The 125,953-nt window shown below is 39.4% G+C and overlaps 3 protein-coding genes and 1 long non-coding RNA gene across 4 annotated transcripts; 1 reads left to right on the forward strand and 3 right to left on the reverse strand.

Annotated features, from left to right (window-relative positions):
- Positions 1–13,935: 13,935 nt before the first annotated feature.
- si:ch211-153b23.5 (uncharacterized protein LOC321177 homolog) lies at positions 13,936–20,568 on the reverse strand. Its single transcript, XM_052022172.1, is given in 5 exon segments — positions 13,936–14,614; positions 16,131–16,332; positions 19,921–19,975; positions 19,978–20,094; positions 20,384–20,568. Coding segments are annotated over 5 exon segments (678 nt in total). The 5' UTR covers positions 20,495–20,568; the 3' UTR covers positions 13,936–14,421.
- A 689-nt stretch (positions 20,569–21,257) lies between these two features.
- si:ch211-153b23.4 (uncharacterized protein LOC335392 homolog) lies at positions 21,258–37,629 on the forward strand. Its single transcript, XM_052022174.1, has 10 exons — positions 21,258–21,378; positions 26,471–26,588; positions 26,689–26,793; positions 28,739–30,421; positions 31,879–31,978; positions 32,773–32,921; positions 33,294–33,406; positions 34,168–34,257; positions 34,355–34,476; positions 36,299–37,629. Exons 1-9 carry the CDS (start codon positions 21,313–21,315, stop codon positions 34,442–34,444), a joined length of 2,514 nt encoding a protein of 837 aa, XP_051878134.1. The 5' UTR covers positions 21,258–21,312; the 3' UTR covers positions 34,445–34,476; positions 36,299–37,629.
- LOC127573720 (uncharacterized) lies at positions 23,705–26,263 on the reverse strand. The gene is made up of 3 exons (XR_007956805.1): positions 26,115–26,263; positions 24,838–24,890; positions 23,705–23,828 (listed from the first exon to the last, which is right to left on the reverse strand). It is a non-coding gene; the product is annotated as an uncharacterized LOC127573720 (long non-coding RNA).
- Positions 37,630–41,673: 4,044 nt separating the features above from the next.
- srpx2 (sushi-repeat containing protein X-linked 2) lies at positions 41,674–95,293 on the reverse strand. The gene is made up of 11 exons (XM_052021417.1): positions 95,192–95,293; positions 94,777–94,918; positions 73,525–73,608; positions 65,504–65,695; positions 58,103–58,279; positions 56,927–57,053; positions 53,290–53,411; positions 51,750–51,929; positions 49,990–50,123; positions 44,394–44,515; positions 41,674–43,204 (listed from the first exon to the last, which is right to left on the reverse strand). Exons 2-11 carry the CDS (start codon positions 94,844–94,846, stop codon positions 43,024–43,026), a joined length of 1,389 nt encoding a protein of 462 aa, XP_051877377.1. The 5' UTR covers positions 94,847–94,918; positions 95,192–95,293; the 3' UTR covers positions 41,674–43,023.
- Between the last annotated feature and the right edge of the window lie 30,660 nt (positions 95,294–125,953).

Raw genomic sequence — 125,953 nt, forward strand, 5'->3', positions numbered from 1 at the left:
CCAAGAGAAATGTTTGACTCAGATGATTCAAAATGGATGGTGTTTCACTAGGTCCGGACTCAGAACACATTTCTCTCTGGAACACCTCACCCTGGTTAACTGCTATAACGAGCTTGATGCTCTGCTTTGCTGTTGTGTTTTCCAACACTGTGATGGCTTCAGTAATTGATACTTCTGCCCCAGTAGTTTGCTGCCATCACAATGCAATATCATGCAACTCCTGCTTCTCTTGATGAGCCACAGCAAAACACATATCTTCCCAATCCTTACCAGGAGACACTCAAACAGGAAGCCAAATCCAATACCGTCGGAGAATGTCCTCTCTCTTCTCCTTATGTCTCTTCCAATATTATCCATTGGAAACCCATATCGCGAGAGTTCACATTCTCATTTATTATCATGCAGCTTCAGCACAGCCTGTGATTCTGCATCACATGACCTTCTCTCAATTTCCATAGTACAACACCTGAATGCTTTGGAGAAAAATTGTCTCATCTCCTCTGGGGAAGGGTCTCACACTTGGCTGCCCAGATCTCCTTTCAACTCAATCTACAATTTCCACATTAGGAAATCCTTCAGTAAATTCCATCTGCACTAGTGCAGGTGCATTATTCTCCTTTCTTTGACCACTACATCTGCCATTGAGGGGAGAACTGCCTCTATTCACAGTACTGTAACCCTGACACACATTCTTTCACCCTCCCAGGTGGTTAAAAAGTAGCCATCAAACCACTCTTTTCCGCAGCTTATTTGTAAACCTGTACACCTGACCTGCCAAAGCCTGTGAGATGGAAACCCCTTGTCTCCTCTCAAGTCCACCTGACATATGGGTGTTCTGTTTGGATGAGTTGTCTGTGCGTGTGTGCATGTATCTACATCAGGGTGTGTGCCTGGGTGTGGTACCAGGATAAGTTAACAATAGGACCTTTCATCATCAACTAAGCTGTTTACCTTGTTTAACCCATTGGAAACAATCACTTGGCTTTGCTGTGAAAATTCAAATACACATCTGACAGGATTCCATTACTGTGAGTTGGCAAATTGGTAAATTGGTTTATTATTGTCACATGTAAACTTTGTTTTGCATGTCATCCATACGAGTCATTTTATCACATCAGTAGATCGAGGCAGAACAAGGGAAAAGCAAAAACAGAATGCAAAATAATGTGCAGTGCAGGCAGACAATAAAGTGTACAGCCATGACGAGGTAGATTGTGAGGTCAAGAGTCCGTCTTATACAAGTACTCTGTTCAATAGTCTTATAACAACAGGTCTCCTTGAGCCTGGTGGTATGTGATTTCAGGCTTTTGTATCTTCTGCCTGATGGGAGGGTGGAGAAGATAGAATGTCCGGGGTGGGTGCAGTCTTTGATTATGTTGGCTGCATTACTGAGACAACGAGAAGTGTAGACGGAGTCTCTGGAGGGGGGGGCTGGTTTTTGTGATGTGCTGAGCTGTGTCCACAACTCTCTGCAGTCTTGCAGTCTTGGGTAGAGCAGTTGCCATACCAAGCCTTGATGCATCCGGATAGGATGTTTTCTATGGTGCATCTATAGAAGTTGGTGAGGGTCAATGGGGACGTGCCAAGTTTCTTTAGCTTCCTGAGGAAGTAAAGGTGCTGGTGCACTTTTTAGCCATGACGCCTATGTGGTTGGACCAGGACAGGCTATTGGTGATGTTCACTCCTAGGAACTTGAAGCTCTCAACCCTCTTGACCTCAGCACTGTTGATGTAAACAGGAATGTGTGCACCGCCCCCCTTCCTGAAGTCAATGACCAGCTCTTTTGTTTTGTTTACATTGAGGGTAAGGTTGTTGTCATGACACCATGTCACCAAGCTCGCTATTTCCTTCCTGTACTCTGACTCATCATTACTTGAGATTTGACCCACTACGGTGGTGTCATCTGCAAACTTGAAGATGGAGTTAGAGCAGGATATGGCCACGCAGTCGTGTGTGTATAGGGAGTAATGTATGGGAAAGAGAACACAGCCTTATGGGACACCACAATTCTGGCAAAGGTGTTGTGACTATCTTTACTGATTGCAGATGAAACATGATGATGCTGGAGGAATTCAGCAGGCCAGGCAGCATCCGTAGAGAAAAGCAAACCATCAACATTTCGGGTCAGGACTCTTCTTCAGGACTGACGATAGGAAAAGGGGAAGCCCAATATATTGGAGGGAAAAGCAGAGCAGTGATAGGTGGACAAAAGAGGGGAGGTGGGGTGGGCACAGGGTGGTGATAGGTTGATGCAGGTAAGAGATAGTGATAGGCAGGTGAGGGGGAGGAGGGGAGAGCAGATCCACCGGGGGATGGGTAAAGGGTAAGAAGAGAGAGGAAAAAGGCGAGGAAAGGGAAGAAGAGAAGAAGCTTGATGGGGGTGGGGGAAGTGTTTGTGGGGAAGGGGGGTAGGGATTACCTAAAGTGGGAGAATTCAATATTCATGCCGTTAGGCTGCAAGGTTTTGCCAGTTCCTGCCATTTCAAATGGCATATCTCTGCCATTTCCCACACCTCTGCTCTCACCTCCACTCCTCCCAGACCCAACAGGGATAGGGTCCCCCCTTATCCTCACATTTCATCCCACCAGCCTACGTATCGAACACATCATTCTCCGCCACCTCTGCCATCTCCAACGGGATCCCACCACCAGACATACCTTCCCCTCCCCACCCCTTTCTGCCTTTCGCAGCGACTCCCTCGTTCAATCCTCCCCTCCCCCACCCACTCATCCCGTTCCCATCCCGGGAACTTTCCACTGCCCCCGCCATAGGTGCAGCACCTGCCCCTACAACACCTCCATCACCTCCATCCAGAGACCCAAACAGTCCTTTCAGATGAGACAGAGATTCACTTGCACCTCCCTTAATATCATTGACTGCATTCAGTCTCCTCAGTCTTCAGGCATTCAGTGTGGCCTCCTCTACATTGGTGAGACCAAACGCAGACTAGGTGATCACTTCACAGAACACCTGCACTCTGTCCGTAACCACGACCTGCATCCTCCCGTTGCCAGTCACTTCAACTCCCCCTCCCATACTATCACTGATATGACAGTCCTCCACTGTCAGGAGAATTCCAAGCACAAACTGGAGGAACAGCACCTAATGGCTAACATGAGGAGGCATAATTTTAAGGTGGTTGAAGGAAGGTATTGATAGGATGTTAGAGGTAAGTTTTTTACACAGAGAGTGGTGGGTGTGTGGAACGAACTGCCAGCAGAGGTTGTGGAGGCAGATACATTTGGAACATTTAAGAGACTCTTAGATAGGCACATGAATGATAGAAAAATGGAGGGCTATGTGGGAGGGAAAGGTTAAATAGATCTTAGAGCAAGATAAAGTGTGGGCACAATATCGTGGGCTGAAGGGCCTGTACTGTACTATAATGTTCTATGTTCTAAATAACTTAAGAGCGACTTTTCAGCTCTCGTGTTCTCTTTCAGTCCAAACCCATGCAATAAATCTTTTTCTGCTTACTAGAATTGATTACCATTTTCTTTGGCATTTCCCTGAAAATAAGATGTGTTTACTGGAATAAGATATCTTTATTAGTCACATGTACATCGAAACACACAGTGAAATGCATCTTTTGTGTAGAGTGTTCTGGGAGCAGCCTGCAAGTGTTGCCATACCTCTGGCGCCAATTTAACACGCCCACAACTTGCTAACCTGTACGTCTTTGGACTGTGGGAGGAAACCGGAGCACCCGGAGGAAACCCACACAGACACGGGGAGAACGTACAAACTCCTCACAGACAGTGGGCAGAATTGAACCTGGGTCACTGGCGCCGTAAGTAACTACTTTCTGCTTTCCTGCCCATCTCCAGAGCTCTGTGAAAAGTTCTTTCTGACAATGGAATAATGTGACTCATTGAGCCATAGATTTATATGATTAAGGAGTAGTAAACAATAAAAATAAAATCTACCCGCAGAACAGCTTAATAGTTCAAGAATTTGTCATTTTAATTAAGGTATGCATTTAATTGGGCATATAAATCTTTGAACTAACCACCAATCCATTACTATGACTAATCCCAATCCTCAGGAAATGGTACACCTAACAACTAAATGCCAAAATTTACAGCCATATTTAGCATTGTTCCATCTTTTCCTACCTTGAAAATTCCCAGTGTTATCAAGTTTAGAATTTCCTAACAATCACCTGGTTACTGATGCCGAAGATGAGGGGAGTCATTGTCCTTGATATCAAGGCAAATTTAGCTAAATTTAGCCAAATGTGGCACCCAGATAAGATTGAAGTTGATTAGAATCAAATGGAAAACTCTCCACTGATTGGAATTGCACTCAGCACAATGAAAAATAGTTTTGGTTATTAGTCTGTCCCCTAGAGCATCGCTGGAGAGTTTCTGAAGGCTATATCTTAAACCCAGTTACCTTTAGCTGCTTTATCAATGACCTTCCTTTGATCATAACATCAGAAGCTGGATGTCTTCTGATAATTCCATGATGTTCAAACCATCCATAATTCTCAGATAATGTTGTCTTCCCACCTGCACACAGCAGAGTTTAAACATTCAGACATAGGCTGATAAGGGGCGAGCAACATTCACATTAGATAAGTACTAGGTAATGATCATCTTCAACAAGAGAGAGTCTAACTACCTCCTGCTCGCCTTCACCGTCATTACCACAGCCTATCTGCCCAACAACCTGGGGCTCACCATTGACGAGAAGCTGAAATAACCCACCAATGAACCCACCAATGAGGCTACATGAGCAAATCAGAGACTGACTTTCCTGCGGCAGGTGACTTAAGTTTGACACCCCAAAACCTTTTCATCACCCACAAGCGACAAATTAAGCGTGTAAAATATTTGTCTCCACTTGTCTGGATTACTTTAGCTCTGACAATAATAAGAAGCTTTCACCATCCAGGGCAGAAATGCCTGATTCATTGGTACCTCCATTCACCAGACTTAACATTCATCCCCTCCAGCACTGGGATATTGTGGCTGCCATCATCAAAATGTACCTGAGATATTCACCAACAGCACCTTCCAAACCCAAGCCACTTTGGTCTGGAAGGGTAAGTACAGCAAATGGATGACATCACACCAGCTGCAAGTTCCCCTGGTCACATAGCACCTTGATTTGGAAATAGATTAGCATTCCTCCATCATTGCTAGGATTAAATCCTGGAATTCCCAGCCATGAGATGAACTGTAGTAGTTCAAGAAGATGGCTCACCACCAACCTCTCCATGGCAATTAGAAACAGGAAATAAATGCAATGAAGTCTATATGACATGAATGCATAAAAATATACCAACATGAGTGCAAAGTGTTTTTTCTGTTAGGCATGGGGATTTGAAGTGAATAGTGTAAACTGATTCAAAACACTTTGGTGTGAGTAGATTGTGATGAAGTAAGATGAACGTAAAAGGGATAAGAAAAGTCAGAGAAAGAAAATCTGAAATTCAGCAATGAATGGCACGGACACATAATGTATAAAATATTTCAGTTTTGTTTCTGGTGGAACAGTGTCCTTCCATTGGAGCTTCACCACATTTATCTCACATTTCAATAGTCTACAGAGAGTAGTCCAGCAGGCACTAAATTCTGCTGATTTAATAATTGGTTCTGAGAACAGCTGCCTGCAGGCATCAGAGGGCTGAGATGGTTCATTTTTTCAAGGTCTCCAGAGGTTTTGAAGGTTCTTAACTAGGTCTCCCAATGTATCTGGAAATGTATCCAGCAGGTGCCATGTATGTACTGTCCACTTATCTTTGCAAGTCCCAAATGAGGATCCTACAATTAGCATCCGACATCCTCTACGTATCTAAATGGCTTCTTTTGATATGCTACATATTCATTTAAAGCTGCGTCTAAATGTTAAATCCATTGGGGAATTGGGTGCATAAGGTCACCAACATTTAAACGTATAGTCATACAATTCATAATCTGGTTTGGAAATTTCAATGTGCATTGTGGAGTTCACTTTGAATGTGTAGCAACCGATACGTGTACAAAGAAATACAAGGGAAGGGCACCAAACACCACCTTGAAAAAGTCATTGGCTTGCACACTCCTAAAGATCACCTGCATCTTACAGAGCAGGTAGAGGATGGCGTAAATCAATGAATAATGCTGATTTGATGTAAACTTTGTCACTTTCAATAAAAAGCTGATTTAACGTAAACTGCCATTTTGAGCACAATGTTGATTTACTCTAAACTTTGCCATTTTGAAAGTAATGCTATGCCTAAAGGCCTGACTTAATCTCTCACAATGGTTAACAACATGATAAGCCTACTTCCATTCGTACTAGCTAATGGGATCATGAACTACTGACAGGTTAGATGTTGGGTTATTTCTTAGATGTGTCATGAACCAGCAACAAAAGAAACACACTGAGCATGATTCAGTGTTAAAAACTATTTTATTTATTACTACTTATGATAATATGTAAAATAAAAGTAAAAATGTTAGTATGTTAGAATTCAAACAAAATGTTAAACCTTGAACGTTAACCCCTAAAACTAAACTCTTCGTGTGTGTGTGTGGCAAAGTCCAAAACTCCCAGTTCAGGAATGGTTCTTAAAGTTCAGTTCCGCAAGCCATAAGGTGAAACATGAGCAAGGGCTTCTTCAACAACCACCGTTGTCTGAAGATAAGACGTAGACGTAGAGAAACAGAGAGAGAGTAAATACGAAATCCAAATGTTCCACGATGGAACCCAAACGACACTCCAGTGTTTACTCGGTAGTGACTTCCTCACCCCGAAAAGCATCCGAATCGTGGTTGTCCACACAAAAATACCTGTTTCCTTCTACAGGTCAGCAACAAAGTGAACTCCACCGGATTACTTCCAACTTCCATACATGGATTTCAGTGGCAGACACAGTTATTGTTTCTCATCCATTGATAGAGAAAACTACCACCCGATTAAGCAATAATTAAAGGGATCATTAACAATTTACAGGTTAGTTGCTGGATTGTTCCAACTGGCTGCATTTCTGGAGTCTCCCACATAGATTTAAAGTTTTGGTAATCTACAATGAGCGCTCTGGTTGGTCCTGAAGTACTTCATTGTTTGAATCTTGTGCTGAATGAAGCTGATTCCACATGGTTGGTTTGGCAGACTTTCCTCCTGGTAACGAGGAGAAGGCATATTGCTAGACAATGGAACAGGAAAGGATCTTTCTGGGGTAATTCTTACTTCAACTTCAGCAAGGACCAATGCTCGAGTCCTCTGCATCAGTAAAGAGAGCATAACTGAAATCCACTCACTGCTGCAGTTTCATATAAAAAACTGGGCACGGAGAGCATTATCTAAAGTTGTAAAGGTAGCTTTTCAACCTTTATACATCTGACTCCTTTCAGTCTGCTAATGGAGATACATACAACATCTCGGTCACATTGATCACATCTCCTCCTTGCAAATCTACACATTGCTTCAGAGTACATTCTAACAATAGATTTCTATAATTATTGCATGAGTCAATATAACTTTAATAGACTCTTTACATGCATTGTCTTAACCATTCAGGAATTTTCCACAGCTCTGCATTTCCCATCTTCCATAACATATTATGCTGAGGGAATCCTGATGCTGGGTAGAAACCTTTATATTATGATTCATAGGCAGCCAAGCAACCACGATCATAACCTCATCCTGACGATATTCTGTTGTCACATAGGACAAAACAATAAGGAAAACTTCATTGCCAATGTCAACAACAGCTTGAACAGCTGAAATTTACTGTAGATATAATAAACAATAGTATGGAATCCCAATGGTTTCCGTAAACTAGGATGGAGAAAAGAAAACAGAAAAATATTAAGATGTTATTAGAATTAGGCTGTGTGGTGCTATTTTTTCAATTGAATTGGTGGTGATTTGCTTGGAATTCCATTCATGAACTTGAGTGGAAGTGTCTGGCACATTCAACACTACTTGGTAAACTGAATTGTGTGATATAAATGCAAGCAACATTCCCACGTCATGTATACAGAATTGGCAGTTGGTTATGGAATTCCTTATACACCACTGACTTTTCTTCACCTCTGTCTAATTTAGTCCTGTCAATATGGCTACCGACTGCATGAACCACATAGAGGAAACCTAGTCTTATCAGCAGAAAGAAGACCCACCTGCAATATTTAGAGAGATATAGATACTTTGATCCTAATTATTTTTCGGGCTTGTTTGAGATTGAGCCAAAACTTGGTTATGAATAAATGGTGCTAATATAAGTTACAACTTAGATACAGATCATACAACTATACAAATTAGGAGCAAGAGTAGGCTATTTCATAAGATCATGGCAAGATTGTCACCTTAACTTCACGTTCCCATCTAATCACATTAAACTCTCATTCCCTTGCTTATCAAGTATCTATCTATCTCTGTCTTAAATATATGTAAAGACTTTGCTTCCACTGCCTATGGAGGAAGGATTTCAAAGATCCATAAACCTCTAGGAAAAGTAGTTTCACCTCATCTGTGCCCTAAATAGGTGACCTCTTATTTTTAAACAGTGACTCCTAGTTCTACACTCACCCAAATGACGAAACATCCTTTCCATATCCACCCTGGCAGGACCCTCAGGATCTTATCTGCTTCAATCAAGTTCCCTTTCGTTCTTCTAAACTCCAGTGGATATAAGCCTAGCTTGTCCAAACCTTCCTCAATAGACAACCCAGTCATTCCTGATATTAGTTCTGTTCTGATGCATTAACATCCTTCCCTACGTAAGGAGACCAAAACTGTACTCAAAAATGTTCTACATAACTGAAGCATAACACCCCTACTTTTCCACTCCATTCCATTCTATTAGATTTGCTAATTCTTTGCAGTTCCTGCAAATTCACCTTTTGCAAATTATGCACTAGGACACTCTGATCACTCTGTATCTCAGAGTTCTGCAAGCTCTCACCTTTTAGATAATATTCTTTTTTTATTTTCAAAAGGGTCAATTTCACCTTTTCCTACATGATACTCAATTTCTCTGCTCTTTGCCCATTCACTTAACCTATCTATATCCCTTTGTAATATCCTATGTCCTCTTCACAACTTATTTGCCTCTCCATCTTTGTGTAATCAACAGATTTAGCACTATCCCTTCAGTAACTTCACCCAAATCATTTATATACATTGTAAAAGGTTGAAGCACCAGCATGGATCCCTGTGGCACCCCATTTGATACATCTTGCCAAGCAGTAAAAGACCCAATTATACCCTCCCTCTGTTTCCTGCTCACCAGCCAATCTTCTATCTATAACCATATGTTGCCTCCTACACCATAACCTTTTATTTTCTGTAATAACCTTTGATGCGGTACCTTATCAAATACTTTCTATAAATTTATGTCTTAACGGCAGTGGCACAGCAGCATGGCATGGTGGCACAGCAGTCAGTGCTGAGGCCTTGCAGCTCAAAAGAGTTTGATCCTGACTTTGAGGACTGTCATGTGGAGTCTGCACATCCTCCCTGTGAATATGTCAGCTTATGCTGGGTGCTCTGGTTTCCTCCTGCATCTCACTGATGTGCTGGTAGGTAAGTTGACTGTGTGTTATCCTATTGTGTAAGTCAGTAGGGCACGAATAAAAGGGAAGGTGGTGGGCATGTGAGATAACATCTCGAAGGGAAATGGGACTGATGCTACTTTTCTGATGCATCTTATGGGATGAAGAGCTTCCTGTGCTATAATGTGTATATACTAACTTATTACACCCATTCCCTTTGACCTTCAACAAATGCTGCTTCTTCAAAGAAATCTAAAGAAATCAGATATGATTTCCCAATCACATTGACTTTGCCTGGTTACCTTGAATGTATCTGGAGTCTTTAATGATACCTTCCATCATTTTCTTTATGACAGATGTTCAGCTAAGTGGGCTGTAGTTTCCGGTTTTATGCCTCCCTCTCTTTTTGAACAAAGGACTTACATTTGCTACTTTACATGATAATAGAACCTTCTCCGAACCTAGGAGATTTTTTGGAAAATTTAGAACAACCCATCAACTATGTTATCAGCTGTATCTTATAAGACCAAAGGTTGAGGTTCATCAGGACCCGAAGATGTGCCAGCCTGCAGCCCAACATTTGGCTCAGGAGGCCTTGCTCACCATCACACTTCCACAGTCTGAACTTCATGGCTCAGTATATTCCTCAGTCAACCATTTCTATCAAGCCAGGGCATTAACCCTGGTTCATTGAGCCATGCAGAAGAGCCAGACAAAACATACCTAAAAATGACAAAGTGTCAGCCTAGAGAAGCTGCATTATAGGACTATTTGTGTGTCGAACAACAGGAACAGCGTAAAATAGACAGAGATAATGGTGGAACCTGAAGATCATCCCCATCCTCATCGATGATGGGACCTGAAGATCATCCTCATCTTCATCGGTGATGAGACCCGAAGATCATCCCCATCCTCATCGATGGTGGGACCTGAAGAACATCCCCATCCTCATTGATGGTGGGACCTGAAGGACATCCCCATCCTCATCAATGGTGAGGCCTGGAGGACATCCTCATCCTAAGCGATGGTGGGGCTGAAAACTAAGTGCTAAAGAAAAGGCTGAAACATTAGTAATCATGTTCAGCCAGAAGTGCTAAATGGTTGATTCTGGGATCTCAATCATCACAAAAAGCAGTCTCCAGCCAGTTTAATGCACTCCATAAAATATCAAAAGATGGCTGAAAACACTGGACACAGAAAAGGCTATGGTACCAGACAACTTACCAACAGTAAAACTGAAGAGTGGCACTTCAGAACTAGCTACACCTCTAGCTGTTCCAGTACAGTTACAACACTGGCATCTATCTGACAATATGAAAAATTTCCCAAGTATATCCTGGGACATATCAAATTGGGCCAATTGCCATTTAATCAGTCTGTTCTCAATCATCAGCAAAGTGATGAAGCAACTGTCGACAGTGCTATCAAGTGGCACTTTCTCACCAATAACATACTCACCAATGCCCAGTTTGACCCAGGTTCAATTCTGGCTGCTGTCTGTAAGGAGTTTGTACATTCTCCCCCATGTCTGTGTAGGTTTCCTCCGGGTGCTCCAGTTTCCTCCCACATTCCAAAAACGTACAGGTTAGGAAGTTGTGGGCATGCTAGGTTGGCACCGGAAGAGTGGCAATACTTGCGGGCTGCCCCCAGAACATTCTACGCAAAAGATGCATTTCTCTGTGTGTTTTGATGTACATGTGACTGATAAAGATATCTTGGGTTTTGCCAGGATCACACATCGTAGTCCTAACTTGGACCTAAGAACTGAATTCTAGAGATGAGGTGCGAGTGACTTCCCTTGACATCAAGACAACATTTCATTGAACGTGGCATCAAGGTGCTCTGTAAAACTGAAGTCAATGGGCATCCAAGGAAAAAATTTCCAGGGATAGAGTCATACCTTACACAAGAGAAAGTGACACAAGTCAGGAGAATCACGGAATACTCTCCACTTTTCTGGATGAGTGTGGTGGCAACAAACCTTAAGAAGCTTTATACCATCCAGGACAAAGCAGTCTGTTCAATTGGTATCCCAACCATTACCCTAAACATTCATTCTCTTCATGATTAGTACACAGTGGTTGACAGCACCTCTAGAATTATCCATGACCACCCTTACCTAGAAACCACTGTAGGTGTTGATTATTCTATTCTCAGATGAATACTTTCTTAAGTGCCCTTTTTATTCTCTATTGATTTGAATCTATGGTCCCTATTCTAACACTCTAATCTGAATATGGATTTAGCTAATATATCTTGACAGAGTTGTTGAAACTCAGACTGAATAATTGATGACTAATTCATGATTGTTGAAGATATAAAAGAGAAAAGGGATCATCTTTGTGAAATTTAAGTATTGCAGAGTGCTGCAAGAAGTCCAATGAACTAATGCAGGCAGAAAAGGTAAAATGACTGCAACCTTTTTCTTTTCATGTTGACACTATTGTGCTTATTTCCACTGATTACCTCACTTCTAATGTGGAAAAAAACATGTGCATTAAGCACAGTTCAATAGACAGTTTGGCACCTGTGTTTGGAACTCACCTCAGCCAACTTCCTTTTTTGCAGCTCCTATTACACAAATATTATCCTTATGAAGCCGCTTAAACATTTACTCACGTTTTTAAGCCAGCTCTCCTCCTGCAGCTGGGCTATTTTTTACAGACACGTGCTCAGCTCAGAATTATAAGTACACTTCTTGTAAAGGCTCTGACTGAAATAGACCAGGATAGCCGAAACATTTATTTATTCAATTGCCCACGAGACAGATTGTTATAATAAGACATTTGTTATCACTGGCTCAGTGATTTTCAGTCAGAGGAAGAAAGAGGGAGTAAAAATTTAGCAAAGGGGTGTTTGGAATGCAAGGGAAGTTTAAGAAGCAGAAGAGGACTGATTTCTTCCATTTCTGACTGTTCACTGGTGCAGTCCAGAGACAACTGCCCACTGCTGTTGAACTGGTAGGTTCAGATCACATGTTTGTTACTCTGTCCAATGATGTAATGCTGCTGAATGGGGAAGGGGTCAGACGCTCTGCCTCCTTCCACTTCCTGTGAATGGTAAAAATATTTTATAAAGGGGGGACATTTACAGAGCTATTAATGTTTTTCACAGAACTTTGCTGGTCGTGGGCCCACGACTGGAGCTAGATGTCAAAACACAAGCAACCAATTTCAGAAACTAGAGAAACTGTCTAAAGAGTAATTCCAGAACTAAATCATCCCACACAAAATAAAACTTTTCACAGTTATTACAAGGACATTAGCAATAGAGATAATATGATTTGCTTCACCTATTACTCTGTAATTTAATTTGTGATGTAGATTACCATAAATTTAAATCAGGCCAAACTCATTCATAGCACAAAACAAACTGGTGGACGATATCAGTGGGTCAGGCAGCATCTGTGAGGCCAGAGGGATGGTCCACATTTCGGGTTGAGACCCTGCGTCAGGACTGAAAGTGTAAAAAGGAGATAGCTAGTATAAAGAGATAAGGGGAAATGGTAAGGCAGGAGCTAAGTGGAACCAGGTGAGGAGGGGGATGATGGGCAGATGAAGCCAGGTCAGGGAGTAATGGTGGAGATAAGAGTCAGAAGCTGGAAGATGATAAATGGAGACAAAAAAGATAGGGTACAAAGATAAATAGACAGCAGGAAACTTTTATCCATATCAAAAGGTACATAAAACCAGAAGACAGGTTTAGTTTAAGGGGAAGAGATTTAGAGGGGATAGAAGGGGGAACCTTCTTCACCCAGAGAATGGTAATTACCTGGAATATACTGTCTGAGAGTGGTTGAAGCTGGGTCGCTTCATCTCTTCTAAAGCTGAGCCGAAGCTCATCTCATTTGTGTTACTTAGACTGAAAGATTGGGTAATGTATGAGAAAGCACATGCAAGTAACCAATTCAGATTACATAGCATCTTTTTGTTACAATTCTGGGTTTACACCAACATGTAATGATTTATTTGCAGTGCATGAAACATACCTTAATGTAAGATACTTGGAATTATTGTGAAAATAATTAACACTGCTGACACAAATTAGAATAACAAAAATCAAATACTAATCTGGTAATCTTCATAGCAAGTAGAAAAGCAGGATGATCCAATCACCACAAAGATGTATTGTTACTTATAATTTTTTTATACTGTGGGATTGGGACAGGAAAAAATAAATGAATCAAGGGAAATCAGGCAAAACTTAAGAGATGTGGAAAATGTGACTAAACATGACTGAATTAAGTTGAATGTTTTATGAAAAGGAGTTGAGGAACACAGTATGCTTTTGTACCTACTGGGTTATTTCCATTCCTTGAAGTTTTTTAAGCACTTGGACAACTGCTCTGCAGCATATGGTAACCTCGTCTAGCCAGCCAGAGAGTCTCTCAACATTCATAGGTTGACCAAAAGATTTTTCTAGTGTAATAAATATTAGAATCAAAAGTTTTCACATATTGAATACTTTAATAATTTGTTTTGCAGACACATATTTTGTACTTTGTCTCCAGAAAATGAAATGCAAGTAATAATACAGGTCCTTCCCAGGTTACAAACGCTGGACATATGTACAGACTGTACATACAAACAAGCATTTGGGAGATTGGCAGGATGGATTTGCCGGTTGCTGCAGGGCTGCAGGCATCTTCCACCACCTGGGAATGGTTCACAGCCACATTTAATACTTGCGAACCGTTCGGTTTGCAGACAGTTCACATGAACGGAATCCTGCCATAACCCGAGGAGGAACTGTATTCCATTAATCTTTGAAATTATGGTTTCAGTTTTCTTTCACAACAGTGACATACATCTATAAGTATTTCCTCAAAACAAATCATTTTGATCAGTTGTACCAATAAATACACATTCTAACAAGTTTTGTAGTTTTATGCTCTTTGAAAATTCCATGAGAAACATTTATTTAATTCATGGTTTATACAAGTTTCAAGACTTCTTTCACCATTTCCCCAATTCCATCATAAATCTCATGGATGGGGGCATTGCACATGAAGGCACAAGTCGTCACCAATTTATTTTTCTTATCGACGTGTATTTCATTGACATGTTTGTTGATGTGTTGGCAGCCTAGATCTTTCAATGCCTGGGCTGTTTTGGCATAAGGCCACCTGGGAAAAAAGTGCAAAATAATAAGAGAAAGAGGAAGAAAGTGCATAATAATATCAAGAAAATCCGCTAAAAAGGTACCACAAGATAAATTTAGTGTGAAGTTACATAAAAAGGAAGCTTACATCAAAAATTAGGCTTAATATTATGGCACCAATTTTCTGAGTGACATTCCCTTTTACCTTCAACTCCATCTCAGAATGTACAATTAGTGTATTTACTTTCATGCTTTAGAGTAGTATTGTCCATTACAATTTTAATTCTTGGATAAATAGTTTACCACATTTTGCTTTTCCACTGCCAATAATAAAGTGTTTGCAAACTTGGAAAACTATTTAAAGTAACTTTATTCCTGGGGATGTTGAATACTGTTTTGTGGACCTCACTGAACTCTCCCATCATCAGCTTCCTGCCACACTTCTCCACAGCTTAATATCATAGTGAAGATAAAGCACAGAAAAATAGATGCAATATTCAGTACCTCAAATGCAACATATGAACAGTGCCACATTTGGGTTTCCTCAGATGGTATTGAAATTATGTGCTTTCCCCACCCACCACTGCTCAGCAGATGAACATATCAAATATAAATGGATAGGCCTTTGGGACAATAACTTAGGTTGTATTCTGTACTGATTATTGTAAATCAGTATGTGTGGAGATTAACTGAAATGAGGTCAGAAATTAACACGTTAATTCTCAGGTCCCAAATCTTGAGTTGCAGTTTCTCTACTTGGTTGTCAGGACCCGTAAAGCTCTACCTGAAAAAGGTAACAGAAGCCGATTCCATAAGTAATTTTAAAAGGGATGTGGACGTGGGATATGAAAGAGAACAAAAAGCAAGGAAACAGGACTAGCCACAAATATTTTTTCAGACTCACAGGCCTGAAGGACAAAATGATCTCTTCCTATGCACTGTGTTGGATTTCATGACTGATGATAAACCCTAAATTCATGAACAGTGTTAAACAAACAATAGGCAATTTGTTTAGCATGGGAGAAGGGACCAGAACTATTGGAATCGGCAGTTTAATTACAAGCCTGAAGGAATAACAATGGTCAACAATTATGAATTTGTTTGAGATAAAGAACTGTGTTCAGCCAAGTAAACTTTCAGCCTGAAGCATAGGAGCAAAACCACTAACGTTCATCAAGCCTCAGACATGAGTCACTTAGTGAACCATTTCTCAACAGGATAGATTTGTGTGTAGATTGGACTAAAGTGTAATAAGACCAGATTTTATCCTCAGTCATGAAAGGTCTGTTTCCAGAGCTGCTGTTTCCTTTAACTGGTACATATTTTGATGTTAATATCATTCAATATATCTCAAGTCATTTGTAAACTTATCTCCTAATGCTTATGTTGAATGACATTAATGATTTAACCATTTGTTATTGATCTAATATTCAAACTTTTTACTACAAATCTTGTTATTGACTCTTAGCACATTACATGTTTTGTAAAAAAAAATGTAGATATAGATTCGCAGCAAATTTAATTAAAGGTATTACACTTACTTCTCACATTCTGTGTCATAACCCACAGTTAGTTCACATCCAGGGATGAGCTTAGCTGCTAACACAGGAGAGATACAGCAGAGACCAATGGGTTTCTTTGTAGCATGGAATTTCTTTATTGCTGATTCCACTGATCCCTCCACACTGCAGTCCTTTCCTTTGACTGCCCAGCTGCTCAGATTCTTCGCAACACCAAACCCACCTGTAAAGAGAAAATTTAAGGAGATATGATTGAAGTGTTGTTGCTAATGCAACAATTGAGAAGGGCCATAGGGAAATAAACTTTTTATTCAATTGGTGTGGGTGTACTTATCTTATAATGTCATTATTTTATAAAATTGGGAAGCCTGCAAGAAAATCAAGTAGCCCGAGAAGCTCAGTCATCAAAAAAATATTTTAACATGACTTAAGGTTAAATTAGTGGAAGCAAATACCTATATTTTTTGTCATACTAGCTAAAATCCAACATTGAAGCATCTGGCCTGTGCTTGTTGGTTGAGTGACAAAATTGATTACTTTGTTCATTGGTGCTCATATCCTTTAAGAGGTATTGAGTTCTTTTCTGGCCATCAACTGACTTTCTGTCCCTCCCACCAGTCCTCCATCTCAATTGTCAGAATGTTGGTTAAGAGAAACTGTAAGACACCATGGAGAAAATTATTTTGCCAATTTTCCAAAATAGATACTGATGTCCTTGAGTTTTAATGGATAAGGTGAACACCTATGAAAATACATTACTTTTGTCATGGCAGCCAAGGAATGGGGCTCAAGCATACGACCTCCTTAATCAGTGGTCCCTCCTGATGAAACCCATCAGTTTGAAATATTAACTATGTTTCTCTCTCCACAGATGCTACCTAACCTGCTGAGCATTTCTAGCATCTTCCATTCTTAATTCCAAGATCCACAATACTTTGCTTTCGGATGAAAAGCATTATGTTGCAGGTTCCCTCAAATGAAGCCAAGCAATTCAAAGTAAAACAGAGATGCCCAGATTTAACCTACCTGCTTATAAGGGTGTAGTTTATGTACGCTAATACTCATATGTCCTTGGGCCATGGAAACTTAGTGATATATTGAAAATGAATTCTCCCAAGTGATATTTTATCTTGGGAATTGAGTTTCTCTCCAAAATGTCGCTATTAAGCAAATCTCAGCAATATGGGAAACACTGTGTTACAATTAACCCAGAGTGATTTGAACATTATTAGTTTATACTATTTAATCATTACAACCTTAAAATTTCTCACCAGTGATGAGCCATCTGCACTTGGTGATGACCTAAATAACCTTTCCATCTAGCTGGTCCTCAATGACAATGCCCTGCACAACTAAACCTCTTAGTTACATAGTCATTTTTTTGTTATTTTAAACGAGTTCAAAGGAGATGTGAGGGGCAAATTTTTTTTTGACAGAGTAGTGGGTGCCTGGAATGTGCTGTGAGGGGTGGTGGTGCAGGCAAATACAATAGAGGTGTTCAAGAGGCTCTTAGATAGGCACATGAATGTGCAGGAAATGGAGGGATATGGACATTGTGCAGGCAGAAGGGATTAGTTTAGTTAGTCTGGCACAACATTGGTGAAGGGCCTGTTCCTGTGCTGTACTACGTGGTATGTTTAATTTTTCTGCTTTATTTTTTAATGATTTTTCAATAATTCGTACCTTCAAATGCTATGAAGTCAAACAAGTAAAAAATTTAAAATATTGTAAAATAACCAAAATCTAAAACACAAGATTAGAACAATTAATAAAACTTAATTTTAAAATGTAAATTAACTAATAATCACATTCTACCTCACTGCAGTTCCTTTCCATTCAAATGGGTAGGTGCAGGTTTAATAAGCAGGTTTCCTAACATACATTGGGGAGGTTACCAAAATGTTGTGATTCACTGCTGGACTCTACAAAGTGTTCAACATCATAGCACAGTTGGGTGAAAACTGACAAAATACATTCAGCAAGTTCACAATTTCCAAGTTTGCACATGCATACACTGAAATCATATAATAGGTGGCAGCCATGAGGGTAATGTCAGCTCTTTCATACAAAAACATTGGGATCTCCCCCCCACAAAGTCCAAGCCATTGTAACCTTCAATACCTAAATTTATAGTGCATGAGTTATCATCAATGATGTTAAACAAAGAGATACCAGTTAGTACATTTCTGGGTCTGACTTCAACTTAGTGTCGTATACCTTTTGTCATTGATCTGCAAATTTATGGCTATTATTTGAAATCTGAGACAGTCCAAATGCAAGCTAATTTCAAAACTTACACACTGAAGTGAACTTGCAGATTTCAATCCAATTGTGTACATTTTAGGAAAGAAAAGATGTGCTGAACATTTTGATCAATATTATCTATTGGTAATTCAGATGAATATTTTTGTGTGTGTATATATATATATATATATATAATATATATATATATATATATATACACACACACACCTACACACACACACACACATATTGGATTATTATAGGTTATAGAACAAAGTGACATCATGCATCCTTTGCTGATTCTAGGAATGGCAGTCCTAGAATCATAATGAGGCTACAGGAGGACACTGATGGGAGTTAACTAAGTGGAAAAAGGTCTGGCAAATGGAATAGAATGTGGGAAAATTAGTAATTGCCCATTTTGGTGGGGCAATTAAAAAAGAGTGCATAGTCTAAATGTGAGAGATTGCAAAGCTAAAGGGATCTGTGCGTCTTAGTGCATGATGCACAACAAACTAATATGCAGGTACTGAAAATAATTATGAAAGCTAAAAGGATATTATTTATTGCTGGAAAATTGGATATAAAAGTTATGAAGATATGTTTCAGTTCGATAGAGCATTGGTGAGAGTATTGGATTCCTTTATTAATAACTGGAATGGATTGACTTATGAGGAAAGGTTGGACAAACTTTTTAGAACAATGAGAGGAATCTCAATTGAGACAAGTATGATCTCGAGGATCTTGACAAGATGGATGTGCAGAGGATGTTTCTTCTTGTGGGAGAATCTAGAACTAAGGGTTACTGTTTAAAAATAAGGCAAACATTTTTTCCTCTATCAGAGAATCATGAATCATTGAAATCCTCTTTCTCAAATCACAGTGGGGGGAAAATCTGAATATTTTTCAGGCAAAGGTAAATATATTCTTGATAAGCAGATGGATGAAAGGTTACCCTGGGTAGACTGGAATGTGCAGTTGAAATTACAGCCAAATCTCCCATGACCTTATTGAACGGCAGAGCAGGCCTAAGGGCCTGGTGCCCTCTCCTGCTTCCAATTCATTCATGTGTGCGTGTTCACATGATGACAATAAAATGAATGAGTTGGTGCTAGTGCCACCAAGAGGCTGCTCAGCCTCACAGCAGCAACTACCCGCTATCAATGGTGTATTTCAGCCACAACAGGCGAAAAGGCTACAATGATCAGGCTGCAGAGGCAGTAGCAGACCCCAGCAGCGTCACTATTTATGGCTTAAAGAGGTCTGCAGGTGCGATTAGCAAAGTGTAACTTTTGCCTCTGGAGATCGCCGCACCAAAATGAATGGCAGCACTCAAGGAGTTGCAGCTGGGTTGGCTGAGACACAAAGCCTCAGCACTTTGTGCAGACTTCCATAAATTTGTCGGGCACAGTTTACAAGCCCATATCTATGCGTCATTTATCTAATGTTACATCAACATGCTGGAGTAATTCCCTAAAAGTAGCTGGAACCTTTCGGGATTTTAATAAAGTCCAGATTGGTCTAAAAATGACGGATCGCGAGAAAAACTGGAGATCGGGTTCTTTACCTGGGATGATCAGTGCGTCCGTGTCGTTGATCCTGAGCTCGGCCAGGTCCTTTGATGTTGGCCCCTGGCAATCCGGCTGCTCTCTACCAGGACATTGCGCACCTCCTCGGTGGGCCTGGCGGTCAAATGGTTCACGACGTGCATCTGGTTCACATTAGGGGCGTAGAGCTGTACCTGAACAAATTGGAACGGGCATTTGGAAGCAACAAGTTAGGTACAACCAAGCACGGGGCGGTGAACATTAGAGGAAGTAATTGTCAGATGAAACCGAATACAAAGGAAAATGAAACAAGGAAAGTGAAATGTAGCGTCAGACAAATAAATGAAAGGATTAGATCTGAGCCGAATGTCAATGAGACTGAGTCCAAAGGATATCTGTTTCAATGCAAGTTTGGGTGGAAGGGTTATTTAAGGGAGAGGGAGGACACCAGTCTCCAGCGGGGAGCTGGAAAGGCGAGCGTACCTCGGCCCCAGCTCGGCTGAGTTGCACCATGACTGCCGAGGATTCGTGCAGCTCGGAGCCGTCATAAACCCCGCAGCCAGACAGGATGACAGCCACACGCTTCTTTGCCATGGTCGAGCCGAGCAGGTACAGTGCGAGATTTCAGCCGATCCCGACACAGCTCACGCTCGGCTCCTGTTTTATAGGCTGGAGGAGGGCGGTACCCGGCGAGCGAGGTGTTTGGCAATGTCAATTATTTATTTTGTTCTCAACTTCCTGGATAGTTCAAACCAAGAAACTATGGGAAAATACCCCAGACTTTTAGATAAACTTTTCCTGATTAATCTTATCATCCAATTCCTGTTACCTTTGCGTCACCTTTCTTTGGAAAAGAAAATCGCCTTGTCATGCTGCATTCAAAGACCATGCATTGTGTTGCTTAGCAACTGTTCTCTGATAGCAAACAAAAAGGCAGAACCGGGAGGCAACGATTTACCTCCTGAGAAATGAAGTTCGTTTCATGTAGCACGTTTGCTGGCACCTGTTCGGATAACAATCAATTCCACTTATCTTTGTTTTCCCCTGCTCCGCTTTCTTTTGCCTCTGAAGTTACTCACTTTAACATTGTTTATCTTACCCTCTGGCTCTCACCCAAATAGCCACATGTGAAACCGAGCAGAGACAGGCACCAACAAGCTGGCCACAACCAAGCCCAATCCAAATCCACGTGCACTCGTCCATTTGGGGGGCCAATGGAGATGAGCAGGGGGCTGGTCAATTGTATCTGTACAGTTTAGGAGAAACGTGAGCAAGTGTATCACCTACAGAGGCCATTTGCCAGCTGCAGGTGTTAAGGAAGAAGAGGAAATGTTTTTTTTGGACCTATATCATATTTCCCAGGATTCCTGCATTAGTTGGAAAGCTGTTTCTAAAGAAGAAACAGTATTCATATGGTATATTCCACAGGCTCCAAAATGATCCGAGATGTTTTACAACCAGTGAGTAAGTTTGAAAAGGTAATCTTTGGTACACTTTGTAGCTGCAATAATTTAGTTTATTATTGCTTTACATGATTATGAAATGAAACTTAAATCAGTTGGATCTGAATTAACAATGACTCTAAGATTTGCCAATTCATACTTAACATAACTCCGGAGACTTATTTGTAACTTGCAAGAAAATACATGTGGGTACAGCGACATGGGTTATGACCATGACAGATTTATTAAGTAAGCTGCATCCACTATAAAAAGTGCTGGAAAGGGTGCTGAAGAGATTCACAAGGATGTTACCAGGACTGGAGGGATTGAGTTATAAAGAGAGATTGGATAGGCTGGGTTTTTTTTTCTTGGAGCACAGGAAGCTGAGTTACTTTATACAGGTATACAAAATCATGAGGGGCATAAATAAGGTAGTCTTTTTCCTGGAGCAGGGGAGTCTAAAACTAAAGGGCATAGATTTAAGATGAGAGGAGAAAGATTTAAGGGGGCCCAAGGGGCAACTTTGTCATGCAGAGGGTGGTGGGTATATGGAATGAGCTGTCAGAGGAAGTGGTGGAGGCAGGTACAAATACAATGTTTAAAAGACATTTAAATAGGTAAATGGATAGGAAAGGTTTAGAGGGATATGAGCCAAATACAGGTAGATGGGACTAGCCCAGGTAGGCAACTTAGCCAGCATGAATGAGTTGGGTCTGTTTCTGTGCTGTGTGACTCTATTCCATGACTCTGAAGCATCCAGTACTTTAACAAAGACAGTGAAAGGGTGGTAATTCTGGGCAAAGTGCAACTAAAATATAATCACAATCTACCAGGCTGAGGTGACAAAATTCAAACGCCTGCAGGCCTTCTCCCAATTCTAAGAGGCATGTGTGTGGGGTTATTTGCCCTCTCTGTACTAACCCAAAGTAATATAAGGGCTGGGATTGGACATATGCACCTGCCCATTGACCTCCTAGGGGAACTACATTTGTGGCTGCATTTGCTGGGCATTCTGCCACTTCCTTGCCCATTCCCTCAATCAGTGCATGAAACACTTGAGTTCAAATCATTACACTAACTGGATTTTCAGTACTTGGGTGATTGATTGGGACTGTCTCATCTTATGAAGTTTCCTTCACATAGGATTTCTGTTTCATTGGTGCTAATATAAAGCAGGGAATTCATTCAAAGGGAGGCAGTAAGGGAGAATATAACCTTCATCAAGATTCATCAATTTCTTGGCTATTTTGGCATGAGGGTCCCCTTGGTCATTGCAACTATAACTGCATGTTGTTTTCTTAGTTGTCTTCCTAGCTTCTGAATATCACCTTGGTAGTAACTGTGAGCTGCCTCTCTTTGGGGGCACTGGAAGGTGTCTCTTAACACTTCCCATGCATCTTCTAACTCCCAGTGAAGTGGTTATTATCACTAATCAAGGTATTAACTCAGTACTTGGCTTCCTTGAGATTCTACATCACATAGTCAGCCAGAACTGTATTTGCATTCTGCTGCTGCATAACTACAGTGGCCTGGGCCATTTGGCATCGCAGTAGCTCATTTTTTACATGGTAAATGAGCATAGAGTGCCATAGAGTGGCAGGCATGCTAGCATAGTGGTTAGCATAATGCTTTACAGCGCCAGTGACCCGGGTTCAAATCTGGCCACTGTCTGTAAGGAGTTTGTACATTCTCCCCATGTCTGTGTGGGTTTCCTCTGGGTGCTCCGGTTTCCTCCCACATTCCAAAGACGTACAGGTTAGGAAGTTATGGGCATGCTATGTTGGCGCCGGAAGCGTGGCGATATTTGTGGGCTGCCCCCCAAAATCACTACGCAAAAGATGTATTTCATTGTGTGTTTCGATGTACATGTGACTAATAAAGATCTTATCTTATCTTAAGTTAAGTAGTATTGATGAGACTGAGAACAGAGAAGGACAAAGCAGGTTGGCTTCCTCATGGCTTCACCAGGCAAATGTATTGTACGTTATTAAATAATGCAAGCAAGCAGATTCCTAAGATTTCAGCCATTGACTGTACTGAATTAGTTGCTCTTAGACAAAGCTGATATGATGGAGTTGACTTCAGCCCTCTAACTTAGGAAAAGCAAATGTCAAACAAGGTGCCCAATATGAATTACAACCAATTCACCCCACAAGAGAATACATGTGTGTTGATGTTGAATGAACAGAGGATTTGGCCCATCAAATATGCCAACATTTGTGAGGCAACACTTGGATGAGGTGTTAGAGAGATGCCAACATTCACAGTAGCATTGAGCAGTGTTCTTGTTTTAAGAAAGCAGAGTCACATTAAAAATGAATATTGGCTTTTATTACTTGTTCAGGTAACTATGTAATTGCTACAAAGAATAAAAGCATGATTTTGATAGCAGGATTTTTCCTTCCATTTTGTTCTTTGCTCCTCTGTTGATTCTGTTGACTCATGCTGGGTAATGATAACATGCTGTAGTTTGGCAGTATTAGGTGCTAAGACAATAACAGCAACATTTTAAAAATATTTCTTTTTTGTTAATTTACTAACTAATATACCACAACTTAATTAAAAATGAAAATTTACTATAGAAGTATTTTCAGCTGTACTAAGCAAACATATTAAAGGATATTTAAAAGCCATTCCTTGTTATGCATCCATTTCAAAATGTCTGGTGCATGGAAGATCTTGCATTTTTTAACATGTAATTGTGTTTGAAGATAAACCCTTTGAAAATGGACCTTGGACATCAAGTGAAAATGTGCTTACCCCTTTGGGTCTAAGGGTATGCTTTCAATTCTTACTCCAGAGGCGTGAACACAAAGATCTAGCTGATCCTCCAGTGCTGCAGAAGTCAGAGCTGCCGTCTGTCACGTGTATTGCATATTGCACCATCTGCTCACTTGGATGATGGTAAAGGATTCTCTTTTTTTGGAAAAAGAGCAATGGAGTCATGTTCTGGCCTATATTTATCCTCCCGAAACATGTGTTGCGGGATGTTCTGTGTACAAGTTAGCTGCCATGTTTTCTATATTACAATGTCATGACTGCTCAAAGTGGAGAAGGAACATTCCGTGTGGTATTGAGAACCTCCATCCCGTGAACACAGAAGCATACACAAACAGTGGAAGAAGCAAACCACCTTGCAAACTCCCCACCCACCTGCCCCTTCCATGGATGAGTCTGTGGTTTCCACGGTGACCTTATCAGCCTCCCGAGAATCCACAAAGCCCTGGTGGATGTATTCTCCACTTCAGGGCTGCCCAAGAAGAAGACACTTCTAAAACGTTTAATTGATTCTCAAGTGGCGTGGAATGTTCTGAAAGGAAGTGACAGGTGTTACATAAATCCAAGCCGCCTTCTTTAACACAGAAGTTAGAGTTCCCCTCTTGGAGTGTTGAGTTTGCAGACCGAGATAACAATCGGCCCTTATATTTCATGTTGGGAGGCCTCAGAAAACCAAAGCATTTTCCCTTAAATACAGCGCCGTAGCCTAGGGCTTACCTGTCTATAAACAAAATGTCTCCAGCCGGGGGCAGTCTTCTGCAACTGCTAACCTACAAGAGAGGGAGCTATCAATAATTGAAGTAAGTCTTTGCCAGAAAAAAATAACAAAATAACTGCCAAGTTATAGGCCGAATGACCGAAAATAAACTGCAAAAAATTATTTCAGCTTGTGTTTCAACTGGGTCAAAAGGTTTAGGAATGGGTGGGCAGTGCGGCAGTCCGCCTTTATGTGCAGCTCTCCCCTCATGTAGCTGTACTGCCTCTTGCGTGGATATGAGAAGGTTCAGGGAATGGTGCTGTAAACTAGACACTGTTGTTCAGTGAATAGTCAACACCTCGCACACAGGGTATTGTAGTCTCAGTTGGTCTTAATAATTAATACATTATCAGAAGAAAATGGTGGGTGATGTTTTATGTATTTCCTAAACTCATCTAAATTTTACGTATTTTTGAACACAACATTTAGAATCGCATTATTTCAGTTTGGCTAGGTATTTGTGCAAGTGTTTTTTTTTCAAAAGTCGAGACTACATTTTAGTTATTCGTTAGTCATTGAGATTACACTTGGAGGAAATTAATTTGATCCGGCATTGTGTAAGGAAAAGGGTAAATTGCATTTCGGCTGTGGTTTGTTCCGCATTGTTGGCCATTGACATTTTCCAGACCTTGTCCCAGAGTTCTGTAACTATTTGATATCACCCTCTGGTTATTTATTGATAACTAAGACACTCGCATGGAGCGTGGAGGTGCGATCGATTTACCTTTGGAGAAGCTATCACTTTGTGTGAATCTCGTGTTTGAGCCAGTCTCTAAAAAGGACATTTTCACTGGTACAATGCCCATCCCAATATATAATGGGAATTCTGTAAAAGGTTGTTATGCCTCTAGAGAAGGTGTACTTTCTCGTCAGCCATAACCCTGATGGTATCCTCTCTGCTAGCCCAGGTTCGCTCATCTTAGTAAAGTTGCCGTTTGCATTTGATGCGATTCTTCTAGCCAAAGTGGGTTTAATGCGGAAACAGTGCATCTCCGCATACGCGTTACAGGTTATTTCAGATTTCCAATAACCGTAAATGCTGGAGAATACATTTTCAATGCATCAAACGCAACCTTTGGATCAGAATCGAAAGAAAGATGGGCTGGAGCTTTGCCCTGGTACCGGCACTGCACCCACATTCATTCCAATAGTTTCTATTGCAGTTTTTTGCATTAATGCCTGTCTTCCATACGGGAAAAGGTGGTGTTTCGGCGTCACCGAGGAATTTAATCCTTACCGCCCCGCCTTCTTGTTCACTTTTTAAATTCTTCCGGAAACAACAGGATCATTCAACCCATTCATTAGTAACATCATCCCTAGATGCCAGGCACCTCTCTTCGTCGCATTCCATTCTGGAACCATTGCCGAGCTGCGATGTAATCGTCCCACCGCAATCACAGGTAGAATGACAGTGCGCCTGAAACACCCTATCGGAAGTCTTCTGTCGGATTTGCATATCCAACGTGTCTGAAAGCAGGATGTGGGAAGTTGATATAAGAGAGCAGTAAACGAGCTACTAGTTAATCTGGGGATCAAGAAATTAGCGCACACAGACTAATTTACAAAATATTAAAGAAAATTTTCATTTCACAGAGTTCGGTTCAAGATTACCGAGTTTCCAATACATTCATCGCAGAGCTCGACATGGAACAGGAACACGACAGCGCCGAGACTCTGCACTATTCTGTGGGGATTCTTAGTATATGCGCAGGTAAGCGCCGAGCATTCCGTTTTAGTTAATAGATTCAAGGATTTTCTCCTAAATTTCTTGCATTCTTCATAAACAATGACCCCTGTTTATTGTGTGTTAGGTGCGTTGTTGCTGGTGGTGAACTACTACTCGACTGTATTGCCGATCCCCAGTACGGCTTTGGGCATATTACTGCTTATCGTGGCGGCTCTCCTATGCTATACTGGTAGGTCCCAGTGCGCTACCAATACTGAGAGGGGAATTAGAAATCATTGCAGCTAGCCGCCGTTCCAGTGTGTTAAAATGCAATGCAAACTCCTGTTGTTCTTTGTTTAGCTTCTCTGAACAAGCGCGATGTTCGCTCTTTCTCACTCACACACACACTCACACACACACACTCACACTCACACACTCACTCTCAATCACACTCACACTCACACATTCACTCTCACTCACACACACTCTCACTCTCACTCACACACTCACTCTCACTCACACACACTCTCACTCTCTCACACACACACACACACACACACACACACACACACACACACACACACACATCTTACACCTGAAATGCCACTTCATGTTGGGATGCAGTCGCATTGCCATCGGTCCACTTCAGTCAGCCAGTCAAGGGATATTTGACTAAGCGGCCAACTCGGGAAAGTAAAAGCAATTTCTCACTCCAAATTTACGCGGTACTCTTAAGCAAGGACCACTGATTATTTAAATGAGCCCATGTTGTTTTCGTCCGAATGAATTTCGGGGTTTAATTTAGCGTCCAGGCATGATCGCCTGATTTATTAAAGACCAGTGTTAGAACCTATCTTCCTCTTGGTCGCAGCGAGTGCATTTTCAATGTAGCCTTCGGGGATACCTAAACTCGATTGTATCGGAAGCTTCTAAACGAGTTTACAATTCTTGGGCATTTGTGTAAACTAGAAATTGAGTGAGGCTCCTGGAACAACTCGCCTTTTTCTAAAGTTAGCAGGAGATTGAGTAGATCGCTCATTAAGTCATCTAATTTACATATTAATATTTATCTAAAATGCCGACTGTAAAATGCATAAGATGAAAAATTTGTTTTTGTGTACGGTGAGGTCTCAAACCTATTGATCCAACACTCTCCAGAATTACCACGATAAATTTAAAAAAATACTACTTTTGGTGATTATGATTATGCTACGGAACTGCTTAAAGAAAACCTTTTGGAGGAAGACGTCTACAATCTTTGCCCAGTCTGACCTATAGGCGACTCCAACGAACAGCAGCACGATCTTAACTGTTACCCTGAAGTGGTCAATGAAGCCACGAAGTTGTACCAAAACCAACAATACCCTGTGAGGATACCTCTCTGCAGGGTTTCAAGGGGGCAGCTCACCACTTTCACAAGGACATTTTGTGATACAAGTGCTCACATTCCACGATGAATTTAAAACAAATGTATTTACATTGTTCTGACACAGAAGGTGTATTTAAGGAAGTTAACTGGTTTGCCATCTACGTTAATTTCTAATGTCAAGCATAGATTAAGAATATTATTTATTGTGGCAATTCTAAATGATAGAAGAAGTTTGCTTTGTCTGCAAGATATCCCCATGGCCTTTTCAGTGCTGATTTATCCATATAATCTTGAATAGGATATAATGTGAATCAATGGCTGGAGAAAAGACTCCAACAAGCCAAAAGAGGTCACAAGTATGGTATTCAGGAAATAATAGGAAATAATGTTTAATAGGCTATTCAGGAAAAACTTATTTTCCCGATGTTAAAAGTGTGAAACCCACTATCACAGGGAGTAGTAGAGGTAAATGGCACAAATGCGTTCAAGAGGAAGCCAGAATGCACATAAGGGTGAAAGGAAAAGATGGGGGTAGATGAAATAGGATGGGAGGAAAGCAAAATACTGTGAATGCTGGAAATCCAGAATTAAGTTTTATGTCTGTTGTATGATTAGCAACTTGAAATGTGAATTTCCTTTCCCTCACCGCCGATGCTGCCTGGAAGTTTTTAGGTGGGAGGATTCTCATTTGAAGCAGAAAAAAAATTATAGACTATCTGGAAAGAATGGCTTGTTTGTGTGGTTCACAGTCAGTGTAACACGGTGAACATGTGTAAAGCCTATGTGGTCTATTTTGTTATTTATCTTCTGCTTGTTTTTTCTGCAGGTATAAGGAAGTGTTCAAGTCAAGCTACGCTGTTTGTGAACCTGTGCCTGACGGTGTCTGCTCTGTGGTGTGGATCTGGCCTGATCCACATCTTAATTGGAGAGAAAGTTGTTCAGGATAGTGGAATCAGGAATGCTCTGGTCCCTGGCTACGCAGCTTTTGTCTTGGTGCTCTTCATCATTGGGGTGGTGGGGATAATCCAAAAGGAAGTGATCCCGGCTGTGATTGCTTTTGCTATTTCTCTTGCTAATGCCCATGAGATTGCTGCATTATATAATCAATCTTTTGGTCAGGCTTCAGTGGCTTCAAATTATTTGATAGTGTCCTTTATAGGAATTTACTTTGGATTGGGCCGTGCTTCTGTCTTCCTAAGTAAAGGAAAAATAACTCTCCCGGGGACTGGTCTGTCCAAAAATAATTCCCATCTGCAATCTACATCTCCGAGCCTCTTTAAAAATGACACAATAATTCTGGGGTACATTACTAATATGCTATCTGCCAGTGTGTTAGGATGCCACGTTTTGGGTGTAACCTCCATTCTGTTTGTTGGTCAGGTTCCCTGGCTGTGGACGGCAGGTGTCTACCAAATTATTGTTTGCATTTTGTCTTACAGGGCTCTTGACACCCTGAATGCTACGTTCTTTGGTTTTACCTCCATATTAAAATTTGCAGAGGGCTATGCTTTGCTTTATAGCCTCTGGCAAAATAGTCAACCCTTCTTTCCAGTTCCAGTCCCTATTGTTCTTGCTGTCCTATTTTTTATTCTGGCTCTATTTATGACTAGCAAAAGCCTTGTTGATGGAATGTATTTGTTGTTTTTTGTTGCATATTGTTTAGCAGTGGCAGCTCACCCCATTGGCTTTTTCAGTGGTGGAGCACAGGGGGTCAGTGTGGCTATATTTGTAGCATCTGCTTGCTTAACATTAATTTTCCTTTTCAATAGCATGGGGTACTTTACTATTCCCACTGGAAAAGGGGTTGTAAAGGCTTTATTCAGTAGGATGAATGCTTTATCTTTGAAGTCAGATAAAGACTCCCACAGCCCATACTTGGGATACTCCAGGTATTCAGATGCTGAGATTCTAGCCCTTGCCTGTAACGTTGTGGCTTCTTTTGCCATTTCTGTATCAGTTAATCCTTCTGCACCTTTAGCCACAGTAGTCCTGCCTTGGATAGTTATTCCTGGGGGTGTCCTACAGATTCTGTGTGGCTCAATCTCTTTTTCTTGGGGTAAAACCCTAGAAAGCTGTGCTTTCATCCTATATGGTTTAGTATGGATAATCTGGGGCTTGACTAGATATGGTGGTCTCTATGGTTCCACAAGAGGGTTTGGTATTTCAGTAGGAATTATTTGCTTCCTGCTCTTTAACAGCTTTGTGGTGATAGGGACTTGCTTTCTTAATGCAGCATGGTTTGCCTTCTCACTCAGCTTTCAATTGATCCTAATCAGCTTCCTTTTGGATGCTGTTAATTCAATTCCTTTTGGATACGATATTGGAGTCACCATCATTTTTGGTTTAGTTAGTTTTTACTGCTTTCTGGCCACCCTCTTTAACCAAAACTTTGAGAGCCCCCAGTTACCCTTGGGACAGGCTTGGGCAAGCCTGTGTGGATTTGGGCAGAGCAATTCCATATGCCCTCATTTGCCTTCAAGAAAAACCACCTCAGTCAGAAAAATTGCAGGTAAGGCTCAGCAAAAAATGCTGAATTCAACATGGTCATTTCATTGTTGTGTTCATATATTTAAACATGTTGTAAGATTAAGAGGTAATGCAGAGGTTACACTCAGATCAGCCAAGCTGAATGATCTACTCCTGCTTCTAATTTGTATTTTGGTATGTAGCCTCTAAGATAGGTTTATCATGCAAATAATAATTATATAAGTTTAATTACTAGGCTGTTAGTTTTAAAACTGCTTTACTATTTACTTATTTGTTAATCCATTTGTAATGACCATGAAATGATAAGACAGCATAAAAGTTATCAGGAAGACCAATGAGATCATCTATGTTTATTGTCAATTTGCGTAATGTTCTCTGGTAACTTTATTCCGCAGTTCTAAACAACATTTTTTAAACAACTTGCTGCAAGCTTAGAGCATGAAATTTATATTTGCCAATGATACAAAATTAGGACCTTGGTAAACTGTAAAAAAAAGATTAGAAAGAAACAGGGACAGGTGAGCAAGGTGAAAAGGTATGTGGTAGACATTTGTATGTGCAGTTGAAAGTGAAATGGTCCAAAGAATGAAGAAAAGAGATCTAATCGTGCTGGTGCATAGATTTGTAACAGTAGGAGTGAGGATAGAAAGGCTATACAATGGTGACTGAAAAGCTAGGTTTTTAAAACGTAGAATGTAATATCTAGGAGGTAATATTGCATTTAGAAGACAATGGGTAGACCATCACTGAAGTAATCCATCCTGTTCTATACAAACTATTACAGAAAGGATATTAAAAGCGATTGAAAACATACTGAGAAGTTTAACTAGAATTATATGATGTCACAGATACAAAGAAAAGCTTGAAACTCGAGGAATTTTTTGACTGGAAAAGAAATAGATTAGAAAGGATTTAGAAGGCAACAAGAGATTTTCAAAGTTTGTGAGAGGACAGTGTGAAAGATTGCAGACAAATTCATAACAAGGATGCATTAAACTTAAGATTGTCAAAACAAGCACAAAAAGAAAGTTGGAATTTACTTTTCCTCAAAGGTTCAAAATGAATTTTTCTTCCATGTGGCCATTGTATTTAAAAGGTAATTAAATGCTTATTTTAAAAGAAAGAATATGAAAAGCTGCAATGAAAGGATAATTAAGTGGAATTGGAGTAACTGACTTCAGTACGGTCATTCACAGTTCCTTCCATATTGCAATTCCTGATCTTTCCCATCATTATTTTGGCTGATGACCATTTTTCTCCTCGCTTGTTAATTTTGCATTTATGCCACATGGTAGATTCACCAGTGGAGGGTTTACTAGGCTTAATCTTGTCAGATCCCTTGTAGCCTTTTGTCAGAAGTCCTCATTGTCTTCTAATTCTATCACTTCCTACATCATAATAGTGAAAGTATTTGGGAAAAAAAACATATGTTGCTTGGTGTTTTCCTGTATTCTTTATTTTATAACTTCTTTTCTGCAGAAATTATGAAAAATGGAGGAATATGTGGTATTCCAACAGACACTGTGTATGTGCTGGTGGCAGCCTGCAATCGTCCTGATGCTGTTGAGAAAGCTTACAAGTAAGAACTGTTTTACATTGAGTGTTATTTACGTGGGGGAGTACCACAGATCTTCAGTGCTTTAGGGGAGGATAATCTCACTAATGCATCTGTCAAGACATTTTTATTTGCTCTGAGCACAGAAAATAACAGTTGCATATTGGGAATTATTTGCTGTTGTATTTGTTAAATCCTGAAATTTACAAACATGAAAGCTGAACTGCAACAAAAATGCATCTACTTCCAGAAAATACTGGAAACACTCAGCAGGTCAGACAGATTAAAGAGGGGTCTTCAACCTAAAATGTTTACTCTGTTTCTCTTTCCACAGATGCTGCCTGACCTGCTGAGTGTTTCCAGCATTCTCTATTTCTGTTTCACATTTCCAGCATCTGCATTAACATATCTACTTTTGTTGTCAACTTATTATGAAGCCACTGTGAAGCAGTGAATCTGATTTCTTTGCTTATTAGATCATTAGGTTACTTCAACGTATCTCAAAATTTAAATGTTAAATGCTCAAAAAATGAGTGGGTCATATTTAAAACCTCCAATACATTTGTCATGGAATATATGTGTAAAGTAACAACATTTGTTGTATGTAAAAATAATGGAAAAACACCTTTGAAAGCACTATATTCCATTTATTAGACTATTTCTATTGAAGAGCTAATATGATGAGCTAAAGATGACTAATTCATTTCCTTATGTCAAGTAATCTACACATACAAATAGCAGCAATATTTTGATGCTCTATAATTTATAGATGGAAATAATATAGATAAGACATTTTTTTCTTTTATTTGTTTGCACAGCACAAAGAAACAGGCCAAAGAGAGGCCCATGTCTCTGTGGATCTCCAGCTTAGCACAACTGGAACCAGTCAAACATCTGTTAAACCCTCTCTTGTGGGATTTCATGCAGACAGTTTGGCCATCGTCTATCAGTCTTGTCATCCCCAGGGGTAATATGCCTTTGATACTTTCCATATTCTTCCTCCCCCCGCCTCCACCCCTACCAACTGAATTTTTTTTTCTTCCTCAGTTGTATTGTTTCATTTTCCGGCTCAAATGACAGATTAGCAATCTGTTCTTGGACTTCTTTATTCTTGGCAATATAAAAATGCAGTTGGGGGATAAAAACACCTGAGTGCATTCTCTCTTGGTGGAGTATCATCTGTTTTCCAAAATAAGACCAGAGACATTCCATGCATGTATGACATACCAAGATCATTGAAAATGAATTGCCTGTTGCATTAGCACGTAATTCATCTGTCAAATCTAAGTTAAATAAATGTGGGAGGATAATTATTAACAAGAGCTGTTTTCATTGGAAGGTGAATGGCTGAAACCATTTGGATTGAAACATGCAGATAAATATATCGGGACTCCTCAGAGCATCGCTATTAGGATTCCAGACTGTGCTGTTACAACACATCTCATCGACCAGGTGAAATATTCCTATGGATCTTTGACATTATTGTATGTATTTTGCATGTACTAGTGAATTTCCTTGATATTTTTATTGCTTTTATTTACTTCCCAATTCAGTGGAAGCTTTCACAGAATATCCGAAATGAAAATTTTAAATTGTTTAGAAATACTCAGCACCTGTGAGGAGAGAAATAGAGTTAACATTTCAGATCAATAACCCCTCACAGAATGCTACCAAATCTACTGAGAATTTTCAGCATTATCTGTTTTTATTTCAGATTTCCAACATCTGCAGTTTTTAAAAAAATTTTCATTTACAAAATATCTACTTGTTTCAATGGGAAAGACTTGTATCTATGAAGCAATAGTTAGCTCCATTTGTATTATTGTTTAATTTGATGTGGCCAAATTATAAGTGTTTCACAATTACCAATAAAATGCTATTTAGCTATATGTTAAAGTGTTGGAATGTTAGATAAACCTCATCACATAAGGTCTTATTCTGAAGTTTGATTAAAGATAATTACTGTAGTGATTGGAAGAGCATGAATTTCATCTTGACCTGACACAGTCCTCCCTAACTTCAAGGCCTTCCAGCAGAAGTCACTGTATAATAATCACAAGCAAAAACCATTGCTAATTTTCTTTCAACAGCCAGATTGCTAAGGTTCATCATGGAGCTCTTACTTGCTCCGCAGCAGCAGTTTAACCAGAGAAGGGAATGACTGTGGACCCACTTCTGTCCATGTGGTAACTCCTTTTTCTCTGCATGTGCAGGTAGGTCCTATAGCAGTGACATCAGCAAATCCAACAGGAGAAGCAGACACCACACACCACAATCAGGTCTATGCCAAACTTGGCGAGAAGGTAATGTTTTGCTACAACTTATTCTTTGACTTTTAAATGTAATTTCTATATCTAATATCACAGATAATTATTCATAGAAAATTTGTTCCTGGTACAGGTTGATGGTGTATTGTGTGATGGGCCTTCACCTGAGAATATTGCCTCTACTGTTGTGGACTGTACCAAGATAGAGATGGGGTACACTTAGTTTCTTAGAGTTGCATTGTGCCCAAATCAGAGGTAAGAATAACTTGATATATTGCTCTGATGTAAACATATTTGTTCTGAAATCAAGTTCTAAAGTATTTGTTGTACAATTAAGAGTTGAATCTCAAAACAAAAACAAAGATGACAAAAGCCATTTGAACTCATGAATGCACTCAGAAAGATTTCAAAAGGCTCCAATCCCACTGCCATTTTATCAGCCAATTCATTCTTGAATGTTTCCAGGGTTTTCATTGTCACCAGTCTACTCCAGGCTGCCACAGCTCTTTGTGAAAAGCAAGCGAATTTGCATTTCTATTTCTTTTTTCACCTTTTGGGGGTCTCATAATTTGAAGTAATCTTTTAGATTTACTGGTTCCATTCTGGTTACTGCCCTGTGTTCCAAAAAGATCACTTCCCAGATGTCCTCTTTTTTTCAGTTGAAGGGTGCAGGTTTTTTTTACAGTGGCTCAAAATAGCTCACTTCATTGACATTAGGATCAGTTTTGTTCTTTTTTCTACTTTGAACTGCCTGTATTTGCTTTAGTATGCCAGATCTGGGCATAGTAGACAAAACATAGTCTTACTACAACATGTCTCAGTACAATCTCAACTTTCTCTGACTTTCATCCTGTTGATGTCTCAATATTATTCCTTATCCTAATACTTTTTTTGTTACTTGTTTTAGTTGACCATCATTTAACAATAGGTCTACTTAGAGTCTCCCTCATTTTCATCTTTATTCATTTCAAAACTATTTGAGTATTTGTGTTGCTCAGGATTTTTCCTTTATTCCTGTCTGTATAACCTCCTACACACCCTGTAACAATAGCCATGGAACAACTAGATTGTTACTTAAAAGAAAATCTAGTTCCTGAATGTCCTTCAAGAAGGGAAAGAGCTCATCCTGATAGGGTCTAGTCTAAATGTGACTCCAGACCCATCAATATGGTTGACTCCTAAGTTATAGGGTAGTTAGGGATGGACAATCAATGCAGATATTCTCAGTGGTATTCACGTCCTGTGAATGAATAAAGATATTAGAATAATTGCTCATTCTATTCACCTTGTTCAATTCACTATGCATTTTCATGGCCATGGTTATTTCTTTGATCTGAAAACAATTGTTTGTAGAAGATCTTTATCCAGATGAGGAGATACCTCCCATTAAAGAGTGACATAAGCTCAGCAAGGCCACTTATTCCCTCAACACAACTAAATATTAATGGTTGTAAGCATGTACAATACTGTACTTTCACAGTTTGTGTGTTCTTGAATGTAAAATTATTTTCATTGTTCAGCTGCTTCTTCCGAAGCTACTTTCTGTTGTTGGGGTGCAGTGCAATGGCTGCTGAAAGTCCAGCCAATTCTGGACTGGCAGCTGATGATTAAAGAGGACATCACAATCAAAGCCTATCCTACCCACATCCATACTGAATAGTAAAGGAAAATGAGAAACTTTGTTACATTATTTTTATTTTCTCACCAATGAATTAAGGATGGTTTGATCCTCAATTGCCTACAGATTCCCATTAAAGAGATTAGGTGAATGAGCAGTTTATCTTCAGTTGCTTACATTAAACACGTGTGTAGTACTCTGCTACTGAAATTTGCCTTCTTTGAAGTCAATTTTGGAAGTGGAGCACAATCATATATTCACATACAGTGCAAACACCTGAGGATGAATTTCTTGAATCAAACCCACAAGCACCTGGTGTGTATTGTATCATATTTACACACTAAATCATTTCAGGAATAATTTTTAAAGTATTTATTTTAAAGCTAAATATCATTACAGACCTAGAACTCTAAAACTGTTTATTTGCTTGCTAATGAACTATTTATATTTTGACTGAAGATCTTGCGGTTGTTTGAAGAAGTGCAGAAGAAATATCTAAAAGGCTATTCCAATGATGGATTCACTGAGGATCATTCAGAACTTAGAACAGCTCAACAGCCACAGGACCCAAATGCCTTTGCCAACATGGCCTTTACAAACGAGGTGGAAGAGGATAAGAAGTTGTAATGTATAAGTATTACTGAAAGAATTTGTAAACTATACTTTTGTAAACACAACTACGAGCACAAAAGATGATACCTCAAGTGATGCTGACAGAGCTGCTGATTGTTCCCAGTATCTTCCGAGTTGTGTCAAATTTCCATGATCTGCACAATTTTACAGTATTTTGCTAAAGTAATTCGGGGGTAGTGGTATGATAGCTGTGCAGCCAAATCTGTAGACAAGTCTCTAATTTTTACTACCAAATGGTTTTGGCATTTCTCTTGCATCTCCCTACATACATGCTCTAATGCATCATTCCCACTCGTTGGAGGAGGAATTATTCACATAGACACAAATGGGATGGAGTGTAATTGGACCACAGTGAGGCTTGTTGGAACTTAACTATCTGATTTCTTCTCTGAACCCCTGTGGTCTTGCTGTCCACAAGAATTATAAATCACAGAGAAGGAATAACAATGGTCCCACCAAATCTGGATTCATCCCCAAAAGCTTTAAGAAATGTTTACGTTCATATCATTGATGCAATGACAACTGCTCATCAAAATACTGATAAACCCAGAACCTTTCCCGTCAAAGCAGCTTAGTATAATAATCATTATAACCAAAAACAAGATAATATTCCCTTCAGAGACCAAAGATTAATACAGTGATTTGAAAGTGAAAAGGAACTGTTTCAAACAGAGAAGATTAAGGCAGTGATGGTACAAGCAAAAGTGTTTGTGGTGAGGGAGGGGTTTGGGAATGGGGTCTTGCATCATTGAAATTGTCATGAATGTGGTTTTCCAAATTATGAAAACGGTTTCAAGTTAAAATTTTGCAACTTGCAAGACAACTGTAAGCAGGATTGAACACCTGCACACTTGAGAACAGACACCTCCAATTGATCACCAGGTCTAAATCATAATGAATCATTTTATAAAATTAGATTTGATGTTCACTGTTCTTTTATTTGCAGAAGAGGTTCTCAAAGCATATGATTTGTCAATGGGAATCATGTATTTTCTAGTTCAGCTGGGGGCAGATAAGCTGAATGAAAAATCTATTGTTATTCTGAATTCATTGAAATGTGTATATATGAACAAGTTGAAATTTGAAAGAACAGAGAGATGTAGTTGCACTTCATATTGTATGAGCTTTTTGTAATAAAAAATTATCTAAGTTTCTAACTGTGAGTTATTATATATTTTCTGACCATAAACTAACTGAATTTTTGTATCACTGACTGAAGAACAGTTTTTGTTCCCCAGCTAAGATTTTGTTGTGATGCTGATGTATATCCAAGCCTTAGAGTAGCAATTTGGTAACTACTATCATTGAGGCCCTCAATTTTTCGTGAGACAGTTTCTTTGGGCTTCTTAAGTTGTTCTATCCTATCCACAGGGAAAGTACTGTGTTACATTGGATAAAGGGAGTTGCAGTAACCTGCATGATTTATCTGAAGAACTGCAAGATGATTTGAACATCCATCAACTAACATCCCCACTTTTGATCTTTTTACGGAGGGCAAATCTTTGACCAGACACCTGAAAATGGCTGAATCTAAGAAACTGGCCTGCAGAATTCTGCAGCAATGTTCCAGACTGTGACAGGTTTGACAAACAAATTCCTCGTACAGATGGGTTTGTCACGAGGAAAGATTTTTAAAAGAACTGGACCCATACCCTCCAGAGGTTAGAAAAATAGGAGATAATCTATGTGAAATTCCCAAAAAAGTGTAACCACTTTCTTTGTTAATATACTGGGAGGAATGCAGGTTAGGTGGTCATAGGAAGTATCAGCATTTTAAATAACTGGATTAGCTTCTTAAAATTAGAACATAGAACACTACAGCACAATACAGGCCCCTCGGCTCATATTGTTGTGCCGACATTTTATCCTGTTCTAAGGTCTATCTAACCCTTCCCTCCCACATAGCTCCCCATTTCTCTGTCATTCATGTGTCTAAGAGTTTCTTAAATGTCCCTAACGTATCTGCCACCACAACCTCTGCTGGCAGCGCGTTCCACGCAACCATCACTCTCTGTGTAAAAAAAAACTTACCCCTGACATCCCCCTATACCTTCCTCCAATCACCTTAAAATTATGCCCCCTTGTGTTAGCCATTTTTGCCCTGGGAAAAAGTCTCTGACTGTCCACTCGATCTATGCCTCTTATCATCTTGTACACCTCTATCAAGTCACCTCTCATCCTCCTTTGCTCCAAAGAGAAAAGCCCTAGCTCACTCAACCTATCCTCATAACCAAAAGTTGTGTTATTTCTACCAGTATTTGAGGAAATGATTTCACAACTTTGGTTCAACATCAAAGAGTGCCATAAAAACGGTATGCTCACAACTGTCACAACTATCACTTAGGAACCTGAGGTGGGATAAAGGAATTGAAGAGGCCTTGACAAAATGATTTGGCCTAGAGTATGGGTTTGCTAGGTCCTCTCTATATATTGAAAGTACTTTGTGGACAACTATCATGTTTCTTCATATGTGTGGTGGTGTGGCACGAAGCAGAGTAGCCAAGAGGGAAAACTACAGGGAATGCAGGTCCTGATCTTGTCGGTATTTTTATGCAGTGCATGATGACAGCATTTGTCCTGACAAGGTTAGTGGAAGGAAAAAAGGCCAGTGCAGGGAAGCAAAACCATAACAGTTGTGGCATTGGGTCAATAAGATCAGAGAGTTAAAAGTGGGGCTCAAATATTGGTGTAGGAGAAATGGCTTTCATCGGTATTGGGGAAAGAGGGAGCTATTCTGTTGGGATGGGCTTCACTTGAATAGAGCTGGGGCCATTGATCCAGCGACTTGAATAAATCAGGCTGTAGATAAGGCTTAAAACAAAATAATGGGGAGGAGTCGGGACGGTTCTGGTGGAGGGGAATTGAATTTGAAACATTACAGAGAATGGGCAAAACAATGGTGTAAAATAGCAAAATGGATCATGATAACTAAAGTCTCCCAGAAAATGCAAATATAAGAGTATTCCTCCAATTAAAAACAAAGCAGGAAAAATTGCACTGTGACAAAACCAAAGGCTTTCTATCTGATTACACATTCCAACTGCAACAAGGTATGAAAATAAATTACACCAGTAGAAATAAAAGGGTGAAATCCAACAGCCATTCCAGAAACATGGTTGCAAAGTGACCAGGGTTGGGAATAAAATATTCCAGGATAATTAGGCAAAAAGGAAAAAGAGGTGGGCCAACCCATAACTTAAGAGTAGGGTAAAGGCAGTAGAGAGGATGGATCTTAGCTCAAAAAGACAAGATGTAGAATGACTGGAGTTAACAAGTAGCAAGGGGTAGAAAATATTGGTGGGATTTCATATTGGCCCCTAAACGTAATATAATAGAGGACGTAGTTTAAATTAGAAAATTGAAGATGCGTGGAACAAGGATAATCATTGGGGGCTTTAAGCCAAATATAGACCGAGCAAATCAAATTGGCAATAATAGTGTGCAGGATGAATTTATGGGCAAAGAAATGCTAAATGGAATATAATTTGGAAAAATATGAGGTCATCTACTTTGACAGAAAAAATAGAAAGGCTTATATTTCTGTAAATGCTGAGATACTGTTATTGTTCAGAGAGACCTGGGTGTACTTGTATACAAATTACTGACAGCTAACATGCGGGTTCATCAAGCAATTAAAGCAGCAAATGGTATGTTGGCTCTTATTTTAAGAGTTGACAATAAAAGTAGTCTTCCTGCAATAATGATGAGTCTGTAACTGGGATATTGTGTGCAGGAAGGATATACTTGCTATAGAGGGAATACAGTGAAACGTTCACCCAGTTGACTCCTGGTATGATGGTGATGAAGGAAGTTCCAGGAAGATATGGTCAATTTAAGTGTCATACAAATTAGAAAGGGATGATGGGAAAATAGGCCAATAGTGGAGATGGCTTCAAAGTCACTTGGAAGAAACAGGCTACTATTAAGAGCAGGGAGGTTTTAAGTTACGAGGCATAGCTGGCGGGAGCAGAGATAAACAAATGGAGGTTGGAATATAGCTTAAGTGCAGGACTACTGATCATGAGATAAGCTGAGTCACAACAGAAGGACAGGACCATAGAGTACCCATTTGCAGGCAAAATGGGGGAAATAGTTGTCTGGCAAAGGAAGGAAAGTCCCATTTGTCAGGAAGTTAGAGGCAACCCTTGTTGAGATAAAGCAAAGATCAAATACAACAAAGAAAAGTGGGCTACTGATAAAATTGTGAAATTTGCATGTAACTATTGTAACGCAAATACTATAAATTGCTGGACCAATTTTAAATTGTAAAACAAAGCAGCATTTGGATGTAAATACCTTTAGGCTAAATTAATTAAATTGTAGTACTTAAATTGTTAATATTAAAACTTCACCCTAACTTTTTAACAAGTGCCAGAAGACTGGAGAATTACCAATGTGGTTACCATTCCTGAAAAGGAAGACTGAGTGAATCTGGACAAACATTTTCAGGAGTGAAATTTAAGACATTTTAAGTGAGGAAAATGGAACACACATGGGCTTTAATAAAGATTTGGACAAGTTGCTATATGGGAAGTTTCCATAGAAGGTTAAGTTGCACAGAATATAAAGGTGAAAAAGAGGAATTAAATTTTGATTTGAAACATTTGAGAGTAGCAGTCAATTATGGTTTTCAAAGATACTGGAAGTGGTATCCATCACGGTTCAATTGGGAGACACCTGATTGCTGTTCATGTCAATGATTTGAACAAGATAATAGAGATTTGGGTAATACCATAGAAGACTAAAGGAAACTGGAAGTTGATCTAAAGGAAATTGATAAGTTGAGTCAAGAAATAGAGGATGCAGTTTAAAGACAATAAGTATCATGAGGTGCATTTTGGTTAATTGGTGATATAAAAATCCATCCCAGTGTTGTGAGGCCCATTGTGGCTTTGACAGACAAGTCAGATTTCCCTCGGTCATCCTAGATGACAAGTTATCAAATGCCCTAAGGTTAACAAGTTGGACTTTGGTACAAAATCGAGGAAATGAGGCATAGAAATTAACTAGAAGCTCATTTCAGCTACATGGGGTTTCAGGGATGTTTCAGTTTCTGTTGCATTCCTCACATCTTTGTTAGGGCAGATTGCAGTGACACTCAATCAGACTGAGAGCTGGACTAAAAACTAGAAGGGCAATTTATTTAATATAGAACAGATAAATGAATAATATTCAGTACAAATAATGCCTATACAGTAATTTACAAACTTGCTACCTTTATCATAATATAAGAAAAATAAGGACCTCCTTTTCCTTGTAATTAAATTTCCTTGTAAATTAAAATTGAAAGCAGTTTTTCACTTATTGTGGAAAACAAAAATACTATCTTATATTGTGTTCTTTGCTGGCCTGACGCACTGAAAAGGTTAAATGCTGACAGGCTGAGATAAAGTCATACCAATACTCTTCCAGTTGAAGAGATGTCCATCAAAAACTTACAATGAACCATTGAGTCTTCCCCTTGTCATAGAACCTATACCTCCAGCCATGACAACTGTAAATAGAAAAATCACAATTCCCAGGATGTCAGTAATCTAGGATAACCTGATTTGAGATGATATATTAATGGGTCAGTTCATTGTGTAGTCAACATTCAAAAACAGTGTCCCACTGCTTAACGACATTACTCCATTCAATTGTATAAGTACTTCTTTTTGAACATAAAGAATCAAAGTAATGTGCACATTAATGCCTGTTCTTGCAGCCTGTAATATATATTCCTGTACTTAATAGAGTACAATTACATTTAAACGAGATCAACTTTAAATTGAACATACATAGTATAAATTTTAATTGAACATACATAGCATAAAGCTTCTTGTGGAATTGAAATCTATCAATGGAGATAAGCTGGTTAGGTTTAACAATCCTTTCTCATCCATAAAATGTATTTGTGTTGTACGAAACTCCAACAATTCCTGCACTGAAAGCTCAGAAATGAAGCATTACTGATCCCAAAATTACTGAGGAATCAGCAAGCTAATCTTTGAAAAGAACAGAATGTTATGAATCATGATTCGAGTTACAAAGATAAAGGTAAAGACCTCAAAAACTGTGAGAAACACTTTGGTCATACCTCTTGGGAGCTGGACAATATCACTTCTGGAATGCACTTGTATGATGAATAGCCTAAATTACAATATTAAATTGATATCCTGATCTTTGTCCTTGACAGCTGCTATAATGAAGCCATCTCACAGAAATGTTAGTGTTTTCTCTAAGATTTTCCTTACAATTATTCATAGATCTCAGGAAATTAAATTAGAAAGGATCTTGGGTAAATTATGCACAGTCCATCAGATAGAGCTAGTTTGATGAACTAACTTGTCTTCTCCACTTCCCACATTTAGGAAGCATCCTTGGACACATGTTCATGCAACTAGCTTCATACAGTTAACTGCTTTTACTCAATATCAGTTTTTCTGGTTTTATTGTTGTGGAAAAATGTGTAATTTCAAAAGATCATGACAAAAATGGATACATTGGAAGTTAAGGAAAGGATAAACCTCCAGTTTGAGGCAAATTGGAAGGTAAGCTGACAAGTCTGAGCTTTAGGTGCAGAAATCTTCCTTTTGCCGTTGAGCAGCCCTTTCCTCCGCCTGCAGTAGGTACTCGTCTATGAATGAAAACATCTCACTAGGTGTAACAGGTTGAATATAACGTTCCCTGTCTGTGCCATATTTGTCAACCAGGACAACATCAAAATGCCTATTGGATAAATAATAGACTTGTCTGCAAGTGGAACAGAAAAGAAGCACGGGTTATATAAACTGCAAAACATCTTTCATAATTTGTAAATGCAAAATTCACTTATAATTCTCATGCAAAAAGCTGGTGAATAATTTGAAAATTAACACATTTCTTAAAATGCAAACAGAGAGGGGTAGATTTTCCTTATTTGTATTATTTAACTTTCCAAAACTCCAGGAAAATTCCTACCTCTTGATGGGACCTTGCACTTAAAGAACAGTTGCTATGGCAAGGGCAAGTACACCTGCATATTAAGCCCCAAACATCCTGGTTTGCTTAGAAATGGTGGTTTAAATTTGGAGTATTTATCCTGCACACAAGAGCCGGGCTGGCTATCAGTCGGGAGGAAGCGAGCCTCAGCAACAGAATTCACTTGGTGCCTCTGCAGTGAGACACACAACAAGCAGGTTTCTAGAAACATGTGATCAGACCTAGGGATTCCTTGTGTGCCACACTGACATCTTTCAAATAGACCTGCTCTAGGATAGAGATTGATATTCACTATTACTTCCACTACCTGTCCTTATACCCCACCACCATTCCCTGCGCACCCACCCATAACCAGAAGCCCTGGGAATCCCTGAAGTTAAAGCCAGGGAAATCTGTGGATGAATGTATTTAACCAGGAAAGCAGCAGTGAGCTCATTGGCTGATGAAGCTTTAACTCTATTACTGTAGGGGTCCTCTCCAATAGCACAAGTTTCTGCCATATAAACGACTGACATTAGGTTGGATGAATCATCCTACAGGAGAGGTTTTGTTTCTTACTGCCCACTAACCATCAGCAGCTTCTGCCTACAGCATCTACATATTTTGATTCTGTTTCTAGGTGCCCATCTGTATGGGCCAGTTGTGTACTTCTTCGCCAAAATCTAATGTCTGGTAACAAATCGCTTCTGGTAGTTTATTATAAATCATGGAATACAGGATGAGGAGTGACCAGGAGACAAGAAGTATTCCTTTATATTAAGGATTATGTGAATATTCAGTAGTCATTCCATTTAGAATCTGATGAGTTCTCTGTTAACTTTCATTCTTCCTTATCAGTCAAGTTCAACACATTTTAAAAAGGTATTGATTTTAACTAAGTAGAGCTTTCTTTGTACCATTCAGCAAAGCATTTAAGTTATCAGAATTAAATGCAGTTTTCATTTGGCAGTATCCATCTTACCTAAGTTCATCAGCAATTTCTAAAGAAAGCGGCTGCTCCTTTATACGTCCTACTACTTTCGGAGAATTTCCAATCAATTCTATTACTGTCACTTGCCTCAGTTCAAGTCCACAGGAAGCTTCCTGATTGAGAACAGGGACAACATGCTCAGTTAGAGAGACTAATTAATAATATTATTTAGTATAAAGATCCTCACCTTTTGTTAATTCAACATTGAATCCCCATTCTCTATGTATGCAATATTCCCTTGGTAGTCACTATGCCTGGAAGATACTCAATGCAGCAATTATTATCTTATTATAATTGTATAAAATATAAGCATTAAAATGCTTAGAGATTGTGGCTGTATCTATAAATCCATAATATGACAGTTTCTAAAATTGTATGTTCTTCCCAAGCAGATGTTTGGGATTGAGGATGACTTACTTTCATTCCATTCCTATGGGTTCTGCGGTGATTGATGAGGGAAAACTGTAACTTATAGACGTTGCCACAAGTGGAGCAGGAGGTGCTTGAGAGGGCAGGTGGACAGCAACCCAAGGCCATCACCATCAGACACTCTTCAACCCTGTTGCTCAGTGATGGCGCATAAACATGGGAGATTGTTGGGGCTGGAGAGTGAGAGACGGTGTGAAGTGGATGTAGTTGGGGGAGAGGAGGTGCACAAGGGATAACACGGAGGGCCAGAGGAGAAAGAGGGGTAGGGGTGCCCAGCATAGGGAAGGAAGGAGGGGGAAGGGTGGTGCAAGGGTAGTGGAGGGAAGTGGGTCAGAGGGAGAGTGGGAGGAAATCAAGAGGCATGGGGTTCAATGAAAGAGAAGAAATTCATGGATGAGGAGGATCAAGGTGAGAAGGGTGGGTGGTGGGGGGAGTAAGGAAGAGGAGGTGGGCAAGGACATCTGTGCATGAGACCACCTTTGTCTGAATGTGAGTGCATATATACTGCCAGGCACTTATGTGTATGTCCACCAATACATGCATTAGAATCTAGTCTAAAGTCCTCTTGGATCCCCCTTTCTACTGGACCAAGACCTTGCTTTATCGTATCCATACCATAGCTTGCGTACAACTTTCCTACAATGAAACAAACCATACAAGGGCAAATTTCACTCCTCAATGTGGAGTTTGGGACCCAGAATATCAGAAGCTTCCTGGACAGTCTCAACAGAGACAGGCCTGGTCATCACTCTGTTATGATACCACAGGAAATCAGATGCTTTGACCGCGGCGTTGCTACCCTGAATGAGATGGGCAGGAGGTGGTCAGCTCAAGGAACAAGCTGGTGGCTACATCATCTTCTGGAATGGTAACCTAGAAGAGGAACATTGTCTTTATGGGTGAGCTTTGCCATCAGGAATGAGTCAGTCTGATGTTAACAAGTCCCTGTGTGGAATAAATGAACATTATGTATCGTTCTGACTCATCCAAGCATGAAACTATCACACCACAGTCATCAGAGCATGTACCTCAACACTGAAAGCTACAAGTATAGCCAAAAGGACTTTATTCCAACCTTGAAAAAAATCCTGATCTATATCCTCAAGGAAGTCAAAATGATCCTCCCATGTGACTTTAATGCTATAGTCAAGAAAGACACAATCCTCTGGGCAAAGCACGATTAGCAAGAAGGCAGTGAGGGATGGCCATCTCCAACAGAGTCATTCTCCTGATAAAATGCATGGAGCACAGTCTTAATAACCCAACACCCTGCTTCACTAGAAAGACAAGTAAAAATCCCTATGGAAATACACCCGATCCAGATATTGGCACCCATTAAGTTATACCATCAATCAAGCAAGAGACTGCCAGGATGGCCACATCATACAAATGCAACATGTTCTTGGATTGAAAATTCCATCACTGCATGTTAAGGAGAAAGAAACAGCATCACTAGTAGCTGAACGCTAAGGTGCAACAGATAACCCATGACCTAAAGAATAGACGGTAGGTAGAAAGAGGGCAGGAGGCTCAACAAATCCTTAATGACCATAACATATGTGAATTCTTCAGCACTATCAAGGCTACCTATGACTCAAATACGTAACTATCCACCCTGCTTAGAGCAAAGAAAATAGGTGAACATATCAAAGCAGTCAACACCCACTGAAAAGAGCACTTTGAAGAAGCATTCAAATGTGACTCTGTTCATGACATGAACACCTTTGACTCCACTCTATAGCAATCTATCCACTACAATCCTGGCCAATATGAAGTCGCTAAAGCCATTTGCCAAGTAAAATTATTTACAGCGACTAGAAATACTAGAAATGGAAACTTACCATGCTACAGTCCACTCAGTCACTTCAGTCCAGTATACCTCTGCCTCTCTCTGATTCTGAGCATCTTACAATCCATCAATCACAGCTTATCCTTCAGAAGGAAATTATGCTCAATAGCCTTGTGCCATAGCAGCCCTTACTTTATTAGCTAAAATCATCTACTTGCCACAGGTTTGGGAAGGTGCAACTTCTTGTCCTTGGAACTTTGTTCCTGAATACCCAGGCAGTAGAGAAATCCTCAGAACTCCAAGGAGACAGTGATAATCTGGTGCCTTCACTAGACTCTTACCATTTCTCCCATTTATAGTTTTCTTAACCAATGACTCTGTCTCCTGTTCACCCTCCCATTACATAACACTTTCTCATGCCAAAAATAAAAAAAAATCTGAAATATAAAACAAATTGCTGGAAACACTCAGCAGGTCAGGCAGTGTCTGTAGAAAGAAACAGAGTTAACGTTTCAGCTCTGGGACATGTTGTCAGAACTGGGTGAGTAATCATTAATTGTAGTTTACAGAGAGAGTAGGGAAGGATAGTAAGGCAAAAGGAATATCTCTGACATGGTGAGACCAGATTTGCTAAGGAGATCTTGTGGGTTATGAAGATAGATTACTTATAAATAGATTACTGAGGGTAGTTAGAGTGAGATAGCACAGATTAAAGGATATGTAAAATGTGAATATGTGAAGCGCAGGTCAGAGCTGTTGCTGAGACCTGAAGCCAAAAGGAGAATGCTAGAAATGCTCAGCAGATCAAGTAGTGTCTATGGAAAGGGAACAACTGAATGAATGATGATAGTTGTGTGCATGGCTTCTTGGTTCTTGATAGACATTGGTAGACATACATGACTGGGCATAGAATTCATCTGTGAGCAATTAGTCTGTCCATGGCAACATTTTCAGTGAACTCCCAGCTGTGATCTCTACCCACTGGTACCTGTGTCACCTACTATATCTGATGTTGCTCTTCCTTCCTTGAACGGCTTCAGGCATGGACTCAGCTTCTCTGTCACCTGGGTTGTAGGGAGTGCAGCATATAACAACAGACTACGAAACCTTGTCAGTTAAGTATTGGAGAGCAACCCCCAGAGTGGATCAGACAATGGGATCAGATTGAGGCAACTCCTGGAATTCTCCACTAGAACCCTCATGGGTTTCACTGTGGTGTCACTTAGCCGTTGTGGCTGGAGCATGAGCAGCAGTCAGGAACTGAGCCCTAAGTCCACAGGACAGTGCCAGCATGAAAATGACAGGGGATGTGGCCTTCCTACTTATGGCTAGATATCTACTTTGACCACCAGAAGATTCTTCTCATGGTCAATCATGCTGTTTGTGGATTGATTGTTCCTGGAATTTGTGAAGAGCTCTGTGTTTTGAATGGGAGCCTGCGGTGCTAATCAAGTACAGTCTCTCACCGCCAGAACTTTGGGGAAGCCAGCAATGGTTGGAAAATCCACACATCTGCTCAGTTTTACCTTCTGTGTTGACAGAAAAGTGGAAAAGTGCGGAAACCTCCTAATCTGTGAGAGACAGTAGGGATCAGCTAAATCTGTCTGTAATGTTTTGGTGGCTAGAAAGCTGAAGGTGTGCATAACTTTGACTTCAGCTAGACAAAGTAATCCAGGTAAGGGTGATGGATGAAGATCTGTATGCAGAAGGTTGCAGATCTCTAATCCCCTAAGGAAGTCATAAAAGGAATACAGGCTCTCGTGGAGATAGGGCCTGCTGATGTGATCCCTTCCAGCCTTTTCCCTTGGAGTCTCCAGTCATGTGTGAGCTGCTTCTGATCCTTGGCCTGGAGCTCCAGCTCATGCATCACACCCAATAGGTCCACTACATAAGAGCAAGGTAAGGAGGTTTGAGTGCAGAAGTGGCAATTGACTTTATCCAAAGTCTATGTGGTCAGTATAAGCTGGTTGTAGAACCATGGTAAGCCTCAGCATGATCAGCAGCAGATGGCAGACATTTGAGTAAAATCTGTGAGGGCATAGAAGGCAAAACAATGAAAATGTGGTTCCGTTGTGACTGATACTAGCAATTGATCTGAAGTGGATCAACAGACCTAATTTCTCCCAGTAAGACTCTATATGTACATTGCACAAGGATTTATATTATTACATGTGCATCCCTTGCAAGTTGTTAATGCAAGCATTAAACTTGACAGGAAGTACCCAGTCTAATATCTGGACTGGCTCAATTCAGTCAGAAAACCCTGTGGGAAACAAAACAGTGCAATGCTACAGAATTTCTAGTCAGTAATGTTTAACATTACAAATAATATCTTGCTATATGTTTATTTGAAAATCTCAACTTTTATACGTTTGATATTTTCTCTCCATTTTAACAAAATATGGAAAAAAGGGAAGCACAAGGAGAAGCCAGAGACACAAGAAATTCTGCAGATGCTGGAATCTGGAGCAATACACAAAAAGTGCTCGAGGAACTCAGCAGGTCAAGCAGCATCCATTGAGGGAAATAAACAGTCGACGTTTCAGGCCAAGACCCTTCATCAGGACTGGAAAGGAAGATGGCAAAAGCCAGAGTAAGAAGGTGGGGGGTAGGGGGGACATTTACACACAGGCAGGGGATAGGGGAGTTCAGGTGATAGGTGAGTCCAGGTGAGAGGGGGAAGGTAGGTGAGTGGGGGAGGGGGAGAAGATGTAATAAGCTGGGAGGTGATAGGTAGAAGAGGCCAAGGGCTGAAGAAGAAGGAATCTGGTAGGAGAGGGCAGTGGATCATGGAATAAAGGATGGGGGAGGGGAGGAGAGGAGATGGGCAGGTCATCAAGGTGGGGGAAGGGAGCCATAGGAATAAGGGAAGACAAAGGAGTTGGGGGGGGGGGGGGTAAGAAAAAGAAGGTGTGGAGATACCAGAAGTTAGAGAAATCAATGTCAAGGCCATCAGGTTGGAGACTCCCAAGGTGGAATATGTGTCGTTCCTCCAACCTGTGCCTGGCCTCAACGTGGCAGTAGAGGAGGCCATGGATAGACAAGTCAGTATGGGAATGGGATGTGGAATTGAATTCCACAGGGCCAGAGCAAATTTTGAGGCCAGAGCAAATCTTTGCTGGAACTATTGACTTCCTTCCTCCCACAAGTTTTTTTTTAAAAGGGATTTCTTAATCATGGAAAGTTATTTGGCAAATTGCTACTTTGAGAAGACACAAACGGCATTTCACTCTTGTCAAAGGACTTTGAATTCTAAAGAGACATAAATTTATGTGAATTCAACATAAAGTTATTATTAGGAGTTCCTTCCATAAAAAAAAGACAGAAATAGTAGTGGCAATATTGATTTTCAGACATTGATTTACTGACCTGCAGTAAGTTTATCTGCATTCTGTAGTGCATATCAGATGCACTCGGAGAAGAAATGATGAGAAGACGCTGCGTTTCATAAAACTGATCCAAGAGAGCAGCCACTGAATTCACATCAACATTAATCTTAATTCCTGAAATTACATTAAAGAAGCAAAATGTTACCATCAGATCTCATACCTTGTAGGTTTTATCAGTTTGCAGGAAGCTTATTTCCTAAACTGGATGGATCAAGAGTGGGTGGGTGTGCAAGTGACAAGGCCATGTCTTTCTAATGTGAGTTACACATTAGCCATATGCTGATAACATTTATGCTGAATATCATTGGTTTTTATGAAGTTTTAGCAAAAGTGAAACAATTGCACAGATATCTTCCTAAACTATTCCATAAAACTCAGAATGTTACCCATCCTTAATGACTACTAATCTGCTTTCACATTGTTGCTATTTCATCAAAATCTTCCCTGAGTCGATCAATGGCAAAAGAGAGCAAATCTTACACATGCTCAGAATCAAAATCTCAATTTAAGTGCTACTGGGGGATGCCATGTGAGATTAGAGACAGGAGGTGACTTTAAAATGACAACAAAAATACTGTCTAATAGAACTTGACCAAGATGAAGTGTACCTATAAAACATGAGTGGAGAACATACAATATAATGAAGATGGGTAGAACTCAGCTTAAGCATGGCAAGTGGGAGTCATCAGGAGTCCGAAGCCTACCCCAGAAGCAGAGAAAAAATGTAATTGGACAATTTATTGACGATAATTGCACCTGATGGAGATTTGCTCTGTCAGTATCTTGGATCTGATCACAGGCTACCTTCTCAACTGCAGCTCGCATGTGGAACATCAGAAATATGACTGCAGAGAAAAAAGTTTTGTTTGGGAAGGTGGGTTGTAATAAAGATGCTTCCCGGGAAATTTTCAGCTATCCATTGGAAAACTAGATGATCAACTGAGAAAAGTCTAGTAGTGACCTTGGGCACTCATTTACTTCACGTTTCAATATTTAGGCAGCTTTGAAGCAAGTTATCAGCACTTCTATCTAAGTTTAAATAAAGGCTCATTAATGCCGTTAGCCTCTGTCCCCAGCACTGCCATCTGCTGGATATTTTCAGAGAAGTTTAAATGCTTTTTTGCCCAAGGCCTCCACTCCTAAACCACCTCCTCTAAAATAACCATATCTTCATTTAGCTTCCTTCTGTGGCATGCAACATCCAGTACACTACAAATTTTGTGGAATATTATCCAAAGGATTTCAAAAGTATAAGTTTTGGTTGTTACCTGTGGTCAGTTTTGTCTGAGCTATTTGGGGCTACAGAGTCCCTCTATAAGACTCTTTCTTTGTTAAGCCAACAGAAAATCTTTCCTATCTGATGACTCTTGAGAATATCAATAAAAGTATTCTTTGTAGCTGAAATGGTGGGAAGTGCTCCAACAGCTTATGAAATTAGAACTGGTTGTTCAGAATTTGTGTACGTCTTACCTTATCATGTATCTGACTAATAACAACTATAATAAACAGCAAATTGAAATTTAGTGTAAGGAGTATAAATATATGTCTAACTCAACAAATGTTTTATATAGTGTAAATGGAATATAAATTACATGGACTAAATCTGTGAGAGATATAGTTACACAACTTTATTTCTATTTACAGTGCAGGAAGCTGCAGTTCTATTATAGAATTTAATGTTTATTTTCTGTGGGTGGATACAAAGTGGCATATTCCCAATATCTAATTAAATCCACTTACGTACACAAGATGGTGGCGTTCCTGACCAACTTCGATTAAAGAGACACACTCGTTTGAAGATACCCTGACGTTCGTAGCCTCCTTCACATGTGTAAGTGCAGGTTGCCCCATAATTATTGCCACCAGATGTACAAGTGATGTAACTATTGGCAGGGGGCCTCAGAGGAGGGCACCTTCTAACTGTCATAGAAATAGATAAATACTCAAACTATAGAGAGTAAAAAAAATCAACAGATGTATAACAGACAATTAATAGAACTAAACGGAGTTATACAGAAATATAGGATTAGAACAGTCTCCATGCTTAAACAATAGCATACCTGACTCTACATCATATATAATCAGAACTCTGTTCCTACGCAGATGTCCCAGATATTTACCATATTCTGATAGTCAAATCCAAAGTGTTTGTTTATATGAGTCTGAGTTAATGTCCCTTTGTTACAGACTTTGGTCTCACTCAGGTTGCTTGGACATCAGATGAGAATGGGACTAGGCTTAACTGTGACATCCTTATTAATAAAAAATCCTTTCTATGGCAAGCTCACTTAAAGAATAACCTTTTGGTGAAATACTGGTTGACTGTATAATCATCATTCAGCATGAGTCAGTCATCAGGTAAATAAGAGGACAAAAAGCAGAGAAAATTGGTGGGAAAAAGTCATGCTTTTACATTGTTTAACCTTCCTAATTGCTCTGAAATATCTCCAAACTTTTAGGCTTCTTTAATCCTTTGGAACCCAACTTGCATCAGAGTTCCATATCTCACCAAGGCTGAAATGCACCTGTCTATGGCCCTAAACTTGCCTACTTCTTGTCAGTGAAAAATGCTTGCTCTACCCCACGAATGTAAAATGCAGTAGAGGGGCCAGAAGGTGAATCTTGCACCCACTATCTTCCATATCTTCATCTACAGAAATTCTGGAGACACTCTTGGAATTCTGTCCATTATACCAACTAATAATGCCAGTGGAGCCCAAGCCTTAACTAGAGACTTACACTGGGTATTCCATATCCCCAATTAAAATCCAGATGAACACATGGGGGTAAATACTTCATGGTACAACCAAACCAAATATCTGCAGATTGTCTTCAGGTCCTTGGAGGTTCCAGCATCTGCAAGAGGACTGGCTATGTGACCCAGACATCGTTGACCCTCTACTCCTGCCAGCTCTAATCATATGCTTGACTCCATCCCCAGCATTTGGGATAGGAGGCAGTGGCCTTTGCTTTGAGCAGCCAGTGGACATGAACCAGTGAGATAGACCAGTCAGAATTTTGGTCCTGACAATCTCTTATCTGCCTTTCCCGTAATTAATTTTCTGTCATCATGTCACTTCTGTTCCACACCTATCTGCTTTTCACTGCCTACACAAGATCTCAGCTCATTGCTACTGGTTTATGAATTTCAAACTTTCTCTAATCCTTCTTTTCCTGAATACCTCTTAAAACTGTCACTTTTTATTGATAGTTCCATCATATAATAGAGTCAAGAAAGTCTTAAAATGAAGACAGCTTGTGCATTTGGGAAGTAACCTACCATAAACTGTCACAGTGAATTTACAAGTGGCTTTGTTTCTTTCTCTGTCATAGGCCACGTAACGAATAATGTGCTCACCCTTTCCAAACTCAGACCCTGAGGGTGGTCCTTTGAGAATTATTCTGCAAAAGGACGAAAGAGAAGTTTATTATCTGTCAGTTAGTTCTCAATAATTGACACATCCTTCCTGAAGCATTTTACGAACTGCTATGTTCCATGCTTCCATTTGTTAAAAGCAGCAAACCCGAAGTTGTGATTCAAAGCATTTTTTCTTGCAAAGTTGCAAGCTTACTCCCAGAAATCCATGTATAACAGCCTCTTCCAATGGAGCAAAAGAACTTAAATGCTATAATTGCTACCTATAAGGAAAATTACTTAATATTTATTATGTTCTTTCAAATATGATCTTTCAATGTTTAGTTTTGCCACCTGATTTGTGCTAATTGATACCAAGAGGTGAGTAGGGACGAAGAGTTGTGAGGGGGGGAGGGGCAGTGGAGAATACATGGTATGGGTCTACAATTGGCCTCAGTGATCCTGGTGAAGAGAGGTGTACACTGCCTAACCTCCCAAGTAGTCTCGCGTGAAATTAAACATGGGTGTAATATGATACAGACCAGTGTGGGACCAACAATAGCGATCCAATGGTCTGGTCACCTTCTGATAATTAATTCCGATTAATTATTGTAAGATGACAAGACCAGAGGATCATTATTGTTGATCCCATCCTGGTTTGTATCATTACCCACCCGTGCTTAATTTCTATCAAAATCACTTGAGACTTTAGGTGTATATGCATCTACACATTACCATTCTTTATTCAGAAGCACTAGAAATATCTGGACAAAATTGTATAAGGTTAACAAAAACTTATGTGCACAACAATTGGATAGGGTAGAGGGAAGCGCAAAATGGAGAATAATCAAAGGGTAGGAATGGATTGAGAATCAGGAAAGAATGAAGGGGAATAGAGATATTTATCATTTCTGTTAAATATTAAAACTGGTGAGTGGATCGCAATACTTGATCTTAAAATATATTGCAAATACAGGTTAATGGGGAAGTTAATTATCACCGTGTGAACATTTGAATGCAAAATTGATTGAGTAATTTGGTGGTGCTACAATGGTGCCTTTCAATGTTTGCATTTCAGGCAACATCAGCCATTAAAATAGCTGATAGCATACTGAGAGTTATAGGGCCAGACTGTGATGCCAGCAGAAAGCTGACCATGTTTACTCCATCATACTTACCTGCTAAGGATTTAGCTTTTCCAGATTCACCATTATAGACTTGGTACTCCAATCCAAGCTGAGTGAAAATGAAAGCCATGCTGTCATATATTGCCATCACTTAGTGCCCTGAATAAGCCTCACTCCTGAAAGGGCTGAAAAAATACTTTGAAAGCTAGTTAAGCCATGCCCCCAGGCTTAGCCAGCTGTCAGAGCTATCAAGGACAATACTTCTGAGTATCTTTTATACGGAAATGATTACGTCAATTAAACAATCAAAATGTTAAAATGATTAAAAATTAAAAACAGTGCACATATTTAAATCACTTAAAATACCAAACAATTAAAAATAACACAAACTTAATTAACTTAAAATATGCAAATAACTTTTCTCTGTCTCAGCCACTCCTCTCAATTTAAATCAATGGGTGTGCTGTTCCAGCACTAAGTTTAACCTCTCATAGGTTCAGCAGGCAGATTCATCATTCCAGCAGCTGGGGAACTGGAATGAGTGCATATTCCCTGACTGGACCCCAATTGGAATCCAACATTAAAGCACAGCTGGGTAATTGCAAGGAAGTTCGATACAGAATTCCAGTATTTCCCTGCAGGTTCTGGCCTATTAAGATTGAAATACAGAATGGGTCTGCATGCCATTGCAGGTTCTGACCACAGAGTGTCGCTGCGAAACAACCTCGTGAAAAAAGGAGGTTCAGAAACTACAGCGAGATTTGTACACACTGGTGTCTGGAGTGCAGCAGTTTTCAGAGTGTAGACTTTGGTAATTAGAATCTGTGGGAGAATCTTGGTATTGGCTTTTCGTTTAATATGAATATTGATGCAAATCAGGTGTGTGGGTGGTGAGTCCTCTCTGACACTCTTGTAGTTCATGTTATTGGTAAGGGTGAGGCAGGGCAGGACAGGACAGTTCAACTGCGTGCAATGCTCATCCTGCACTACATGAGAAGACATAGATGCTTCCAGTGTTCCAGACAACCACATGTTCAGGAAATGTCTCCGGCCGCAGCACCTTGAGCTCCGTGTTTTGGCAGCTGGAGTCACTGTGGTGCATCTAAGAACTTTGTGGATAGCATGTTTAGGGAAGTGGTCACACTACAAGTTAACTGTGAGCAGGCAGGGAGAGCATGATTAATGGCCAGGCAGATTAGGAGCAGTAAATAGTGCAGGACTCCTCTAAGCCAACTGCCCTCTCTAACAGTTTATCACTTTTGGATATTGTTGGGAATGATGATTCTGCAGAGGAATGCAGTCAGAGTCAGGAACATGGCACTCAAATGGTTAACCTGAGGAGGAGCAGAGTGGGAGAGCAGTAGAGATAGGGATTCAATAGATAGGGATTCAATAGTTAGGGAAACTGCCAGGCATTTCTGTGTCCATGGACATGACTCCAGGATGGTATGTTTGGTGTGTTACCTCCCTGGTGCCAAAGGTCAACGATGTAATTGAATGGCTGCAAAGCATCCTGAAAGGGAAGGGTGAACAGCTTGAAGATGAGGTCCATATCGGTACCAAATACACAGGTCAAAAAACGATTCAGATCCTGCATGTTGAGTTGAGGCAAAAGGTTAAAAAGCAGGATCTGAAAAGTAGTAACCTCAGGATGGCTCCCAATGTCAGCGCTGATACATACACAAATAGGAGCATAGACACTGCCTTTGCCACCTCCATCCTCCCCCATTGACCACTCTTGTATCTGCCACTGTTGTTCCAGCCTCTACCTCCCCCATCCCTCCCCCCATTCAAACAAATGGTCCCTTCAGTCCGCTGCTGTCAGTTCTGTCATCGGCTCTCCCTCTATTGGCTTCTTCAGTCTACTACTGTCCTTTCTGCCACTGATCCAAAGCTGCCTTTAGCCATACCCTCTTCCTGCTAACACCATCACTGCCCCCAGCAAACCCATTCCCAGCATATTACAGAGACTGCAGGCAAATACTGTCCTGCAGTCATTCAGCAATGTACCAGGAATGAACCATTACAGGTTGGAACTAGGATGCCAAGTAGGTGGTCACCTAACCATCTTACATTAGCCCCATTTACCCATCTAAAGGGTCTCAGGACAAATAATGAAAATATCCTCTGGACCTGTTTTGCATCTTCTGTAATATGTTGGTTTCTTATTTCCTTTGATATAGATATCATTTGTACAACAGCAACCATGCCTAATCTAATTCCACTCTTTCCTGACTCCCTGTACCCTCTAACACTCCACACACTCTAATCCCAATATCCTCCTACGCCCTTCAAACATTATGAGGCTATTAGAAGTAGCCCCTCTAGCCTAATACTGGCACCAGACCACCACTGCTGCTACCATCTTGCAAGATTAACTAGTCATAACAATATAATGCCAGACATCGAAAACTGGGTCTATGTCTCATACTAACTTTGTACTGTGTTTATCAACCACATCCTTTATCCGTGGAGGGTCCCAATATACTCGAGTTGTTAGCTGCCCTGGTTCTGCCACCTTCTCGCGGGACCCTGGGCACTTTATCCTTGGGGGTTCGTAATCTGTTAAAAACAAACAACCATCATTTGTTTTTGCAAATCCAACCCAGCCTGAAGGCCGTGACCAATGACATGTTGCTTTGTAGTTGCTGGCAGCTCTGTGTGGAAGAAATCATTTCCCATGTACATGAAATACTGATGTGGTGGATCCCACATGCAACTTAAAACAGGGTCTAATTGGATATTGATTGGGAGTTTAAACCCCATCTGACTTCTTGCCTTGCCAGCCTTGGAACTAATGCCAATTATAAACAGTCCATCATTTCTTGGCTAAGGCTACCTGATTCAGGACATGCCACTAATGAAGCTTGAGATTTATTGGGTTTGTATGGCTCAGTACTGACTGAGAAGATCAAGTCAATTTTATATGGCTAAATTATAGGCTATCTGATAAGATGATCCAGGGAACTTAATAAAATGTTTCCCTTTGGAGACTTGCTGATTCTCTTTTCTCTGGCAGGTTCTATATTTGATTTGCAATTATTTGATGTTGATAAGGCAACCCTCTTCTTAACAAACACAAAGATTATGATAAAAGAGGTAATTAATATTGCTAGAATTTACTTTCATTTACAAATTGGATGATTTTTTTTATGATTTTCAGTGTTTTGATAGTTGCTAACCCACTTATTTCACATGGGATAATATTGATCTTAATATGGAAAAGGAATGTCATACAAATATGAAGTATTTGGTTGATAAATCACAAACTAATAGTTATAAATAAAACGATACCAGTGAATATTTGCAGGTGCAAAAAGGAAGTATAGCCCGACTCCAGAAGGTTCCTTGGCGACAGAAAAGTATCAACTCTTGGAAATTTCACTGAATCATTGGTTTCTTGGCAATATGTTTTTTTTTAATTGTTTCTAATTAAAATGAGTGTTAACAGTAAAAGCAGGATTTATCAAAGAGAATTGTGACTGAATCACAGATGATCCTATCGAATAGCAGACATTAAGACAACTAATTACATTTCTTGTTTTTATTTTATATGGTTTCCAAAAAAAAATCACTGAAAACAAAACTAAGTGGGTTCCAGTCCAATTTACCTACACATAAAGGTTCAGTCCCACTCCACTGGCCATTGTGCAGGCACACTCTTGTCCTGTCTCCTTCCAGCTGGTATCCTTGTTCACATATGTACTCACACCGGGAATCCATACGTATCCCCTTAGAACATACGAAAGATCCATATGGAAATACTGGAAGTGGATAACAACGCACCTCTAAAAAAGAAATGAGTCATTAAGGAATAACCTTATGTTACTAAAACTATTGTTTCAACAAAAACAGTTTACTCCAGTTACATTGAACATAAAATTCACTCAGTGTCATGTCAGCTTTATGATATTGAGGATCTTATGACCAAGCTCATTATGCTTATAGAGTCAGCACAAAAGTGAACCAGCTTATATGAATATATAATATCCCTGAACAATCAATTCTTGAATCAAGATCATATACAACAATGCAGGAAAACAACTACATCATATTACTGATGTTTTTATTTATCAGTAATGCTGCCATTAAGGCTAAATAGGATCTTATTATATAAAACTGTCATGAGGTGTAGATTAATTCATTATGTGATTGTGCACACCTTGTTACATAAATCCTGTTCCTTCACTTTAAAATTCTTCATTTACACTGATCACACCGAGCATTATGGCTAATTCTGAAATTTGGAGGGTCACCACATTTCTTCAGTTACAGAAAACCTTACTGCACATACACTACATAGTGTTTAGAGTCAAATAAGTTTACCAAGTCTTCCCATCTGATGTCCAGAAAATATTGCAAGAGAAAAGGTCTCTTTTTATTCATTTTTCAGGATGGGCATCATTGGCAAGGATAACATTTATAGTTCTCATTATTGCCCTTGAAAAGAACTGCTGCAATCTTTCTAGGGAAGGTATTCGAACAATGTTGAATAGGAAGCACCAGTATTTCAACCCCATTCAATGAAAGGACAACAATATGTTGTCATATAAGGATGACGGTGTTCCCATCACCTGTTGCTCTTATCTTTCTTGCTGTATCTTCTATGGTTCCACTGGAATAAGTCGTTATATATTATATATAAATTGGATACATGAAAGGAACAAAGCATAGAGCAGAATCATAGTTTAATTCTGTTATTTGTTTCCCTGTTGCCACCTGTAGATTCACCACCTTTGAGGAAACTGTTCCACCAGAATGGAATTGAGATTGAGTATAACACAATTTATTTCACTGTTCCTTGTCAAACATTAAACACATTGAACTCCAAACATACTGAACTTAAGAAAAGAAATAAATCACACAGGAAGTAGAGTATGCCTTTTATTGGAGTGATACATGTCTGCTTTTTCCTGGTGGTTCAGAAGGAAATCTCGAGTGAGGTGCTCCATATGGGTCACCAGTTTCCTAATGTTCACCCCTGCACATGGGTGAACGGAATATTCTGGAGGTTAGATGCCAATGCATCCAATCTCCTGTTCTGCTACTAAACTTCACAGGAATGCGTCTGGATCCTACTGATTTGCAGGACCAGATATGCTTCAAGTTTGGATGGAAAATTAAAGTGTATTGTTTAATTTTAAATAATAATGCTTGTAACTAACTTACATCCATTAAATGTGTTTTAATTCAATACTTCTTAGTTTTTGAAAAATTAAAGATTATCAGCAACATTTAGAAAGAGTAGAAAATGTTACTGAAAGCATAAATTATACAAAGACCAAGGTAGTCTGAGGGTGGGTCCTCAGATTCCACTGCCTGAGGCCCAGCTGACATTCTACTTTACAGGTTAAATGTGGCAGCAAGGTCTCAAGCTTGATTAGACCTTCAGGGCCTAATTGGTTTGTACAGCTGCAGACATTCTGTGGGGGACGTAGTTGGAATCAAGCAAGATCCAGCCCAATATTCCACTTCATTTATTTTAACATTGGCACATTTATCATTTCCCTTGTCTCACTTTGTCATTCTTATTTTAATAGAAAATGAAGAATGATAGGGTAGGTGTCTCTGATAATAAAGGCTGACTTTAGTGCAGTAGAGAGAAAAGATCTTGACTCAGGAGATCAGAAAATAGAATGTTTGACTGAATAGAAGGAAGTAGATGAAACACTAAAAGGAGTTGTCGTAGGCCCCATAATAACATCATACTGTTGAATGGACGATCAATTGAGAAATAATAGGGGCAATAATCATGAGGCTCTTTCATCCTCATACAAACTGAGCAAATTGGGAAATATAGCTGTGAGGACAATTTAATTGAACACATTCAAGTCAGTTTCCTAAAACAAGATGTGAATATCCACCCAGGGAACATGTTATTTTGATCAGGTTATGTGTAATAGAGAACAATTCATAATTTATAACCTCATGAGGATGGATCTTCAGGGGGAAAGTGATCATAATATGATAGAAGTTCACGTTCATTTCAAGAGTGATAAATTTGTTGGAAACTAGAATCTTACAGGTATGAGAAGCAAATTTACTAAAGTTTATTAAAAGCTATGACAGCATGTAAGAAATGGAAAACTATTTCATATTTTTGGATGAATGGGCATTCCACTGAGGAAGTAAATAATCTATGGGAAAATTGATCCATCTGTGGCTAACCAAATAAGTTAAGAATATTGATAGAGTGGGCATATAAAATTGCAAAGTATAGTGATGGGCCTGAGGATTCAGAGAATTTTAGAAATCAGCAAAGACTGACTAAGAAATTGATAAAGAGTGAGAAAACAGAATATGAAAGTAATTTTGCAAGGCTGTATGAATTTCCACTGGTATAAAGAGGAAGAGAGTGGAAAAATTAAATCTTAGCCCTTTCAGAAGCTGAGAAAGGGAATTAATAAGGAGAAAAATAGAAATGGTAGAGTCGTTAAATAAGTATTTTGTATCTGTCATTACAGTAAAACACACTAAAAGCATAGCAAAGATAGAAGGTAACCAAGGGGAAAAGGAATGAAGTATTATGAATGGGAAAATGACTTTAACAAATTTAGTACCATTCCTTTTGCAGATGGATAATGGAAACCAGTGGATGTAATCTATGTGTATTTCTAAAAGGCATTTACCAAGGTGCCATAAGGTTTCTGCATGACATAAGGGTTCACAGGTTTGAGGATAATAGATAATTATGGATCAAGGATTGGTTTACAGATAGAATGTAATATATCCAAAGACAACTAGGAAAGTAATTTGTGATGAAAGTGCTGAATCAAAAGCAGACTCTCAGGGTGGGTAACACAACATATTCTTTTCTACCTCACTAATGACATATTAGTATCCATAAATGAGAAGATTGTACAACTCATAAGTAGTGATTACATATCACTAAGTTTGAATTTTGAAAGTCTGTTGATTGAAGGAAGAAAGGAAAACTGAAAGAAATAAGGAGTCCTACAGTTTGCTATATAAATCAACAGGAAAATATAACATACCAGAGATCATTTTGCTATTTGAATCATATTTCTTTTTACTGCTCTCATTTTCTTTCTGAGCCCCATCTGTTTTATTTAAATAACTATCCCCTTTTTATTAGTCATCTATTTCCACCAGTGGGCAAAAATCAGACTGATGATTCATGAGACTTGCCAGACACAATCCCAAGGGTTTAAAGCCAAAGGAAGCACCAGTGACTAAATGACAGAGGTTACGTTTGGCAAGAGGCACAACCAGCACAAGTTCTATTGGAGAGGCCTCACAGTCATACTGCCTTAAAACCCAAGACATTAAATTTCATTTCAAGTCTGGTTGAGACTGGGAATAAATATGGAAAAGATTTCTTCTAAGCTTCCTGTCCTTTCTGCTCCCATACTCAGCAGCTCATGCATAATTATGTACTGAGCAAAGTGCCTCAGGGCAACAACTTCAAGTGAGGCTTGATCTACTAATCAGTAATGCATTTCAATTTGATGTAATGCTTGGTGAAGAACAAGTACATATATTTTATATAAGTCTGTGTTATCTGATCTTTTCTGAAGGATACACATTCATTGGTGAAAAATTCTAAAGCTGATAAAACAAATTTCTCCATTTTTTCCATTCTCTTCAGTACATACTGACTTTCTTTTGTCAGAAGTGGAGTTGATTTGATTCAAGAGGCTTTTTAAATTGGAACTTTTAATGTGTGAACCAGGAAAGTAGGTTTGGCTGAGTCTTCATGCATCGAAGACGTGACACTGGAAGTTCAGTGGGAATCAGTTGAGAGCCAATGGGAATAATAAACTTGACTGATTCCTTCTCTCTCTGGCTCCTGTTTGGCGGGACAATTGCATTCCCCGAGTAGATTGTGTTTCTGTTGCTGTTTTTAAATAAATTCTTTCAGGCAGAGTAAATATCTGATCTAATATGATTGTGGTAAAACAATCAGGTGAATAAACTAACAAGGGAGCTAAGTTAATATCAATGAATTTATCCTAAATAAATTATCTTATAATTTATCTTAGTAACGCTACTTGATGAATGTTAATTGAGCACATCATACAAGTACTCCGATACTCCTAATTATATTGAAGGAACACAACATCATACTTCAGTTTGAAATTTTGCTAAGACCAATTTTTTCAGGCCTTTTCACATTTGCTAAACTTTTCAACTTTGTTGGTATTCTGAACCATAGGGTTTAGTATCCCAGCAATGAAATTTAGAAAACCATCATCATTACAATGTTTGAAACTAATAAAGTTGATGTAAAACATTTTGTCACTTGGACCTTCTGACATTCTCTCCAAATGTACAGTGCTGATTCAAATCTCAATATTACAACATAACACCAAGTTTCAGTTTATTAACACCAAGTTTCATTAACACCAAGTTAATGTTTCAGTGAAACATTAGCTTGCCTTTTAGATAGTGTCAGATCTACATTAGCAATTATATTTTGCAGATTTCCAGTACATGAATTTTTTTTTATTTCAAGGGTGCATTGCAATTGCTAATACAATCCATTCATAGATGCCATAGATTGTGATATTTATGCATGTACATTAAGATTACATTTAAAATATCAGAAATCAAACCATAAGAATTTTTCCCTCGTGTACCATTCCATGCATAAATTAACATTCTAATTTTTTTCCATAAGGCATAAAATTGGTCCTGGAACATATTCATAGTACCTGACTGCATTGAATGGATGCTATTGTTCTGCTGCATTGTGTGTGTGCTTACAGAGTATCAAATTCCAATTTCATTTTGAGAATCATCCAAAAGTTTTGCTTAAAAAAACAGTTTGTCTCATTTTAAAGGCAACAAGCAAACCAAAATAATGGGCCAAATCACTCTTGATCTGGATTGCTGCCTACACTACTCCCACTGCTGCACGTTTTGCAGCTTGGCAGATCTGATCACACAGGAGGCCCATCGGTGCAGCTGCCTCACAAAGCAGAGCAGTCTGTGAATGGTGACCTGGCCTCAGGCGGCAGATTCTGAGGTCTTAATTATGAACCATCCTGATGGCCTGACAATTTGCAGATATTAAAGGCTTTTAAAGTCTTTTCAACTGTTCTTGTTGATCAGAGACATTTAAAAAGGTTCAAAAAGATTTACTTGTAAATACTGTTTTTAAGCTTCCTCAAAATACCTTTGCATGCTATAAATTGATTAAAAAGGCACAAAGAAGTGAAATAAAGAGAAAAAGAAAACAAACCACTCACCTGCACTTACCTTTTCAATCAAGGATGACTGCCCAGTTCAAATGAAAGCAGCCATGCAGTATATGGGAGTCCTCCCATTGAGGGACTGTTACAAAGGTGAGGTGCAAGCACTGCTTCGGGTCAAGCTGACCACCACACCAGTTAGTTAATGGTTCTATATGGAACTGATGGCTAAAAATTAGCACATTTCAAGCCCCCTATTGTTCATAATATTGTTCCCAATTAATGTGCAGTCGATGGCGTGAAGTGGTTTGCCATGGCTTTCATAATTAAATGGAAATATATAAAATCTGTGGAAGTGAGGCCTATATGAACACTTGCAATATTTTGGCAAAACTGTTCTGTTGTATCCAATGACTGACTTTCTCTTTCCATTCTAGCAAATAAAACCACAAATGTTTTACAGAGGAGGCTATTCATTCGCTTACATCTTTTTAGGTTGCACTTTTTTTGTTAATGCAACCTAAAACTATTCCTACTATGTTACATTCTCCCCAAAATTCTCTATCTTCCTATGCTGTAAGTATTGATCCAATGTTCCACGTCTCATCTGTTATTGCTGCTTTATCTTTAATCCACAATGTACAGAATCTGCCTCTGCTCTCCTCTTATTCTTCTCTGTGCCACATGGAAATAGTAACCTTGTCCCTGGTGTCTTCTTTTATTGCTATAGGATACCATCTCTCCCATTGTACATGTGAATTTTGATAATGCCTTCTACATACAATAATGATTTCCATTTTACAAACAGTGGCAAAGCATTAGTACTGCCTCTAACTATGAGAAAAGTTGCCCAGAAAGATTTTGCAATCTGTGATATCACCTCCCCCTTATCCAGCATCAGCTGCCATCTGTCCAACAACATCCCAGGTATCCAACAACAGTAATTTCATCAAGAAGCCAACTGAGTTGAAGAATTTCACAGGAAGGAAAAAGTACTATTTTTAACTTTCTTCAAGGCTGACAATGAATGCCACAGATTGCAAAATGCTGGTGATTTACAGAATGCACATTGGTAATTCATCTTATAATGGGAGCAACAGATAATATAATTATAAAGGAAGACTAGATTCTGGATCTTCAGAACATGAAATAAAGATGGTGATGAGCACATAAAGGTAGAAGCTTAAGTGATTTTTTCCAAAAGTATTATCAGAGGAAATCATGATCTACATAAAATAAAATCTTTATTATCTACCATCTATGGGATAGGGTGGGGCTGGGGAAGGGCAGGTTGCCAGTTATGCAAGAGTCAAGTATGTTTCCACATAAAACTAAAGGTTGTAGAATTAGAGAAATGTGTAGTATTCACTATGTTGCTCAGGGTGCTGCCTCACTGCTGCTCCAATATTGGTCAGGAGACTCCTTGGTGGGGTGGTTCTTGATTTTAACCAGGTGTTCCTTCTGAAATGCCAGTTACTGGAGAATATCAGTTACAGAAGAACCAGATAACCGAACTTTTACTTCACACAACCCCATTTCTGCTGATTTGCTATCCACAGTTCCACATTCTCACAAGATCAGTTCAGGCCTACTTTGAGTTTTATTCAACAAATGTATCTATATACATGTACGCTTTGAAGAACCAATCATTCATTGCCAGTGATTGGTTTCCAGGTCACTTAAGTATCAAGTGGGTTCATGCTGCTCGCTGTTTGATAGAAAGCTTAAAACAATTATCTCAACATGGACTGAAGATTAAACCTTCAACCTCTGTTTTGAATAGCCCTGTTTCTTCCTGTCTTTATCATCTGAGCCAAATAATGTAAAGTTTATAAAAATACATTTCCACAAACTTACCTCTGCATCTGCTGATTCCTGACCAGCGCCTGGTCATTCGACATTCAACCTGTCTTCGTCCTAAGAGCCTGAATCCTCTATCACAAGATATATGGCATCGAGTTCCAAGTGTACTCCTATAGTTTGGACCTCTTGGTGAATAACATTCTGCAACCCCATTTTCTATGCTCAATGGATAACACCATCTTGGTTCTGTAAAAAAAAGCAAGTTTAGTTTCAAGAATGTTAGATGTTTAGATTTTCTTAACTTTTCTGTCCAAAAGGCAGCAATTAGGGAATAGTTCCTAGTGTAAGTGCCCTTCATATGTGAGCATATTACATGCCTAAGCTAAGACAGCAGTATTTGATGGAGGAATTGAATCTAATATTTATCCTGATCTCACCCGACCTCAGGGGATATTAAATGGCAATCACAATGGGTTTGCCAGCTGAGCATATTATTCCTCCCCCAGAGAAATTAAGGGAAATAATAACGTCTCTCACTCTCTGCTGTGATCAACTCTACAAAAACTCAGCACAGCACATGGTGTATGATTCACCAATGAAGACACCAAATAGGGCGATAACGTTTTATGCTTTACAATAAGACAAAAGGATAAAGAAAAAATATGTAAGACCATAAGACATAGGAACAGAATTAGGCCATTCGGCCCATTGAGCCTGCTCCGCCATTCAATTATGTCTGATTTATTTTTCCCTCTCAACTCCATTCTCCTGCCTTCTCCCATAACCTTTGACACCCTTCTAATCAAGAAACTATCAACCTCCGCTTTAAATATACCCAATGACTTGGCCATCTGTGGCAACGAACTCCACAGGTTCACTACCCTCTGGCTAAAGAAATTCCTCCTCATTTGTGTTTTAAAGGGGCGTCCTTCTATTCTGAGGCTGTGCCCTCTGGTCCTAGACTCTACCACCACCGGAAACATCCTCTCCACATCCACTCTATCCAGATTTTCAGGCCTTTCAATATACAGTAGGTTTCAATGAGATCACCCCTCATTCTTCTAAACTCCAGCGAGTACAGGCCCAGCACCATCAAACACTCCTCATATGTTAACCCTTTCATCCCTGGGATCTTTCTCGTAAACCTCCTCTGGACCCTCTCCGATGCCAGCACATCTTTCCTTAGATATGTGATCTGACCAATGCCTTATAAAGCCTCAGCATTACATCCTTGCTTTTATATTCTAGTCCTCTCGAAAATGAATGTTAACATTGCATTTGCCTTCCTTACTACCGACTCAACTTGCAAGTTAACCACTAGAGAATCCTGTACTAGGACTCCCAAGTCCCTTTGCACCTCCGATTTCTGAATTCTCTCCCAGTGTAGAAAATAGTCTACACCTTTATTTTTTCTACCAAAATGATCACTATACACTTCCCTACACTGTATTCTATCTGGCACTTCTTTGCGTTCTCTCTCAATCTGTCCAAGTCCTTCTGCAGACTCCCTGCTTCCTCAACACTACCTGCCCCTCCACCTAGTTTTGTATTATCTGCAAACTTGGCCACAAAGCCAACAATTCCGTCATTCAGATCATTAACATATAATGTGAAAAGTAGCGAACCCAACACCAACCCCTGAGGAACACCACTAGTCACCAGCAGCCAACTAGAAAAGGCCTCTTATTCCCATTCTTTGCCTTCTGCTAGTCAGCCAATCTTCTATCCAAGCTAGTACCTTTCCTGTAATAGCATGTGCTATCTTGTTTAGCAGCCTCATGTGCAGCACCTTGCCAAAGACCTTCTGAAAATCCAAGTAAACAACATCCACCAACTCTCCTTTGTTTATCCTGTTTCTTACTTCCTCAAAGAATTCTAAGAGATTTATCAGGCATGATCTCCCCTTAAGGAAACCATGCTGACTTCGGCTTATTTTATCATGTGCTTTCAAGTACCCCAGAACCTCATGCTTACTAGTGGACTCTAAAGTATTACCCACCACTGAAGTCAGGCTAATCGGCCTATAACTTCCTGTCTTTTGCCTCCCTCCCTTCTTAAAGAGTGGATGACATTTGCGATTTTCCAGTCCTCTGGAACCATTCTTGACTCGATTCTTGAAAGATCACTACTAATGCCTCCACAATCTCTTCAGCTACCTCTTTCAGAACCCTGGGGTGCAGTCAATCCGGGCCAGGTGACTTTTCCACCTTCAGACCTTTCAGTTTCCCAAGCACCTTCTCTACACTCACTTCTGCCCCGACTCTCTTGAATTTCTGGCATGTTGCTGGTGTTTTCCACAGTGAAGACTAATGCAAAATACTTATTCAGTTCATCTGCCATTTCTTTGTTCCCCATTACTAGCATCATTTTTCAACGGTCTGATGTCTACTCTTGCCTCTTTTACTCTTTACATTTCTGAAAAAACTTTTGGTATCCTCTTTTATATTATTGGCTAATTTACCTTCATATTTCATCTTTTCTCTCCTTATTGCTTTTTTAGTTGCCTTCTGTTGGTTTTTAAAACCTTCCCAATCCTCTGGCTTCCCACTAATTTTTGCAATATTGTATGCCCTCCCTTTTGCTTTTATGCTGTCTTTGACTTCCCTTGTCAGTCACGGTTGCCTCATCCTCTGTTAGAATATAATAATCATTTTGAGGATAATCTGATTATGACAATGATTGAAAACCCCAAGTCATTTCTCATTTCTCCTCCATTTCCTTCCACTTCATTTGCCCCTTGGCTAAAGCATGACAATTGGCCAAATTGGCCCCAAACAAGTTAAAAGGGAAAAAGAAACGGGTGAAATGAATAATTCATTGATAAGTGTGGTTGGTAACAAAACCATGAGACAGAACTCACACATGCCATTGCCCTCCAGTATCTTAACCATGTGGCTGTTTATCATGCATGTGTAATGGCTGTCCTTAAGTTAATTAGCCCCGAGTACAGCACAGTGCATCCCAATTCTGCTTTCACCAAACATCAGTATGTACTCACTTTTGACCAGGGGTAAAGGGAAATGATTGTGTTCTCTCTCTGGAGTCCTGAATGCCAGTTGCATTCCCCCTTTTGCCATTGTAGCTGAAATCTGATAGTTTAGAAAAGTGGGGATTGAATTTAGGCCTATACCTCAGCTACAGGTGGCTTTTAGTACCTGAACTAGCAGGAAACCGAAAGGTGTTATCTCCAAGGTTTTGTATATTGTGTAAGATGATTCAAATAGTTGTAGTTTCACATAGTGGTGATAATGATCATCACAAGATGACGAGATACTTAAAGATGAGGAAGACAATTTAGCTCACATTAATTCATCAAACTAGAAGAACGCTCTTGCATTATTTCATTGTTTTGCAAATGTATTTGGTTTTATACTTCCACCATCATCCACAGTAGCCCATTCCAGTTTTTGAAAATAACCAGCTGAGATCTTTATAAAAGTTATTTTTCTTTACTTTTCTGAAACATTGCTTCCTCCCATAACTTACTTCAAAATAATATTCCAGAATTAATTTTATCATACCATTTCCTATTCTATCTCTAGAAGATTTCCCTTCCTTTTACATCACCATTCCTTCCTCATGGATCTGATAACAGAAATCAGTCTTATGGTCTTCTACTGCACTGCTTCAAATGCTTGAATATTTCCCCAGACTCTTATCAAATATGTAAAAGTTATAACAGGAAATCAAGCCATTCAATCCAACCTATCAGAGAGATATTTACCTTCTAGTCACGTTCACCCACCCAGATCCCAAATAATCTTCTGCCTCTCAACTTTTATTCATTCATCATTCAATTTAATCTTGAACATTGATATTGTTTCTGCCTCACATGCAAACTGTGGAAATCAATTCCACAGCATGTTAGTCTCCATACAAGGAAAATTTCCTTGCCCTCTGATCCAGTTGTCTTACTTTTAATGTTCACCTTTACCCACTCAGTCTCAACTACTTGAAATAGTCTGCTTCTAAATACCCTGACCTATCTGCTCATAATATTAAGCATTTCAGTCACTTATCAGTTAGCGTGGAGCCTAATATCCTGCACACAATAGTCTTAAGGTCATATTAAGGGTTTATATAGTCTACCAATTACTTCCTGGACACTACATTTTATTCTTCTTGTGATAGAACTTTGAATTGCCAAAGTGCTTAAGTGTGGGCTGTACATACAGTATTGTATATTGCAATAGTCAATTGATGGTCTTGATTGCTGCAACTACTTAAATTCATAGATCTCCTTCCATTTACATCCTTTGCTGTTTTTATTCCATTCATTTGATACTTGTGTCCTTATTTCATAATTTTTGAACTGTTTTCTTCATTTTGGCATTATCAACCACTTGGCACTGAGTTGTCAAAAGGTACTCTATGTAAATAGTTTCAGTGCCAGGTCATAAGCACCCCATTTAATACCCCTCATTTTGAGGTAATACAACTAATACTCTTAAACCATTTTAATACATTTAAACCATACTTTTAAACCTTTTATTCTGAATCCTTACTGCTTTGACATTAGCTAATAGACTTTCATGAAGGTTAATACCAAATGCCTTTTGGAAGTCCAGGTATTCTGTCTCTTAGGGTTTCCACAGTCTATCAACATTTTGAATTATTTCGTTGCACCTGTTGCATCACCATTGCAGCTGTGTTGGTTAAATGGGAATCACATATAACAGTCACTTCATTTGCATTATCTTTTGTGGTATTCTGAAGGTATTTCCTGTGGTCAGAGCCTAAAGTTTTAACAAACTTAGAGGTCCCTTTGGCAATCTAATCCAGCACTATAATTGGTAATGCATATAAATATGACTTTATTACTGATTGGTTTATACCGATATGACTCAGTTTGTCTCCAGTATGAAAACTCCTGGTTGGTGGTACTGTGTTTAGCTCAGTATTGCTCTATTACAGGTGCAAGTCCAAACCACTTCAGGAAGTACAATTGTAACAGCAGTTTAAACTCTGAAAAACACTGAGCCCTATTCTCTACTGGCAAGTGCAAGTTAGTAGATGTCAGCAAAGCAACATTGGGATGTTAATGTACTGGAAGCAGTTCAGAGGAGGTTTACTGGACTAGTACCTGCAGCAGTGGGTTGCGCTATGGATAAGATTGGAAAGACCAGGTTGTATCCGTTGCAGTTCAGAAGAGTGAGAGAGGACTTGACTGAAATTTATAATATCCTGAAAGACGTTGATAGGGTGGATATGGAGAGGGTTTTTCCTCTTGCAAAATAATCTAAAACTGGATCCATGGTTTAAAAGTAGGAGGTCATTCATTTAAAATAGAGGTGAGGCTTTCTTTATATCTGTAGAAGATTTTGAATCCTTGCAATGCTCTTCCTCAAAAGGCATGGAAGTAGAGCCTATGAATATTTTTAAAGCAGAGGTAGCTGAATACTGAAAAAGCAATCGGTGAAATAGGTAGGAATGGAGAGTTGAGCTTGTAATCAGATCAGCCATGAAATTATTAAATGGCAGACCAAGCTTGAGGAGCCATTTGGCCTGTTCCTGCTCTTAATTCATACATTTGTATGTTCAGATCTATTAACATTCATGATTTCCATCTCATTCGCAGTGATGATGCCACCATGCTGTGGCATGCAAAAGTTTGGGCACCCCTGGTCAAAATTTCTGTGAAAATACTGTGAATAGTTAAGTGAGTAGAAGATGAACTGATCTCCGAAAGTCAAAGTTAAAGATGAAACATACTTTTCAACATTTTAAGCAAGATTACGGTATTATTTTTGTTCTGTACAATTTTAGAGTGAAAAAAGGAAAGGAGCACAATGCAAAAGTTTGGGCACCTCAAGAGATTTGAGCTCTCAGATAACTTTTACTACGGTCTCAGACCTTCATTAGCTTTTCAGGGCTATGGCTTGTTCACAGTCATCGTTAGGAAAGGCCAGGTGCTGCAAATTTCAAAGCTTTATAAATATCCTCACTCCTCAAACCTTGTCCCAACAATCAGCAGCCATGGGCTCCTCTAAGCAGCTGCCTAGCACTCTGAAAATTAAAATAAATGATGCCTACAAAGCAGGAGAAGGCTACAAGAAGATAGCAAAGCATTTTCAGGTAGCCGTTTCCTCAGTTCATAATGTAATTAAGAAATGGCAGTTAACAGGAACAGTGGAGGTCAAGTTGAGGTCTGGAAGACCAAGAAAACTTTCTGAGACAACTGCTCGTGGGATTGCTAGAAAGGCAAATCAAAACCCCTGTTTGACTGCAAAAGACCTTCAGGAAGATTTAGCAGACTCTGGAGTGGTGGTGCACTGTTCTACCGTGCAGCGACATCTGTACAAATATGACCTTCATGGAAGAGTCATCAGAAGAAAACCTTTCCTGCGTCCTCACCACAAACTGCAAACTTCTGACGCTGAAAAGGAACATCTAAACAAGCCTGATGCATTTTGGAAACAAGTCCTGTGGGCTGAAGTTAAAATAGAACTTTTTGGCTGCAATGGGCAAAGGTATGTTTGGAGAAAAAAGGGTGCAGAATTTCATGAAAAGAACACCTCTCCAACTGTTAAGCACGGGGGTGAATCAATCATGCTTTGGGCTTGTGTTGCAGCCAGTGGCACAGGGAACATTTCACTGGTAGAGGGAAGAATGAATTCAATTAAATACCAGCAAATTCTGGAAGCAAACATCACACCATCTGTAAAAAAAAGCCGAAGATGAAAAGAGGATGGCTTCTACAACAGGATAACAATCCTAAACACACCTCAAAATCCACAATGGACTACCTCAAGAGGCACAAGCTGAAGGTTTTGCCATGGCCCTCACAGTCCCCTGACCTAAACATCACCAAAAATCTGTGGATAGACCTCAAAAGAGCAGTGCATTGCAAGACAGCCCAAGAATCTCACAGAACTAGAAGCCTTTTGCAAGGAAGAATGGAGTAAGATCCCCCAAACAAGAATTGAAAGACTCTTAGCTGGCTACAGAAAGCATTTACAAGCTGCGATACTTGCCAGAGGGGGTGTTACTAAGTACTGACCATGCAGAGTGCCCAAACTTTTGCTTCAGGCCCTTTTCTTTTTTTGTTATTTTGGAACTGTAAAAGATGGAAATAAAAAAAGTAATCTTGCTTAACATATTAAAGAAATGTGTCATCTTTAACTTTATGCCTTTTGGAAATCAGGTCATCTTTTACTGGCTTAGCTATTCATAGTAACAGAAATTTTGACCAGGGGTGCCCAAACTTTTGCATGCCACTGTATGTTCGGATCTATTAACATTCATCATTTCCATCTCATTCACAGTGACAATGCCACCATGCTGCCAGTGTTGAGATCTTTTGCAAAGTTCAAAATTGAACTTGGAACTATAAGAGAGCAGAGCAGCTAGAGGATTGTGCTTCAGATTTTGATTATTTTATTGCAGAGGAAAATTCACTGAATTCAATTGCCTCATAGCTCTAGGTGAAAGTAATTGGGAAACAAAAGTTTAATTTATTTTGCTTATCATCTCTACTTCTTTTGGAGCAGAAATTCTGCTGAATCCTTTCAAATACAGGCAACTGGTCGCCACTAATTAAAAATAATGACAATATTTTTGGAGTATTGTCAATGTTGTTAATTTTTAATCAACATATACCAACTATAAGAAAATTCTGTTCTGATTATTATTGTGATGGTGTTACTCCAATCAATACCTTCCCTAAATTTTTAGTTTGAAACTCATTTTTTGCAACTGGCTAGCAACTTTATACCGATATGAAGTAAGCAGAAAACCCCATTGCTGTGCACTCTGAATCTGTACTAGTCCACATAAACTAGAAAGTGGAAAGTATAGATTTTTCAATCCAACTCTCATGTGCATCACGACCTGAATGTTTTTTGGTCACGTTTATCAACTCATACTTTATATCACAGAAAACTGTGGAGATAAGTCATCTATTTGGAGATAAGTTTTCTTCATAAGTTCCCAACATTTTCATAATAAAATAGTACATGGGCATCAATTTTGTTTTCATTTATATTAATAGCATAATGTGACTAGAATTAAAATAATTTGACAATTAAGTCAGAGAAGATATTACAGACCTATGTCACTATAAATAATCAGCTTACCTTTATAATTCAAGTGATAACTGCTTTCGGTATATTGAACTCTATAATCAACATCATGGCTTCCAGCATAAGAATATCCAGATCCTAGGGGAAAAAAATCAATATGATTGATACACTTTTATATCTCATTCAGCATGCAGCTCCCATTCGCATAGACTTCAACATTCAGCAATATTTTATGGTGGTAGAACTTACCACAGTAGTACTCATTATCTTGAGAAGATGATAAACTGCTTCCCTTTGGAGTCATGTTGGACTTCACCACAACAGGAGAAATTTGAAGAGAATCAATTCTCTGTGGCAGGTTCTATAAACTGATTTATGATTCATACAGATTTGTAGCACATCAGTTGAATCAGGATTAGTCAAAATGACATTTTGACAAAGCCAAGAGAGAAAAACTGTCACTTTGCATAGACATAGTAGGATGTCTGACATCCATGAATCATTTTGGCATATTAAATGCAGCTTCTTTCCACTTAGCTCCAGATAATGTAAAGTTCTAATGAACAAGATAGACTTACTAGGTCAAGCAACAAGAAGATTCTCAATGCTTTGTTGTGTCAACTAAAATATGCAATTATTTGGAAATTATAATGTGACTGGGCTGGGAGGGGGATTAGATTCACATGGTCAAGGGAAAGTTATGTCCCGGGTTCAAATTGCCCAGGTTGAATACTCAGTCACACGTTCCATACCCAGGGCCAAGCAAAAAGAAGCAGGCACCATCAGCTGTGGCCTTTATAAAGCTATCTATTGAAGTGGTTCCTGGCATTGTGGGATTATGCAGCGTCATTTCATTTAATTTACAACACAAATGCCAATATCAAGGCTTCTGTGATCAACAGCACTGTAACGTAAGCAGGTAACTGAAGCAAAACATTTCTGAAAGGCAAGGCCAATTCTGCTGTTTATCTTTTATCGCAACCATTCCAGAGTCAAGTTCTTAATATGTTATTCGTGATGCTTTTATTTTAGAGGACAGCATTCCTGGCAGATGTATACCTCATCTATCAATTCCACCTGCAACAATGTGGCCTCTTCTGAGCAGGTGGCATTGCAGAAAAATGTGGATCAATGAACTGGCTCTGGATTAAGTGCCTTTTATTGGAACAAGTTAAGCACTGGCAAGTTCTCTGAAATTTTATTCTTCTCTATCCAAGCTTTCCATATTACACCATGGGACATGGAGACTGTATCTAGACACTTGCTCAACAAGGCACATAGCCAGGTGGAGCCTGCCTCTTGAGAACAGAACCACCTTTTGTAGACACACTTTTCAACCTGAATTCGTTCATTCATTATCTGAAATATTTGGCACCATTCCCTATGGGAAAATTTCTGCTACAGCTGTATAGCTAAATTAAAAACAAGCTGTTGCTAAAATGTTTAATATTTTACTATGTAGTGAATAAGAAAATCTCAGACTTCCCTACCATCCATACCCAAGGTCTCTAAATATGTTCCAATAGGCGCCAGAAAGTAGTCTCTCATTTCTCCATTGTTAATATCACAGCACAATGGCACATTAATAAAGACTCTGGCAACTCACCCATTTTCCTCTATTTAATACTACCGGAATATTTATTCAGTGGGTCGGAAGTCATTCAGTCTTGGAAGGCCTGCTTTTGATTCATGATCAATGTTGAATTACTGCCCTCAGATGGAATGATGGCACTGTTGCTATGGCTATACAAAGGCCTGGATATACCACACCTGGTGCATTATGGGCAGTTCTGGGCACTACACCTTGGAAAAGATATACTGGCCTTGAGGGAGTGCAGCAGAAATCTACCAGAATTCTACCAGAACCTCAAGGGTTAAATTACAAAGCGTGATTACATATAGTAAGGTTATACTTGCTGAAATTAAGAAATTTGATAGGATGATGTTAAAGCAAAATGAACAAGTTGATGGAGAAAAGCTTTTTCCACTAGGTGTGGAGTCTAGGTCTTTCAAGACTAAGTTAGGGAACATTTCTACACACAGAGGACTGTAGTAATTTGGATCTCTTTTCTGTGGATGGCAATCAATTGCTAATTTGAATTTTGAAACTGATTGATCTTTGTTACTAAAATATATTCAAGGATATAGGGGAAAAACTGGTATATGGAGTTAGGAAACAAATCACTATGATCTCATTGAATGGCAGAATAGCTCAAATTGCTGCAAACTACACTTTTATTCCTATGTTTCAGTGGGTCCTATAATTATGGATTAGAATGAGGAAATAATTCAGGGTTTTTGTTCCTGGTTAATATCCACAGAGCCCTAAGGACATTGGGTAAGCACAGAATCAAGTTTCATTGCTTACTACTATTAACTACCACAGAAATTATGGTCCTTTGAGGCAATATATTGGTGGTAGGTTGCTGCTTTTCCTGCATTCCACAATGAGGGGCTAATATTTTTCAGGAGAGAAGAGGAGAATAACATTGAAAAATAAAGTAATAATGTCCAGGGACCAATGAACAGTGTAAGTATGTTGTTTTCTATCAGAGTGGAAGATCTCACTTTTTTTTTTACATTAAACACCATCTACCATGTCTTCATCCATTGACTTAGAATATCAATATCCCTTAAAACCTCACAAGTCACACACCCACTCAGCTTTGTGTCCTCAACAAAATTAGATATATTAGACTTGGTTTCCTTGTACAAATCATTGATATAGATTATGAAAAACTGGGACCCCAATACCAATTCCTGTGCTACCCTACTAGACACAGTGTCACAGAGTAGGAATGAATTGGTCAAACTGAATTTGACCAATTCATTCCTACTCTATGACACAAGAGACTCTGCAGATACTGGAAATCTGGAGCAACACACACAAAATGCTGGAAGAACTCTGCAGGTCAGGCAGCATCTACGGAGTGAAATAAGCAGTTTCGGGTCAAGACCCTTCATCAGGACTGTTTATTTCCCTTCATAGAAGCTGCCTGACCTGCTGAATTCCTCCAGCATTTTGTGTGTGTCATTCCTACTCTATATTCTGTCCATCAACCAAGTCTCAATCTACACCTATAAATTACCCACAACCCCACATACTCTGATTTTATTTACCCCAGTCTGGCATCATTACAAAGCCCTTCCGAAAGTCCAAATACACCATTTCAACTGGTTTGTTCTTACTTATTCTGCTAGACACAGCCCGAAAAAAAAACTCTTAGCAGATTTGTCAAAGATAATTTCCCTTTCATAAATCCATATTGTTTCTGCCTAGTCTGGTTATTGTTTTCCAATTGCCCTGATTCTCACTCCCTAATAATAAATGTTTGCATTTCTCAACATCTCATGTCAGGCTAACTGATAGTTCCTGTATTCTCCATCCTTTCTTAAATGGTATGGTTACATTTATTACAATACAATCTGTGGGAACTGCTGTAGAATCTATGGATTTTTGGAAGATTACAACCATCTCAACTGCAGTCCCTTTATTAACCTCAGGAATGCAAGGCAACAGGTCCTGTGAATTTAATTAGCTGCAAATCACATTGTTTCCTCCAATCCTTTTATTAAAATAATGCTCACTTCTTTCACCACCACTATCTCTTTGGATCTGTTGTTCGCTATTGCCAGGAAGCTTTTTGTGTCCTCTTCCATGAAGGCAAAATATTTGTTTAGTTTCTCTGTTATTTCCTTATTCCCAATGCAACTTCTCCTACCTCAGTCTGTAAGAGATCCACATTATCTATTACTTTTTTTTCCTTATCTATAGAAGGTTCTACAGTCAGTGTTCCTCATTCCTGAACCAAGCCCTTCAGGAGCTGGAAGAACAATCAATGATAACATAAAAGTTAGAAATCTGAGGGAAAAAATAGAAAGTGCTTAAAATACACAACAGCATAGACAGCATCTATGGAGACAGGAATAAATCTGTTGCTGTTTTTAAATTAAAAAAAACCTGTTCATCCCACCCTCACAAAGAAAAGTTCTTGATTTAACTTTTTCAATTCTTCATCCTTCCTGATAGCTGCCAATTGCTTACCTGACAATTGTTCCAGCTCAGGTTGGTACACCTTACCTTGCCTCTTATCTGTTCTTGTTGCCATGGTATTTATATGGCTGGTCCAGTTATTTTTTGGTCAATGGTGATCCCCAGGATGGTGTTGGTGGGGGATTCAATTCTGGTAATGCTTCTGAATTTCAGTGATAGGTGGTTAGGCTCTCTCTTGCTCGTCATTGTGAATGCCGAGCAGTTGCGGTGCAAATTTTATTCACCTATTGTCAGTCCATGTCCAAATATTGCCTTGGTCTTGCTGAATACAGGCATAGACTGCTTCATTTGCTGATGAGTTATAAATGGAGTGATCATTGTCCAATCATCTATTAACAGATTGACTTCTGATCTTATTATGGAAAGAAGGTCATTGATGAAACAGCTGAAGAATCATAACTATTATTAGTCTCACATTTCCCTCCCTCCCAAAAAATGTGTGTCTACAAGTCTATCTGATATCAGCAGGCATAGGACACTATCCTGAGAAACTCCCACAGTGTGGCTGGACTGAATGAACTCTCTCAACTGCAACCATCTTCCTTTGTGTGAGGTCTGACTCCAACTACTGAATTGTTTTCCCTCTGATCCATAGCAGCTTCAGTTCTTCCACAAGCTCATGATGCCTCACCCAGTCAATTGCTGCCTGGATATCAAGGGCAGTTACTCTCATTTTACCTCTGGTCCCAATGTAACCTAAACGGGGCACTGGTAAGCAGATTATTAGCAAGTAAGAGTCACTTGATAGCATTGTTGACAGCACCTTCTATCAATTTACTGTTGATTGAGGGTGGACTGATTGTGCAATAATTAGCTGGATTGCATTTGTTCTGCTTTTTGTGAACAGGATTATACCTGGGCAATCTTCCACATTGCAAGGTAGATGTCTCTGTTGCAATTATACTGGAAAGGCTTTGCTAAAGCAGCAGCTAGTTTGGAGCACTAGTCTTCAGCACTACAACTGAAATGTTGTCTGGTCCCATGACCTTCGCTGTATCCAGTACACAGAGCTGTTTCTTGATATCACATAGAGTTAATTGAATTGGTGAAGACTAATTTGTGTGATAGTGAAGTTCTCAGGAGGAACTGAAATCCACCAAATGATTCAAGCTGAATATTATTACAAATGCTGCAGACTTTTCCTTAGTGACTCCACCCATCATCTATTTAGTTGTCCTCCACCATTCATGTTGCAAAATTGTAGATCTTTGATACAATCCATTGATGATTGGATCAGAATCAGATTTATTATCACTGACATATATTGTGAAACTTGTTTTGCAGCAGCAGCACAGTGCAAAGACATAAAAAATACTATAAATTACAGAATAAATAAATAAATAGTGCAAAAAAAGGAATAATGAAGTAGTGTTCATGGACCATTCAGAAATCATTCAGAAGTCATTGAGTGTGGGTCTTCCCCTACACTTATCTCAGCTGCAGGTTTTCTTGTTTTGAATCCATGCAGTCCTATATTGCTCCATCACAGCGATGGCATCTTATTTTAGCTATGTACAGCCTGACTGGGTAACAGTGGCAGATTTCCTTGACACAGTGCTTTCATGATTCAGGTGGGCTTTTAATCAGTAGTTTAATTATCAATATTACTGAGACAAGTTTTCTTACACTTTTAACTGAATTTAAATTTCACAGCTGCTATGGTGGGACTTGAATTCGCATCTCTGCCGTACCCAACCACAGCCTCATCCTGATGGCCACCTTTGTGTGTGGCTGCATCAGGCTGTATTTGAAAACCAAAGTACACAGGCACCAAGTGTTGATACGTGCTGAGGTTCTACCTGACTTCAGTGTTGCAAAGGATAGGTCGGGCCCCATTGCTGCACAATGTCCCAGTTACTGGACATTGCCACACTGCCTATCTTTCGTGGAAAAGTTATTTCTGAAAAACACCTTGGACCACAAGTCCATTAGGCAGTGGTCAGCACAGAACATTCTACAGACACTGCGAGACAAAGACACAATCGATCCTGTGGGATGGTTCCCTGAGCAGACTGTCCAAATAATCTGGCAGAATGCCTCATTGCCAGAACAGCAAGCTCCAAGACCTCACTTGGCTGGCAGTAAGAGGGACCCTCCCTGTCAGATCCTTCCAACGCACACTGCCCCCAGGGCGGCCTAAATGAGGATGAGACTATCGTCCACCTCCTTGCAGACTGTGTATTTGCAAAGAAGGTCTGGAAAAGGATGTCACAGTTCATCCCGAGCAGCTGCATAAAAAGGACTCTCTGATCTACAGGCTGTTCCCAGGGATGCATACCAAGACAGATATCAAGTGCTGCTGAAAGATCATCAATTCAGTGAAAGACACTCTTTGGCCCGTCCGCAACTTGTTGGGCTTCCAGTACAACGAGATAAACAGAAGGGAATGCTGTTGACTGGCACATTCCAGGCTGCAGGAGACACGATGAGGGACACATTGAAGTTCGGTGCAGCCAACGCAAAGGTGTTGTGGGGAAGGACTGTAGTCTAGGGTCCTTCTGCCACTAGACATTGAGGGGCCAAGTCTGACGTAGAAGCCTCTCAAACACTTGACATATGTATCATCCCAGGAGGCCAATGAGTGGCAATGGTACAATGTACACAAAACGTGTGAACGTTACCTATAGAGCCAATAACATTGTGAATGTATAGACTGACCAACACTACGAGTATAGTGTAAAATATAGTTTCGTTGTACTTGTATATATTTTTTTACGAATAAAGGTTACTTTTGTAATTAAAAATACAGTCTACTAACATCTCCACTGCACCACCACGACAATAACCAACTTGCCTGTCCAGCTGGTTACTGCAGGCAAGTTAGAGTTAATATTGATCCTGTTCCAACTGATTTCCGTCTGAAGAAAACAACTGGAAAATCACAGCAAACTATTCCATACTGGTAGGAAAAAGATTAATGTTTCTGAAGCAACGCTCGACCAGAATTGAACTAATTCATGTGTTATTTTATGTTGGAAACTGTAACAAAAATTATCTGTTCTCTAGTTTTTTTTAATTACAGGGCCACAGTTTTTATTGTGTTGTTGGGTCCACTTCAACCACTGCAGGTGATGGAATGTTGCAGATGTGCAAGGTCATTCTCTCTCAAAGTGAAAGACATCATTATTAGCAATAATGAAAGAATGATGTCTGAATTCTTACTTAATGAGCTTGTTTTTAACAGTTCTTTACTAAGTATTTTTACAGTCACACAGCCAGCAACCCTTTTCCCTTGGGAAAAATAGCTTGAAAAGTTTACCTCAAGTAACTTTCCAGCTGTAATGAGTGAAACCATGTTATGGAAGGTGCACTTTCATGGAAAACTGTAAAAAAATATTTTTTGAGCAGTGATTTGATTGACATTTTCACCATAAATTTTAATTCTGCTATTTGGAATGAAATTAATAAAATTTAATTTAACAGAATAAAAGTCTTCAGATAAAGGACACAAGTTCCCATCCCAGTCTCTGCTCCACTGCCTTTTATAATTCTCCAACCTGCCATCGTCTAAAGTACTTTGCCCCTCAGTTATCCATTTTAAACTCCATTCTCAATGGTCTTTTTGTTTTGATTATTTCTACTTCAATGAAGAAACTATTTAGCTGCATTTTTGCTCTCTTTAAATTAGACAAAAATGAAAGCACCTTATTTGTGCAAATATGAATACGCCACAAAATTAACACAGAAAATTACTATGAAAGGAAGATGCCATGCTCATTTTCAGAGAGAAAACAAGAAAATAAGCTTTAAAATCCATTTATATATATCCATAACATTTTGAGCATGGCAAAACTTCTCATAGCACTGAACAGGAGGGCTACTAAACAAACATTTAATACAAACTTACATATCACAATATTAAGGTCAATGACCGAAGCTTGGAACTGGAATTGGTTTGTTATTGTCACTTGTACTGAGATTTTGAGCACGTCAGCATACAGGAATATAACTTTTATCTAAAGCAGGAGTATTGAGAAGCTTGAAATTGCCAAAGATGACAAGTACCTCAATACAGAGTCTGAGGGAGGAGAGCAATGAAGATAACGCGACAAAACATTATTATACAGAGGAAAAATATTTGCAGAGGTTAGCATAAATACCAACCGCTGAGCTGAATACAGTGAGCAGTTTTCCATTATGATAATGGCCTCATTACCTTTAAAGGTCAAAATATTAAAAAATTATATATCCTGAATGCAGCCACAATAGAAAAATACTGATTATATTCTATATATACATTTTTGAATGACAACTCATCAAAAAAAGGACATCATTGTCCATGAGAGGGTATGGAACTAAAACTAACTGGATAATTGCAAGTATCAGGAATTTTAGGAATGAGGGAAAAAAGAAAAGGCAGGCAGAACTCTGTTAGATAAAGCAAAATAAATGTGTAATCTTTTTGATCTCTGCCATTTATACATCTCTCACTTTCCTTTCCTCCATCTCTGATGGCACAACTTTCAGCTGCCTTGGATGTACTCCTTCATGTCTCTACTTTTCACTCAATATTCAATTTTTTTCTTTATTCTATTCTATTTCTTTAAAGGAGCTTTCTCAAACTCTCAACATGGTTTGGAGCCACACATTTTTATTTGACCATCTGAAGTGCCTTAAAAGATTTTTCAACAAGTTATAGCATTATCTAATGAAGTACTGTTGCAGAATACTGACCATAATCTATTGCTAAAGGTAAATGTTAACACATGAAGTTTTTAAAGGCCAAAAATAAAAACCTGGAGAATATAGCCAGTATCGATAAATATCTATTATATTCATTTATTTTTGAATGTCCTTGAATCCAAGAAAGATATTTATGTAAAATTCAATGAATCAATTCACCTATAATTAAAAGAAATGTTTTAATTCACCTATTTAATCTGAAAATAAAACAATGTGCTAGGTCTTTGCTAAAAATAATTAACAAATCTGACAAAATTACAAAATAGCCCTTAAAATGTGTTCATGGGATGTAGATGACTCTGTCTAAATGTACACAGTACACTTATGGCTACAACAGCTAAATTATTAAATAGATTTGGTTTGTTGGTTACAGATTTTCCAGTTATTGGTTCAGACCAGATGTAGGAATCAAGTTTTATTTCTCATTAAACCAGCAAAATAAAACTTCTTAAATGCAGTAGCCACAGGGTTCCATTAGAAGGCCAGTGAGTAAATGTACGCCAAGTATGGTTACCAAATTACCTAGGCTATACAAATCCAAGTTAGTGTCACAATCTGCGATCTACAACAAGTTACTTGATCACAGCTAAAGTAATGTCTGGGTCACTGCAGTTGACCTCAGTGTCTGAATTAAGGTAAAAAAAAGGATATTGCAAGTAAAATCCCCTCCCCACCTCCGTCAAATATTTGATGATCATCAGGGGAACCTGCTAGAAAGTATAACTGAGTATAACTGGATTGACATCACATGAAGATAGGACAAGGTTCATCTTTGATGCTCCTTTTACCAAAAAAGAATTTTATGCAACATGTTAAAGCCAGCATTATTGATGAAACAAGTAGAATTAACTACATTCAAAATAAATTGTTGGATTTCTGGATATTAGAGCAGGGAAATGGTATTGAAGCAGGAGATCAGCCGTGTTGAATGACAGAGCAAAATCAAGGGGCCAAATGGCCTCCCTCTGCTCATTTTTCTTATGTTCTGGTGTTTCTGTGAAGAATAGAGTGGTGTAGAAAAGAGTATTATTTTTTTTTCAGGGTCTGCAACCGTGAAAAGCGTGAATGAAAGTCATGAACATGAAATGTTAATTCTGCTTCTCTCTCCACAGATGCTCCCTGACTTGCTGAGTATCTCCAAAGATGTCTGTTTTCAATAAGAGATTGTTCATGTTTGAATGTGTTTTTAATTCCACAATGAAAATTTCTACAAATACTCAGTCTTTAGTCACATGGGTTTTGATTTAATCTATTCCTCTGAGTCATTCTAAAAGAATGCAGTTGAAATTAATCAGCTTCGACTCTCCACGGGAAATGAAACAGGAACTCCTAACTCATTCCACAAGACAGTAAATAAATTGATTCTCAATGCACAGACAGAGCTTGTCACAAAAAAAGTGTAGTCTCTCAGTTCAGGACTGAGGCTGGACCCTCTTAACTGTAGGAGGGTCCAACCACTACAATAGAAGAATTCTTTTATCTTAAAAAAATAGAATATTTCTGGTCATTGTGCAACTGAAAAGAAAGGACAAAAATAGGAAAGTGAAAAATGTAAAGATAAAGTGAAAAGGCAATTTATCATGTTTCAGTAACATCTTAAAGCAATTCACTTACAGTGATATACCCTGAAATGAGCATTGATTATTGTGCTTCAAGCAGCTACAGCAGATCAAATAGATTCTATAAATAGTAAAGAAATTAAAGAACAAATTAGCAGCTACCCACCATTCACTTCAGAGCTCATTACACAAAGATTTTTTGCAGACATGTCAGTGGTGGAGAGGTCCACCAATCCAGTGCTTTTTTTTAGCATGGTGCTCTCTACAGGGAATTTGTGGTATTCATAATCAGGAAAGCCACAGACAAATATGTTAATCAATAATATGGGGATAAATCTTCCTCACTCAATCTTGAGTTCTACAACTTCAGGTAATTCACTTCCTCTGTGTGTATCAAAATTGGCCAGCTCCTCTGTGATATTGTGCCATTCCCATGTGTCTGGTCTCCTTATAGTCTTTGTGGATTTGGGTTCTGTTATCAAAAAGGACCCGGGAAGTTGATGCAATGCATTTTGGAGATGCTAATCAATGCAGTCTTTGTAGACTGGTTGTGAAGGAAATTAATATTTAAGAGTGCCAATTAAGCAGGTTACTTTGTCCTGGATGGTTTCATGCTTCTTGAGTGTTGTGGGAGCTACATTTAAGATAAATGGAAAGTATTCCATTGTTCTTCTCACATATTTGTAGATACTGGGAAGACTTTGGGAGGCAGTAAAAGAGTCATTTTCCACAGGATAATCAACCTCTGCCCTGTTTCTGTAGCCACTGTATATGAGTGTTTGTTCCAGTTAAATTTCAGGTCATTGGTGATTCCCCCTCCCAGGTTTTGATAGTGGGGGATTCAACTATGGTTATGCCATTGACTATCAAAGGGAAGTGGTTAGATTTTCTTGTGTAATTCAATTGGGAAATGCAGATGGAACTGATAGAGAAAAAGGAAAAAGTAAATAAGATTAGGGGCCTGATCTCATGATGACTAGCTAGGAGTTCAATAAGGTACGCCTTGGAACTGGTCCCTTAGCTGTATGCCAACTACAGCTGGCACATGCCCCATTCACTTGAATGATTCTGCTGACCTTCATTAAAAAGATAGAGGTAAGTAAAGCCAAATGATTTTTTAAACATTAATTTAATCAGATAAATGTTTTAAGTGAATTTATTATTTAAATTAAATGTACCACTAATTTAATTTAAATTATCTAATATGTTATCAAACAATTATAAAAAATCTGATCAGAGATATTTGGAAGTAGCAAGAAAACCTTCTGACAGTATGAGCTGTGAAAGGGCCATCAAAGCCATCGACGGGTGCAGCCAGAGTTTCCACCACCTCTGGCCTGGTCACTGCACTGTGACAGTGCTGCTGCACAGGATGGCCAAAGCAGCAATTGCAGCAGTGTGATGGGAGCCATGCAACTGGAAACAGTAAGTGCAACCACAGGGCTAGCACAGGAGGCAACTGCAAGTCATGGGCTGGGCCCATCACAATCCTGCCTATTTTACCTGCATAATTTTCTTCTGAAGGAATGACATTCCACACTTGTAAAATAAAATTATGTTCAGCAGTAATCATTGCAATTACAAACTTTCACTATCTGCTCTGTACCAACAGCTTCACCTCTATGTCATTTGATTTCTCTTGGTCTCCACCCTATCCCTTTTGTTCACTCCACTCATCCCCACCTTCTCTGGAACAGAAAACATGTTCATTTTCTAACTCTTCCTAATTTTGATGCAAAGGTTATCAACCAGAAATGTGAATACTATTTCTCTCACCACAGATGCTACCTGACCTGCTGAGTATTTCCAGAATTTTGTGTTTTTAATTTGGGCATCAGTAATCATTATTTTGTCTTCCTTTAAATCTCTCTGCGGTGAAAAAGGACTCAGCTGTACCTCTGTTTGGGGGTTAAGAACCATTCATATGACCCAAAATGACATTAAGGACACATATACACATTTGCAGCCCAACTGTGATATTGATGAAGATGCACTGACCACAACAATGATTTAATAAATGTTCTGTGTATTCCAAAGATGGTTCAAAATGCTGAAGTCTACACAGGATGGTAAGGCAGGTTATGAAGGACCTTTTTGTTGACCTCAGGCTTCTGCAAAACCAGTTGCTTCCAGTCCTCGGTGCATTCACAGGCATTCCTCTCAATTCAGATTAACTGGGTGAATGAACAGAACATCAACATTAGGAAAAGCTGTTGTAAGATGGAGGATGGGTGGAAGAGGGAAAGGCACCCAGTGCAAAATCAAATCTATTCAGGGTGCTAAGAGTGCAATTTTCTGAACTAAATCTCAGCAAGGAATAATTTGTGAGACTACCATAAGAAGAACCTCAATGAAATCTGCCAATGGCTCTACCGTAACTGCAAATTCAGATCAGCAGAAGGACCACATTCCAAGTAGCTGGCAAGATGATCATGACAATGAATTTTTGTACCACCGGTCTTTTCAGATGGAGATGGAAATATTTCCAACGTCTAACAGTATGTCATTATTTTGTGCATAAGAACATTTTCTATTCAAAGTGAGCCAACCATATTTAATTCTCTCTTGGCAAAGATCAGCATTGAAAAAGTGCACATGACTTCCAGGTTTCTTCATTATGCTGGGTGCCAGTAACTAGACTGCTGTGAGCCCATAATAGTTCAACATTCTCTAACAAAATTATTTTCCATCTCCTCCTCTGCAAGTCAGCTCCCTTCAACATGTTATGCTGCAATTATTGTGTTGCAGGCCATTCATGTCAACTTTGCTTTGTTGCCAAATTGAAAGGAATTCAGCTCACTCACTGGCTAACTGATGCATGACCACAGGCAGAAAATCATGCAGACTGATGCCTGGTAACCTGGCGACAATCATGTTGCTTTCACTTTGTGGTGGCTCATCCTGCTAACTGCACTTGAACTACCACTACATAACCAAAGGATGGCTACCAGGCAACAAAATCTACACGATGACTCAATTTTACAATGCGTGGACAAAATGCAGACAATACGATCGTTATCACCATGCAAAATCTGATAGAATAAACAGACTACTGCTGTGCCAAATGATTCTGCTGCCTAGATCATCCTAGCAGAATCCTGCATACTTGAGCAGGGTGAATCTCATGGCATGTGATGGTCTTGCTGCATGCTACATGTTCTCATCTAGAGGGCAGTGTTTTATGGCTAGGAATACAGCATTTAAGTGCACAGCAGGAAGAAGAGGTAGAACAAAGGGAAAGAGGCAACCTAAAAACTCCTTGCCTGTGAACTCATCATAGTTTAGTTCCAGCAACCCCAAACACATCCGTTCACCAACAGTACCAAGCCTTATCTTCCTCTGTCATTAAACTGCTATGATATGCAAAAATAAAAAAAAACACAAAATAAACATTCCAAAATAAATGTATAAAGAATGTCATGTTCCACACAAAAACTCTCAAATTTAAAACATCAATTTTAATTCATTCAGCATAACCAAAAAGCCACTTTGCCAAAAAATGTTCTGAAAACTCAGAACAGAATAGGATGGCTAATCCTAAGGTATTAGATATTTCAGTTATAAAACTAACAGAAATATAACTTAACAAATTACAAACGTTTCTCAACCTGCTCAAGTTTTATTAGCAAAGCTAGAGTTTTAGAAAAAATACATTTGGCATTAGTGAGTTAATAGTTGGGAATTTTTGGTCTTGACTGGACGTTTGTGAAGCAATTCCATATTGCCAGTTCTTGTATATGGTAAATATTTTTCCTTTACATTGATATCCAATAGAAATAAGAATGCCTGTAGCACACACTTCCAGTATTAGAGCTCATTGTGTTAGATAAGAAAACAAATATGCAAGAAAACTATTCTAAACATCAAACCACTACTTTCACTGATCATATACATTTCTGCCTTTGTAAAGTCTGCCAAATGCATTTAATCCCTCAAGGTTATCATTCGGTTATCATTCCCAGACCCATCAAGGAAAGCATCCTCAATATTTATTTATCTTCATAATTTTCTTAACAAAGTCTAGGCCTGCTGCCCTTTGCAAGTAATATTTCAAAGCTAGCTACATTACATCATGAATACTTCTAATGAAAGATTATCACTTCCTTTGAGTGTTAGCCTCATTCCCAAACTTGATCTTTATTTTAGAAAGATGAGCAATTCAGCCTGAACTACCTTTGCAAGCTCTTTGTTTTGAGTGTGTGCACATGTGAGCTTATAGCAAAAGGTTGTTAAAAACTCTCTCAAACTGTTGTTTCTTTTAAAAAAGTCTATAGCAACTTTGGGTAATGCAAGTTGGCACAAGCCTTCTATAGAACCTTAGCTGCTGGAGCAAGAACAATGGGGTAGGTTTCACTGCCACTCATATTAAAAACCACAAATCTCATTCTAAATGGTAGCACTTGAGCTACTGCAGGGACAAGATGAGCCTCTAGCATATGTAAAAGCCTCAAAGTTAGCGACTCGATTCTACCATTATAAGATGATTTGCTTTCAGATGCTCCACCGTAAATTCACTCTGGACATTCCAGGACAGAAGACACATTTGATTTATAAGACAAGATTGAAATTGATTGCTAATGTGTGCCCATAGTTTGAAACCTCCTTGGAATACCCTGAGCTTTGGCACAAAAGGGAGCTTTGGCACAAAAGGGAGCTTTGGCACAAAAGGGTGCTTTGGAACTGAGGGATGAATCAGAGACTTGCCAATCAAATTTATGGTCCGGAGTTTATCAACTGTATGAAGCTTACTAATTTTAAGCTTCACTCTCCTTCCTCATCCACAGTATGTCAAATGGTTTACATTGTCATATCTTTTCCACCCTTCTCTTCAGAAAGTTAGGTTAAGCTACTTTGCTACAATAGGATCTTTAAGCTGTATCTGGCCAGACTAAAGTTGAGACTAACTGCCTCATTGGACAAGTGTTCCAATATCTTCTGATGCATTACTTACTTTGAGGAGGAAATAAGACAACTCAAAGTGAAGTGTTGGAATAATTGTGTACTTTTGGACATGTCATATGTTCAGTCCTCAGTTTTCAAAGGTGGTTGAATTGCATGTGCATAGATTGAAGAAACTGAGCAGTAACAACTTAACTCATAAAACTATAAATGTCAGCACACTATGCAATATCCAGTATTTGATCAAAATGTCAATTACACATGCACATGTAAACAAAACAATAATACTTCAATTTGAAAACAACAACAAAAATGCAGATCCTGGAAACCTGAAATAAAAGAGAAATTGTCAGGGATACTCAGCAGGTGAGACAACATCTGTGGAGAGAAAAGCTGTTAACATTTCAGGTCACAATCCTTTATCAGAACTGGATAAGGAGAAAGTAAATGTGTTTTAAGCTGCAAAGAGAGGATGGGATGGAGAAAACAAAGGAATGCCTGTGATTGGATAGCCTTAACTGATTTCAGGGCTGTCAACCGAATCACAGCTCTTGTGTCTGGTGGACTGTAAATAGATGAAGATGAATGAGGGCAGTTAGAGAATAAAAAATGTTTGAATTACATGATGCAGAACACAATTGCCGAAAATCTGAAATAAAAGGAAATACTCGAAATACTCAGCAGATGAGGTAGCATCTGTGGAGAGAGAAAAACTGTGCTACATATGGGTGACCTTACATCAGAACCTGCCAGTTCTGAGACAAACACGAAAAGGTTCATTATCTGCAATTGTTGAATTCAATATTGAGTCCCAAGTAACATAGCTCATGGATACATTGGGCTTCATTGGATTAACAGTAGGAAGCTAAAGACAGAGGCCAGATTGGAAATGGGTTGGAGAATTAGAGTGACTTCATTTTGCTGCCTGCTGAGTTAAACAGGTGAACCCAAATCAATTAGCTCCCAATAACTCCAGGGCAGGTTGAACAACAATTTCAGATGCTCACTTGACAGTTTCTGCCAACCAGGGTTAAAGTTATGAAAGCCAAATTGCAGGAACAGAGCACAGAAGTCTTGAAGGTTTAAGTTACAGCAGCTTCCACAGGCATTTTGCGATAGAACTCCGGATTTCTACTAGCGTGTGAGTCAATTTAGTTTTGGAATTTTAGGAAATTAATACTATGCATTAACTATTCCACAATGGTAATTGCTATCTAGGAACATCCTCTTGGAACTTAAGTGTTCCTTACTCATTTCTTTTTTGCCTAGAATGCTGAAGTGACACAATGAAAGAAAATGCTTGCTAAACAGTACATTTCAGTTAAAGGAGCTGTTTTCCTCATGAGACAATCTGACAAATTGAATAATGGCTTCCACAGAGTTAAAGGTGGCCATCTGAAATTTTCATCATGATGACTTTGCAAACTTGAAAATGATATTTTTAACATTTTTTGGTATTCTATGAAGTGTTCACACATGAAAAATATACAACTATGCTTCTCAAAAGACTGCTCTCCATTTAGAAAGTAAAGTTTATAAACCTATACCAGAATCATTGGAGATGAATGCAAAGTGATACTTGTGACTTTGCAAATTAGTGAAAAAGCCAGTCCCAGCAACAGTAATGAGCTTTGACTGATAGCTTCTCCTTGGATGTTGAATATTTGGCTTAGAACAACTACCCAACAACCAAGATAAATAAAGTGTGATTGGTTGTAAGGAATACTTAGAAAGTTCAGAAATGAATAATAACTACCAGATGTTAGTTAACATTGGATCCTGAGTGTTACATTCATTGAATGTGGACTTTGGCAAATAAGATGAATTCACTTTCATTTTTAAAAATGTATTGGTTAAATGTATAAGTCTAAGTTAAATTTTCTTAACCTGATAGTATTAAATTGCAGTGATAAATTAGTGGTAAACAAGTAAAAAAAAAACTAGCTTTAGTGGTCTCCTAGGTACATGGGTAGCTAGCAACAACTGGTTAATTGAGGTCAAGTGACATAAAGGAACTGTAACATGGGAAGATCAATTTGAAGGCCCCAGCTAAAAGTATGGCATCCATGGAGTGAATTTTAGTGAGAAAAAGACTGAGGTGAGGTGAGGTGTTAAATAAATTCAATACATTAAATAAAATCAATACAAAAAATAAAAATGCTGTATTACGTGGAAGATAATCACTGGGATCCATGGCAATCACAGATGCTGTATATATCTTCAGCATGAGAAAATTCAGCACAGAGTTGATGCAATTCAGACACTATGATGCAAAGTAGAAGAGAAAAGTTACTTGCCAACTTTGTTTCAGGAGGTAGACACATTCCTTTGTTATGGTCAGTCAAGCGAGTCAAAATGGTTGACCTGACATGATGTAGGTTTGGAATCTGAAAGGTAGGAATGCAGGAGTCTCAGCCCTTCCACTTGTGCAACTTTCTTGCAGCCAGTATGGATGCCAGCAGAAACTACAGGGTGGATGAGTAAGGGGGATGAGTAAGTTGCAGATGTGAAGGGGGATGTAGAGATAATTGGGTATAGTATAATTAGGGGGCAGTTACTGTTTTCTGCCTATCTGTTGCTAGAGTTAAGAACATTTCGTCAGGACTAGAAGGGAACAGAGTTAAAGAGGAAAAATCCATTTGCCAAGTTCTATCTGGGAACCTATGTCATAGACAGGACAAAAGAAGGTTCTGCTGAAGGAATATAAGCAAGTAGGAGCCAAATTAAAGAGCAGAACTGCGAAGATAATAAGTTTTGAATTGCTACCTGAGACACGTGCTAATCGGCATTGGGTAAATAAATAATGTCAAAAGAATTAAATGCATGGGCCAAATATTGGTGTGGGAAAAATGGAATTCAATTCATGGGACACTGGTACCAACACTGAGCAAGAGGTTCGCATGATGGGCTTCACATGAACATGAATTATGCTCAGACAAGTCCTGTTGATTCAATTAACAAGCAATGTAGAGAAGGCCTACATTGTGGGGTGGGTGGTGAGGAGAAAATATTGAAAGTTAAAGATAAGGAATAAAGCAATAGTGCAGTGTAGCAACATGAGTAATTATAACCAGAGATGTCAAGAGGAAAGTGAGTACAAACACAAGAGTATACCTCCAATTAAGTAAGGACCTGATGACCTATATCCTAGGGTTTTGAAGGAGGTGGCTGTGGAGCTAGTTGAGGTCTTCACCACGTTGTCATCTTCCAAAATTCCATAGATTCCAGAATAGTTCCAAGTAGCAAATGTAACCCCACGATTTAAGAAAGGAGGGAAAGAGAAAATAAGAAACTATGGACCAGTAGGCTTCATAGTGGTTGGGAAAATGCTGGAACTTTTTAAATTAAAGAAATGGTAGCATGGTTACAAGAATGATTTGGATGAGTGTAACATATTCAAGTTTGTGGATGATATAAAGCCAAGTGGCAGTATTGACCATGAAGATGATGCAGAGAGTCTTCAGGTGGATAGAGATGAGCTAAGTGAATGGGGAAGGACATGTTAGATGAAATAGAATCTGAAAAAGTGTGGGGTTTGGTAGAAAAAACAGAAAGGCACTTTGTTTTTAAATGGCAAAAGATTAATGTTCAGGGGAACCTGGGTGACCCTGTACATGAATCACCAAAAGTTAGTATGCTGACTCAGCAAGTAATTAGGAAGGCAAACAGCATGTTGGCCTTTATTGCAAAAGGATTGGAGTACAAGAGTAGAGACACCTTGCTCCAATTATATAGAAACCTGCTGAGGCCACATCTGAAATATTCTGAACAGGTCTGGTCTCACTACCCATGAACAAATACATTTGCAATATTGGAAGTTCATCAGATTGATACCTGGAATGACAACCTTGCTATACAAGGAGAACTTAAGTAGACCAGGCCTTTATGCCCTTGAGTTTAAGAAATGAGGGTTTTCTCACTGAAAGACACAAAATTCTTACATAGCTTGGCAGGGTAGATGTGGATTTGTTGTTTCCCCTGGCTGGGGCATCTAGAATCAGGGGCCACTCATCTCAAAATAAGACATCTGGACAGATACATGAATAGGAAAAGTTTAGAAGGAAATTGGCCAAATACAGGCAAATGGGACAAATTCAGGTGGGTACATTGGTTAGCATGGATGAATTGGGCTGAAGGGCCTATTTCAATGGTGTATGACTCTATAGCTCCAAGGAGTTAGCCATTTAGAACTGAGATAAGAAGAGATTTTTCTACCCAGAAGGTGGTCAATTTTTGGAATTCTCCAAACAAGAGGGTTATGGAGGTTTGGCACCTGACTATATTCAAGGCAAAGATTGATAGATTTTTAGATATCAAGGGAAGCAAGGGATATGGGATTGTTGCAGGGAAATGAGACAGATAAAAATAACAGCTATGATCTTGTTGAATGGTGAAAACAAGCAGGAGGAGCTGAATAACCTATTCTGGAACTGATTCTTATCTTCTTATGTCAGTGTTCTAAAGGAACATGAAAGCATTATTGAGTTAACCAATTCAGAATTGGAGAAGAAAATGTGCAAATCATTGCCACAATCTGTGCAATATTTTGTATTGTAGCATTTTAATGGCAGTGTTAGTCAATAAATAATAATTTGAATGTTAGGTGTTCATTTTTCATCCACTTCGTCAAAGTAATTTACAGATTCGGTCTTTATGAGCTGAATTGTCTTTTTTCCTTCTTCGGGAAAAGATCAGATTACTTGTTGAAGATACCCTGGATAGAGTCAGTTACAGTTTTTCCAAACTGTCTGTTCTCTATCAGTCAATAAAAACACACACAGAAATGTTATGAAGTCAATTTAGATCTAAAACTCATTTTTTCTCATTTTCCTATATCACTGAATCTCCTATTGGCACTTGAGGCTTACTTTAATTCATTAGACTGTTGCAGTTTTATAACCTCAATAAATTTCAGCTGTGTTAAATCTAAAATATTTTACAGCTAACTTTTTAGTTAATCACCCTGTGGCAAATCATCAAGCTGGAGTTGAATGGAAAAGCATAAAATCCTAAGGAACTGTACAAGAAAGCAAAATACTGCAATTCTATCAATTAGCACATTAACTTATTCATATATAATTCTGCTAATAAGCATGTGTTTTCCTTTAGCAATAATTCTGTTTCATTTGTGTTTGTGTGTGAGAGAGGGAGAAGAGGGGAGAGAGAAAAGGAACTTTACCTATTGCACCAAGACTGATTTGTCAAAGAAATTTTCACACTTCTATAGCAGAATCCAATACTTCAAACTAAGGTCCAAGTCACATCAACATTTCACCCCATCTCCCCCCTCTCTCAGCAGGCTTGGTCTCCCAGGGTCCACAAGGAAACTTCAGGCCTTTACTCAGTCTCCCCTCCCCACCAGCCAGAAGACGCTTTGCACATTCTACTCCTTCCTCTCCATACTTCCCTTTTTGCCAGCTGCATTCTTCAGGTCCCAGCAAGTGACCTGCGACTGCCTGATTTTTCACCCAAGGGCCTGCTTTCTGACATAAATATACAAGCAGCTGATAGTTGGAACAAGATGAGGCCAGCATGTAGCATTTGCCTCACCCTCCACTTGGACTTAAAACCAAGCCTTTTATTTAATTATTTGTCCCATTGGGGAGTCAGCTAACTATGGGTAAAAGCAAAAAATTCTTTCTACCATTCGGGCAATTCCAGGACAATAATAAGTTGTAAAGAAAACGCATTTCCACAGTAAACAGTTATCACTGATAAAGTTATTCACTTTACATTGAATTCCCGTCCAAATAACATGTTGTTATTTCTCAGAGAAGCAGTTTTCTTTTATTTTTTTTCTATAAACTTCTGTACAAAGTATTGCAGTTTTGATTCCCAGTCTGTACTGAGTTAGTTAAACTCAATAACGGTGGAGTGTGCTGTGTGAGAAGTTGTGGGTGGAGGGAGGAGGAATGGTTGTTGCTGAGCCCATTTATTAGCATCTCACAAAATGGCCTATTATGTGTGGCACAACAGAACCACTGTCATCCCTGGAATTCCAAGGGAATCAGTGGATTCACCAAAAAGTAGAAGAAAATTAGAACTGTGAAACATTCTGACATACATTGACTCAATGCATGGGGAAAAAAATGGCAAAGTGCACGCACTTACCTTCATATCCAAATCTATACCCAGCAGCAGCTCTCACAGTTATAGTGAGCAAAAAAAACAATCTTCTCATGTCTAGTTGTGGAGCAAATGTGTTGGTTCAAATTTGTTTGAAGTTTCTGGAAATTTCTCTAGTGTGTTATATCTACGAATGTGATCAAGAAAAGAATTCAGCTGCGTCTTGTGATTCATGTTACGTTGGCTGCATATAATATTTACAACAGTCAAAGAGGATAGTAATGCACAAACTGTCAACAGAATCAAAGAAACTCAGGACAGCTGCCACTATTGAAGTTGTTCACAAACTTAGTTTTACTCTGCTGAAGAAAGGGTCATGTAAAAACTTAAAGAATCTTCTCTAAACAGTAACAATACAAAAACGCTTTAGTTAATTCAAGGTCAGAAAAATATTAATTACCTTGAACATATGTTTCCATGCTATCGTACAGTACAAATTCCAACTCGAGGTTATAGTATGTGGAAAGCAAGGAAGCTTGCAAGAGGAACTAATGACATCATCCTGTCGTACTGAGTAAATGGCTTGTAGCAGCCTCTTAAAGCTACACTGACCATTCACAAAAAATTCTGGCAGTAGCTTGCACTACACTGAAGAGTTTCTTTAACTGACCACAAGAAAAATATAAGATTTTGTGTTGGATGTGAATCACATACTTTTCTCATCATATTGCTCCATGAATTTAAATGAGTTCACAGGAAGCAGCTTAAAAAAAGTAGTAAAGTCTGGTTGAGTTTAAAAGTGCAGTACTCAGTCTTGAGGAAAATATGAATGAGTTTATTTACATATTACATGCTTGCTTCCACACCAGCTGGTAGGATACAACTCTTCACTAATTGTTTTTTTCCTCAACAGTAAAATTGTGAATTATTTAATAAATGTAGCAATCTGCACAATGGTAATTATTCCCGAAAGCTTTTTCTGCTATTTGTAATATGGGTTGTGCACTATGAAACTGTTGGCATGGTTACAAACTGCCTGCCACCAGAAAAACTGAACTAAATAAGTTCATTGTTTGATTCAAGTAGCATGTATGTCTCAGTCAGGAGATCATTGATTCAAGACTCATATTCATGAAGACATGAACACAATACTTTGGGACTGTCCTTTGGATAAGACATTAAACCAATGTTTTTCCATTCTGGTGGTTCATGTGGATTTCAGGAATCTTACAGCACTATTTGAAAAAATAGGATACCATTCACTGCTAAAAATTCTCCTTTAACCAAAGCCACCAAAGAAAGCTTAGCCAAATATTTATTTAAGTGCAAAGCTATTCATGAGATTGTGCAAAATCTCTCAGAATCTGCTGGCAATAAATTGTGCACTTTGTGAAAAGCTTAAGATTTTCTCAAAAATGTAACAGTAAAATGAGTCATTTTTGCTTTCTCCACTAACAAACTATAGGTTTATGGAGCCTTTTAGCATTTCTCCCTTTTCCTTGGAAACTGCATTAGTTTTGACATCATGCTATTTAATCTCTTCTGAAAGCAAATTGCAATTTCTTTTTCAGGCTGTTCAGTCTTAATATTATGTCTTCAGTTTGTTGCAATATTCTCAGTTCTTCCATGCAATATAACTGCTTTCACTTCAGCCACATGACTGTAAGTAAACTATGGGCTCATTTTCATTATCAGTCTTGCTGTGATATACTTTCTTTTAACTTTGAGAATCCAGATAATCAATACACCTGACCCATTTTAATATTTACCTGCCTGCATTCATTTCATTGGATCTAATTGCTCACGTATGTTCAGTCCCATAACCAATCGCCTACTGGGTACCGGATAATAAACAAATATTTAAGTTTGACCTGAAGCTTTTTCCCACCGAAAGTAGTTAGCTCCTTCTTTCAAGTTGAAAATGCTTCTTGGTTTTTGAGCTCATTTATAGCATCATAATATTCCCCAAAATCCCAACTTCTGACCACTAAAATTAGGCTTTATCTTTTATTCATTATCTATAGCCGCAGAAGTAAATGGTTCCTTCAAAGTTATTTTTCTCCTCATTGGCAACACTCCAATCAATTTTCAGTCCTAAGTTGAGTTTGATTTCAGCAATTGTTGAAGTATTTTGCCACAAGGTAGGCAGCAATCCCTTGCATATTACAAAACCATTTAGCAAAAACAGCAACATTTTTGAAAGCGAGGTTTTGTCACAGCTGGCCTCCATCAAGATTAAAAGCACATCAAAAATAAAAATATTTTTAAAACTTTCAACAAAAATTAATCACTTTGCATTCACTACGATCTACCCAGCAATAGTTGTTGGCTTTAGTCCATTAACAGTTATGACTACCAGTGGAAAAGTGACAAAATACCACTATATTTTAAAACCTTAACTTTTTCAGATGTTGATTGACTTATTATACCATTTCACCATTAATCAGTTTAATATTTTCTGCCAGGACTACAGACTCATTTCTGTTAAAAAGATTTGAGGTCCTCACTTCCCATTCTAGATCATAGTGGGGGAGGATTAAACTTTCTTGCTGGACTCTCAAGGAGCATTCCTGCATTTTCTTGTCCCAGGGAGAAGTTTAAGTTTAAAAAAAACTTACTCTTTTGGGCCTCTTCTGGCACCAATCCACTTGCATATTAGTTTGGCCTCACAGGAAACTCAATACTGCTACTTCTTGTGTTTGCCTAACAAAATTTGCAGTTGGATTCCAGTGATGAGAAGCAGGCAGATAATCTGCATTGGTAGTAATGATAGGTGAATAGATGTTAGTCAAGACACAATACAAGCTCCACCTTTCTTTGAATAGTGCAAAGGGTCTTATAAATCCACCTGATCAGGCAGGGCATCTGATCCACAAAAACAGCTCCTTTGATATGAAGTGTCAAACCAAAATCTGGAAAGAACATAAGAAATAGCAGCCTGGAGAAGCTATTTTGCCTTTGTCTCTGCTCCACCATTCATTAAGACTACAGCTCATTCTGGACCTCAGTGCCACTTTCCTATAATAACCTCATATCCAGTGATTTCCTTAACATCTGAAAATTATACCAATCTCTGTTTCGAAGATGCTCAGTGACTGATTTGCCACGGCCCTCTTTGACAATCATACCAATCTAAACTAATTGCATCTGCCTGTACATGGTCCATATCCCTCTATTCTCTGCCTGCTCATACACCTGTCAAAATGCCTCTTAAACATTCCCATCATATCAGCTACTACCGGCCCTCCTGGCAGTGCTCTCTGTCTAAAAAGCTTGTCTCACATATCTCTTTTAAATGTCCCCCCTCTAACCTTCAGCCTTTGCCCTCTAGTATTTGATATTTCCATCCTGGAGTAAAGACGCTGATGATCTACCCTACCTATGCTTCCAATACTCCAGGGAAAACAGTCAAAGTTTGCCCAACCACTCCAATCCAATAAAACACCCTTGTGAACCTCCTCTGCACCCTCTCCAGAGCCTCAACATCTTTCCTAGTGTGTGGTGACTAGAAGTGCACACAATACTCCAAATATGGCCTAACCGAAGTTTTTTACAGCTGCAACATGACTTCCCAACTTTTATACTTAATGCCCCAAGTGATGTAGACAAGCATGCTATATGCCTTCTTTGTTATCTTATCCACTTGTTTTGCCACTTTCAGGGAGCTGTGGACTTGCACCCCAAGATTTCTCTGTATATCAATGCACCAAAGGCTCTTGCCATTTACTGTATACTTTGGTCTTGCATTTGACCTCCTAAAATGCATCACCTCATACTTGTCTGATTTAAACTCCATCTGCCAGTTCTCCACCCAATTTTCCAACTGATCTATATCCTGCTGTATCTTTTAACAACCTTCCTTCCTATCCACAACTCCAATTTTTGTGTCATCTGCAGACTTATTAATCATTCCACCTACATTTCCATACAAATCATTAATAAATATTACAAACAACAGAGGTCCACAGCACTGATCCTTACGGAACACCACTACTCACAGACCTCCAGTCAGAAAAATACCCATCTCCCGCTTCCCTCTGTCTTCTATGAACAAGTCAATTTCAAATCGAATTTACTAATTCACCATGGATTCCATGTGACTTAACCTTCTGGACCAACTTACCATGAGGCAACTTAAAGTCTATGTAGACAACATCCATTGCCCTATCCTCATCCATCATCTTCGTCACTTCATCAAAAAACTCAATCAAATTTGTGAAACAGGACCTCCCCTACCATGCTGACTATCCCTAATAGGTGCATGTTTTTCCAAATCCTGTCATTAAGAATCTTCTCCAATAATTTCCCTACCATTGATGCAAGGCTCACTGGCCTATAGTTGCCTTTCTTAAACTATTCTCCAGTCTTCTGATGCCTCACCCGTGGCTAAAAGGTCACACAGCATGGAAACAGGCTCTTTGGCTCAACTCATTCATGCCGATCTTGGTGGCTTCCTGAGCTAGTCCCATTTCCCAGTGTTTGGCCCACATCCCTCTAAACCTTTCCTATCCACACACCTGTCTAAATGTCTTTTAATGTTGTAATTGTATTCTTCTCTACCACTTCCTCTAGCAGCTCATTCCATATACCCACCACTTCCTGTGTGAGAGAGTTGCCCTCATATCCCTTTTAAATCTATCCCCTCTCACTTTAAACCGATGCCCTCTAGTTTTAGACTGCCCCACCCTGTGAAAAAGACTGTGACCATCCACCTTATCTATGCCCCTCATAATTTTAAAAACCTCCTACACTACAGGGAAAAATGTTCCAGACTATCCAGTCCCTCCTTATAACTCAAGCCCTCCAGTCCTGGTAACATCCTCGTGAATCTTTTTTGCACCTTTTCCGGCTTTATGACACCTTTCCTCTACCCAGGTGACTAGAAGATGACTCGGAGTACAGGAAGGAAATAGAAAGCCTAATGACATGGTGTCATGACAACAACCTTTCCCTCAATGTTAGCAAAACAAAAGAGCTGGTCATTGACTTCAGGAAGTGAGGCAGTGCACATGCTCCTGTTTACATCAACAGTACTGAGGTCAAGAGAGTTGAGAGCTTCAAGTTCCTAGGAGTGAACATCACCAATAGCCTGTCCTGGTCCAAACACAGAAACGCCACAGCCAAGAAAACTCACCAGCGCCTCTACTTCCTCAAGAAGCTAAAGAAATTTGACATGTCCCCTCTGACCCTTGCTCATTTTTACACATGCACCATAGAAAACATCCTATCCGGATGCATCACGGCTTGGTATGGCAACTGCTCTGCCTGAGACAGCAAGAAACTGCAGAGAGTTGTGTTCACAGCTCAGCACATCACAGAGACCAGCGTCCCCTCCATGAACTCTGTCTACACTTCTTGCTGCCTCAGTAAAGCAGCCAACATAATTAAAAATCCTACCCACACTGGACATTCTCTCTTCTCCCCCCTCCCATTTGGCAGAAGATACAAAAGCCTGAAAGCACATACTACCAGACTCAAGGACAACTTCTATCCCACAGTTATAAGACTATTGAACAGTTGCCTAGTATGATAAGATGGACTTTTGACCTCACAATCTACCATTGCATGACAAGTTTTTCACTGTACCTCAGTACATGTGACAATAATAAACCAATTTACCAATTAGAACTGCACCTAGTATTCCAAGTGTGGTCTCACCAACGTCATGTACACCTGTAACCTGATGTCCTAACTCTTGTACTCAAGTGCCCTGACCAATGAAGGCAAATGTGCCAAACCCCTTCTTTGTCCCTATTTGTTTTGTAGACAAAAATCCGGAGATCCTGTTGGATGAGGTCCCTAATTGAGAAGAGATGTTTTACACTATGGAAGCCTTCTAAGTTACAGCCAGGCAAGGCTGCCAGGAGGTGGTTGCTGAAGTTTCTGCTAGGAGTAACACATTTCATAAATGAGTGAGCTGACCATGAAACAAACAGCATAGCCCCTATTTTGCTAAATTTGCTGCCAGTATTGACGAGAATCTGGAGATTTAACAATAATTTTGTGATCTAGGTCATAGCCCTATTCCTTGAGCATTCCATTGGCATTATGGAACATGAAAGTGCCATTTGCCTTCATTTCTCCTCCCACCACTTTGCTCCACAGCCAGTTATCCCCAATTGCAACCAATCATGATGGCATGCTGCAGTTGAAACCTGCCATTTCCAGACCTGGAGCCCAATGTGGGAGTCCAGTGCAGATATCTGTTTTCACCACATGTGAAATAGAGCAGTCTTCCAACAGCCAGGTGGCAGCAACAGAATGAGGACACTATAAAGCCTGCCTGGAAATAAATATCAGTAAGTTACTATTTCACTTTGAGGCATTGTGTTTTTTTTTCAAAGATTCAAGCATCAAAAATCCATTACTAGCTGCAATTATTGCTAGGATGAGTGCAGGCTCATGAGAGATAGGCTGATGCCTTGTTCAATGCAGAACCTTATTTTAACACTCATCCTTCACTCAATTATTTTAGACAACGTGGAGGAACCTCAGAAATCACTGAGATACAGCCAGTAACATTTTTTCCTTCCTCTTCATAAAGAAGAAGCTAATATTTTAGTTCTGAAGAAAGTAATGTGGCAGATATATCCAGAGTGTCCACTGATCAGGAGACACAAAATCGCCTCTTGCAGTTTTTGGATCACATTACATCTTAACACTCTCAAGTTATGCACTGTGAGTCACCATCACCCTGACCTTGAAATGCTGTTGAACAATCAGGGTGGTGTGGGGTCAATTATTCCACGGACATTGATAGATGAAACTAAGATCAATGCAGATTCTGCATTCATGGCCCAGCAGCTATTGCAATCTTCAGAAGGACTCATAAACAATTCGTGCTCAGAAAATGTGAGATGCAGGCATTCAGTTTCCATGGCTATTTGCAGTTCTCCTTCATTTATCAAAGTTAGCTGTCCTGTGTCACCTGATACACTATAATAGTTTTCTTTTCAATACTGTATCCTCCTCCAACCGTTGTTATGTAATTATGCAGAGAATCCAGTGTCAGTGGAGTGTCAGTCATCCATTAGAGAGACTGTTGATTATTTTGTTTCACAGAGCATTGACAAACACATTATACTGTTTGTAGTTTGTTTTGCCTGATGTGCAGTTCATTACCTCTTGTGCTCAAAAGTGGTGCCAGTGATACATACATCACTTGGCCTAGGCCAGACATTTTGGCATTGCTAATTAGCTCAATGTCCCAATTGTTAGATAATAGCAAGAGCCTGAACACTGCAGCAAGTTGTTCAGTACCTCACAGGAGTGATCAACTTCCGTGAATGTGGATATTGCCCAATTAAGTGGCCAATTATGGCTCGAACTGGCATTAATTCGAACAACTACATTAAAAAAAATCTCATGATATGTTTTGTTGGCAGTTTCTTGCTATAGTGTTTATAACTGCAGAAACACTTAATAAGACAGGTGCTTCCAAAGCTCTCTAATTAATTTGTTGGATTGAAATCTTAAAGGATCCTTAAGTATGGAACATTCAGTAAGATACTTCTTCATTTGTAAGCTCTTTGAAATGATGAACACTTTTGAGAATAGGGAAATTCTATTCATTTCCAGTTTAATTATGATTCTCTATACATTGGTATCAAATATCCATGAATACCCTTGGATGTTGTTCCTGAATACTTGTCTGGACAAAAGAATGCAGTCTTTCAATCATTTCTGCATGTAATATCCACTGGATTTGAAGGGAAGAGTAGCCATATGACATTGACCTGCCACTAAAGGCATTTGCCAAATGAAAATAAATGGCTGTTTTTGGGTACACAGATGCATGACTGTGTGTGGAAGCAATGGAGTGGAGTGTTCAAGAAAATCTGTGAACAACCTTGCCCTTGGCTATGCATCCAGACATGCCCACTTTTTTTACATCACCACCTCCTATGATCCTCATGCATCGACACCTTTTGTGCCTTGTAGTGATGATCTACCTTTCTACTCCTTAAACATCTCCCTCCTCCTGCTCTTCCTGCTTCCCCTCTTGCTGCAGCCCTCAGGCAAGAGCTAAGACTTTCCAATTGCTAAACAGTGCAGGACGGAGTAAGCAATGATGATTCACTGGAACATATTCTCAGAGTGGTGCAGACAGCAGAATCATATTCAGAGGATTCCAATGACATTCTCCACTAGGCTTCTGGTGATCCTTGGCTTTTATCATAGTGTTGGCCAGCTGCAACTACTGGGACATGAACTGCATTTAGAAGGCAAAGAAAGAGGCCTGAGGCAGACAAGAGCCCTGAAACCCTGTCCTTAGAGCAGTGCTTTCACTATATTACAATGGGAAAAATTGACTGGTCATGAAAAAAGGAAACATCCAAGTCCTGAGGTACCTGACATTGATCATGAGAAACTTCTTTTCATGGTTGACCATGATTTATGCACTCAGGTACTGGTAGCCCTCACAATTCACAAGAGCTCTGGGTCCTCAAGGAGAGTCTAAAGCACAACATGAACATAATCTACCACTGCCAAAAACTTTGGGGAACCCTGCTCACAAATCAGCTTCAGACTTTCTACTGAAGGAAAAGTAGAGCTACTTGGGGAATAAATGACCTCCATGATGCAGGGGTGGAACGCACACTATCCATGGGTACAGATCTGTCATTGCAACCTGGAGGCTGAGAAGTCGAGGATGACATTGATCTTAATGTCTACAGACAGCGCTGTCCAGGCAAGGATATGTCACTGGTGCTGCTTCTGCAGGTCACAGATCTCTATCATGACTTACTTAGTAAACCTTACCATCTGAAAACTTTATTCTTCAGAGCATTACAAGTAGAAGCAAGGGTCAACTATACATGTGAGATAGTGGTATGGGCACCTACAGCCCCCTGATCTCAAGGTCCTCAACCATGTCAATGCTCTCATCAATTCCTGACCTGCAGCTTCAGGTCATGGATGGAGGTTTCAAGAATAGATTATCAGTGATCATTGGGAGCAGGACTTATAATTAACTCCAGGGTGTTCAGCATCAGCTCCAGAACTTTGAGTGAAATGCTTGACTGGCCCTTTAGATTGCTCTGCTGCAAAGCAAACAGCATTATGAAAACCTTGTTGTGTTGTGACCAACTAATGTCTAACCTGATGTGGATTAATGTGACTTACTTTCTCCCAGCAACACTCCAAAATCCATATTACAGTGTTCACCTAAGACACAAACATCTGCTATCAATTTTCAAATCCCACTTAACAATCCACAACACCAGATTAAGTTACTGTGTTATGTATGGTATTGGAAAGGAGGAAATTGCCTGAAATATACTCAGCAATCCTTTAATTTAATAGTTAAAAATATCATTTCTTTATACACATATAGGGGAAGGGTGAGTATGCAAAGCAAAATGTCAACATTTGCAAGACTCTGAAATTAGTAATGTGCCATTCAGGAATACAGAAATCAGTCAAATACAGACAGTAAGGCAACATTCTATAGCTGCTATTGATTTCAGCATCCAGCCAACTCTATTCACACTGTTCACTGAATGGAGCTTTAGCAATGGCCAGTATCACCCGTTCCTGACACCAATTAATTCTTGATCTTGTCTGGTTCTTGGAGTAAGCCCACTCCTTTTAAAGTGGAGGTGCATCCTGGTTGGTCAGGTGCTGGTGGGCATTCAAGTAGTGAAGCCGGCCAAGGAAGAACTGAAGAATGATACAACATAATGAGCTTTCTGCAAGCCTCAAACCCTGGTTACAGACTGTGTAACTCTGCCAGTTATTCAACCAAGGTAGCTACATCAGTCAAAAGTATTGCACAATACTCACTGACCAACTTTCCTTCCTCTTGTAAAATAGGCAGATAGGCACATCCATACAGTATGTACTAATCCCCATGAAGGATACACTGTTGGAGATACAGTTGAAGTAACATTATACCTTTTGTTTTTACCCACTCCTCACACTGCAGTCTTATCCTGATGTGTTTTCATTTCAGATGCCCAAGTGCTACTATTGGACAGCATTGATGATGAGGACAGATTGTAATTAGATTGCACAATCACAGCCATCAGAACTGATACTAACGTTGCATATAATTTAAAGAAAAGCATTAAAGTGAATCTACACATGGTGAGACAACAGGCATAAGTAAGTCAAAACTAGACCAGGGAAACCAGGTAAGTGAAGGTATCAGCTACCAAAGTGCAAGATCTTGTATGCCATAGCAGTTTTGTTGTAGCAGAATAAAATGAGTCTTCAATGGGATAGTCTACAGAAGAAGGTGAATGGGTGTGCATAATGAAATTACTTGTCCATTGGAAGGCTTTATAGAAAACTCATACAGGTCCTCCCCAGGTTACAAGTGCTTGACATATGGACAGCCGGTACAGATGGGAGACCGGCAGGATAGATTTGCCATTTGCTGCGGGGTGGCAGGCATCTTCCATCATGTGGGAATGGAATGGGACATTTCTATGTGCCTTCTCTCCCCAACTCCCACTCCCCACTCAAGTCACAACAATTGGGGGCTGAGTCAAACCCAGCAGAACTGGGAGCGCTGGATAGACTCACTTGCTCTTCCCATGCCTGTTCGCTCTCCCATCATAGCTGTTTCTGTGATCCTTTCCCACACACTGTTGTTCATTTCCAACCTACGAACAGTTCTCAAGAACAGAACCCTGTCGTAACCCAGCGACCGCCTGTATTCAATGTCAAAATGAATGGAGGATTCCAGCAATAATTTGACACTAGCCTCTGTGGAGCTTGGAGACTGTGCTTTCCAGCATTGAAATGGTGGCCAACTCTGCTTGAATACTTATTAATCCATACAGGTATGGTATCTAATGGTTGATATCACAAATTCCATTTCAGCATAAGCTGCTACCATGCAAGAGAACTTCAGACAAATGCCATGCAATAAGAAATAGAATCTTTTTTTTTACTTACCCCATATGCCTATTCCATTAATATCCAAAAATGTATTGATATACCCAGTGACTGAGCCTCCTCAGCTTCCACAGTAAATGTCAAGCTGCTGCCAGATAAACTCACTATTCCCATCAGGGCTATGAATTACAATGTGCAAAATGTTTTGCATGGTTTTACAAAAATCCAGCAATATGCATTCTGGCAGGTTGCTAAGATGACTGCAGAGTGACAGAGGCTCCATAAAGATTGAACTTGCTGTCCTTTCTCCATTAGGCAGCATTCATCTTCTCACCCCTGCCTTTCTGCTACTGCCCTGTTAGCAAGCTCATGCTGAGAAGCTAAAGTCCAGCAGCTAAGCCTTCTAGTTCTAGTGTTGCTTGAGGTCATCGTCCACTGAAAGTCAACAGCCTTCCACTAGACATCTGCAGCTTCATGGATAGCACTGAGTACAAACTAAGCAACAGGGAAAAGCACACAGAGGACGACAACAAGAGAGTTGACTGCAGTATGGAAAATTTCACAATTTAATTTGCTCACTTGATTTTAAATATTTTATGGTAGCTTTTATTTTTACATTGTGGCAAATGAGAATGAGGATATTCTGGAATATAGCAAAGCTATTTTATATTTGCACACAATAAGAGCAGGCCATTAAGCCTATCGAATCCATGCAGGTTTTCAGAGCAATCCCATCAATCCCATTCCCCTACTTATTTCTTTGAACCTATTCCCTCACAAATACCCATTAACACCCCAATTTCCCCAGCAGGAGTAATTTACCGTAGCCAATTAACCTAACAACCAGCACCTCTGGTATGTGAAGAAACCGGAGAATTTGGGCAAAACCTGTGCAATCACAGGAAGAATGTGTAAACTCCTGGCAGACAGCAGTGGAGGTCAAAATCAAACCTGAGACAAGAGTGGAGGAGAGAGGGAGCTGTGAGACAATTACTGAATAGGATTGCATTTACTAGAACTGCATGCAGATCATTTCACTGCTTTCCTTCCATGCATTCTGCTCCCTGATGCATGAGTTATGCAATGTCAACTCAACAGTCAAGTCACCAGCTCAGCGATACATAACTTTATTTTAGGAAAGGTCATATTTACAAACCAAACCACATCTGAGCATGTGTCTGGGAAACAAAAGTACTACACTTTTCACTGCTCCAGTCACTGCCTCCCCGCTGCTCCCTTGCCATCTCTTCAATGCTCCACTCACTGTAGCTCCAGTACTCCTCTCCATCTTACTGATGACCACAGTATCTCGCTTGCTCTTATTAAAAGCCCTTGAGAAAGGTTTTTTATTTGGATGGTCCAATCAAAAATAATAGTCACTAGGACCTTCTGGAGATACTTGGATCAGCACAGTTTCACAGTACCTGTGCCCCATCCTGATGGAACTGTTGAAATGAAGATTGGAAAATTCAGCACCATCATTAAGACCTTTTGAAATGTGGGCCAACAACAAACATTGCAGAATAGAAGTAAACCTAAAGAGTAGCTCAGACAACCAGCATGATGAGTAGCTGGATAGGCAGCAGACCTCCCTGGAATGCAGGGCCAGTAAGCCTGTTGAGGGCACAGAGTGTAGGTGGGGTAAATTTGACCCCTGGTCTGTATGTAGTGCACTACATGTATAGCTTTATTACCCAGTAACCTCTGGTAACTCAAAGACAACAGGCACATTGGAATTATGCAGAATTAAGGCGTCATAACTGCTACAGGAGTTCTGGGCATCGACCTGATTATCTGCATATGTCCACACATCAGTCTGGAAGAGTGCAGTATTCTGGAAAAAGGCAGAGTTGGCATATGGTGCTCCCAAATGAAGTGTATGCAGTCAACTGCAGCCTCCACCCTGAAAAAAATATTTGTTCTCTCTACTCTCTGAGTGTCCTCGGTAATAGAGAATAACATATAGTAGGCTATAGTAGACAGCATCTGCAGTCTCTTGTGTCTTCATATAGCAGGCTCTCTTTGGGCAGAATGTCAACCTTAAATAACAATGCATGAGATACCATAAGATACTGCAAATATCCAGCTCCAGCCTGCAAGGATCCAAGCCTATAACATTTAATTACCATGGATAGCTTTATAACCATTGATAATGCAGTCCTTGGCCTACACTGAGTTTGCAATTGTGGCTGGAGGGCAAAGCCAGTTCCAGTAAGAATACCTGTAGGAAAGTGCACAAGTGTCATAAATTGCTATTTGCTGAAGATTAGGTGAAAGGTTTGCTCCATAATCACCCTGGGTTGGTATGACCTCATGCTGAGAGTCTATCTCCTCCTATTCTGTCTTCCTATTCTAGTGGCTTGCCTTGTATCACATGCCTGCCCAGAAATGCTGTATTCTATTATTATGCCTACCAATGGATCTGTGCTTGGGAGCATTTGGTTTGGGCAGAAAGCTAAGGTCAGCAAAAAGACCTTCCATAACCTGTAAGGAGCAAATATTCCCTTTAGATAGCACTAACTTGGAGTCCTTCTGGCTGCTGAACACATGCTAGCTGGCAGTAACTGGAGAGACTTGTTTCAAAATGGCAGTACCAGCATCAAATCAGTACTGTGTGCTGCTTGTTGTTGTGATCAATGCATCCATATGAACGCTGTCATCATTATGGCATCTGATATGGTGTGTGCACACCATTGATGTCTTTTTGGCAACTGAAGAACACTCATACAACCTAAATCAAAATGTTGTGGTATATGGCGTCTGACAGAAGTTAGCAATATTTTCAAGTGACTGACTTGAGCAATCCAGGTGTATTAAATTTCTGGCCAATCAAAATGCTGTGTCTTGCAGACTCACGAGATTTGATGTGGGACTTTTTAATATATATTTGCATAAGGCAGTAAACTGGACATGAAGATTTACCATTTGGACAGTGATTGAAAGATTACCTGTTGAATTATATCCAAGCAAGAGCACCTTCAGAAGGGAATTAAAAAGGAAGAAAACAGGATATAAATTATAAATCCTAATCAGTGGATCTGACTCATGCTTAGTAGGTCCCTAAACATTATTCACTTAAAACCAGCTGGTACAATGTTGCACTATTTTCCAACACACTGTGATGTGAAAAATAAATCAGCATGTGTGGAAAAATCAGTAGGCCCTTCTTACTTGACATGTCCTATCCAATTCATCCATGGAAAATAATGGACATTATAAATGCTTCTTGACAATGATGTACCAGCGGCACAAGATTTCCATGCATTCCTGTGATGCTGCCACAATCTCCACTCAGTTTCCTGTGTCAGGTTTCATCCAGCACATGCAACAAATTCACACCAGGCTGCTTACCACTAAGAAAGAGTCTACAATGCGCAGTTGCAAAATCCCAATGTTACCAATGCTGCATGAAAAGAGGCAATTGAGCAGTTATAGGGGCAGGTGAAGCCCACAAATCAACGTAAGTCCATGAGGGAAGAAGAAAGACAAATATAACATCCCTTCTCTCCACTTCCAGGTACTTAACCGCCACCCCAACCCTCACCCCATTCTGGTTACAGCAATGGGACTTGGTAGCAAAGCAGTCCATTGGATGGGAAATCCACTGGGGATCCAGATCCTGCCATCATTTGTATGGATTATAGCAGAATCTGGGAAAGAATGGTCAGTAACAGGATTGAGGGAGAGAATTGCTATTCTCATGACTGAGGCAGTGATAAACCTCAATGCCAAATTTTCCAGCACTACATTACTTTGACAGTAAAAACTTGAGACTGCTGCCTCCCAGTGTTGAGGTAGGAAAATATCAACATGTATCAATTTGACCACATAACGTTTGCAACTGTGAAAGCACCAATTCTTTTGAAGTTAGGAGTGTTGAGTTGCTGCATGATGTGCAGGCATACACTTAAAGCTGGCCCAGTGTTGTTCCTCATTTTGGTAAGGCAGTAGCACATGCAATGGTCAAAAATGCCACAAATATGCAGAGTAGGCAGATTGTGATGTCAGTCCCTGTATCTCTGATGTCATGCCAGCATTGGCAAATTGGACTTCAACGACGCAGTTCAACACCAATTTTCAGCTCACTCCAGTCAAATCATCTGGGTATTTTCTCCCTTGTAAAAGCATAGAACATAGAACATTACAGCACCGTACAGGCCCTTCAGCCCACGATATTGTGCTGACATTTTATCCTGCTCGAAGATCGATCTAACCCTTCCCTCCCACATAGCTCTCCATTTTTCTATCATTCATTGCCTATCTAAGAGTCTCTTAAATGTCCCTAATGTATCTGCCCCCACAACCTCTGCCGGCAGTGTGTTCTATGCACCCACCACTCTCTGTGTAAAAAACTTACCTCTGACATCCCCCTTATACCTTCCTCCAATCACCTTAAAATTATGCCCCCTTGTGTTAGCCATTTTTGCCCTGGGAAAAAGTATCTGACTGTCCACTCGATCTATGCTTCTTATCATCTTGTACACCTCTATCAAGTCAACTCTCATCCTCCTTCGCTCCGAAGAGAAAAGCCCTAGCTCACTCAACCTATCCTCATAACCAATCCAGGCAGCATCCTGGTAAATGTCCTCTGCACCCTCTCTAAAACTTCCACATACTTCCTATAATGAGGCGACCAGAACTGAACACAATACTCCAAGTGTGATCTGACCAGAGTTTTACAGAGCTGCAACATTACCTCGTGGCTCTTGAGCTCAGTACCTGACTAATGAAGGCTAACACACTATACACTTTCTTAACGACCCTATCAACCTATGCGACAACCTTGAGGGATGTATGGATGTGGAACCCAAGATCCCTCTGTTCCTCCCCACTGCTAAGAGTCCTGCCATTAACCTTGTATTCTGCCTTCAAATTCGATCTTCCAAAGTGTATCACTTCACAATTTTCTAGATTGAAGTCCATCTGCCACTTCTCAGCCCAGCTCTGTATCCTATCAATGTCCTGTTGTAAACTACAGCAACCTTCTACACTATCCACAACACCACCAAACTTCGTGTCATCAACAAACTTACTCACCCACCCTTCTGCATTCTCATCCAAGTCATTTATAAAAATCACAAGGAGCAGGGGTCCCAGAACAGATCCCTGCAGAACACCACTGATCACTGACCTCCAGGCAGAATATGCTCCATCTACCACCACCCTCTGTCTCCTATGGGCGAGCCAATTCTAAATCCACACAGACAAGTTTCCCTGGATCCCATGCCTCCTGACTTTCTGAATGAGCCTTCCATGAGGAACCTTATCAAATGCCTTACTAAAATCCTTACTAAAACACGACATCCTCTGCTCTACCTTCATCAATGTGCTTTGTCACATCCTCCAAGAATTCAATCAGGCTCGTGAGGCACGACATGCCCCTCACAAAGCTATGCTGACTGTCCCTAATCAGCCTGTGCTTCTCCAAATCCTGTCTGTAAGAATCTTCTCCAGTAATTTGCCCACCACTGAAGTAAGACTCACTGGTCTGTAATTCCCAGGGTTATCCCTACTCCCTTTCTTGAACAAAGGAACAACATTTGCCACCTTCCAATCATCTGGCACTACTCCTGTGACCAGTGAGGACACAAAGGCCAAAGGCACAGCAATCTCCTCCCTCGCTTCCCGTAATAACTTGGATATATCCCGTCCGGCCCCGGTGACTTATCTATCCTAATGTTTTTCAAAAGTTCCAGCACATCCTCTTTCCTCACGTCGACATGCCCTAGCGATTCAGCCTGTTGTATGCGATCCTCACAAACGTCAAGGTCTCTCTCACTGATGAACACTGAAACAAAGTATTCATTTAGGACCTCCCCTACCTCTTCCGACTCCAGGCACATGTTTCCTCTTTTATCCCTGATCGGTCCTACCCTCACTCATGTCATTGTCCTCTTTTGAGCACCAAAGCAGAATGCATATGCAACCTTATCCTCTCACAAGATCACAAGATCACAAGATAAGGGAGCAGAAGCAGGCCATTCGGCCCATCGAGTCTGCTCCAAGGAAAAGGGAAAAAGAAATGGGGTGGGAAAAAAGAGAGAGAAAAAAAAACTATTCTAATCCCATTTGCCAGCCTTATCCCCATATCCCTTGATACCCTGACTATTTAGATATCTGTCTATCTCCTCCTTGAATACCCCCACTGATCTGGCCTCCACTGCTGTGCGTGGCAAGGAGTTCCACAATTTCACCACCCTCTGGGTAAAGAAACTTCTCCTCATCTCTGTCTTGAAACTGTACCCTCTAATTCTAAGATTGTGCCCTCTGGTCCTGGACACGCCCACCAAGGGAAACAGCCTAGCCACATCTACTCTATCCTTACCTGTCAACATTTTAAATGTCGCTACGAGGTCCCCTCTCATCCTTCTGTACTCCAGCGAGTACAGTCCAAGAGCCGACAAACGCTCATCATACTTAAGCCCTTTCATTCCTGGAATCACATCACTGGTACCTTTCAACCCCATCCTGGCTGCAATGCAGTCATATGCAGTGAATCACACATATAAATCCCATCCCTCTACTAACCTCTGCAAGTACATCAAACATCAGTATTTGAACTGTTAGTTGTGAATATTAGATCACGTGTCAATGGCTTCTACATTATTTTGTTGCTGGACCATGATCAACTAACAAGGTAGGAGCTCTTGACTATCAGAAACAAAAAAAATGAAAGAGTTTATGTGACAAAAAGTGGGTGGGAATTGAGAAAGATTTAGGAAAGAGTACACAGCTATCTCCAATGATTTATATGCCACCACTAGCCATGAACTCTGCTACAACCACTTCAATAATGGCATGCTTTCTTTACTTGAGGCATGGAGGTGGGGAGAGGGGGAGGGCAAGGTGTTGAACTGTAGCTACTTCCTCCAATTGTTTGTTGTTGCCATCTCTGATTATGGGCGAGCTTGTGCTGCAGGAGGAAGCATGCTGTTAAATGCCTCCTCAGTTTATTTCTGTGTTGTGTCTGTGAAGTGTGTGCAAGCTGTGAAGTGTGGGTAAGAGACTTGGAGTGTTACGATGTGTTTGAGGGCATGATGGGCAAAAATGATATATAGGTATCATGATATATATAGGCTGGATGGTGAATGGGCATGTGATAAATACAGACCAGTACACCAGTAGGCCAGTGGTACCTCTGGTGAGAGATGGGATTTCAAGAAGTTTTCACTGATTTTTGACCACAAGAGTGAACTTATTGAACTTTCTCCTGCATTTAATCAATATTCGGGCTAATTCCTTACAGTGACCTCAACTGATCTCTCATCCCTCTGTTTCAAAAGCAACAGAGGGAATAGAGATCAATTATAGGCCAGCGAGCCTTACCTCAGTGGTAGAGAAATTATTGGAGCATTTACTTGCATTTGGGAAAGCATGGATTTATTAGGGATGTCAGCATCACTTTGTGTGGGGTAGGTCCTGTCTCACAAACTTGATTGAGCTTTTAAGATAAGATAAGACAAGATAAGATCTTTATTAGTCACATGTACATCAAAACACACAGTGAAATCCATCTTTTGTGTAGGGTGTTTTGGGGGCAGCCAGCAAGTGTCGCCACGCTACCAGCGCCAACATAGCATGCCCACTACTTTCTAACCCGTACACCTTTGGAATGTGGGAGAAAACTGGAGCACCTGGAGAAAACCCACACAGACATGAGGAGAATGTACAAACTCCTTACAGACAGTGGCCAGAATTGAACGCGGGTCACTGGCGCTGTAATAGTGTTACGCTAATCGCTACGCCACCATGCCTGCCCTTTGAGGAAGTGGTGAGGCTGATTGATGAGGGTAGGGCAGGGGATGCTGTCTACATGGACTATAGTAGAGCATTTTACAAGGTCCCTCATGGTAGTCCGGTCAAGAAGATTAAGTCACAAGGGATCCATGGTGTGTTGGTAAATTAGAACCAAAATTGGCTTGGTCATAGAAGACAGAGGACAGTGGTAAGGGGGTGTTTTCTGACTGGAGGTCTGTGACCAGTGGTGTTCTGCAAGGACCTCTGTTGTTTGTAAACTACAATAATGACTTGGATGAAAATATAGGTGCTCTGTTTATTAAGTTTCCAGATGACATGAAAGTTGGTGGAGTTGTGAATAGCAAGAATATATGCCAGTTGTAAATTTGGGAGGAGAAATGGCAGATGGAGTTTAATCCAGAAAACTGTGAGGTGTTGTGTATTGAGAGGTCAAATGCAAGAGGAAAGTATACAGTAAATGGCAGGATCCTTAGGGAAAATGATGCACAGAGAGATCTTGGGGTCAAGTCCATAGCTCCCTGAAAGTGGCAACACAAGTAAATAAGGTGGTAAAGAAGGTTTACGGCATGCTTGACTTCATTGGTTGGGGCATTAAGTATAAAAGTTGGGAAGTCATGTTACAACTGTATAAAACTTTATTTAGGCCACATTTGAAGAATTGTATGTAGTTCTAGTTGCTACAATATAGGAAGGATGTGGAGGCTTTGGAGCGGATGCAAAAGAGGTACAGGTGTTGCCTGCATTGGAATGTATCAGCTATAAGGAGAGGTGGGACAAACTTGGACTGTTTTCTCTGGATCATCAGAGGCTGAGGGGTGACCTCTTGGAAGTATGTAAAATTATGAGAGGCATACTGTAGATAGGGTAGATAGAATCTTTTTCCCAGGGGGGAAATGTCAAATACAAGAGTGCATAGCCTTAAGGTGAGAGAGGGAACGTTTAAAGGAGATTTGTGAGACAAACTTTTTTACCCAGAGAGCAGTACGTGCCTGGAATGCAATGTCAGGGGAAGTGGTAGAAGCAATTACAACAGCAATGTTTAAGAGGCATTTAGACAGACACATGAACAGGCATGGAATAGAGGGATATGAAACAGATGGGATTAGTTTAATTTGGCATCATGGTCAGCACAGACATGGTGGGCCAAAGAACCTGTTCCTGTGCTGTACATTTTTATGTTTCTATATAGGGCTTTGCCTGAGGGCTTTCTTGAAACCTTCTCTCCTAATCATCTCCAGTGCTACATCATAAAATCAGGGTGCTTTCTCTCATCTGTGAACTTCTAACATGCAGTAAAGACCTGTGGAATGACTTCCTCTACTAGTTCCAACCATAATAAATCTCTACTTTAGGTAGTGTACACTAGGTTTAAGTAGTACTAGACTAGCTGGTTTGAACTGCTCAAGAACCTCTCAAGAAACTAGGGCCTGTGGTGATATGTTAAAACAATAAACAACATTGTTAGCTCTGGTGTGATGCTGAAATCATGGCAAAAACGTTATACAAATTCTTCATTCAAAAACCTGTTGAGTCAAATGTGACCCTGTTTTCTAGCCTTGCCCAATTTATCTTACCCAATTATAATGCTCATGGCTGCTGGGCATTTGTTGGAAATTATTCTGCTTTCTTTTAAACTCTGACGTGCATAAGTTTTCACTAGGTGGCAGACTGGCACATAAACTATTGTGCGCAGATTTGAATACGACGTGCTGCTAATCAGCCATGTAGTCATAGGACTAGAAATTTTTAGAACAACAGTTTATCAGCTATTTGTGATATGTGACTATTCCACCATTACACAGCTTTTTTTTAAAATGTCATTGGACTTTTTTTCTCACTGATAGGACAGCTTGCTCCTAGCTTTATAATTTGTGAAGTATATAATGGGATAACCATCATTTTCTGCTGCTTCTACTTGTGGGGTTTGGAAAGGCAATGTTTGGACTCATTGGTGATGTATTTAAAGTTTCTAGTGTATTAAAGATGCATTTTGCCTTCAATATTAATATGGACCTCAATTTGACCTCGCCAAGGATCCTGACCAAATCGACAAAGTTGGGGGTTACTTTATCATTGGCAGCGATCCTTAACCCTTAACCAGCACATAGCTGCAATCATAAGGAAAGCATACCAGCATCTTTACTTTCTTAGGAGGTAAAGGGTTTGGCTGATTACCAAACACTCTAACAAACTTCTACAGATGTACTGTTGAAAGTATCCTGATTGGTTGCATCATGGCAATTCGAATGTGCAGGAATGTAAGAAGCTGGAGAGAGTAGTGGACTCTGTCCAGTATGTCACAGGCACATCCTCCTTACCATTGGTAGTATCTACAGAAGGCGCTGCCTCAGAAAGGCAACATCCATCATCAAAGATCCCCACCATCCGGGCCATGCCATCTTTTCATAGCTACCATCAGGCAGGAGGTACAGAATCCTGAAGTCCCACACCACCAGGTTCAAGAACAGCTACTTTCCTTCAACCATTCGGTTCTTGAACCAACTGGCAAAACCCTAATCACTACAATTTAGCAACAATATGACCACTTTGATCACTTTGCACTAAAATAGACTTTTGTTTTCTAATGGTGTTCCTTCTTGTAAAAGTTGTGTATAATTTATGTTTACTTTATGCTTTTCTTGTGAATGCTGCTTATATGACATTATGTGCCTGTGATACTGCAGCAAGTGAGTTTTTCATTGCACCTGTGTATACGTGTACTTGTGCATATGACAATAAATTCGACATGGACTTTGGACTTTAACCATAGGGATTAGATCTGAGATACATACTATTGAAACAAATCCTGGAAGACTAGCCTGTACCTGCACCATGGTGAGGCCCCTTTAGCAGAAACAAAGTTGAATCACCTCCTTGCAAGAGAGACTGCCTTAAAAAAATAAATTAAGTTATTGTAATGTGGAATGAATTTTCTGAAATTGATTCTCAAAGACATCAAAATTAGTGAGGCACAAATAACTAAGCATAGCCAAGTTCTACTTTACTTTCCCTAACAATCCAATTTTTCATTCACAATGGATCTGAATTGAGAATATGAAGTATTCTGGAAGGTAAAAGAATATAACATAATCTATATAATACCGAGAAGTGTAGAAGAACAGAGCAACTTTGTCTGTTACTTGAGCCACAGAATAAAAAAGCAGAGAGGTTATTCCAGAATTGTATAAAACACTGCAGTGTAGATAGTTTACCATATATGGTCCTGATTACCACATTTCAGGAAGCTTCTGATTCTAAGGATATATAAAGATGTTGCTAAGAATTTTTGTTATTAGGAAAGGTTGATCGTCTAAGAGTGCTTTCATTACAACAGAGGAAACTTAAGGAAAATTTAATTGAGGTGTATAAAATTATAAAGTTTTTAGTGAAGAGGATAAGAAGGACCCATGTTCCTTAACTAAAATTGCATTTTCAGAACATAATCCCAGCTACTTATTTTCAATAGTGGTTTTGATAGATCAACAGGTTTGAGATGTAAATTCCTTCAATCACAGTAACTGTAAACAAGAATTACAACTATGTGGCAAATATTTGCTGAGTGATGAAACTATCGGTAAACATAGTGTCATCACAGATTTAATCAATGTCTGCTTAAGAGGAGAGTGAAGTAATGTCTTGCAAAACTTGACCAATCACACAGGAAAATCACTCAAAATGATTAGCTGGAAACAATGATTTTTTTTATCAATGATGGATGAAAAATTTAGATAAAATCTCATAAAACAATTTTAGACTGTCATTTTATTAGTAGTAATGTTCATTTCCTTCCCCTAAATGTTACCTATTTCATCTCATTAATTCTAATTTTTTGGATGACTTTGCTAAAGGTACCTTATAACCTTCATGCAGATTATATTTCTTTATGTGTGAACCTAACTCTTTTTTTGCTTAATTTATTCATTTTTTGGTACCTGGGCATTGACGGCAAGGCAAGCTTTTATTGCCCATGACTCTTTGCCCTTGAGAAAATGGCCTTCCTTAAATTGATGCTGGTGATGATACTCCCACAGTGATGTTGGGGATGGAGGTCCCGGATTTAAACCCAGCAAAAATCAAGGTAAATTAATATATTTCCAAGTCAGGATGGTGTGCGACTTGGAGAGGAACCTGCAGGTAGTGTTGTTTTAATGCACCTGAACCTTGCCTTCTTGGTTGTACAGGCTGAAGGTTTGAGAATTGCTGTTAAGTAGTCCAGGTGATTAATGCTGTGCATTTTGGAGGTGGCATGCACTGTAAACACTGTGTGTCAATGGTGGAGGGAATGAATATTTATGGTGGTGGATGGGATATCCATCAAGCAAGCTGCTTTATCCTAAATTGTGTCAAGCTTCTTGGAGAGTTGTTGGAACTGTATTCATTCAGGTAGGAGGATAGTTTTCCATCATATTCCTAACTTGTGACATGGAAAGGTTTGACATGTCAAAAGATGAGCCACTTGCTACAGGATGCCCAACCTCTGATCTACACTTGTAGCCTTAGTATTTATCTGGCTGGTTCAATTGAATTTCTAGTTAACAGTGATCCCCGAATTGTTGGAGGTGGAGCACTCAGCATCATAACATCACTGAACGTCAAGGGTAGATGGTTAGACTCTTCCTTGTTGATGATGGCTATTACGTGGCTCTTCTGTGATATGAATGCCATTTGCCACACCTGGTCATGCCTTAGTGTTATCTATGCTTTGTTGCATGTAATCATGGACTTGAACCCTTGCTGAGGAGTTGCACGATGTTTAACAATGTGTAATCATTAGCAAACATCCTTATTTTTGACATTATGATGGAAGAAAGGTAATTGATAAAGTAGCTGAAAACACTCGGCCAAGGACACTAACCTGAGGAATTCCTGTTGTGATATCCTGGTACTGGACTGCTTGACCTCCAACACCTACAACTATCTTCCTTTATGAAGTATGATTCCAAACATTGATACCCATTAAATTTAATTTTACCTGGGATCCTTGATGCTGCAGTCAACCAATTACACCCTTGATATCAAGGGCAGTCACTCTCAACTCATCTATTAAGTTTAGCTCTTTGATCCATGCATTGACTAAGGCTGTGATGAGATCTGGAGCTGGTAGTTCTTGTGAATCAAATGTGGCAATGGGAAGCAGGTTACTGGAGAGTCAGTGTTATTTGGTAGCATCATTAACAATACCTTCAATCAGTTTCCTGTTGAGTGATAATTGACTGATTCAATGGTAACTGCCTGAATATGTTATGAATGTGTCAGCTGTAACTTTGGCAGTCATATGCTGGGTCCTGCCAGTGTTAAAGATGAGAATGTTCTTGGACCCTTCTCCTTCCGTTAGCTGTTTAACTGTCCACTTCCGTTCACAACCAGATGTGACAGGACTAAAGAGCTTCGATCCGAGCCATCGGCTTTGAAACTGTTTAGCTCTGTGTATTGAATTTTGTTTTTGCTGATTATTATGCATGCAACCCTGTGCTGCAGCCACACTTGGATGGCACCTCATTATTTGGTATGCCAGGTGCTACTTCTGCCACACTTTTCTGCACCATCATTGAATTAAAATAGACCCCCTGGCTTGATAGTAATAGTAGAGTAGGGGATGGATTACAGATTGTGGTGGTGTACATTTCTGGTGCTGTTAATGATCTGTACCAGCTTATGAATGCCGAGATTTGAGCTATCAATCTGTTCTGAATCTATCTCATTTAGCACAATTATAGTGGTATACAACATGATGATGCTGTTAGTGTGAAGGCAGGATGATGGTCCACAAAGTCGATGCAGTGATTACTATCTATGCCATCATGGACAAATGCATCTGCCATCAATAGATTGGTGAGGATGAGGTCAAATATGATTATTCCTTCTGGTTCACTCATTATGTGCTGCAGACTCAGTCTGGCTGCTACAATCTTCAGTACTCAAATGGCTTGGTTAACAGTGGTTCTACCAAACCACTATTGATGATGGGTATTGAATTTTCCACCCAGAGTACGTTCTTTGCCCTTGCTACTTTCAGTGCTTCTTCCAAGTGTTGTTCGACATAGAAGAACATTGCTTCATCAGTTGATGGAAGATGAAAGGTGGTAATCAGGAGGAGGTTTCCTTCCTTCTCTTTAACCTGATATTGTGCGACTTCATGGGGTCTGAAAGGAATGTTGAAGACTACAAGATAGTACTCTCCCCTACATATACACCACAGTGCCATCATCTCTGCTGAGTCTGTCCTGCTGCTGGGACTGGATGTACACTGGGAATATAATGGAGGAGTGTGGCACATTGTCCATATTTGGCTCTTGCTTCATCAAAAACAGGAAAGGGTGACTGTGTCAGGTCAAAGACTCGTCATCAGAACCGGGAAAGAGAGAAAAACAAGTTAGTTTTAAGTTGCAGAGAGGGTGGGAGAGGGATGGGTAGGACAAAGGGAACTCTGATAGGTTAATGCCTGGGTTGTCGCTGTGGTATGCTGTTGATTAAACCAGCTGGTTGATAGTTAATGAGGACAGTTGGAGGGAGAGAACACAAACAAAGGAACAGGTAGAAATGATGATCCGTCGAATGCAGTAGATGGTGGGATGGAAAGTAAGGATTGGTGAAGCCTATCCTTGCTCTGTGCAGGAGGAGAGGGGGTGGAGGCAGAGGTACAACAAATAGATGAGATGCAGCCAAGGTCTCTCTCAACTGTGATAAAGGAGGACCCACAGTTCAGGAAGAAAGAGGATATCTTAGAGGCATCTATGTGGAAATAATCAGTACAATTCCAGTGAGAGAAAGGAAAAGTCAGAGATGGATCGTGTAAAAGTGAGAGCAGGCTTGAAATTAGCAGCAGAAGTAAAGAAATTTTTGAGTCTGGTGAGAGTGCAGAAAGCAGTACCAATGCAATGTGCCAGAAAAAGTATTGAGGGAGAGGACCTGAGAAGGACTGAAACAAGCTAAGACAAGGATTGTTCCAGGTATCCCACAAAAAGACAGGCAAAGCTTGGACCTATGTAAGTTTTCATAGTTCACTCTCTGATCTGGAGAAAGTAATTATATTTAACTTGAGGCAGAAATTGTTCAATGCGAGAACAAGTTCAGCCAGGCGAATTTTCATCTGCTGTTTTCTGACTTGTTTGTGGGCAGTTCTTTCAATTTAGATACAGGTTCCCTAATGCCTATGAGGAGGATTTTGCAGAATGAATTGGACTGGGAATGATTTTGCCATGTCTGGCATGGACACTTATTAACCAACCAATTATTTGCCTTTGCCCAACTACCATTTACAGAACTATTTGCATGTGCTTAATAGTAGGTATCTTTTTTTCCCCCATAGCAAGAACATTAAGGTCAAATGTAGTGTCTCTAGGAACACAGCATGAGACCTTTTGCTGGTTTGGGTTAGTGTTATCTCTTAAGCATGAATCCATGAAGGAACATCTTGATGTAATATCACATAAATATTCTGATTAAAGGGGAATGTATCATGGGTTTGAATCAGAAGTTATTTTAAGTTTATACTTTTCAGTTTATACTTTTCCTTTTGATTTCCTATTTGTTATCAAAACACCATCACCACATAAACAACCATCATAAATTACCGTGGTAATTCATCACTCTAGCTGTTGCTTACCCATATTGCATTGAAATGTATAATTGAGATAGTGGTTTTGAGTCATGAATCCACCTGGTCTAACAATCAAACATTTCAAGTGAGACAATTTTCTGTATCACTGGTTTAAAAGCACATAAAATTTCATTGTTAAATGAATATCCAATGTATTTAAAATTTTAATTATAACTTTAAGTCATGATGTTTTTCCTACCCTAAGGGCTCTGCTATTCAAACATGATAGCTAGCCATATAATTCAGTCAGGCACATAGATCCCATTACAAACAGTCTGGTGATTATTTTGACATATATACTAGATTATTCCTATGCTGCAATAACACTAAACCATTTTTGTTAATCATCGTCAAATGTTACATCTAATTATCTTGTTGCGTAACAGGTTAAGTTCACGGTTCATTCACAAAGGCCAGCAAATCAATTTTTAATTTGGTGACTCTATAATGTACCAAATAAGATCTACTGCCTGAAATGCAAAATGACTATTACACTTGATATTATGTGCAATTTTTCAATGTTGCTATTGATATTTTCAACTCTCAGAGTGCTCAGTGGCTATGGCCATTATTGCCCAATACTATGTATACCTAATGACTAAAATTGTCTCTGTCATTCACTTGACTTATCAATCAAACACAAAGCCTTAAAGAACGAACTTGCATATATGTAGCATATCAAATTGCTTCACAGCTAATTAATTTATTTTTCAAATGTATTCACTTTTAAATAGGCAAAAGCATCAGCCAATTTGTAAAGTCAGTTCCATTAACAGCAGTGATATATTGACCAGTAAATCTATTATTGTGGAAAGATACCAGGAAAATCCCTAGTTCTCTTCCTATGTCATGTACTCATTAAAACTCACTAAAATAAACAGATAGATCTCATCTTATCCAAATGGCAACATATTTGAGAATGTAGCATTCCCTCAGTATAATATTAGAGTGTCAACCTGGATTATGTATTCTTATGTTGTAATAAAGCTTAAATTTATGTCCTTTTGACTCAAATATAAGAGAGTACCTTCCAACCAGCTGTCTCTCATTAACATTGCTTTGCATCTTCTCTGTACCTCTTGGGCACATATGGGCTTTTTCTCCTTTTGTTTCTCTGATATGCATGGACTTTTGGCTTCTGCAAAATAAATGCTAAGATTAATACAGGAATTGCAATGTTTCTTTAACCTTATGAGGAGTTACAATTTGAAAACAAGTTATCAAGTATACTAATAACATCATTGCATTTATTTTGTGTATTACTATCAATACATTACACAAAGAATATATGTCAATTTTATTCAATATGTCTGAAGCAATACTTAAATTATATAAACTGTGATCATTCTAGAGGTAGAACCCCACACTTACTTACTAGATGCACTTCAGAGTTTGAAGTGCACTCACAAGCTATGTGTTCAGGGCTAATCTTACTGTTGACGAGGATGATGGTTAAATAGGAAATTATAGTGATTCATACAATAAATGTCACTTTACTCAATTGTCTGCAGTTATGTTATTGTCCATTTTGGATGCATCCTTTGGTAAACAGTTGACAAGAAGAGAACTAATTACACTATTTTTGTTAGATTAACCAGTCAGTTTATTGCAGAGTAGCATACAAGTCTTATGATTTGTGGAGGAATTCTTAAATTAAACGAGCTGCAGAATATCTGAAGCTCTCTTACGAAATGCTCATGCTGCAGATGGGTAATTTAAACATGCAGAAAGCGACACAAATTTTCTACACAAAACGTGAAATTTAAAACATTAACAAAACAGTGAATTTTAAATAAATTGAAATCCTTGGTAAAGTTGCATGAGGAGATGGTTGGACTAAATCTACCTTCTACAGGGATTTTGGCAGGTCACTGAAGTTCCTATGTTCTGTTCATTTTGAACTTTAATCAAAAATCTAGCAGCACAATTAGAGATATTGAATCCTGCATTCCTTTTTGCCCATGCCATCCTCCAGTCTTCTGCTGCCTTCCCTACTGGTATTCAAATTAGGTACAGATATCTGTTCTGGAGCTCTCTAGTTTGTGGGTTCAAGTTACTAGCCCAGCTCTGATGAGTCTGAAATGTGGGTTTTACTACTATATCCATGACATGAAACAATATTTTTGGGCCCAAAATAGGTCCAACAGCTGTCATTTGGTAGCTGACACGTTTTGCTTTCACTCAATGTATTAATTTGCTTACTGGGCCAGGGAATGTTAAGGCACATAAGTTATCAGCTATTATCAAACTTGTCTGAGGCAGATCGAAATTCTTGTCCTAGGGCAGCTCTCAGTATAACTAAGTCCCAGCCTAACTTATGGCTCTTCCACCATATTTCTATCAAATCATCAACCAGGGTATTACAAAAAGACCATCAGTTTTCAGACTGTACTTCACTCTCGTTGATTGTTATTCTTTCACTTACTGCTTATGTTTTGGCATGTCTCTTTTTGGTTCTATGCCTGTAAATAAATCTGGACCGGTAACCTATATTAATTTTATCCTTTCTCTATCTTCTTTACTGACAAGGATTCATACAAATGTTATTTTTATTCTCCAATGTGCAGTTTGCAGTGATCTGATAAATTACTGTAAACTAAATATTTTGGAATATTAATACAAATTTGACAGAGAATAAAAATACAGTTCAAGCCGCTGCCAATCAGCTGTTTCCTGGAAAAGTCTGTGGAATGGGATTTGAACTACAACCAGTCGATTCAGAGGCAGTAGTGCTACCACTGAAATATTGGTAGTATGCCATACTTGATTTCCTAGGGCAGCTGCAGTCAGCCTCTGCTCAAAGAGACAGGCTTTCCCGCGGAGGCCAAGACATCTGTTAAAGTTATGCAAATGATCTCAAGGCTGAAACATCACTTTAGGGCCCATATGGAAGGTCATCAATTTAAGGTATTTCTTTGTTCAAAGATGCTGCCTGACCAGATTACTTCAAGCAATTTCTGTTTCTATTCCAATTGGTAGGTATAGATCTTGACATGGTGAAGGTTGGCTCTAACTGAAAAAGGAAAATCTCAACCAAGGTGTCTAGAAATTTATAAAATAAAAGCAAGACACTGAGTGAGTGAGTAGGTTGAGGGAATCAAATTCCACCAGAAATTTACAATATCATAAGAATATAAGTAATAGAAGCAGGAGTAGACCAATCAGCCCATTGCATTGGCTCCATTATTCAATAAGATCACAGTTGATCATTTCCCCTCACATATTCCCTAACCACATATTCCTTTAATATCTAAGTTTCTATCAGCAACTGAGTCTGCACAACCCTCTTGGGTAGAGAACCCCAAAGAATCACTATCATCTGGGCAAAGAAATTTCACCTCATTGCAGTTCTGAATGGATGAGCCTTTATTTTGAGTGTCACCCCTGATTTTTGACTGTCTACACTGTCAAGACCTGTAAGAATTTCTATGTTTCAATGAGACCTCCTCTCATTCTTCTGAACTCTAGAATAGTCCCAGTCTGTTTAATCTTTCCTCAGAGGACAGTTACCCTGTCGTCTCAGGAATCAATCTGACTACCTTCATCACACTTTCTGTATCATTACTATATCCTTCCTTGGTCAGACCTGGAAACAATATCGCAGGCACAGTTGCACCTAATCACTAGAGTTTAGCACACTATGGCCACTTTGATCACTTTGCACTAAAATGGACTTCGTTCTTTTTTGTTCTAATTGTGTTCTTTCTTGTAGAAATTGTTTAATTTATGTTTGTTTTTCTTGTGAATGCTGCTTATATGATGCTATGTGCCTATGATGCTGCTGCAAGTAAGTTTTTCATTGCACCTATGCATACGTGTACTTGTGCATATGACAATAAACTCAACTTTGACCTGGGTCCTAAGTAACTATACCAAGATATTTTAACTCCAATATAGAAATTTTCTTGCAATGAAACCCATACATTTTGTTTGCTGTACCTACAAGTTAACTTATAGTGATTTATGTAGAAAGACCTCAGTCCCTCTGAACATCAACTTCTCACCTGTTAAAAACTTTGGTTTTCTATTTTTTTCTACCAAAGGGATAACTTCAGACTTTTACACATTATGTACTATCTGCCATGTACTTGCCCATTCAATTAGCTGATCTCTATCCCCTTCAAACTTCTTTACACCTAGCTCACAATTCACACAGCCATCCAGCTTTGTATCATCAACAAATTTGACATCAGTGGGTTAGCTCTGCTACTCATTAGTATCAATTGACTTGAATAATATTCTGATTCAGAAATATGAATTACTGCAGATCATCTGTTGTGGGAGAAAGATAATTCTCTGGAGTGGTGGGGAAGGGCTACTACCTCTCAAACCAGATATGCATATTTATTCTGTGGATTCTGATGAAAGGTCAATCACCTGAACTATTAATTGTTTGTCTTTGCATGACCTGAAAAGTACTTACAGTATTTCTGTTTCATTACAAATTATCTGTATCTGCAGTATTCTTTCCTTGATTGGCCTGGCTTTCTCATCACATTTACCTCATATGACCTTCCATCACCAAAGCAATTCTAGGTTTCTAAAAATTCAATCCAGTTGCAAGTTATTCTCAGAGTGAATGCATGTTGACTATCCCTCCTCCAAATCCAAATCATGCCTGCAAGCTAAGTCCTGTGAAGTTCAAAACTCCAGACCTGACATAAAACTCATAATCTATTGGGCAGTAGTGACCCTTTCTGTATGCTTCTAAGACCTGGATTACTTACAGTGGACATCTGAAGGCACTGGAAAAATATCATCAATGCTCATTTTTGCAAAATCCACCAAATTCACTGAAATAATAAGTGAATTAATGTTAGCATCCTCTCCGAGGTGAACATCCCCAACACTGAGAGCCTAAAATACTCAACTGGTTATTTTGGGCTGGTCACTCGCGACACGGGAATCCTGAAGGAGATCCTCTATTCTGAGCCCTGTTGTGGGAGACTCCCAGGCAGAACAAGAAGAAGATTCATGGATATGGTCAAAGCTTCTGTGAAGAAATGCAACATGTCCACC

The sequence above is a fragment of the Pristis pectinata genome, chromosome 8, assembly GCF_009764475.1.
Source record: "Pristis pectinata isolate sPriPec2 chromosome 8, sPriPec2.1.pri, whole genome shotgun sequence".
Classification (NCBI taxonomy): domain Eukaryota; kingdom Metazoa; phylum Chordata; class Chondrichthyes; order Rhinopristiformes; family Pristidae; genus Pristis; species Pristis pectinata.

What these genes read in the sequence shown, in the direction of transcription:
- si:ch211-153b23.4 (XM_052022174.1), top strand. Translation starts at nt 21,313, where the DNA reads ATGGTATATTCCACAGGCTCCAAAATGATCCGAGATGTTTTACAACCA. An exon ending in CAGTGAGTAAGTTTGAAAAG is followed by an intron (nt 21,379 to 26,470) that starts GTAATCTTTGGT and finishes TTCATTTCACAG; the next exon opens with AGTTCGGTTCAAGATTACCG. An exon ending in CAGTCTTGTCATCCCCAGGG is followed by an intron (nt 32,922 to 33,293) that starts GTAATATGCCTT and finishes TTTCATTGGAAG; the next exon opens with GTGAATGGCTGAAACCATTT.
- srpx2 (XM_052021417.1), bottom strand. Translation starts at nt 94,846, where the DNA reads ATGAGAAGATTGTTTTTTTTGCTCACTATAACTGTGAGAGCTGCTGCT. An exon ending in TTATCACTTGAATTATAAAG is followed by an intron (nt 65,696 to 73,524) that starts GTAAGCTGATTA and finishes TTTTTTTTACAG; the next exon opens with AACCAAGATGGTGTTATCCA. An exon ending in AGGAATCAGCAGATGCAGAG is followed by an intron (nt 58,280 to 65,503) that starts GTAAGTTTGTGG and finishes TTTCTTTTTTAG; the next exon opens with AGGTGCGTTGTTATCCACTT.